Below are 116,735 nucleotides of genomic sequence, written 5' to 3'. Positions count from 1 at the left end.
GTCTGTTGTGGCCTGTTGGCAAGAAAAAGATGGAGCTGTGGTGTCTACTTGATGCTGTCTAACAGCACAGCAGTCAGGCAATGCTTGGTCCCCTACTATGGTAGACAAGCCAGTAACAGCATCCATAATGCTCCCCCTAGGAGCAGCCTGGAAACTGCACTTCAGGGCTTCTGAATCACTCCATTCTTTACTTACATCAGCCTGTGGGCTGGGGGTAAATCCAGCCCCAGGAGGAGCCTCATCTGGCCCTGCCCCTGCATGACCTTTTGTCCATTTTCCCTGCAGGAGCTGGGTCTAGAGCCACTTCAGCCTTTGTCCCTGACTTGTCAGGCTAACTAGCATTTTCCACAGCCTCCAGGAGAGCTTCAAGGGCGACGAAGATACCCCTGCCTCTTGTCCACAGCACCAGAATTAAGGTGTACCTCTTTACTGGGTGACGTAATTGCACTTTGGTCTGGAGGCCCGAGCTTCTTCCAGCAGCAGTAATTGGGTCTGCTAAGGCAGCGCCTGCACAGCCTGCACACTCTGCACTGCCTTCTTTCCCTGTGCTCTGCAAAATGGAATCTATCTATAAAGATATCTGCAAATCCACCAAGTTAGTCTTGCTGTCTTCAGTCCTATGGGTTCTAGATCAGGCTGGTGCGTGGATACCTCATCATCTTTGTCCTCAAAAAGGCTCATTGTCATCTGTATGGTGACAGAGGTCACTGAGTTCTGGATTGACGAATACACACAGCCTTTTAAAGAATCTACTATAAACATACTCCACTTTTCACACTAATGATGTCTGGTGTCTCTTAGGTGTGTTCTAATAATACAAATGTTTGGGGCTGGAGAGATGACTCAGCAGTTAAGAGCACTGACTGCTCTTCCAGAGGTCCTGAGCTAAACTCCCAGCAACCACATGGTTGTTCACAACCATCTATAATGGGACCCAATGCCCTCTTCTGGCATGCATATGTTACATGCAGACAGAGCATTAATGTACATGAAACACATTAATCTTTTTAAAAATAATTTATTTTCATTTTATGTGCATTGGTGTTTTGCTTGCATGAATGTCTGTGTGAAGGTGCCAGGTCTCCTGGAACTGGAGTTACAGACAATTGTGAGTCACCAGGTGGGTGCTGAGAATTGAGCCTGGGCTCCCTGGAAGAGTTGGTCTTAGTCACTGAGCCATCTCTCCAGCTCTGAAACACATCTTAACAACAACAAAAATACAGATTTCCACTGGTGGGAAGGTTAGTGAGCAAAAGCCCTTGCTGCCAAGCCTGAGGAACCCCGCATGATGTGGAGGGAGGAGAACAGATCACTGAAAGCTGCCCTCTGACCCCCACCCTGCACTGTGGCATGCATACACCACATACATTCTAAATGAATACATTTAATTTTTCTTTTTCTTTTTTTGAGACAGGGTCACACCATGTAATTCTGGTTGGCCTGGAACTCACTATGTAGACCAAGCTAGATTCAAACCCCAAACCCACAGAGATTCACCTGCCTCTGCCTCTGGAGTGCTGAGATGAAAGGCATGCACCACTAAACATGGCTAAAAACATTTAAGAAAAAAGGGGAGGTGGGGGGAGAAGTAGAGAGACAGCCAAGTAGTTAAGAGCACCGGCTGCTCTACCAGAAGTTCTGGGTTCAAATCCCAGCACCCACCTGGTGACCTACAAAAACCTATAACGCCAGTTCCAGGGAATCTAATGCCCTCTTCTGGCCTCTTTGGGCACCAGGCACACAGGTGGCGGCACACAGACACGCAGGCAAAACACCCATATACATAAATTCTTGAAAAATTTTTGCCTAGGTCAAACATAACTAGGGAGGCCAACTCACACTTGCGAAGCCTTAGTAGGACATCTTCAACTCACACAGAAAAGATTTTCTTATGTTTATCTATTAGCCTAGGCTGACGTGCTCTCCTGACGTTCCTGTGTTAGCGTCTCAAGTGCTGGGATTACATCTGCACTGTTCTAGCTTGTCTTCCTCACTAGGACAGGGGGGCGGGGGGTGGGGGTGGAGGACTTTCTAGTTGAGATCAGAACCTGGTCTGCTGAGACTAGTAGACTCAGGACACTGCTGTGCCCTTCCCAAGCACAGCACAGAAAATGTCCCTTCTGCTGGCAAGCACCAAACCAGGAGTCAAGTCAGAAGGGAGGGGATGGATGGTCCTTAGCCTGTCATTGAGCAGACAGCTGAGGGACATGAATGGCTTAGGAACACCCCTGGCTCTTCCACCCAACCCTTTCCTACCTTGATTGGGCAAGAAGGAAACAGCCGCTTGTTTTCTAAGATGCTGACTTTAATGCCCTCTTCCCTCTCCCCACCGACGGCACTTTCCTCTCTCTTAAGGCAGATGGTAAGGAGGTAACAGACGTCAGACACAAGGCACTAGACCTGGGAGGGAGAGGGCAAGCAGGGTGGGGAGGCCCAGGGGGATCCTAGTCCTTAGGGCAGAACAGGAGGGCTGAGGCCACCGGCTCTGGCCTTCGAGCACAGTGCCCAAAGTTTCTGGTTTCAGAGAGAAGCCCGGCGCTCCAGCTGTTCTGCTGCAGCCCTAGCCTGCTTCCTGTGCGCCTTTTCTAAAGGGCAGAGGGCCTGAGCAGGTAGGAGAAAAAGCTCCTGGCACTCAGAGCCCACCACGTGGGTCCTGCAGCTCCAGATGCGGCCCTCTTGATTCACAGCATAGTGGTCAGGCTCTGTAGAGTGGCCCTGCTGCATACCCACAAGCCATACCCCTCCCCACCCCCTTCACAGACTGAGTTTAATACCCAGTGTTCAATGCACCACTGGTGAAGCAGCAGCAGCAGCAGTAGAGCGTCTCCAGCCAGAGAGGACCGGGATTACTAGTACAGCTAAGTAGGCACCATCAGGTGGACAGAAGGGGTTGCAGGCTGCTTCTCCTCAGAACTTAGCCACTTTCCAGCTTTTCCTGACCCTGTTCTTGTCTGTCCCATACCCTTTATCTGAGGGCCCGGTTTCACCTCCTTATTTCTTTAGGGCTGGGAGGCTGGGCTCTCTTTGCAGGAGGGCAGGGCCACAAGGGCACTAGGCTTGCAGTATACACATTTCCTTCCCTTCCTGACTCTCTCTGCTGCTTGAGTCCGTCCCCAAGTCTCTCTTAAGTAACTGAAAGGCTATTCAATGTCACCTTTGGTGATGCCTTCCTATTCTCTCCAGGTCTTACCTGGCAGGAGAGTCAAAGGAGAAGGGGCATTTCTTCTTCTTGCTTGACCTTGCTGGTTCTACACAGCCCGTATGTCAGACACGGGAGAATGGGCCCTCTGCCCACCCATTCCCACCCGACACCTCACTGCAGTAGGAAGATGCCACCAGTGTTGGGCTTCCAGTCTAGAGAACTCTCTGTCTGTCCGACTTGGGTTACTGGCCCGATTGGGTTAAGGCCAGCTGTTCAGATACCACCAGGAGAGATGTGTGGGTTTAGAAGGCACGGGCTGGGCCTGGAGCTGGAAGTACTCTGCATGGGACCAGCACCTCAGGGTGGGTCTGAGGTCTGCAACGTACAGCTTCACCCCAGACGGTGCTGGGTCTAGACAGAAGTCTTCATTCTCTGTTAAAAAATTACCCACATTCCCCCTCCCACCCCAAATACAATCTGTCCCATTGAAGTTTCTGGTTCACAGTCACTACTCCCTGTGAGGAGTGCTGGGCTGTGGGAATGCACCTTAGTGGACAAGATGGTATTCTAAGCAAGCAGGTGTTGTCTTCCTGACCTCACTGCCCAGCATCTGTCAACTTGGTGAGCAGCAGAGGAGCCTTGGTGCTCGCCTATCCCTGCATGAAGGGACAGTTCCCGGTGGATAGGGCAATTAGTGCTGAGGCTTCAGTTCCTCAGAGTCCCTCCTCAGCAGCAAGCAGGGCACTGGGGTCAACCGCAAGTCAAGGAGCTCTAAGCGGCTGTCCCACCCGGTGTCACGGCATCTTCATTTGGCGACGGTTCCACATGCCTCGCTTGGAATGGAAGTAATGGAAGAAGTTCCTGAGGGAGAGCCGCTCCACCTCCAGGCCCGCTTGGAGAATCCTGGAGGGGAGAGGGCAGTGTGAGCCAGCAGAAGCAGGCACACAATGGTACCCAGGCAACAGGCACCCAGGAGCATCTGGGCCCCTGAGGGACCCACCCTTCCACATGTTTGTCAGACCCTGCCTTCCTTTCTCTGGTTGCTTCCCTCAAGCAAGCCAGGTATAGTGGAGCCAGCCTGCTTGGGTTGCAGTCCCAGCTGTGTGAGTCAGAGAGCTGTCTTTCAAAGATGCTCTAAGAGAAGACAATAATTTTATAAATCTGTGTATTTATATATACACACTCATCCTCTCTAATTACACACACACACACACACACACACACACACACACACACACACACACACACACAGAGGAGATGGATTTGCATTTGTAGCATGCAGAACAGTTTCCAGCACACACCATTTACGTTTACAGTATCAGCAGACAGGAGAATCCGCCCACAGACTTTTTTCCTGTTCTTGTTTGTTGTGTGTGGGAAATCATCCTGTCACGTAACTCAGACTGGCCTCAAAGATTTTCTTCTGCCTCGCCCTCCTGGAAACTGGGATTACAGGTGTGGGTGCCACCCAGTGCTGGGGGGCAAAGCCAAGGTCTCACCCAGCCAGTCTGGGCAACGCTTTCATCTGCGCAGTCGGCAGTGGCGGGGTCTCTTTCCAAAGAGGCCTTTACTTCAAACTGGACTGCAGCTAGAGGGAACCAGAAGCAGCCCTTTCCTCAGGTTGCAAAGACAGCAGGAGGGTTAAGAACTATTTTGGAGGTCTGCACAAAGCACAAAGCCCCAGCACAAGGGGCATATGGGACAGAAACCGCTACACTGCGCTCCCATCTGCTTCGGGGTCTTCTGGGATGTGGCTTCCTGTGACTGTTATTTGACACGAACTCTCTGAAACTCTCCCTACCCCACCTTTAACTTTCAGTATTTCAATGTTCCCTTCTCTTCCCTCCAGAGGGAAATCAAAGGGGGTCTGGTTTTTAGGCCTTTGATGCTTTACAGGGGGAGAGAGAAGGGGGCAAATAATCAAAAAATCAACCGCCCTTCAAACTGGTTTCCCCTCTGAGATGGAGCACAGGAGTTTGGCGAGGAGGAGAAATGAGGCCTTGGGCAATGAGACCTGCCTATTATAATAACCCAGAGGTTATTATACCTTGCAACCTGCCTCAGGAAGTAGCATTGCCCCTGGTGCCTCTGGTCTCGTTCCTTTTTCCTTCTGTGGATACCCTTCTGGCAGTTAGAGGCTTGCTTTCCCCTCTAGGGCATATCTCAAGGTTGAGACCTCTCTCTTTCCTCTTGGGAACAAATTTCTTGAAAAAGGACTCAGATGCTAATGTGGGAGAAACTCCTCAGTGCCACCTTCTCCTCCTCCTCCCGCAGCCTGGCATCCCCGCATGGCCCTGCAGGGACATTTTCCTGGCCTTCCCCCCCATCCCTGCAGGGACACTTTCCTGACCCACCTGCTGAATGAATCTACTGCTCCCCTGAGTCCTCCCATTTCTCTCTTTTTCCTTTCTTATCTGGGGGAGGAAGGGGATGCGGGATTGAGGTGGGGGGTCTTGCTGTGTAGCCCAGGCTGGCCTTGAACTTAAGACAGTCTTCCTGCCTCCAGCTCCCCAGTTGAGTGGGGTTAGCAGCATATGCCACCACACTAGGCTAAGGATGCTAATATATGAGTGTATGCAAAGGCACAACATGTGCTGGGATATGAGCTTCAGTCTGTCTTAGTTCCGGACTGTTTCTCTCTCTGATGTCAGGAGCTCCTGTCTGCAGGAATGCTGCGACACCTTCCCTAACAATGAACCCACTAGCCAAATCACCTTCTCCTAAGTTGCTTCAGTCGGGTACTTTGTCACAATGATGGCAAGAGTAGCAAATAACACACACACACACCCCTACCCCTGTGCATATATTGTATATATACATTCTTTTCTTTAGTACTGGGTTTAATAGCTAGAACTGAGTCTAAGGCCACACTCATGCTAAGCAGGTGCTCTATAACCCAGTCCCCTCTTCTCTGAGATTATTACTTCTTTTCAAAACCCCCTCCTTCCTCACCTCAAGGAATCCAGACGCCCCTGGATATCCAACTGTCATTTAAGGATCCATACTTGCTTATTTTGCTGGCTCCAACTCACTCCTGACCTTTGGCCAATTTCCCAGCATCCTCTACAGCTTTCGGCCTCCCCTCCAGCAGCTATGGCTAGAAGGACCACAATCCCTGGCTGGGAGAATTCTCATCTTAGCCTGGGGGCTCCCCTGGTCCTAAGAACATCATTGTCATTATCTGGCTCCAGGCTCTTGTTTTACCCCTGACAACACAACCAACCACTCACACTGTGACACACAGTGGAGATACCATCCCCCTCTGCTGGATAGACAACCTGCGTGTCGGTGAAGCTAACCTCCTGAAGAGTGTACTTCCATATACTTTCTTGTGCCCTGGGAATCGGCAGCAAAGTTCTGTGGCCCTGGCCTCGCTGCCCTGGGGGCCCCTGGCACTGGAGCTCCAGCAGATCCCTAAAGGCCCTCCTCCAGGGTCACCTGTCTAGCAGCTCCCAGTCCTCCCCTCCCCAGCGGTCTCTGAACTCCTTGGTGTTCATGCCTCCGATCTTGTCCAGGTCGGACTTGTAGATGCCGAGCAGTCCAAATCCATTTACTTCCCAGTAGCCTGTGGGCAGACAAGACACCAATAAGATGAGTTGGACACTGGGATCCCACAGGCTCTGATGGTAGAGACTGAGGTGGCAGAGGCAGAGAGCTGTGAGCTAGGGAAGTCCCTGGCTTGTCTGGGGGAAGCCCCTCCCCACTCCCCCGGAAGACTTAAGATCAAACATAGCTATGACCATGGCTGATGTCACAAGCCGATTGTAGGCTGGCAATTAGGATGTGACCCCAGCAGCCCTTCTCATCTACTTCGTCTCTCTACCTTCCTGTCTTCCTGCGCACAGCATCCAGCACACAGCAGATACTGTATGAACATCAGATGACTGCATGCTAGGGCGGAGGACGGTGCCACTGCTCTGCCTGCTACTGTGGTTGTCAGTAGAGCCTGGGGTCTGTCCAAAGCTTAGACAAGACAGGAAGGCAGGATGGGAAAGACGCTGATATTAGATATGAACTTTTCCAGTCTTGGTGTTGGACGCCAAGGTCAGAGGGTATCACCTCCTCCCTCATCCAGGGCCAGGCTCACCCTCAGGCCACTGTGGGGTGGCCCCACAGTGCAGCCGCATCACCATGGGGGCAAAGGCCATCTTGCCCTCCACACAGTGCTTCCGGATGGTATCAATGATTCCTGCTGGAAAGTGAATGTGCAGGTCACAGAGGAAGATGATGCTGTGTGGATCCTGGAGATGGAGAAGGCAAAGTTAGCAGACCCCTGGACCAGAGCTGGGAGACTGGAGCGACTGACAGCTCACACAAAGCCAAACACTGGGCAAATTTCTACAATCTCTTTTAGCAAGACTTAGTGAATTCAGACTCCTCTCCTACTTTCTCTTTCTGCTGAGACAGAGTCATGCTAGCTTGCAAAGACTCAGCTGGCATCTGTGTAGTCCAGGCTGGCCTTAACTCAGGACCTCCTGCCTATCCTCCAGAGAGCTGGGATTACAGGCATGTACCAACGCCTAACTTTTGTCCCATGTTTTATGGAGTCTGAGGGCTCCAACAATGGGGAGGACACTTCCTTGTCATTTACTTAGTTCCCTGTAGAGCTGGGTCTGCAATGTAGTGTCAAGGATGCTCCTTGCTATGGTCTTGGTGTCTGCCAAGGGCTGTGTGATAAAGGCTTGCTTTCCAACCTGTGGTGCTGTGGGAACCTGTCAGAGGTGAGACTTACAGGAAGAATTTAGATCACTAGGAGGTACAGGATATTGAGCCCCTTTCTCTTTCACTTCCTGGTGCCATGAGGTGAGCATTGTCCTCTGCCATAATTCATGGCCCCACAGGCCCAAAAGCAACAGGGCAAGGTGACCATGAACCAGATGAACCTTTCCTCAGAGCTGAAAGCGTAGCTCAGTGGAAGGGAGCTTGCCTAGCCTGCACAAGGCCTTGAGTACGGTTCCAGGCATGACGAACAGTAACAAACTTCATCTTCATTTAACCCAGTGTGCTGATTGTTTTGTTTATTTTACCCCAACTCGACACAAGCGAGGGTCACCTAGGACAGAGGAAACTCGATGAAGAAAATGTCTCCATCAGACTGAACTGTGGGCAAGTCTGCGTGGCATTTTCATCATCCATGATTGTCGTGGGAGGGTGCAGACCACTGTCAGTGTTGCCACCCCTGGACGGTGTGAGTTGTATGAGAGAGCAAGATGTAGGACTAGAGAGATGGCTCTCAGTGGTTAAGAGCACTGGAGGCTCTTCCAGAGGACCTGGGCTGGATTCCCAGCATCTACATGGCAGCTCGAAACCATCTGAAATGGTTTTTAATTTAAAAAATTAAAATGAGGGCTGGAGAGATGGCTCAGCAGTTAAGAGCACTGGCTGCGTTTTCAGAGGTCCTGAGTTCAATTCTTAACAACGACATGATACAGATGGCTCACAACCATCTGTAATGGGATCTCTTCTGTCTGGCTCTCTGTCTGGCATACATGCAACTAGAGTGCTCATATCCATAAAATATGTAAATAAGTGAATCTTTTTTATAAAGTTAAAGCCAAGCAAGCTAGGAAGAGCAAGCCTATAAGCACCTTCCTTCCACGGGTCCTGCCCACCATCCCTCAATGGTCCACCGTGATCCAGATATGTGAACCAGTCACCCCTCTCTTCCCCAAGTTGCTTCTGGTCATGATGTTTATCGCAGCAACAGCAAGCAAACAAGGGCACTCAGGTTATCTTACGACAGTAATGAAATGTGACAAGCATAGTCCAATGTCCCAACCCCTGCCCTGCCAAGCAGCCGACTGCACCTTCCAACTGACTCTCTGTCTCCTAACTAGTCTCCTAACTAGTCTCCTAACTAGTCTCCTGATCACCCAAGCCCCCGGAGGCCCCGTTACCTTCACTAGGTCTATGCCAGCCTGCAGTCCAGCAGAGCGCTCAAAGTTTCCACGCAGCTTCAGGTACTGGTAGCTGCAGAAAGAGAAGAAATGCCGGATCGAGTGTAAAGATTCAGCTGTAGGAGCCCTGAAGGAAGTTGGAAGGCACACAGTAGAGACGGTGGGTGCTCCTGGGTTGTGGGTAGGAGCTGGCTATTGGTACTGGGGAGAGCTGGCTGTGGCTTCTGGTTCCACTCTGAGCAGTGGTCCTGGGACATCAGGAAAGTGAAAAGCCAGCTGCAGCCAGAGGTCTTCCTTACCTCCGCAGTCGGGACCTCTTCAGAGCCATCTCCACATCCATGTCCTCACTGCTGTAGTCCGTGATAATGACGCTGAAATGTGCGTCTCCAGTGACTTGGGACAGGCTCTCCATATCTCTGATGAACTGCTGCACCCAGCGAGCCTGGTTCTTCACTATCCAGGTAGGTCAGGCAAGGAGAAAACAGCAAGAGTTAAGGAAGGGCGAACATCTCTCAGCACTGACCCAAGTCAGGAGTCCCATCAACCTTTAAAGGGGACAAGGTAACCACAGGAATCCATTAGCACTCAGCACAGAGACCCTAAGAAGGGATGGGGTTCGCCAGCTACTGGGGCTTCTATAGCTCAGCTCCCTCCACACCCCCCAGGCGTGGCCTCGGAGACAGTCTTGGGTGGGACTCATCACAGCAACCCTGGCCAGCTTTAACAGGCCTGCTATCTACCCATCTTCTCATACTGCTCATCTCTTGTCCTGCCTGGTTACAATGTTACACGTTGTTGTCTTACATTTTCCTTTCTCATTAGAAAGACTACTCTAGGGCAGGAGGTGGGGCTCAGTGCCTTGCTTAGCGTGTGGCAGGCCCTTGATTTGATCTCCAATACCACACACACACATGCACACACACACACACACACACACACACACACACACACACACCCCACCACCACCATCATCATCATCATCATCATCAAAATAAATCCCACTCTGTATAATATCCTCACTCTTCTTTCCTCGACAACAACCCAAGTTGATGCTCACATCCAACCCGGAGACCTACACGACAGAAAGTACCAGCCTCAACTCAGCATCACATCTCAGTTCCACTGTTTGCTAACCACACAACAACGTTCAATACGTTTTCTTCTGTGAACCCAGTTGAGAGATCAAATCAAGAAAACAGACCCAGTGTTCATGGTGGGCACCAGGACCCCACCCAGCTAAGGCTTACCTGGCACAATAAAGTGGACCACAGCTCGATGGTTCCAGGAGAAACCTTGGGGCCAGCAGAGCTTGGGCTCTGGATCCTGGGCATTCAGGACATGTCTGTGACGGCTGTGTGGGCTCCAGACCAGACCCTGCAGGTTCCGAGCTTCTGTGTCCTCCCTGCCCGCGTGGTCACCTCCCCGCCAGCCTCGAGTGGACACGTACTCCGAGAGCCGTACCAGGCGTTGGCCATCCAGCAGTTCAAGCTCCAGGAAGTAGCGCCCGCCGCGCAGCCGGTCCTGGCGCTTCTCCACATTCACGATGCGCTGCAGCTGGTATCTCCTGTGGCACAGAGGGCAGCTAGAGTGAGCGGAGGGCATGTGGTAGAAGTCTGCAGGGCCAGTTGTCAGAGATCCTGGTTCTTGTCTTTGCTTTGCCATCGGTTAGCTGTAGAGGCTAGATATACAGCCTACCTAAGCCTCGCTGCCTCCTCCGTCTAAAATGTTGCTCCTGAAGCACAATGATCATTGAGGCCTTCAAAGCACTAAGGCTCACTGTACAAGCAGTCTTGGTGATAGACTCCTTGAGAATCGGCCCACATTAAGAAAAATCATCAAAATGATAGGAATTAATACACCTTCGGGAACTCTGATCATTAATGGTCTCAACCCCCCTATCAAAATAATAATAATAATAATAATAATAATAATACAGGCTAATAGAATGGATTAAAATACAGGATCCAGGGACTGGAAAGATAGCTCAGTGGTTACAAGTGCCTGCTGCTCTCTTTCAGAGGACCTTGAGTTGGGTGCCCGGTGAATTACAGCCACCGAGCTCCAGAGGACCTGCCAGGCTTTTCCAGACATGGAGGGTATCTGTAGCCACATAACCCCCACCCTCATTGACATACAACTTAGAATAAATCTTGGGTCTGCAGAGATGACCAAGAAGTTAAGAGTACTGGGTACTCTTCCAGAGGACTTGAATTAAATTTCTAGCACACACAGCAGCCCACAACCATATGTAACACCAGCCACAGGGGACCCAACCCCTTCTTCTGGACTCTGCAGGCACTGTACGCATGTGGTACTTGGACAAAAGAGTCATATACAAAAAAGAAAAATAAGGGAAATTTTTTCTCTCTCTTTTTTTTTAAAGATTTATTTATTTATTTTATGTATATGAGTACACTGTAGCTATCTTCAGACACACTAGAAGAGGGCATCAGATCCCATTACAGATGGTTGTGAGCCACCATGTGGTTGCTGGGATTTGAACTCAAGACCTCTGGAAGAGCAGTCAGTGCTCTTAACTGCTGAGCCATCTCTCCAGCCCTTTTTCTCTTTTTTTTATGAGACAGAGTTTCTCGGTGTAGCCCAGACTGCCCTGGAACTCACTTCATAGGCTAGGTGGGCCTTGAACCTAAAGATCCGCCTGCCTCTGCCTCCTGAGTGCTGGAATCAAAATAAATCTTAAACAACAACAAACTCTATTCATCTATTTGCTGCCTCTAGGAAGCTCATTGCTCCATCAAACAGAGATCCTTATGGTGCAAGGATGGCAAAGGTGTTCCAACGGAATGAACCAGAACAGAGGTGCTGCTGTGATATCCAAAAACATAGACCTCAGCCCAAAACTCATCAGGAGAGACAACGGTCACTTCACACCGATTAAAGGAAAACTCCACGAAGATGATACGACAGTGTTACACACAGTCAACCACAGGGGTGCTCAACACAACAACACCCCTCAGAGGTCGATCAATGGAGAGGGATGAAGGAACCTGGAAACACATCAGGCATTTATAGTCAGCTGGTCTGCAACAAAGACAGTAGAACACACCTTGTCTGTGGGACAGCTTCCTCTGAAACCAGGAACTGCGTGTGCAGAGGGATAGAACCATGCCCACAACCACGCCCACATTTCTCACCACTCAAAACTCAACTCTAAATCTCCAGGCTTAAACATCTCTATTTAGGACCAGAAAGGATGGTGTTGCTAAAGAAAGCAGCTGGTGATGCTTCAGGACATTGCTCTGAGCAAAGGATTAGTAAGTGTGAACCTCAAAGCACACAGGCACCAAAAAGCCAAAATGAGCAAGACCGTCAGATAGACGGAGCACACATGCAGGTGGACAGCCTCTACAGATGTGGAGGGAATCTTAGTGGAGCTACGTGTCCCTGTCCAAGCAGCGGCGTGCCAGGCCTTCGTGTGGGAATCGAACTCAGGCCCCTAAAGTTTTCACAGTTAATGCTCTTACCCGCTGAGCACCTCTCTACCCGAGAACAAATACCTTTTAAAGAAAACAAAGTGTACAGCCAGGCAGGATCTATATTCCAGGCCCACAAGACTTGGTCTCAAAAAAACCTCTCTCTACCCCACCCCTCCCCCCGTCCCCAGGTATATGCCTGTAATCCCAGAATTTGGGAGACAGAAGCAGGAGTTTTGTGTTAAGAGTCTGAGGCCAGTCTCACCCTCACAGTGAGTTCCAGACCAGTCAAGTCCACATATAAGAACAAAAGACCAGGCATGGTAGCATATGCCTAATCCTAGCACTTAGGAAGAGGACACAGGAGGGACACACACACACACACACCCACACACACACCAAACAAAATAAGCTAGAGAGATGGCAGCTCTGTGGTTAATAATACTTGTTCTTCCAGAACCTAGGTTTGGTCCCCAGCTCCCACATGGTGGCTTACAACCATCTGTAACTCCAGTTCCAGAGGATCCAGCATCCTCTTCTGGCCTCTGAAGGCACCAGGCACATACACGATGTACTCACATACATAAAGACAAACCACTCATACATATAAAATAAATCTTTTTAAAATGGCTAACAAGGGGGCTGGAGAGATGGCTCAGCGGTTAAGAGCACGGACTGCTCTTCCAGAGATCCTGAGTTCAATTCCCAGCAACCACATGGTGGCTCACAACCTTCTGTAAGGAGATCTGATGTCCTCTTCTGGAGTGTCTGAGGACAGCTACAGTGTACTTACATATAATAAATAAATCTTTAAAAAAAATGGCTAACAAGTACATAAAAAAATTCAGTGTTACTAATCATCAGGATAAAATCAAAATGACACCATTTCACCCTGGGAAAGACTGACAGCTGTCAAAATGACAGAGTGGCAGTCACTAGAGAGGATACAGACAAACAAGACATGTTGGTGGGAGTGTAAGTTAGTATAGCCACTAAAGAAAAAATCAGGGTGGTTCCGTTAAAAACTAGAACTGGAGCCAGGCGTGGTGGCGCACACCTTTAATCCCAGCACTCGGGAGGCAGAGGCAGGCGGATTTCTGAGTTCGAGGCCAGCCTGGTCTACAAAGTGAGTTCCAGGACAGCCAGGGCTATACAGAGAAACCCTGTCTCGAAAAACCAACCAAAAAAAAAAAAAAAAAAAAAAAAACTAGAACTGGAGTGACCATGTGATGCAGCTATCCCAGTACCCAAAGGGACTGGCATCAGTATGACTAAGCCATCTGCCCTCATGTGTACACTGTAGCTCCAGTAGCAATCGTCAAAATTTAAACCAAAATGTTTATCCATAAGTGAATGGGTAAACAACATTGGTTTACGTAGAGAATGGAATATTATTTCGCCATAAAAAAGCAGAATCTTTCAGAGCAATATGGATAGGGTTGTAGAACAGATAATTTAGACACGGAAAGACAAATACCACGGGTCCTCATTGCTATTGTCACAGCAATAACGCTATCCCACAGAGTAGAACATTACTACTGTTCCCAGAGCCTGAGAAGAACAGATGGGAGGGAGGAACAGGGGCAGGACAATTAACAGGTACAGGGTGCCTCAGATAGGCAGGATAGCGCTAATGATCTATAGCACACTGGAATAACATGGTGGGATGGATAGCTGTTTTAAAATAATTGGCAGAGGGGACTTTTTCTCTCAGGCCTCTCCAGCTGCTCTGGAGGCTGAGGCAAGAGGAACTCAAGCTCTAGGCCTGGGCTACCCTGTTAATTCAAGGCCAGCCTCCATAACTGACTGAGACGCTATTTCGAAAAGAAAGAGCTAGAGATATAGCTCAGGAGGGCAGCACTTGCCTGGTTGGTGTGCAGACAGGACCTGGGCTAACATTAAGATAATGGATAAGTCCTAGAGTTATTAGACACTAGTGGGAGCTGAACTCTATTGTGAAAGTCCTCTCTCTCTTTCTTTCTTTCTTTTATTTAAAAGAATTATTTATATATTTTATTTATATGAGTACACTGTTGTTGTCTTCAGCCACACTAGAAAAGGGCATCAGATCCCATTACAGATGGTTGTGAGCCACAATGTGGTTGCTGGGATTTGAACTCAGGATCTCTGGAAGAGCAGTCAGTGTTCTTAACCGCTGAGCCATCTCTCCAGCCCCGGGAAGGGGCTTTTAAAATCAGCATTTTGTACATGCCAGCATACTGGGTTTAATAGTATGCAAATTTTCTCTGAAAAGATCTTGACTGATTAAAAAAAATGAACATATAAAAGAGGGGGGGTATGAGGGGTAGGAGGGAGGGGGCACAATATGACACCTAATAGGGAGGGGGAGGGAGAGCAGAGCTCTAGTCGTGCCTTCTAACCGCCATCTGAGGCTGGGCCTTATGTTTTCAGCCCGCTCTGCTTGCTTCTCTCTTCCCAAAGCTCCTTCTCAGAAGGCAGACGCCAGTCTACCAAGCCTTGCTAGACACAGCTCCAACCTTCTTACACCCTAGAATACCAGCAAAGGTCTGCTACACTCCTGCAGCAGAAACCCTGCTTCATGGCAGTCGTGAGGGCAACGGCATACCCCTGCCCCAGCCCTTTACCTTACCCCCGGGTCCTCTGGCTGAGCTTTCTCAGGAAGACCCGTGTGACCTCCAGGGCCTCCTGCTCCGGAAGCAGCAGGTTGCCCGATGTGTTACAGTTCAGGTCGATCCAGTCGGTTCTCAGGGCTTGGAAGTCGAGGTTCTGAGCGCTGAAGGTCTGGCCCCAGTTCACCACTGGGTCAAACATAGGCACATATTCGAACACCTCACTCATATCTTCTTCCTCATCTTCCCCCTCTTCCTCCTCCTCCACTTCTCCTTCCTGGTCCGCCGCTATCACCACGTCCTCCTCAGGACGCCAGCCCCTGCTGGGGGTTGGAGGCTCTACCCTGTCTCCCCTTCTCTGCTCAGCAATGAAGGATTCCACTTGATTCAGCCACTGGGACTGCTCAAGAGTCTTCCCAGGACTGTCACCAGTGGGCCTGGCTCTCTGGATGAGAGACAGGTTCCTCTGGGCCCCCTGGTCAGAATGAGACAAATCTCGGCTGGGCACAGGGCTAGTTTTCCCCGTCCTTTTCTCTGGCCGCTGGACTGGGATGTTGCTTGTCCTGGTTGGAAAGGCAGTTGTAGAGTTCTGTTTGGAAAGAGGTGCTACTGGGCCACTCTGTGAGCGAGCCAAGAGCTTCCGCAGGTGGTAGTCAGTGACACCCAGCCCCGGGGTGGATGTAGTCTTCTGTTTTCTCCCTTGTTTCCCAGTATTCTGGTCTTGGGAGGTGGGGATTTCCTCTGGTGCGTCTTCATATTGGGATTCTTCTAGAAGGCCATCCTCCAAACCTGCTAATAATAACAACCATTCAGGAGTGTTCAACTCTTCCCGGACAGTCACACATGTGACATATGGAGTGGGAGTGGGAGGTCATTGTTGGGTGACCCTGGATAAGCTATTCTACCTCAGTTACTACCCCTAGTTTTTTGGTTATTTACATCAAGACTGACAGGCAGCATGGGGGTATATGCCTCTAATCACAGCACTTGGAAGGTAGAGACAGGAGGACCATCACAAAGTTTTTTTGAGTCTAACCTGGTCTACATAGTAAGTTTTAGGCTATCCTGAATGCAAGCATGAGACCTTGTCTTAAAAGCCAAAAGCATGGGCTGGTGAGATGGCTCAGTGGGTAAGAGCACCCGACTGCTCTTCCGAAGGTCCAGAGTTCAAATCCCAGCAACCACATGGTGGCTCACAACCATCCGCAACGAGATCTGGCGCCCTCTTCTGGAGTGTCTGAAGACAGCTACAGTGTACTTACATATAATAAATAAATCTTAAAAAAAAAAAAAAAAGCCAAAAGCACATATGCTAACAAGGAAAAGATCAAAACAAAACAAAACAAGGGCTGGAGAGATGGCTCAGTGGGTAAGAGCACCCGACTGCTCTTCCGAAGGTCCGGAGTTCAAATCCTAGCAACCACATGGTGGCTCACAACCATCCATAATGAGATCTGACTCCCTCTTCTGGAGTGTCTGGAGACAGCTACAGTGTACTTACATATAATAATAAATAAATCTTTAAAAAAACAAAACAAAACAAAACCAGTCCCCCTCTCAGAAGGTTGTGTGTCTAAAGTACCTCACTGGCATCAACAACATTTAGGCCTCAACAAGGGGCCTCAGCCATACCCGGTGCCTCATGAAGTAAGGCCACAGCAAGACGGGACTGCTCTATAGCATGCTTCCCAGTAGTGTACCAGAGCCAGGGGTCCTCACAGCTACTCACACCTCCAGCTGCCCCAGTGAATGAAAAAGCTCTACCCTCTACGTGGCTCTGAAATGGAAGGTGCGGGTGCTGCTCCCTGTTCTCAGATTGTGAGGAGGAGATCAGTCAAGGGGATTTGTATGCTTAGCTCCTCAGGAGCAAGACTGTATGGCTGGAATGTTCCCTAGAAAGAGACCGCCACCACCCGAAGCTAGGCAGGCCCTGACAGCCTTTGCCAGCATTCTCCGCTCTACCTGGCTGCTCCAGGCCATGCTTCTCTGGCTTGTCCATCTTGATATATTTCTGGAAGCTGGACCTGGAGGAGGAAGGGACATGTGGACAGGAACCAGACTCCTCCAGGTTTTATCAGGGCAGTGGAGGAGCCGGGGAGGTATGTTCTGTGAGGGTGTATCCACACATGCACACGAGGAGGGTCCAGGACCCTCAGTGTGGATCGGTCCCTCCAGCCTGGGCAGCTGTCCTGACTCCTACAGAGCCCCCCAGTCCCTCTGCCTGTCCCACCCAGTGCCACACACCTGTCCTGGTCATAGGCACTTTCTTGGTAGAAGCATTTATTATGGGTCTCCATGTGGCTCAGACGGGTATAGTCATTAGGATAAACAAAGGACAGGTGAACCTAAAAGCAGAAAAAATAAGGGCAGACATTAGAGGGGGAATCCTGGGGAGGAACCAGCCTGCTTGGGCTGGCCAGCCCTGGAGTGGGGAGGGCTGATGCCCTGCTGAAAGTCACATTTATGCAGCCTTGACTCGGTCTTCTCATACCTGCTCTTTCTGGGATAGAACAAACTTCTCAGAGTCAAGCTCCTTGGGCCACCTGTCTCCCTTTGCTGTCATCAAGACCATTCACTCTCTGCCACCTAACCCTCCTTCCAACTCTGAGCCTTTATCTCATGACACTGAGTCTACTCTACACCCCATTTCCCTTCCCCCCTAAACACAGGCTGAGCTCACCACTGCCAAAAATGTCCTCAATTAGAGCTCACCCACTCTCTGGCCTGGCTGTGACCCTTGACCTCTTCCTTCTTGTTTCCAGTCTAGACCTGAGTGTATCATACTCTTTCGGCTCTCTCACTCTCCACACAGATAAAGCTACCATTTGCATCCAGCACATTTCTCTAAGTGTCTTATCTATGAGTTTAAAATGCCACTGGCTACCCAGTTGCTGGGACTGAGCAAGCAGAATAGGTTTTTGTGTGGCCCTGAGGGGGGTGGGGGTAGATTCCAAGGCATCTGCAGGGTCTCCAGAACACCTTAGTGAGCCTGTCCAGGAATGCAGCCTAGGGACCCAAGAGGCCATCCTGTCTACTGAGCAAGGACACGAGAAACACAGAGTCAGCTTTAGTCCGTTCCCTGTCCCCTAAACCCACAGCCATAGGCAGCAGGCCTTCTCCCAGTCCTCCTCGGTCTAAGGACATGACTTACAAAACGGAGGCCCTGGTAGCGCTGTAGTGGGAGTCCATCCACCAGGTAGCTGGGTTTGTAGGGACAATCGGGCAGGACGTGGCGCAGATGGGACTTGGGGATCAGAGGCACTGGGGACAGGAAGGGAAGAGGACTGAAGTGTGTGAAGACGTTTGAGCATGAACACCTGAGGGCCACAGAGGCTCCCGGCTGAGGGAGAGGCCTGATGTCCCCACTCAAGCCGCTTCCATTTATATTCATTGATGACAACGGTAGTCCCAATTCACGTGTATCAGCTGAGCCAGTCTGTCCCAAGAAAACTGCCACCACTCCTCAGGGGAGAGGGCAGAGGACTCAAGACACAGGAACAGTATGGCTCACGGTCTAATGACACTAAGAGGCACAAGCCCCCCCTCCCCCCCCCCCCATTATGTGGATTTCCATCCTTGGTTCAAGAACTTCCCCCCTGACCTGTTTTGTTTTGTTTTTTTTTTTGGTTTTGTTTTTCTGAGGCGGGGTCTGCTATGGTTGCAAACCCAGGATCTTCCTGCCTTATCTTTCTGACTGCTGCACTGTCAATAGGCGACACACCTAGCTGCTGCTTTCTTTTATTTTTAAGGGAAAAAACGGGGTGCACTGTCAGCTTTTAAAATGTAAACATGACCAGCTGGGGACTCAGCTCAGTGGCAGAGCACATGCTCAGCTCAAGATTCACCCCAGATTCAGTCCTCAGCATCAAAACAAGATTAACAGATTCTTTACCAAATAGTAAGAGTTGGTGGGATCCAAGGCCAGGTGGTGTTGGTGCACGCCTTTAATCCCAACACTCAAGCAGAGACAGGTCATCTCTGTGAGTTCGAGGCCAGCCTGGTCTACAGAGTAAGTTCTAGGACAGCCAGGCTACACAGAGAAACCTTGTCTTGAAAAACAAGCAAAATAAAAAACAAACAAACAAACAAACAAAAAACAAGGTTGGGATTCATAAAGAGACTGACATTTGTGGCGGGGGAGGAATTCGTAAGGGGCTCTGGATTCTAATTCCATTTTTGGTCTTGGGTGGTGGTTGGACAAATGTCTACTCTATAATGGTTTGCAGCATCACAGAATTGGACATAAATGCTCTTATATTTTTGGTATCTATGCTGTTTTACACTTCAAAAGGGAAAAGATTTTGTCTTCAGGGCTACTGTAGACAGGTTTGTTGTTGTTTTTTTTTTTTTTTTAGACGGGGTTTCTCTGTGTAGCCCTGGCTGTCCTGGAACTCACTCTGTAGACCAGGCTGGCCTCCAACTCAGAAATCTACCTGCCTCCACCTCCCAAGTGCTGGGATTAAAGGTGTGTGCCACCACTGCCCGGAGGTCTGAGTCCTATCAACATAGAGAGCCTTGATGTGGTGATCAATAAGTATGTGGCCAAGGACTTACCTCGAAAGAGGGTGTCCCGAGGGTCAGGCCGCAGCATGTCAGCTGGGGGCTGCTCATCCCGGGGAGGAGTGTTGGAGGAGCCCACATGGCTGGCTGCTGTCTGCGGGATGTGGCCCACCTCATCCATTCTTAGGATGGTCTCATCTGTGTTCAGGGAGGAGAGAACAGAAGAAAGCTGTAGGTCCTGATAGAACCAAGCCTGCTTTGTGGGGCAGGCAAGTGGTGGGTCCCAAGCACAATCTCTGTGTTCCTGCAGGTAAAGCCTAGGCTGTCAGCCGCCCGCAGATGCCCTGTAACTTGTGGCTATAGCCAGCTCCCTTTAGGCCTGCTCTGCCCCCAGGTCAGCTCACATCACGATTCTGTATAGACTAGGAAAAGATATGTCGTCCTCAAAATGCTCTACTGTTGACCCAACAGAAACCTATACTCAGCTGTACTATTTAATTTCACTTAGCTTACACCTGTATAGTACTTCCTTGGTATTCCTGTATAGTACTTCCTGGGTATCCCTGGCTGTGCTGGGGTTTAAACTTAAGGCTTCTCTGTTAAGAGGGAAAGATGTTACCACCCATGTAATCTAATTCCATCCTCTAGGGGGCAGCCTCTCTCACACCATCTGTGAATGTCATGTGATCACAGTGAGCCAGGCTTCCCCAGGCATCCCTTGTCTGCACAGCCCACTAACTACAGTCTCCTCCATCACAGCCCAGACTGGGGGATCAGACTCTGGCATTTTTATTCCTCGGGTCTGCTCGGGCTACCTCTTTTCTTCTCCAGTCCACAGTTTAAGCTAGTGGTCAAGCTCCTACAGGGAGTGCTGTAACTGGGTGGGGGTCATGAAAAAGATAGTGTCAATAGTAAAGGTTTCTGGTTTTGAAAACTGGTCATGAAAAAAAAAACAAAAAAGGTCAAAAGCTAAAAGGTTCCAGAACCAGCATCGTCCTTGGTTCCGAACATCCGACACATGCCACACACCTAGCAAGGCCAGTGAACAATCCCTGAAACACTTTCGCCCAGGTACAAAACTACTGAATGTTATGATAGGGTGTTTTTACTGTGCACATGACATTGTGTGCTCTTATACAAACATAACAGATTAATGACAGAAAACAAAGACTTGAACATTTAAGAAAGCTATCAAGTGCCGGGCAGTGGTGGCACACGCCTCTAATCCCAGCACTTGGGAGGCAGAGGCAGGAAGATTTCTGAGTTTGAGGCCAGCCTGGTCTACAGAGTGAATTGCAGGACAGCCAGGGCTATACAGAGAAACCCTGTCTCAAAAAAACAAAAGAAAAAGAAAAAGAAAGCTATCAAGTGAATTTTGGCTTAGGATTGGGACAGAATTTTCAAAATGACCCTTAACATAGTTTCTACTTTGTACCACTAATGTTGAATGAGGTGCTCTCAGCAATTATTTATACAAAGCAGTACATTCAGCACCGATGATTATAAAACTAACATATTGATCAAGGAGCTGAGGATTTGGTCCAGTGAGTAAGAGAGTCTGCTATATGCACATGAGTTTGAATCTCCAGCACACACATAAAAGTTGGACATAGCCTTTAGCCTAGAAGCTCACACGAAGGCAGCCTAGCCACAGTGGGCGAGCTTCCGTTTCAGTGAGAGGGCCTGTCTTTTTTTTTTTTTCCAATTTTTTAAAAAAGATTTATTTATTTATTATATGTAAGTACACTGTAGCTGTCTTCAGACACTCCAGAAGAGGGCATCAGATCTCATTACAGATGGTTGTGAGTCACTATGTAGTTGCTTGGATTTGAACTCAGGACCTTCAGAAGAGCAGTCAGTGCTCTTAACTGCTGAGCCATCTCGCCAGGAGATGGCCCTATCTTACGGGATAAGGTAGACAGCAAAAAAGCAGACACTCGATATCCTCTCTGGCCTCTGCACATGTGTGCCCCGGGCACATGCACACATACATATACAATATTGATTATTTGAAAAGACTAGAAGATGCTGCGTATCATACAGCATCAAATACTTAAAGTTTAATTTTTTAAAATAATTTGTTTGTTTGTTTTGAGACAGCTCCCCCCCCCACCCCCAGTAACCCTGGCTGTTCTTTAACGTACTAGATAACCCAGGCTGGCCTGGAACTCACAGACACCACCTGGCCTAATATTTATGGTTGTATGTCTGGTCTGTGTGAGTATACGCCTTATGTGCTGGTGCCTGTGAAGGTCAGAAGAGGCCATCAGATCTCTGGGATAAGACAGATTAACTGTGAGCTGATGTGTGGGCCTGGAACTGAACTCAGAGCTGCTGGAAGAACACTTAGTGCTCTTTTAAAAGAAAGGTTTATATTGTTAAATTTTATTTTATGTGTATGAGTGTTTTACCCAAATCTATGTACCCATGGAGATCAAAAGAAGGTATCAGATCCTTTGAAACTGGAGTTTAAGACATCTTTTCAGCACCAAGATTTAACCATGTAAAAATAAAGTATATATATTTCATCCACAGATAAATTTGCTTTCACCTTTAATGATTGGTATATCAAAAGCATTACTGTAAAATAAATGTCCTTATGATCTGTTATCAATAAATGTTTGGTGTGTCTACCTATTTTGGACCCATATACCTGGAATCATGTGTAGATTTCTCAGGCTAACAGGGATAACTGTTGGGAGAGATTTAAGAAATTCTGCTCCATCAAGACCCCTAGGGAGTTGGCTGCTTGCCTTCCCCCTTTAAACAAACAAACAAACAAACAAACAAACCTGAGCCCACATCTGTGTTTAGTACATTGTCTTTGTTTTTTGAGACAGGGTTTCTCTGTGTAGCACCTAGCTATCCTAGAACTCCATCTGTAGACCAGGCTGGCCTCAAACTCACAGAGATCTGTCTGCCTCTGCCTCCTAAGGGCTGGGATTAAAGGCACACACCACCACCACCATTAAACAGACCTCTACCCAGGAGAGTAAAGTCTCCCTAACTGTAAGGTCTCTCAGGCTCTCTTCCTTCCCTGGTCCTCTGTCATACCTGCCCTCTACGTATCTGAACTTTATTCCCACCCCCCTCTGACCTCACCATGGGCCACACTCTCCCTAATGGAGCCCCTGGGCTCCCAGGCAGGCAGAGCCTACTCACTTGTAAAGAGAGATAAGAAGGGGGAGTCAATGATGGTGAACTTGGCTCCAGGGTCATTCCGTCTCCACTAGAATTAGAAGAACGGCACAGAGGTTGGAGGACGCTGGGCTTGGGACAGTGTTCAAGAGATACGGGCAAGGGAATGCTGGGAAAGGTACGTGAAGGAGGGAGTGGGAGTGGGGGTAGGGTAAGGTGGGGCGGGGGTGGGAGGGGGTGTCAAGAGGGATAAAGGTACTCACCGCAACCTCCACGTGGTCAGTGCCCTCATCATTTTGCTTGTGCAGGACCTCAAAGTAGTACCTGAGGGAGGCTGATAAACTGGCAGACAGAGACAGGAAACGGAGGCTTTTCCTCAGCTAGCCACCTCCATCATCCACCTTTCCCACCCACAACCCCCCCGTCCCTTTCTCCTGCCAGGTGCTTGCTATTTAACTATCCCCCACCTACTCCTGACAACTAACCTTGACTTTCCTTTTGAAAGAGCCAAGTAGAAATAGTTCAGAAGTTCACTGGGAGACCCAGTGACATGGCACCCATGATTAAAGCCTTAGTGAGTAGTCTCTGCTATCGGGACCATACATGGTTCTTTTCCTGACAGTCTTCGGCTTAAAGACATGGTGATCTTTGGTAATTTGCCCAAAGTCGCCCAGGTAGTGAGCAACGCACTTGAAATTTGGACCAGGTAGCTTAAATTTAGGGTCCATGCAAAGCACTGAGAGAGCTCAGAGCACTCACAATAACTCGGGCACACGCACCAAGTACCAAGGGCTCTCTCTCTCCCTCTCCCTGTCCCTTGAAGCTGGGATATGGTCTCGCCTGTGAATGTGCAAGCCACCAGGTGGCGTGCTGAAGTCGAGCTAAGTTCCTAGGCTAGCTCTTAATGCCATTCCAGTGGCTGTAGGCTGGAAGAGGTCAGATTTCCTGGGATCACTTCAAGGTCAGGCTTCCAGTTCCCTGTAGGGACTCCCTCTCTGAAGCCCCAGAGCAAACACTAGGCAGTCTTTATGAGTGCGAGCATTTCTAGGTCTAAAGAAAATGGGAAGAAAAAAAAGAGAGCTGTTTTCTAGTCTTGAGTGTCACTCACTATCTGTGTGGCCTTCCATCAGCCACAAAGCTCTGGGTCTCAATTGCCTCCTCTGAAATGAGGGCGGGGTGGGGGATGGGCTGGAGAGACGGCTTAGAAGTTATGAGTGAGTACTGCTCCTGCTGAGGACCAGGGTTTGGTTCCCCGCACCCATGTAGCAGCTTACAACCATCTGTAAGACCAGTTTCAGAGGATCCAATAAGCCTTCTGTCCTCTGAGGACACCAGGCCTACACACGGCACACCTATGTACATACATGTAGGCAAAATGCACTCGTGAGAAAAAGAGTCTAGAAACCATTTATAAAATGAGGAAAGGCAGGGCCGATGGCTTCTGCTTAGACAAACGGTGCGGATTCTCACGCATACTAACCCTGAGCTGGTGGAGGTGGTAAGGGGCCTCCTGGATCTCTCATGCTGACATGCCTGGCACTGGAGGGGCTCACAAGAGTGTGGGTGGTAACCCACCCTACTTACCTCACTGGCTTGGAAATTTGACTCTGAAATTTCCCAAACTCTCCAGGGGCTGTCCATTCCTTTCCTGTCTAGAAGTGGGGAGAGAAGGGAGAAGGAAGGAGAGGAAAAGAGAGAAGATGGGGGAAGAGGGGAATAGCAAAGGAGGGAAGACAGAGTTAAAGAGGATTGCCAGCCAACACACTTCTGCCCCCAATAATGGAAGGGAGCCTTCCCATAGGCAAACAACCCAGCATGAATCCTTAGCATGGGCTCGGGGACAATGGAACCTGAAAAATGTATATAGCTGGGTTGCCATTCTGTCCACATCTCCCATGCCCTTTTCAGTGTAGGGAAGAGCTGAGGGGCACTATGTGTGGCTTCTGTTCCTTCTTCATGTCAGTGACGTTAATGGTCAAGGAGGCTCCCAAGACCCTCATACCACATCAGTGCCCGCCTCCAGGGGCCAAGGAGAGGTCAAGGGCCGAGCTGGTCCTACCTTGCCCACGCTGGCCAGCAGCTGAAGGCCTGAGACCTGGTCATCACGACTCAGCCAGAACTCAGCATTGTCATCAGCAGCGATGGCAAACTGGATTTCCCCTGGGCAACAGCAGAGTGTCTGGGTGAATCAAAGAGGGCCTTGGCACGGAGGCTGAACGCCTCTGTTACACCTGCACATTGATTTTCTTCACTCACAGTGATTTGCCCCACCGGCCACTTTTGCATGGGGGAGGGGACTCTACATTCTGGGGGAGCAATATGAAGATGGAGAAGAATTATGTAGACCAGCCAGTTCCAGGCTTCGGGGGTGGGGCAGCTGCCTGAGGGTACTGTATGAAATTTCACTATGTCTTAGTTTCCCCTCCCTCAGTGATGGAGTAACAAGGGCTCAGGGTTATGTTTCTAGGACCCTCCTGCCCCAGGAAGGTGGAAGCAAGAAGAAGAGTGGGGCTTCGGGACTCCCTCACCATCAGTGAAAGGGTGCAGATAGCCAAATATGCGGAGCCCATAGTTGGTCCACTTGGGGGACACAGCCAGCTTCCTCAGGGTTGTGCGGATCTATGTCAAGAAAGATGAACTGTTACTCAGAATCAGGAAGAAGAGTTAAAGAACTCGGTCTACTCAAGGCTGGTGGGGAGGAGAACTGGGCAGCCAATGGGAGACTAGGGGTGTGGTATGGTGGGTGGAGTACAAGATAGGTGTGCCTATGAGATCCTATTCGCTTCTCGGTCCAGCTGGCCTTGTACAATGCACAATGCACATGTTGCCCTTGGATGAACATCAAGAGAGCCTGAACTGAATGAAATGCTGCCCAGCGGCAGGTGGCAAGAGTCTCGGGGAAGGAGAAGACAAAAAAGATCTTCTGGGGGGGCTGGTGAGATGGCTCAGTGGGTAAGAGCACCCGACTGCTCTTCCGAAGGTCCAGAGTTCAAATCCCAGCAACCACATGGTGGCTCACAACCATCCGTAACGAGATCTGGCGCCCTCTTCTGGAGTGTCTGAAGACAGCTACAGTGTACTTACATATAATAAATAAAAATAAACTTTAAAAAAAAAAAAAAAGATCTTCTGGACAGAGGAAGAGAGGGCCCAAGAGATCGAGGGAGTAAGACAGACTGCGATGGACTGAGAAGAAGCAGGGAAGGAGGCAGGTGGAGTGCATGAGATGCAGGAGACACAGAGGGTGGTCCAGGCAGCGTGCACAAACATCCCCACAGGTACTCACGTGGGGGTAGAGCGGGAAGTGCAGGTTGCTCCTCAGCTGTTGGATGGAGCTGCCACACCAGTCTTCAAACACATGTAGGTTGGCATGGCCCCGGAACTGTGTGGGGCAGAGAGGGAACGGTGAGTGAGAAGTGGACACAGTGCTTCTCGAATGTTCTATGGAAGTCTTGGCTCCCAGTCCCTGGTGCTACTGGAAGATGTGGAACCTTTAGGAGGTGAGGACCTAATAGGAGAAGGTTAGGTTATAGGGCGGTGCCCCTGAAGGGATTACTGGGATCCCCACTGCTTCCTGTCTTTCATGACTCACCAGTCAGTCCTCTGCCACCATGATGCACTAAGCTGCCACAAGTCAAAGGAATGGGCCAAGCAGGCCTAGGACTAACCCTCTGAAACCTTGAGCCTACACAATGTTTTCTTGTTCATGAGTTGGTTATCTCAGGAATGCTTGTTCTGATGAAAAGCTAATATCAGCCCCGTGGCCTGACTCTAAGGTTATACACACACACACACACACACACACACACACACACACACACACACGCCCGCGCGCAGGCAAGGGGCTTAATAGCCATGGCAAAATGATGGAAGTGACAGTAGGAGCTGGGAGGAGCTTGGTCAGGTTCTAGCCAAGGGCTTGCTTATCATGCCTGCCCTGTTTCTCAGGAGAGGAAGGCTCTGCAGCCTTCTGCCTGTCATGAAACCTCACCTACCCAGTGGTCTTCATACTCTGGCTGGAGGAAGCATCTAAGGAAATCCATGGTGGTAACTGGGGGCCCCCTCAGGGCCTCCTGCAGCTCACAGGCTCCTCACTGACTGGCAGAGGCTAGCTTGTCACTCTCTGACCTGGGACCTTGGGAAGTAGCCACCACTCACAGGAATGTAGGGAGGGGGCTGGGGTGGGTGAAGAAGTCTGTGGGTTGGTAGGTGGGAGGCGATTAGAGGCTCCAAGGAAGGAAAAGAATGGGGACATTATGCTGCTTCTGGGGAAATTCCTCAAGTCCAGCTTAAAGGATTCAGTTGTCTTCTCCAAGTGGTCTGCTTCTGTCCCCTCCCCAGGAGACCTCCAGGTCAGAGAGCTCTGGTTCCAGAAGAGCAGAGCACTCGAGGGGAGCACAGCCACCAGAGCAGAGCTGTCAGTTGTGTGAAGCCTGGAGCTATGATGTCAGACTTGGCACAAGAAGAGGTTTGCCCAGAAAGCAGCTTTGGCCTGAGGGCAGGGAGACACCAATATCTCACAGCTCCTCCCCAGCCAGCTCAGCCAAGAGAGCCTGAGGTGCTATAGGAAGCCCTCAGGGAAGCCGAGAGTGAAAGAATTAGCCTTTTCTTTGATGAAGGCTGATCCTCAAACTTTTGTGGGTAACCTCCAACTGTGGGGGTGTCCTGGGGATCCTTGGACACTGTCTTCTTCCTCAGACCCAGACTGACAACTACATCAGAATTTGTGTTTTGTGTTGTTCCATTTTAGGGACTCTATACTAACAAAGATGTGGCACTCTGGAACCTCAGCCTCCGAGGTGTCCCTTCTCCTTTGCCTGACATAGGCAGAAGGCCAGGGAAGGGGAGGGCTTCAGTTAGTACACTGTGGCTGTCTTCATACACACCAGAAGAGAGCATCAGATCCCATTACAGATGGTTGTGAGACACCATATGGTTGCTGGGATTTGAACTTTTGACCTCTGGAAGAGCAGTCAGTGAGCCATCTCTCCAGCCCCTCCTCCAAGCTTGTGATGGTTTGGCCGTACGTACGGGAGACAGTACTTGTCTCATTTAGAAGGGAGGGTATGGGGCTCAGGAAGTGACTCCCTGAGAACACACAGCAATTACTCCATGGAGAAGGTGAGTGCAGAAGGGGTATTCAGGGAAGGGAAGGTCTACTCCACCTCTGCTGGGCCTTATTGGGCTTTCCAGGCCTGCAGCAGGAGGAGGCAGATGGTGGCGTCTCCCCTGCCCTGGGTGTTCTTACTGCCCCCAGGACTGTCCTGAGCAACTGGACTGATCTGATGAAGCAGATCACCCTGCAGCTAAAAACTTCAGGTGACTTCAGATGTTAGTCACATAGTCATAAAGATCATCTCACCGTGATCTTTATGACTGACCTGCCTTCCCAGCCCCCACCGCACACACCCTCCTTGCCCTATAGACACCCACACCCAGCCTTTGCCCCTGAACCACCCAACCCTCAGCTTTCCATGCTTGTACAAATGCCGTTTCCTCCTTAGGCTCCTCTTTAGTCCTCAAAAGTTTTCTCAAATACATCTAAGGCCCTCTGTGCCTTCCCTGGGAAGAGCTAACAGTTCCTTCCCATGTGTCCCAGCACATCTGAGTTATGTCTGAGAATGAACAAATGCTTATAGAAGCTGAATCCAGAGCAAGCCAATTCCACCACTGAGTTCTTAGTAACGGTCACTGTGGTTAGATGACAGGGGTCGGAGTAAGCTCAGTGAGTTATTTGTTTGTTTGTTTGTTTATAAACAGTGGAAGAGCTGGGTTAGGAAGGTACTTCTAGTCAAGATCACAAGAGAAAAAATACTGTCTTTCTTTTTTTTCTTGTTTATAATTATTATTACTATTATTTTAATAATAATATTTTATTGTAACAAATAATTACCACAATAATTATTTATATAATTGTTTATTGTTATAATATTATTATTATTGGTTTTTTTTTTTTTAAGACAGGGTCTTTCTGTGTAGCCCTGACTATACTAGAACTCACTCATTCTGTAGATCAAATTGGCCTCAAAACTCACAGAGATCTGTGTGCCTCTGCCTACCAAGTACTGGGATTAAAGATTTGCACCACTACCATCTGACCCTTGTAATTATTTTTGTTTGGAGGAATGTCCTGGGTAGACAGAGTGTTCTAATAGATCTGCCCACTGACCAATAGAAGAGATGGCTGGCATTGGTGTACCAGGAAGTTTCTAAGGACAAGTATTCCATACTAAGTCCCAGCTGTCCCATCTGCTTAGTCCCCTCTGACACACTAAGGACAACAGCTATGGCTGCTACCCAGGGAAGAAAAGCAAGGCCTGAAGTGTTCACTTAGAGTAAGACTCTCCACTAACTTCAACCTCTCAGGCACACTGCAAAGGGGGTGGGCACCCCATTCCGAGAGCCACTGAGCTGGGCACACAGAAGTCCCTGCCACGGGAGGGATGGAGAAGCTGGGCTGGAGTGGCTGTTACTCACCTCCCTGTCCTAGGAAATCAGGGATTCTGTGAAGATCTATGAAGATTGAAGATTTTAAATCTTTTGACGTTTAAAAATGAAATCCATGGAAATCGGTGATTTACTACCGAAAAGCCACATACATGTACTAAGATACCAAATATTTCTTTTTTTTTTTAAAGATTTATTTATTATTATATGTAAGTACACTGTAGCTATCTTTAGACACACCGGAGGAGGGCGTCAGATCTCATTATGGGTGGTTGTGAGCCACCATGTGGTTGCTGGGATTTGAACTCAGGACCTTTGGAAGAGCAGTCAGTGCTCTTACCCGCTGAGCCATCTCTCCAGCCCCCAAATATTTCTTTTAAAAGTCAATTCTGGCCAGGCGGTGAGGCACACACCTTTAACCCCAGCACATGGGAGGCGGAGGCAGATGGATCTCTGTGAGTTCAAGGTCAGTCTGGTCTACAGAATAGGACAGCCAGGGCTACCCAGGAAAACAGTCTCCAAAACCAACCAACCAACCAACCAACCAACCAAGCAACAAAACCCCAAAAGCAAAAAACGTCGATTCTGGCCGGGTGTGCTAGCACATGCCTTAAACCTCACTACTATAGGCAGAGGCAGGTTCTGTGAGTTCCAGCCCAGCCAAGGCCTCTGTTTTCACAAAACAAAAAGTCAATTCTAGGACAGATAATGAGGGCACATGCCTATAATTCCAGTATTCAGGAAGCTAAGGCTGGAGGATCATAACTTTCAGGCTAGCTTGAGCTACATAGTGAGATCCTATCTCCAAAATGAGAGAGAGAGAGAGAGAGAGAGAGAGAGAGAGAATGGGAATATGCTGGAAGAGCTGGCTCATGCCTGTAACCCTAGCCCTTGGGAGATGAAGGCAGAGGATTGGGAAGAGTTCAGGTTCATTGTCAACTACACAGTTGAGACAACTGTACAGCCAGCCTGGGCGATATGAGACCCTGTCTCAAAAATAAACAAGAAAAAGAAAAAGAAAACTGACCCAAGCTACTCTAATAGAGTGAAGGCTAGATACCAGAGCAACTGATCTTTAAAGCAATGGCTCAGCACACTGTCTCCAGCGGCCTGGTGATGTCACCTAGAACAACTGTAACAGCATTGTAACCCACCCTCCCACTGGGCTTTAAAACAGACAGTATCACAGTGTAGAGGGGCTAACATTGATTGTCTCTTTCACTCTTGCCCTTGTGTGGGTGGGTTGGAAATCAAACCACCCAAGCTGCGAGATCAATCTGCAGCAGGAACAATAAAGACAATGGACTGGCCCACACCGCACAGCCAAGAAGTTGTCTCTACCCCAGGCCCCAAGATGAAGAGCCCGGGCTCTAAACACACTGTAAAATATGACGTCCCAGAACACCATGCTATTCCAGAGTTTGGGCATAAGCATGTACTCATGGTATCTTGTACACGGACATGTACATTAAAAAATAAATAAATAAAAAGAATACCAATGTCCATAAGTAAAAAGTTTCAGAGTGGCTGGGGTTTTGACTGTTGCTTTGCTGTGCAGACTCAAGTGACTAACTGCCCTGCTGTGTCACTGTACCTGGTGTGATTTTTTTTTTTTTTTGGACCCCTCACAACTGCTTTCTGAAGCCAGTTCCTAATGCATGCTCCTCTAGAACATCGGTGGCTCAGAATCTTAACAGGCATTTATGGAAAAGGCAAAGGCAATTCAGGGGCAAATAAATTTGGGACCTGCTGAGCTAAACCAAGCTAAACAGATTTGCCCAGGACTTCTCAGAATCTTTCATATGCTAATGTGGATTTCCAAGAACATTTGCCCTGCACAGTGGGCTTTTATGTTGTGTTTTTGTTTTGTTTTGTTTTTAATCTTTTTTAAACAATGGATTTCTTTCTTCCTGGAATAGCTGGGATTTAATGGTTTGAGAACTGTACTCTTGGGGAGGTTGTTATCTTTAAGACTGGGGATTGGCATAGCTGTGAAAGTCGTGTAACCTCCCTAGACACTGCTTTCCCACCTATAAAATAAGAATAATGACCTCTATCATTTGGATCAACAGTGTCTCTGAAAAGCCCATAAGTCCCAGCCTGCAGTGCTACTGGGAATCGGTGGAGCCTAAAGGAAAGAGGTCTCAGAGGTCTGATGATGGAGAGATATTAAGACCAGCCCTTCCCCATCTTCTTTGCTTTCTATACTCCCTGATGTTAGAATAACCCTCCTCTAGCTCTCACCAAGATGTGCTGTGCTACATCGACCCAAAGCAACAGAGCAAACCAAGCTAGAACTAAAACCTCTGAAACCATGCGCCATGATACCCTTCTTCTTCTTCCTAGGAGATTTTTAGGAGTGGACTGTGCCAGGCGGTTGCTCTAGCAACAGAAAGCTGGGTTAACACAATACTACCTTACAGAGTCAAAACAGCTGATGGGAGATGGATATGCACACTGTAGGTTTGCAGCAAATGTTTGTGCGCCCATTTCATCTGTTTAAGTCCCTTCTCTTTAAACACCAGGTTCAGGGGCTTGAGTGGCTCAGTGGTTAAAAGCACTGGTTCCAGAGGACCAGGGTTCAATTCCCAGCACCCACAACTGTCTATAATTCCAGTTCCAGGGAATTCAATGCCCTCTTCTGGCCTAACCAGAAGTACACATACACACAGGCAGAACACACACACACACACACACACACACACACACACACACACACACCCTATACACAGAGACCAGGTTCAGTAGAGACCTTTACCTCTGAGAGCCAGGGGACAGGCTTGTTCCACTTCAGGTAGCTACTGTTCCTGCTCCTACTTCGGGCAATTTCTTGGTCCTATCAGCAAAACAGAGAAGGAGTTTGGTGAAAAGATTAATAAGAAACTGGAGACAGAACAGGATTCTGGGGTCCTTGAAGCTGCCTGTGCAGAAGGAAGGGGTCATGGGACATAGTTCCTGCCTCAAAGAAGCTTGTCAGCTTAAGGGACACTGTCTCATTCATTATTTACACCACATCCCTGAGGAGAGTATGTCAGGCTTGTCAACATGCACTCCACTTTCTTTTTTTTTTTTTGGTTTTTCGGGACAGGGTTTCTCTGTGTAGCCCTGGCTGTCCTGGCACTCACTTTGTAGACCAGGCTGGCCTCGAACTCAGAAATCCGCCTGCCTCTGCCTCCCGAGTGCTGGGATTAAAGGCGTGCGCCACCACGCCCGGCTTGCACTCCACTTTCTGTTCACTTCCCTGAAGTTTTCAACCATGAGAAAAAGTGGACTCTGGATCCCCTTGGAGCAGGAGCTGTGATTTCTTATTCCTTCAGCCCCCACCCCCAAGTTCTATCCAGACTTGTCACTGGTCTCAACAAATGGGAGCCCCTCAAAGACACCCCAGGCCCTCCCTACCACATGGGTCCTCAGAGTTACTTTGGTCTCATCCAGCTTTGGGGATCCATGTCTGCTCTATGGTCAACGGTTGCAGGGGTTGGGGTGGGAAGAGGGTCCAAATGGGAATGGCCTTCAATTTCCCTAATCTACACCTGAGCAACACTATAGAGAAATGCTTCGTGACAAACTGCACCCCAGCTGATTGCAGGGAAGGGCATTTGTCTACTTTACAGGCTCTGGCTTTCAGCACCATGTGTCTGGTACTATCATCAGGGTCAGTCCTGTCTCTAGGATATGCTGGCTAATATGCAGGAATGCTGTGTGTGTGTGTGTGTGTGTGTGTGTGTGTGTGTGTAGATGGGGATGAAATCAAGCTAGGCAAAAGTGCCATCTCTAAGCCATATACTAGCTTAGGATGTGTTGTCTGGGACTGGAGAGATGGTTCAATGGTTAAGAGCACTGACTGCTCTTCCAGAGGTCCTGAGTTCAATTCCCAGCAACCACATGGTGGCTCATAACGATCTGTAATGGGATCTGATGCCCTCTTCTGGTGTGTCTGACAACAATAACAGTGTACTAGTATAAATAAAATAAATAAATCTTTTTTTTTAAAAAAAGGCTGTGTTGTTTAAGACAGATGCCACGTGTCTGGAACAGCTCTAACTTGGATAGTGTGAACAAAAACCCTAAACCACTAGGCCCACTGGGGCTTTGAGGAAGGCAAGATAGATATCTGCACTCAGCTAGAACTTCAAGGTGCAACTGGGGTTCCACCAGCTGTCTCCCCTCTGCATAGACCACAGTGAAGATTTCCCTTAAGGCCATGGAGCAACTGAGGGGATGGCCTTGAATGGTCCAGCAGCGAGGAGGGTGGAAAACAGACTGGACCTACCACATACCTTGAGGCTCAGCTGCTGGGGACGGTAGAATTGGAGATTCGGATCAACGGCTGGGATGTTCCTGCTGGCTAGGGCCTTGGCCAGTTCTCGCCAACTGCCATACCCTGTGAAAGGGAAGAAGAACAAAACAAGGCCAACTTAATGCAGGAGCCCATAAATCTGTAAGATTAGAGAGGTAGAGATAAGAGAGGTGAGTGGCTTCTCCTTACCACACCTCTCAAGGTAGGTATGGAATGGGTGAGGCAGGTGACGGGAAAGACCTGTGCCTTCCCTAAGTCAGAGAAGGGACTCTGCTAGGTGAACTGGGCTATGGTCATATACCGTGGGTTCCACTGCAAAGTGATTCTTACCTAGTTGCTCCTGGTAGGTGATTTCTCAAAGGCCCAGTCAAGAAATGGTGACAAAGCCTACTTCCAGGGCAGCAGCAGAGGATTATGGGAGGTGAGGACAAAGGGGGCCTAGGACTTTGTATTTGTTCCATAAATTTAGTTCTGGGGCTATGTGCGACACCCTCATGTCTGCTCTTTTTTTTTTTTTTTTTTTTTTGGTTTTTCGAGACAGGGTTTCTCTGTGTAGCCCTGACTGTCCTGGCACTCACTTTGTAGACCAGGCTGGCCTCGAACTCAGAAATCCGCCTGCCTCTGCCTCCCGAGTGCTGGGATTAAAGGCGTGCGCCACCATGCCCGGCTAGTGTCTGCTCTTTAACTGGTTAATTTGCACACATCTGCGGAGGTAGAAAGAACCCCGGTGGGAAGGAGAGGACAGGAAACGGTTGGTGTGCAAGCAAGCATTCCTAAACAAACAAAGGCAAGGTAAGGGTGGGAAGAGTCGGAGCCCAGGGGTCAGTCTGCAAGTCACTAGATGCCAATGCCTTCTTGATGACAGGGAGAATGATTGGGCAGGGGTGTTGGGCTTAACGTAAGCAAATGTACAACACTGTGAGCCATAAGTCAGAATCATGAACCATCAGGCTGGTTTAGATCACTTTATCCTCCTCCAGGTAAGGAAAACGGGAGCAAAGCTCCTGACATGACCAATCTGGGGTCATAGAACAAACAGTAACAAGGCTACGGTGAGAACCCAAGCAAGCAGGGGTGTCTCCATTGGGCTGCTTTATTAAGATGCCCTTGAGGGGCTGGGTTACACCTCAGCTCTGGAGTCCATGCCTAGCATAACATACACTCTGCTAAAAAGAAGTCAGAGTGAAGCACCCCTGGAGGGGGGCAGGGAATCACATAAAAGGAGTTTGACAGTCATCCGCCCTTGGGAAAGAACAGTTTAAGTGTCACGGGATCCCTGTGTGAGCTCCAACAGAGACAGAGCTAACTAAACAAAAACCAGAGAATAAACAGCTAAGTGTGGTGGCAGATGTCTATGACACACCAAAAATCTAGGGGAACAAAGGCAAGATTGCTGAATCCAAGGCCAGCCTGGGCTACAGAGCAAGACCAGACTATGGTCCACAAAACAACCAACCACAGAGTACAGCCAGTAGTACGGACTGCACAGAAAGCAGACATCACATTGTGCATGAGTGCTAGGTGCTGATGTTTGGAGGGGTGGGTACGGAGTCACAGACTGGAGCTTGATGGGGGGCGGGGGTGTCAGGCTGCTTTTCTTCTGTGGTTATGGTGTGTGTTTACAAAGCATCTCAGAGGCATCATCCGATCCTTTTCAGACGCTGGAGTTAGGTCAGGTGCGGTCAGGTGCAATCATTCTTGTCTTACAGATGTGGAAAGAGGCGCTTGGAGTTCTCAGCCAAGGATCTATCTGTCTTCCAAGATTAGAGAAGATAGCCCTCACATGCCAATGTCTGTCATCATTTACACTCTCTCCTGCAGCTACTCTTTAGCAGAGCTTTGAGAAGTCCTGGAGTCAGACACCTTAGCCATGGACATAGGCTGTGGGTTACTACACAAATATTCAGTCACACTTAAGTCACGGGAACTTCTGGCCTCCAAGGATACATGCACAGACACATATTGAGAAACAAAAACACAAATCTTAACACACACACACACACACAGTGAGTCCCCTCTGTGTGTGTCTGTGCATGTGTGTAGGGAGTACGCATGCATTCAGACCAGAAGGCATCAGGAGTCCTCCTCAATCACTCCATACCTATTTGAGGCTAGTTCTCTCCAGAAACCTGAGGTTCCTGTTTTCTCAGCAAGACTGAAAGCCAGCAAGCCCTAGCGATGCCCCTGCCTCAGGCCCCTGCACATGTGTCAGATGCTCAGCTTTTTACATGGGAGCTGGGATCTGAACTTTGGATCTCACCACTGCACAACAACTGCTGTGCTTTTTTTTTCCAGGCTCCACCACCCCTCCTTTTTTAGAAGAATCCTGATAGGCTAATTTAGCCAGAACGTGCTTGCTGTCTCTTCTTGGCAACTGAGCATCGACTGGTTTCCCTAATCCACTTACTGGCTGTAAAGCCCTGGCTTCTTTGCTGACCTCAGAACTGAACTCAGGTCTGTACTAAGTGAAGAACTCTCAATTGACCAGTTCTCTTCCTTTTCGTCTAAAGGCTCTCTCTGTGGCCAAGGAAAAGACAGGAAACTCAGTGAGGTTAAATGTAGCCAGCCCCTTACCTACATGTTCTGAGACATGAGATCTGGATGGTCAGCAGATGAGTCTTCAGGCTTCGGAGTGACGGGTCTAACTGCACACACACACCCACACACACACCCACACACACACACACAGCTGTACCACCTTGAGCTAGCCACAGCATCTCCTTAACCTTGCTTCCTTCATTGGGATGGTGGGAATAGAAACATCTGCTCCATCCAACAGGCCTTCTGGGAACAGTGAATTATCTGGGTCTGACTCACAGAGTGCTTGATACTCTTCTCTTTCTCCTAACAGTTCCTGAGTTGGGGGTTTGGATCTGAGAGTCAGGAGATAGAATTCTAACTTCTTTAGAATTGTGTAAACTGCACAGAACCAGATCTCTCTCTGACTCTCTTCTCTATGCTCGCTGACCAGAGAGCAAGCAGACAGGGCAGTGGGGACTTGGATCTGTCCTCTCTGTGGCACGGACTTTGTGGTCCTTCCATCACCTTCCCATGGCCCTGCCAGTGCTCACTAAGCACATGCTCTGTGCCAGGCTCTGAGCACAGGCGCTGTATTTGGATCCTCCTCATCTCTGTCTCTGTATCGATTCTGGCAGTGGATACCCAGCCATTGCTTGCCCCACTGGGAGCAACTGGAGCTAAAGAATGTGCTGATTGAACGACTGACACTTGTCACTTGTCCCCTGTTAAGTGATTCCTCCTGCTTCTGGCTGGGCCTCTGCTTCCAGAGTACCAGCTGCCAGGACCTGGTCCTCCTACAGCAGGTGTCACATTTATGCCGGGAGACAGACACCGGAGTCTCAGGTGTCAGACAAAGCACACTGTGGGCCTCATGCTCTGCCCTCACAGAGCTGGGCTATCAAGTTAACCATCAGCCAGAGCTTTGCCAACACCCTCCTGGGGGCAATACAGACTTCAAAGGCCTGAAGATTATCATCCTGGCTCTCTGAGACCCTATAGAACGCATATATCCCTTGGTATCATTTTTCAAAAACTCTTAACATATGTTAACTCCATGGCCTCTCTCTCAGAAATAAGAAAAAACAAAGTAAATAAAACGGTATGGTGGTCAGCCCAAGGTCACACAGCAAAAAGAAAATCCACAGGAAGCTTCCTATGCCTGGAACAACAGTCTTTAGCATCGCTATGCTCACTGCGCTGCTCCATCTGATACTCTTGCCAATACAGCATGTGGACATCGGGGCCACTGATGGGAGAGTGGGAAGACCCGTCACCGATACCCAGATCCCACAGTAGGACTGCAGGCTTGAGCTCCATCTCCACCCCAGGTGTTGAAAACACTTAGAAGCATTTCCAACTTAACAGTTAAGGGCTGGGCATGGAGTTTAGTGGATACAAAGTGCTCGCCAGCTCAGTGTGGAACCCTTGCTGGAGGTTTGTACAAGGCCTTGGGTGTTATCCCTAGCACACTTAAAATAAATAAATACATACATATATTTAAAAGCAAACAACTGAGGGAGTAAAAAATTGATACTAAATTTCCATGTCAGTATAAATTCCCAAAGCCTGTTGATAAAGACTACAATGCACGCTACACAAGAATGTGTTCAAACCTCTGCCAATGCCCAACTGAACTCCTTACAAGCTCTGTGCTAATGTGTATTGCTTTGACTCTTAAGCAACTATGAGTACAATACTAATAGCAGCCAACATTAATGAGCACGTATTATGTTCAAAGCACCGTGCTAAGGAGGTACGGCTTTGGTTTTGGTGTTGTTATTTTTTGAAACAGGGTCTCTACATAGCTCTAACTGGCCCGGAGCTTGCTATATAGATAAGGCCGGCTGCCAACTCGTAAAGATTCACCTGCCTCTGCTTCCCAGGTGCTGGGATTAAAGGTGTACCCACTCCATGCTTCCAGTTGTGTTTCAACACATAAAGACAGATAATGTGAGCACACATGCACATACATGACTTCATGGTGAACAACAAGGGAGCCCAGTGGAGACCTACAGAACCTGTTCCAGTCCCATGATCACTGAGAGTGTCAGCCCTGAGTCATCTCTCCACTCCACTTTCTATTTTCTTGGTCACGTGGAAACAGATCTTACCTGACTATAGAAAGACCTGGATGGAGGCAACCCAACACAGCGGATGACTCAAGTTTACCCCCAGTTGAAGGCTGAACAGACAACATGAGGTTTACGTCTCCTCTCCACCTCCCATCCCATCCTCCCCCCCCCCCAACCTGCCAGCTCTAGGGATCAACAGGGAGACTGAGGCAACCCAAGCTTGCTACCAGGAAAGGTGGAGCCAGGGAACGGTGTGAAAGGGGATGGATGCACTGGGGTACCATGGTGGACACAGACATCTTTACAGTATTGTTACCCACCTTGGGGCTGGTCTCTAGAAGAAAGGCTTTTCACCTTCTCTAAACTACAGGGGAGGACTTTTGAGAGGGGAGGGAATGGCTGTCCCATGACTCTGGAAAAGGTGTGAGCAGCCCAGAGGGGTTATTCCACCTTCTTCACAAGACACCACAGACCTGAAGATCCAGGATGAATGACGACTTCAAAGAGAAGCCCTGGGGTCTGTCTAGAAATTCACTCTCCAGAGCCTAACCATGCAAAGAGAAAAGATGGTGCTGAGGAGGTAGAATCCTTGTCCTGGTAGAAGACAAGAGACTGCCAAGGAGACAAGAGGCCACACCACTCGGCATGGATTTACAAGAGCCAGAAAGCAGCCCCGCGTCACAAGATGAAAAGGTTCCGTGCCTGGGAAGAACTTGAGGAGAGAGCCTGAGGAGAGAGCCTGAGGAGAGAGCCTGAGGAGAGAGCCTGAGGAGAGAGTTGGTGTCTTTGTCAGGACAAAGCGACCGTGGCTTGAAGCCAGCAGGGCTTAGATGAGAAAATGGAAGCTGCATGTCACAGACAGGCAAAGATGAAGTGGAGGGCATGTCACCTGGGGGACGGTCATCAGAGCACGGCACGCCTAAGGCTTTGAGGGCAGAGAGTGTGATGAAGTCTTTCCTAGTTGCTGATGCCCTAGGGAACTTGATGCAATGAAAATTATTATTACTATACCCATAACAATGAACATGTATGAGTTAACACACATATGTATACACATATATACGTATATGTATACACATATATGCATGTCTATTTGTACCGAGGTTTGCTATATTTATATTAACTTAAATACAGATTACTCTGTTTTTTCTTAATTTTTTAAAAATTAAGTTGTAACTTCTAATAAATAAACAAGTAAGCCATATATGCAATCCTCTTTTGTGATGCTTAACAATCTAAGAGATGAGGCTAGAGAGTTGACTCCATGGTTAAGAGCACTGCCTGCTGTTTGAGAGGACACAGGTTCAATTCCCAGTGCCACACACATCGTGGCTCACAACCACCTGGAACTCCAGAGGGTCTGATGCCCTCTCTCGGCCTCTGTGAACACTAAGTACACACGTAGTTCACAGACACACACAGGCAAAACCCTCATACACATATAATAAAAATAAATAGATCTCAATAAACAAACAAACAAATAAATAAGTACAATTTAAAGAAAATAATCTAACACTTCAGAGCACAAAGACCCCTGGAGCAAGTGAACTGAATGCAGTTTTAGCAAGAATGGGCTAAGTATAATTAACATTGGCTCAGCCCTCCCTCCTGGATAAGAGAAAGGTATGGGCCGAGCAGAACCAGGCTTAATCGGATTATAAACCCAGAAGTGTCTTTCAAAATACTGTTATAGTCTCTCAACAATCTCTTTCCCTGAGTTCAATACTTTTTCTTTTTTAGATTTTCTTTAACAGGTTCGTGTGTGTGTGTGTGTGTGTGTGCATGCGTGTGTACTTAATATGTATATAGCTTTTATTTTGTGATAGGCACACACACACACACGTATATATGTACACACACTGAATGTTGGTCATTCCTTTCGTCTCCTGTTATCCTCTCTCTCACTGAAACCTTTCTCCCAACCTTATTTTCATATTTTTCTAAATACATCCATCCATATATACTGTTATGCACCCCTTTTAAACTACACGTTATACAATATTTTGTTATTTTAGACCCTTTTTTCTCATGATAGGCACACACCACTGAGTACTGAGAACTGAGCCCAGGGCTTCATGCATGCTGGCAAGCTTTCTACCGACTGAGCTACACCCACAGCGCAGATTACTCCTGTGGGCTTACAGGGTTTGTTGTTGGTTGGTTGGCTGGTTTTGTTTGTTTGATCTTCCCAAAAGCCATAGAGACAGTAAGTGACTGAGCTGAGATTTGGACCCAGGATGAAAGGCTGTGATCGTAACTCTATTACTTCCCATTCAAGGTCCTGAATTTTACCTTTATCATTATCACTTAGTAGCATTCATTCACCAGCTCATCCCTGTTCTCCCACTGTCTCCAACTACTGTCTTTATCTTCTCTCTGTAAGAGCCAAAGAAATGCAAAGGGGAGAATGGAGCCCCAAATATACAATCCCATCACCTACTCTAGCCAGAGAACCAAACAAGAACATTCAACACCCTTTCTTTCTCAACAGAAATAATCCTGTGTTTGTGTTCATGACTGGCCCTGGGGATCATTGTGGCTGCCCAGCTCCTCAGGAGGAGGGAATGTCTTCAGAGAGTAGAAAGATGGAGTCCTAAGGTTTCCCTGGCTCCTGCTCACGAACAGATAAACACAGGTAGGGCTCTCAGGAGCTTCCCTCTCTGACAGGCCTCCAAGCCAGGGGCCTGAAGTGCAGTCAGCTGTACTCTCCGTCTCCTGCCAGGCTAGCACCTGAGCCGCTGGGATGGCTGTGGTTGCAGGCAAGCTGAGGCTTGCAGCCAGCGACTTGGGAACTGCACCTACTGTCCTCACGAGTGCTACCCAAAAGGCCCCAAAGAGGGCATCTGAGCCAGTGCCAGGGATGCACCTGCCCTACAGCCACTGTAGGGCTTCCTGCTCACACAAACATCCAGGGAGAAGATAAAGCCAAGGGAGCAGATGAGGAGAAAAGACAGAGAGCAACTCGGTGTCCTTTCTATTTGCTGCCGCCGCCCTGGGAATACAGGTTCTGCTTGTATGGAGCTGAGCTCAGTAACTTTCCATTCCCTAAGCATAGGTGATGGTCAGTGTAGACTCCAGAAGGTAGGGCTCAGCCCGGTCACCTTGAGGATATCACCATTATCATTACCATCATGGCAAAAAAAAACTAAACAACCGTAACATTTCAGGCTCCATTTACAAGTCACTGTTATGACAGTTACAGTCAACTTAAGACCCGCCAGGAAAATCTAATGCTGAGAGCCCAGGACTCTGAAGACTGGCCCATATTCTGCACTTGAATCCTCAAGGACACCTAGGCAAGAGTCACTTAGGTTCTTTCCAGACCCTCTGGTGGGGTTTGCTCTTCTGAACCCACTAGGTTTGTCTTCCTGTGAAATGGGACAAAGAGACACTTCAAGGAAAACATGAGACCACCCCTGACCTCCCTGGGCGGTCTTTCAAATAGGGAGTTCAGGGCTGCAGTAGCTGGGCATTTGTCTAACATGTAGAATAAATAGCTAAGAATAATCAATCAGAAGACTGAGGAAAATGAGCCAACGGACCCTCGATCGTTAGCATTTCCTGAGCACCACGTGCCCTACTAACAGCTGGGACGGAGCGAACACGCACACACTTAGCTCTTTCTGCTCTGTGGTTAATGAAAGGACCCACTTTGCCAAGCCCTTGGAGATGGCCTGGTGCTCACACTTGTATCCACACGCAGGGCAGGTGCAAGCCAGTTCTGCTGGATGCAAACGGGCAGACACAGCAAGCTGGCTGGGTTCACCGGATGCTGATGACACGATGTTGCTCAAGGATTTTTTATTCTCAAAGACTCAGAAATGTCAGGCAAGACTATGAGCAAAAGCTCTGTGATTAGGAAACTTGTCTTTATGGTATGAGAGTCTAGGAGAAGCAAGGAAATCACTGGCTCTGTATAACAGCCACGGAGGAGTTTCAGCAAGAATATCAATAGACCTCAACTGAAGGTTTAATGTTGCCCACAGAGGTACTGGAGGGTGTAAGACAGAAACCTTAGTGGTTACTTAAAAGCCTGGGCTCCAGGGCTGGAAAGATGGCTCATCGGTTAAGAGCACTTCCTGTTCTTTCAGAGGACCCCGTTTGGTTCCCAGTACCCACACTGGATGGCTCACAACCACCTTTAACTTCAGCTTCAGGAGATGTGTTACCTCGAGCCTCCATAAGCACCTGTACTCATACCCACATCTATACTCAGGAATACTCATAGCTCCCAGCACCCAATAGGGCACCTCACACCCATGTGAAATTCCAGTTCCAAGGGTTCTGATGCCCTGTTCTAGTGTTTGTGGACACTGTACACAAATGGTACGCAGACACATATGCAGGCAAAACATTCATGCACATAAAATAAAAATAAATCTAAAAACAAATATACTCTTAAAGCCCTAAACACTCCCTTGGCCTCTTCCCAAGTAAAAAACAGAAATAGAGGTTCTTTCTCCTGACGGAGAGAGAGAAAATGGTTTCCATTGTTGGAGGACCTGGAGAGACAGAAACATCATTGACAGAAAAAAGTGGGAGCCAGGATAAAAACAAACAAATAAAACCAAACCATCCTCATCCGAAGGTCCGGGAAGACACGCCAAGGGAAACGCAGGGGCGTGTGTCTACGAGAAGCAGGCGAGATGTCAGCTAGTCACTATGGAAAGAGGAGGAAACTGGACACAGTGGCACCCAGCACCACAGCCACACACAGGAGGCAGAGACTGCGTCTTAAGTAATTTTTTAAAAAGACAAGCGAGGACAAGCAGGAAATAATTATAATTAACTGTTAATGACAAGAGCCTGGACTTTGGGGATGGTTACAGTAAAATGCCGACACAGACTTCAGAAACTTCTCTTCCACGCATTACCCCACTCCACCCACTAGTGGGTTGGCACGTGATTCACCCACAGACAACCATCATGGCTACAAATGGACATCTGGCCGGGCTCCTCTCTGCTACAGGCTTCTGACACACAGTCTTATTTCACCCTACAGCAATCACTTGATGTTTACAAAATTTCCCTTTTACTGATCCTCACAGCCTCCACACAATGGCATAGGGAAACTGCTTGCTTTTCAAAAAGATCTCCTAAGAAGTATCTTACACAGGACCGACCCTCTGTGTGTTGTACAAAAAGGCACCGAATCCAAGGGAAACAAAGAGAAGAATCCTCGAAGCCAAGGACATTTTCTTGGGCTCCACAGGGCTTTGGTTTGGACCAACAACCAGGAGCCTTAGCCTCCCCAGCCCATTACACTTGATATCTGCTTTTACAGTACCCACACACCCACACACACGTTTGCAGTGTTTGGGATCCAACTTAGGGCCTGAGAGAGCCAGGAAAGTGATCTACCACCGAGCCACCGAACATACTCTCTTCTCAGCAGTCTGAGCCTCTTTTCTGTATTTGGCTGGAAAACAATCTGATGTGGGTGCCAGCCAACTGCTAGGCCTGCATGGTCTGAAGAAAGGGACTTGCCAAAACCAGATGAGGTTGCTGTAACCTGTTCCTGGGAAGGAGAAGGACTGGGACAGGAGGGTACACAAGACAGTAACAAGACTATTGGGGTTAGGTGTGGTGGTACACCCTTTAATCCCAGCACTCGGAAGACAAAGGCCACCTGGTCTACACTGAGTTCAAGCCAGTCAGGGCCACAGGGAGATTATTGTCAACTTAGACTTGTCCCTCTTCCTTCCCACAATAGGTCATTTAAGTAAAACTTCAGGGGTTTGTATGCACTGAGCACAGAGTGCATACCACAAGACCATAAGGGTCAGGTTCTCTTCCCAGAGTCACCGCCAAATATTCTTGGCTTTGTTTTATGTTCATCCAAATGCCACGAACCTTTAACATTTTGTTGACAGGGGGCACAGGGGCGTAAAGGTAAGTTCACTGAATGTCTAATCTGCAAGGGGAGCCAGTATGAAGAACCAGTCTGAAGTCAGTCTTTGATTCTTGGCCCAAGGCACAGTATGTCATCACAGGGCTTAGCTGCACCTGAGCCCAGTTAGGAAGGTCTGAAAATTAGTCCTGTGCAAGCAAAACTAACTCTCTGTCTCTCTCTCTGTCTCTCATTCCTGCTGCATTGACTCTCTCTCTCTCTCTCTCTCTGTCTCTCTGTCTGTCTCTCTCTCTCTCTCTGTCTCTCTCTGTCTCTCATTCCTGCTGCATTGACTCTCTGTCTCTGTCTCTCTCTCTCTCTGTCTCTCTCTCTGTCTCTCATTCCTGCTGCATTGACTCTCTCTGTCTCTCATTCCCTCTGTCTCTCTCTCTGTCTCTCATTCCCTCTGACTCTCTCTCTCTGTCTCTCTCTGTCTCTCTCTCTCTCTGTCTCTCATTCCTGCTGCATTGACTCTCTCTCTGTCTCTCTCATTCCTGCTGCATTGACTCTCTCTGTCTCTCTCTCTCTCTGTCTCTCTCTCTGTCTCTCTCATTCCTACTGCATTGACTCTCTCTGTCTCTCTCTCTCTCTGTCTCTCTCTCTCTCTGTCTCTCTCTCTGTCTGTCTCTCATTCCTGCTGCACTGAGCAGGCACCTGAACATGTGAATGATAAAGAGTGGGTGGTGTGACTCTCTCTCTCTCTCTCTCTCTCTCTCTCTGTCTCTGTCTCTGTCTGTCTCTCATTCCTGCTGCACTGAGCAGGCACCTGAACATGTGAATGATAAAGAGTGGGTGGTGTGACTCTCTCTGTCTCTCTCTCTCTCTCTCTCTCTCTGTCTCTGTCTCTGTCTCTCTCATTCCTGCTGCATTGAGCAGGCACCTGAGCATGTGAATGACAAAGAGTGGGTGGTGTGACTCTCTCTCTCTCTCTCTGTCTCTCTCTGTCTGTCCTTCCTGCTGCATTGAGCAGGCAGGCACCTGAGCATGTGAGTGACAAAGAGTGGGTGGTGTGAAGAGCTGGAAGAGTTACTTCATAAGCAGTGTCTCCTCACAGTTCTGGGCCTGGATGAAGTGACAGTCACTGACCCTGACACTCTGAGAGACTGACAACCAGCTGCAGGCTGTCACAGCACCCTGTGGACACTCGCTGTGCCAGAGATGTCAAAGTCACAACCCAAGTGTCCCTGAGTGGTCACTATTCCCTTATTTCCCTTTCTCTCTCTTACCCCCACTTCTCACCTCTATCACCTCGGTATCTAGCTCTGATGGGCCTGAAGTTTGCTCTGTAGACCAGGCTGGCCCCCAGCTCACATAGATCCGCCTGCCTCTGCCTCCAAAGGCACGACTACTCTAGCCTTCTTTCTCCTTTCTAAACATAACTTTGAGATGTGTACATGCGTTGAAAATACATATAACACAGACTAATCTCGATTACCAAGTTGGTAGGTCTGAGAGGCACCTAGGAGATGGGTTGAGTACCGCTAGTGAGTCTCTAAGGTGTTCCTCGAGATGACCGGCATGAAGTCTCTGACCTAATAACCGTTTTTCAATCAACTAATAGTTAAGTTCTGAACAGACTCTTGAAAGTAGCAGAACTGTGGGAGGTGGAGCCTGTATGAAAGAAGTTGTTCTCAGTGAGTGAGTCTCTATCTAACAGGAATGTCTTGCTAGGGGCCACTGTGAGGAGCCGGTGTGGCAGCAGTCCCAAGAAGGTGCCAGGGACTGCAGCTAAGTCTTATGACTTGCACCTGACTTCCTCATACACCTGAATATAAGCCACAACCATCGTTGAGAGCTGCACAGGTGCACCAGGATACTGGCGAATCCATTTTGGTGGAGACATGCCCCTGCAGCCCTGATTAGCTGAAGCTGCGTGCCTGGTGAGGTGACGTGGCCTGCCGTGAGTAGATGAGGGCTGAGAGTATATAAGAGTGAGAGGCCCGGGTTAGAGAGAGATATAAAGTGGAAGGATAAAGTTGAAGCGAGAGTGATGAAGACTGAAGTTTGCTGAATAAACTGCTGTTAGAAGGACTGGTGGTCGTGTCGTTCTTGCTGGTCGAGAGCGGACGCGACAGGCCATGTTCTGTGCTTCTCTATTTCTCTTCAGGGTCTGAGCAGCCCCACATGACTCCTTGTCAGGATGCACTGAACCCTCTGAAACCATGAGTGAAACACAGCATCCCCATGTTAAGCTATTTCTGCCAAGCAGTTTAATATAACAATGCAAAGGCCAACAGAATAAGTAACAAAATTTATCTCTTTTGGGGAGGTGGAGGGGTTGAGACAGGGTTTCTCTGTGTAGTCCTGTCTGTCCTGGAACACAGTCTGTAGACCAGACTAGTCTTAAGCTCAGAGATCTTCCCTGAGTGCTTGGAATAAAGGTGTGCACCACTCCTACCAGGCTAAATTTATTGTTTTTTTTAATGAGAGTCTGAAGTGCCCTTCCATGAGCTACACTGCCAGAACACTCCATCTTTCTTTTCTTTTCTTTCGTTTTCTTTTTCCTTTTCTCTTCTTTCCTTTTCTTGTTTCTGATTCTTCAAGACAGGTCTTTTTCTGAGTAGCTCTGCTGTCCCTGAACTGTCTGTACTCTAGGCTGGCCTTGAACTCAGAGATCTGCCTGCCTCTGCCTCCCAAGAGTGGAGATCAAAGGCATGTGCCATCACTGCCTGGCTATCACACTTGCTGTTTAAATGCACAGTTCAGTGGCAGTGAGCACATTCACACTGCTGCACACTGCTGCACACCGCTGCACACCATCCTCCCACAACGCTTTCATCCTTCTGAACAGAAACTCTGTCTACACGGGGCAACTTCCATCTCTTTTGTTCCCTGCTCCTGGGAACCACTATGCGCCTTTCTCTGTGAATTCTGCTCTTTATAAATTTACCAAGTATTACATATACATGGAATCATACAGTATTTGTTCTTATATGTTTAGCTAATTTCATAATTATAACATTATTTCATAGTTCAACCATATTGCACTGTGTGTCACAATTTCCTTCCTTTACTTTAAAGCTGAGCAATATTCCATTGTATATGGGTGTGTGCACATGCATGTTATACATATATTATATATGCATATACATACACATACATATAAATTTTCTTTATCTATTCATCCATCATGGAAAGTTGGGTAGTTTCTACCACTAGGATGCTCTCACATTTTTCAGAAAGGCACACTACTGAACCACAAATAAATAAATAAATAATCTAGCAGATACTGAAGACCAAAGGGACCAGGCTGCTATATCAGTGGAATATCTATGGTAGTAAAACTTTGAGTTTCACTAAAAATGCAGAGAGTCTGGGGAGCGCTGGCTTGGGAAGAGTGATATATTGGTAAGATCAGAATGAACCACTCCCAGTCCATAACCAGAAAAGAAGCAGAAGTCCTGAGAGGCATTTCCTAGGAATACCGATGCTCTAGTACACTAGGCAGTATGAAAACAGCAATTTCAACACATCTTGGCTTCCAAGAGTGCTTAAAGCTTTCTGGCCCTTACAATCTACAAGCTAGGAAGGAAGTGTAGGGACTACTGGTTGCCGATCCTCCACGAAGCAGGTATTTCAGAGTCATGATTTAGAACCCTTTTAGTCCAATTTGACATTGTGGAGAAAGAAATGGAGTGATAGTGGAATAGCACAACGAACATGGTGTAGATCAGTGTATGTGTGTGAGTATATGTGTGTGTCACTAGGTGTGTGTATGTGTAAGAATGTATACATATGTGTGAGTATATGAGTGTATATGTATGTGAGAGTGTGAGTATGAGAGAGTGTGTATAAATGTATGAGTGTATGTGTGTATGTATATGTGTGTGAGGGTGTGTATATGTGTGTGTATATGAGTGAGTCTGTATGTATGTGAGTGTGTATGTAAGAGTGTTTATATGTATGTATGAGTGTGTATATGGTATGAGTGTGTGTGAGTATGCGTATGTGTATAATGGGGTCAGTCTAGTCTGGAACTTGTAATCTTGTCTCAGCCTCCTGAGTGCTAAGAATACAGGTGTGTAGCCGGGCGTGGTGGCGCACGCCTTTAATCCCAGTACTCGGGAGGCAGAGGCAGGTGGATTTCTGAGTTCGAGGCCAGCCTGGTCTACAAAAAGTGAGTTCCAGGACAGCCAGGGCTACACAGAGAAACCCTGTCTTGAAAAACCAAAAAAAAAAAAAAAAAAAAAAAAAGAATACAGGTGTGTGCCACGTGCCTGGTTCTGGATTCTTTGAACACTTGTGGTAAGACATATATCATGCCAGATGCACACTGGTGGTATATGGTACAACCAATAAAAACTCAGCAACTAAGCACAGACTGGAAAACTAGTCCTCCGATGTGGCTAGAACTGCAGGCCTATCTGCCTCAGCTTAAGTCACTGGTAACTTCTGGAGATGATTTTGGAGAACTCAGGAGTTGAAGAAGGGGTTTCATAGTTTTGAGGCCACCTGATCTATACAGTGAATTTCTGGCCAGCCAGGACTACAAACCCTGCCTTTGTTTTGTTTTATTGTTGTTTCTATTTTTCTTTTTTTTTTTTTTTTTAAAGATTTATTTATTTATTATATATAAGTACACTGTAGCTGTCTTCAGACACTCCAGAAGAGGGCGCCAGATCTCGTTGCGGATGGTTGTGAGCCACCATGTGGTTGCTGGGATTTGAACTCTGGACCTTCGGAAGAGCAGTCGGGTGCTCTTACCCACTGAGCCATCTCGCCAGCCCTGTTTCTATTTTTCTTCCTTCCCTTCCTCTCCCTTTTCTTCCTTCCCTTCCTCTCCCTTCCCTTCCCTCCCCTCCCCTCCCCCTCCCCCTCCCACTTCTTCTTCTTCTTCTTCTTCTTCTTCTTCTTCTTCTTCTTCTCTCTCTCTCTCTCTCTCTCTCTCTCTCTCTCTCTCTCTCTCTCTCAAGATAAATTGGGGAAAGACCACAAAATAAATAAAATAGGGAATCACACCACCAGGCCTCAGAAAGGTCAAGAACCAAGCAGTTTACAAAATCTTTAATATCTCAACACCCCTGATGTCTGCTTAGGATTCAAACCCCCAGTCCTACCTGTGAGAGCCTTGCAATTCCATACAAATATCAGTGCGTGGGGGGTGGGGGGAGATGGTGGTGAAGGGATTAGGGGTGGGGTGTGGGTCTTCCCTGTGAGAACCCTTTAGCTGTACATAATTGACTTGATCTTTAAAGAATGAAAAAATTTTTTTTCAAGACAGGGTTTCTCTGTATAGCCCTGGCTGTCCTGGAACTCACTCTGTAGACCAGGCTGGCCTCAAACTCAGAAATCCACCTGCCTCTGCCACCTCCCCCCCCCCCAAGTGCTGGGATTAAAGGCGTGCGCCACCACGCCCGGCTAAAGTACACAAATGCAGATATAATGAGAGGTATCAAAGACAGAAACAGTACAATATCTAGAAACTGCATAGAATATCTGGAAGATGATAGAATTGATTATTTAGATTATTTCCCCTGGATTATACAAAGAAATGGTGTTCTAAATGTATTTCTTGAAAAGATAAGGAAAACAGTCATTGGTTAGACTTTCTAACCAATGGGCGGGCATGGTGGCTCTTGCCTCATACAGAAGAGGCAGAGTGAGACAGAACTTCAGATTCAAACACAGCCCAGAGTGTGTGGCATGCACTCAGTAGGCAGAGGCAGGCAGAGCTCTGAGTATGAGGCTGGTCTAGTCTATGTATTCTAGGACAGCCAGAGCTACATACAGAGACTTTATCCCAAATAAACAAAAGCCTCCAGCTTGTTGCAGTATATAGGAAAGCTGAGAGACCATAGCTACAAGCTTAAATAACATCTCCACTAGAAAGCTAAAGGCTTGAAGCCTAAGGTGTCATTATCTGAGACACAAAACAAGTTTGGAGAAAGACCAATGGCAAAAATCCAGGTCTCTGTTCTAGCTCAGAGCACATCCCTCGCCTGCTAACAAGTGAGGCCATCTAGTCGGTGAGTCTGGTGGCAAGTCCCCAATACTGCTGGGTCTGTCCAGCTTGGGCTCTGAGAACACAAGCCTTCTTGTGGAAAGAAGGTCACGGTCAGCCTGGAGGATGTATTTCCCTGAGAATCTGAGAACCTGCTAGTGATGGGCCGGATCAGTCCTAAATCTGACTCTGCTAACCACATGAAGATGGCTCTGAGGTTTTTAGGAGCAAGGCTGGGCATGACCTGTGGCCACAGTCTGCAAGATAAGAGCCTGAGAGACATTAGACTTCACTGGCACACCATTTATTATCCTCCTACATGATTTTCAAAACCATAACTTACATACACAGAAGCGCACTAAGTACTTCTTTGACATGTTAATCTCCTAACATTTCACATAGGAGGAAAAAAAATCCCTTCTTTAGGTTAAGAAGCAATTTTTTGTTTTTGTTTGTTTTTTGTTTGGTTCTTTGTTATTTTGTTTTTGTTTTTTGTTTTTGTTTTTGTTTTTTTTTTTTGAGACAGGGTTTCTCTGTATAGCCCTGGCTATCCTGGAGCTCACTTTGTAGATCAGGCTGGTCTCGAACTCAGAAATCCGCCTGCCTCTGCCTCCCAAGTGCTGGGATTAAAGGCATGCGCCACCACGCCCGGCTTAAGAAGCAATTTTTAAAATAAATGAATAAAGGCTGACATATAGCTGTGACAAAACATTTACCTAGGATGCATAAAGCCCTAAAGTTCATTCCCAGAATCACAAAAAGGTAGTATTTTGTATGTATGTGTGCTGTTAACAATGAAATCTAAGGCCTCATATATGCAAAGCAAGAACTTATCAACTGAGCTATACTGCCAGTCCTGGAGATTATATATATGTAATGATAAGCATATATATGCTTATTTTATTTTGTGTAGTGAGTGGGGACACAGCTTTCTGCTGTCAGTTCTCTCATAGGTTCTGGGGATGAAACTCAAGTCACTAGGCTTAGCAGTAAGCACCCTTGCCTGCTGAGTTACTCAGTGAAGTCACTAGGCTTAGCAGTAAGCACCCTTGCCTGCTGAGTTACTCAGTGAAGTCACTAGACTTAGCAGTAAGCACCCTTAACTGCTGAGTTGCTCAGTGAAGTCACTAGGCTTAGCAGTAAGCACCCTTGCCTGCTGAGTTACTCAGTGAAGTCACTAGGCTTAGCAGTAAGCACCCTTAACTGCTGAGTTACTCAGTGAAGTCACTAGGCTCAGCAGTAAGCACCCTTGCCTGCTGAGTTACTCAGTGAAGTCACTAGGCTTAGCAGTAAGCACCCTTGCCTGCTGAGTTACTCAGTGAAGTCACTAGGCTTAGCAGTAAGCACCCTTGCCTGCTGAGTTACTCAGTAAAGTCACTAGGCTTAGCAGTAAGCACCCTTGCCTGCTGAGTTACTCAATGGCTCTCCTTTTAAATCAGTAAGATAAACAGCTGCAAGTATGTTTGATAAAGGGATTTAGACTCGGAAGGAGCTAAGAAGAAAATAGACAGTTCAGCAGTATTCTCACTGTCCTGGGAGGGGGGGTGACCTGAGCTGGATCCCCATAGTAGAAGAAAACTGACCCCACAAATTGTCTTCTGACCTACACACACACACACACAGCACACATACAATATAAACCAATAAGTAAATATAATTTCCTAAAGCTTGCCGAATCAGTCGCTTGAGCTGTAGGTATTTTTTTGTTGTTTACTTTGGTTCAGATGCCATTGGTCATAATTCCATAAGATTACGTCTGCTGGTCTGCTCTGACCTTCATAAAGTCAATGAGACCTTGACTCAAGATGGCTGATTAAACTACTGAATGATGGTTTTATATTTTTCTACCGACAAAAAACAACTAGCTCTAGCCAGGCATAGTGGCACACGCCTTTAATCCTAGCACTCTGGAAGTAGAGGCAGATGGATCTCGGTGAGTTCAAGGTCAGCCTGGTCTACAGAGTGAGCTCCAGAACAGCCAGGGCTACACAGAGAAATCCTGTCTCAAAAAACAAAAAACAAAACAAAACAAACAAAACCACACAGATAATGATGAGGACAATGATGAATGATACTACTACTACTAATTAAACATATACACAAACACCCACACAAAACTCATCTCTGTGGCTCTAAAGTGAGAGTTTCACTAAGTCAACTTGTTTTATATATATATAGTTTGATATGACATACAACATTTGATGTGTTACAAACCATATTTTCTAAACCCTAATCAAGATATATGATCGAAACAAATGCTGGCAAGGACTCAGGGAACAGGTAACCCCAGAATATTCCTGATGGGATATGAGCTAAAGCAGCCACTACAAAAACCACTTACAGAGATGCCCAAAAATTCTCGCTAGAACTGCCAACACAGGTTTCTTTTTTTTTTTTTTTTTTTTGGTTTTTACGAGACAGGGTTTCTCTGTATAGCCCTGGCTGGCCTCGAACTCAGAAATCCGCCTGCCTCTGCCTCCCGAGTGCTGGGATTAAAGGTGTGCGACACCACGCCCGGCTCCAACACAGGTTTCTGAGCAGTTCAGAGGCCGAAGCAGAAGTGAAGTTTGAAGCTAACCCTGACTACTTAATGAGATCCTGTTTCTAAATCAATTGATATACCGTACGATCCAGCCATATTACTTCTTGGTAATAGTATTCCAGAAGGAATCAGGGTCGGCTCAAAAGAGGTGTCTGAACATCCATGCTCATTGCATAATTAGTCATAATAGTTAAGATACGTAATCAGCCCAGATGCCCATTAACAGATGAGCAGACAGATAAACAGACAGACAGACAATGATGTGGTCATACAATTGAGTTTCATTAAACCACAAAGAATACTATTATGTAATTTTCAGGAAAATAGATAAGCCTGGAGATCTCACGTTAAACAAGGTAAGTTAGATAAACACTGTGTATTTTCTCATATGTTTAATGCATATGTCTCTCTCTCTGTGTCTGTACTTGTAACATGATGTCATGTGTTGTCATGATAGTAGAAAGGGACTGTGTAGGACGGAAGGAGGAAGGAGTCTAATGACCAGGGAAAACAAAGGATCAAGTACAAAGTATGCTTGAAAAGACTATAAAGCCGGGCGTGGTGGCGCACGCCTTTAATCCCAGCACTTGGGAGGCAGAGGCAGGTGGATTTATGAGTTCGAGGCCAGCCTGGTCTACAAAGTGAGTTCCAGGACAGCCAGGGCTACACAAAGAAACCCTGTCTCAAAAAACCAAAAAAAAAAAAAAAAAAAAAAAAAAAAAAGAAAAGAAAAGACTGTAAGGAGATCCATTATGTACACTAACTAAATAATGATGCTATGTGTTCTTCCTATGTCAATACAATGTTAGGAACCCAACCCAAAGAGTCACATTGTCTGATAGTCAATTACTGCTTTCAGCAATCCCAGCCCAGCACACAAGTGGGATACAAAATCAGGGAGACTCCTGCAGGTTCAGCCTTGTCTCAAATAAATAAATGGCTAAATGAATGAACAAACAAACAAACAAACATCACTTGCAAAAGCTCTCTGCTGTCCTCAGCCTCACGCTGTTGCTAGATTCCCTCAGATGACTGCTGGCGCCGACCTCTACACACCTCTGATCCATCTGTAGCTGTGTCAATAAGGATGTTGACTGGAAACGCACAAATAGCTCATTCAAAGACTCCCTACTCCACGTGGAACTCCTCAGCAAGGAACAGGGAAGTGAGCGGCCAGATACATCAGAAGGCACTTTCAGAGTGAACTCTGAGTTGCCTATCCCAAGCACTGCAGGAAGCTGCCGGACGGATGGGCTCAGCTCTGTTCACCCTGGCCCTGAGCAACCCCAGGCATTCATCCGGAAGACAGAGTCGGACTGGTTTCAGGTACCAAGTCTAGTGGAACCAAAGAGAAAACCAAGGGCATCTAAGTAGATGAGCTGACAAAAACTGCTCAGAAGTGGGCCAGACTGTCCCGGTTCCCTATCCCCAAAAGGGAGAAGGACACTGTGCTCAGGAGAAGGACCAGATTAAAGGCCTGAGCCAGGCACCACTCTTCCCCACCTTTGCTGGCTGGATCTCATCCACTCTCATTTTCCCTGTTATTTACATGGGCTCTGGATCTTTCTCCTACTTGGGGTACTTGTAAAGATAGCTAAGGTAGAGAGTTTGGACCTTTCATTTTTGGTTTTTTCCTTCTTGAACATAAACTTTGATGTTTAACGATCTCTGACTGCGGTCTGTATCCTAGTAATACATAAAGCTCTTGGGAAGCGATTAACTGTTTAGCCTTCCTGGGTCTTAGGGGGATATCTCTTCCATGTCTCAAAGAGTCTGTTGTAGGCAATCTGTTGGGTAAGATGCAAATTTATCCCCTTGGGCTGGCTGGAGCACTGAGCTATGTTTCCCCCAGAGTTCACCACCACACAAAAACAGATACAGCTTTCACACAGAGACTTCAGTCTGTTACCTATTTTGAGTTGGCTTCTTGGACCAGTATGTTAGAGTTCTGATGGTTGCAGAGAATAGCTGAGAGTGGATAAAGCTTTCAGAAGAAGCTTAAAAGAAAGGTACATTCAGCCAACAGGCTAGAGTTACCAAGCACCATGTGGGGCCTCGCTGCTTTGTCTGATGGTCAAGCATGGTATAACAAATCAACTTAAGAGTCAGCGAGATCTGGACTGAATCCCTGCCCACTACTTTTTAGCTATATGCCTCTTGCCGGGTTATTTTTTCTTCCAAATGCATCATTCAGGGGCTTGAACAAATTCAGCCAATATGTATTCAATATATGCTCAGTGTATACGAGGCTGGGTAGCTCCATTTGGTACTCAGGCTATGGTTTACTGACTTCCCATGCTCTCCCAGGCCTTGCACATTCATTCATTCATTCATTCATTCATTCCCAGCACAGAAGCAGGAAGGTACCACTTTCTCAATAAGACTGAGGCTTAAATGATTTACGGGCTTTGCTCCAGATCTCAGAAATGACTGAGATCCAAACTACTGTGTGGTTTCAAAGTCCACAGGTTGCTCGGTTAATCCTCAACACAACCCCGAGGAGGCTGGTCTTGTGGTGCCTCATTTATGGAGGAAGGAGCTACGGAAACAGTGACCGGGCAGCAGGAAGCCACAACTCAAGTCCCTGCACGGCATTTCCACAGCCAGCCCCGCCTCCCAACTGTGTTTTTTGCACAGCACCCAGGATGAGTAGTTCACAGGGTACACAACAATGAAACAGAAAGGACCCTGCAAGCCTGCAAGCCGGGGAAGACTTCTCTGTGAGGAGGACCCAAACAGGTATTTTGAGGTGGTGCATTTCTGAGTCTCTCGGAGGCTCGCCCCTAGCTACACATGGTTCCCAGGCCAGAACCATAAAGTATTTTTCTGAAATAAAATGAGCATGAAAACACTACGTCCTCTGAATCCCAGAGCACAGAAATCTGCCAGGCAGAATACAGCATCCTTTACGGTCTTTCCTTTTACGTTCACACATCCTTCCTCTGTCTTTTTCCTAAAAGCTCTTCTTTTCCTGTCTCAAACCCCACTAACTAACTCACCTTTGTGGCTGGCCCCGTGCAGGGACTTGTTCTTCCTGGGGACTCCCTTCCTTACTCACTGGTCCTGTAGATATGGCTTGCCATCGTCCACTTCCTTACGTTTGCACTGACGTTTCCTTCTATGTACTTTTAAATGTACCCAGTCCCTATATGGACATCTTTGAGGCAGCACAAAACCAAACTTAGCAAAACCAAACTCTTGTATATGCTTCTAAACTCAGGTCCCCTGAATGCGTGCATCTCAGCAAATGGCAAGAGGCCAAGTCCAGCATCTCTGGGGCTGTGAGCATAGCCCAGAGGTAGGATGCTCCCTCAGCATGCATGAGGCCTTGCATTCCATGTCCAGCACTGAGGGGGTAAGGGACAATGGATGATCTGTGGGAGACCTAAGAACTGGCATCTAGCAAGCTCCCAAAGAATGTTGGGGCTACTGTTTCTCAGTCCTCGAGTAGCCACGTTTTCTGGAAGAACTTTGGATGCCTATGACTGAGCTTGGGTGGTAGAAACACTTGCTGAATGTATGCAAAGTCCTGGGTTCAATCCCCAGTGCTGGAAAACAACGTCTAAAGGTACATTTGAGCAAACAACCTCTCAACCAATGGCCATTGAACTGTCTCCAATCAATGCTTTCTACATATGCAACTGCTATGATTCCGAGACTAAGGTCCACCATGAGACTGTTGGGTCACGTGTGTTAGAACTGAAGCATGGACATTAGTATATAACTTCCTAAAACATGGAAACAATTGTCATATACACTGGTTTTTAGGAGATAGGATGGCTCAGATGACCAAAGCACTTACCACCAAGCCTGTCGACCTGAGTTCAATCCTTACAGTGGAAGAAGAGAACTGAATCCTACAAGTTGTCCTCTGACCTCCTTATGTATGCCATGACTCACACCCATGCATACATGTATACAATGAATAAAAAAAAAAATAGAGTAAAAACATTTAAAACATATTCAAAACACAGATGTGCGTGTGTGTGTGTGTTTTTCTCTTCGTTAGAGCTTTTACTGTTATGATGAAACACCATGACCAAAAGTCAAAAGCAGCTTGGGGAACAAAGGGCAATTTGACTCATGCTCCTACATCACGTTCATCATGGAAGGAAGTCAGGCAGAAACACAGGGTAGGAACTGGAAGTAGGAGCTGATGCAGAGGCCATAGAGGAGAGCTCTCTGCTCTACTGTCACTGCTCATGGCTTTCTCAGCCTGTTTTCTTGTAGAATCTTGGAACCCATGACCACTTGTCCAAGGGAGGTCCTTACTCAGAATAAGCTGGGCTCTCCCCTATCAATGAGTTATATATAGAAAGAAGAGGAGCAAGAGGAGGAGGAGGACAACAACGATGACAACACCATAGCAGTGCCAGTCCTAATAGTCCCAAACTGTAAATACCCAAATGCCCATCAGTAATTAATAAACCACTTGGGAGACAGATGAGCCAGGAAGATCAGAACATGGGTTCAGGGCCAGCCTGGTGAGCCCCAAGGTAGCTGAAGCTGTATAGGGAATCTGTGTCTCAAAAAACAAAAACAGAACCAGGTTGATCCAATCCTGGAGACAGAGGCAGGTAGATCTCCAAGTTTGAGGCCAACCTGGTCAATGAGTTCCAGGACAGCCAGCAAAACAGTGAGACCCTATCTTAAAATAAAAGGAAAAAAATGTATATCTCAAAAGACAAAACCAAAAAGGGCTCAGGATGTGGATTAGCTGTTAGAGTGACTACTTAGCAAGTCTTAGTCCTGGGTTCAATTCCCAGCACCTATATACAGGGCATGGTGGGAAAGCCTGTAGTCTCAGCACTCAGAATTAGAGGCATGAGAATCAAAAGTTCAAGGCTGGGCTGGAGAGATGGCTCAGAGGTTAAGAGCACTGACTGCTCTTCCAGAGGTCCTGAGTTCAATTCCCAGCAACCACATGGTGGCTCACAACCATCTGATGCCCTTTTCTGGTGTGTCTGAAGACAGCTACAGTATACTCATATGCATAAAATAAATAAATAAATCTTTAAAAAAAGAAAAGTTCAAGGCTATCCTTGGGCTACATTATGAGTTTGAGGCTAACCTCAGATAAACGAGACCATGTCTCACAAAAACGAGAAGTGGGGAGGGGAAGAAAGACAGACAGGAAGGGAGGAAGAAAAGAAAACAAAACAGCATATATGCAAGTATGGAATATTATATATAAAACATAGTATAACAATTATCTACATCACATTTATGCTATACCATATACCACAAGCCACCTAGAATGACTTCTAGTGTACAGGAGGATGTGCTAAGTTACATGAAAAGACATTTGGGTATCCTCAGGGCCTAGAACCATCTCCTAGAGATACTGAGATGACTGCTCAGACCCATGCTACATCAATAACCCTGAAAATACTACTGTTTGCTTAGTGAAAGGAAAAATCCAGACACAGTGGGGCACCTATTACATGGGCCATTCATATGTAATGTTCAGAATAGGCAAATTCTTGGAAATGTAAAAAAAAAAAAAAAGGTTGCCTGCACTGGGAACAGAGAGAAGATGGAGAGATCGCTACTGTGTCCTTGGTTCCTTTTTGGAGAGACCAAAATAAATAAATAAATAAATAAATAAATAAATACTGGTTGCACTGAATTGTACTTTTGGGGGGGTACTGGAGGTTGCTCTACCCCTGAGCACTTAGCCCAACCCCCGCTCCTACTGAACTCTATATTTCAATGAATGATCCCTTGTTTCATTTCTTTAGGAAGGGCACTGAGAAGCTGAACTACCTCTCTTTGCCAGCAGGCAGGACTTCTGGGTCTCCATTCTCCCTCACTCCCAAAGCATCCCCACCCTCCAGCTGAATTGTCACAGATCCCTAGAAAGCCAGCAGCAGGTCTCTCTTCAAAGCTTGACCCCTTAGGATTTGTAGATAGCGAGCCGAGCCCCTCCCTCTCATGCCCAACCCCCTCCTCTTTGGGCACAGATCATTTACTTATTAAACCAATTAGATTAAATGACTCACACTGCACCCTTGGGTATGAGCCAGTGTAAACATCTCACTAGAGACTGATTTGTTCTTGAAATGAGCCTGTGTCCCTCTCAGCTCAGGTGACACCCCCTCCCCAAGTATTTCTCAGATCACGGTAGGAAGAAACTGGAGGACTATGGAGATGGGGGGAATGTTGCCACTCCATCCCTGAGCGGTGTCACCCCAAGGAAGACCACACTACCTCCTCAAAGAATTGACACAAAAGCGTTCTTATTTCTTGGGCTTTTGCTTCTGAGCAAACTCCTATCAAATTCCTGCGTGCTTCAAAGGAGCCTGGGGCCTTACATGCTAGGCCAGAGCTCCATCACTGAGGGTCAAAATCAGCTGAGTGTGCAAAGCTAGCTGGAGCCCTCTGGTCCACCCAACCCTGCCACATCTCAGCCCCACCCAGTAACACCCAAAGCTATTTCTCATAGTGCCCCACCCCTGACGAAACCCGGTTTGAGTTAGAGGCCTGGTAGATGCCAGCCTAGGCAACCAGGGACCATCACTTGCCTTACCTGAAAAGTAAGGAAAGGGTTATAGTGTTTCTCTAAGCTGAAGACTAGTGTATTTTTTGACTCAGTAACCTTGGACTGGACTCACTAGGCCAGGGCAGGGAACGCAGGAGTGTCGAGCAGGTCTCAATCCCCAGAAGCAGAGGCAGGTCTAACAGTCTACAGACAAGTGAGAAATTCCAGTGCAGTAAGGATGGCAAAGGCAAGAAGGCATGTGATGGAGAAGAGGCCTCTAGGCTCCCTTTTTTTCAGCTCCCACCACCATCTCTGTCCTGCTTTGCAGTGCGTGAAGCAGGAATACAGTGATGTTTCTAGGTTTAGTTTAGAGCACCTGCTCTCTGGTCCTGGCACCTCCTTGTAAACATCACCACTGTGCCATCCCTCCTGCCCGCCTGGAATCCAGGGGCGGGAGTGTGATTTGAGCCGGATGCTGTCCCGGAGCGCAACCACATCCTCTTGCCACCACCCCCCACCTCCACCACCAGGCATTTCCAAGTTTGTATATTTATGACTCTCTTAAAATAGGTCCCCGCACATAGGAGCAGAGGCTTGATTTAGGTCAATGAAATCAACATTTGGGAGAGCGAAGAGTCCCTGAGCAAGGCTGTTGTTTCTTCTCTAATCCTGTATCTGGGTTTCCGTACCATCTAGATCCCCTGGGAGGCTGCTCCATTCACCATTCCATGTTGCCTCAAGTCTCTCCTGCCCTGAAAATAGTCTCTGTCCTACTCCAGCAGATGGGTTTCCTAAAACACAGTGGCCCGAGGCCGGCTTCTAATGCTCATTTATTATTAAGCATTTGCATCTTGCAAAGTATTTCTCTGCTGTCAGCCCTTTTGTTCAATGAACTTAACCACCCTCTTGGAAATGGGGTGTGTGTTCTAAAAGGTAGGCAGGCTCTGTTACAGCAATGGACCGTGGGGCCTCAGGACTAACCGCCCACTATCATTGAAGTCCTAGAGAGGTAGCAGTGTCTCAGGTAGATTCCTGAGAAAACCTGCAAGAGGCGGCAGAAAACATGTTGGGTAAGACATTATCTGACTCAGGCTCTACCTTCAGGCACAACAGCCCAGCAAGGTTCTTCAGGCCTGAGCCTCTCCTGCCCTGTTGACTAATGGTCCTGTCGACTGTACTCAAGGGAAGGACCTTGGCTTCCTGATTCATCTCTGAGAATTGATTTCCTCTGTTGGCAGAGTTGTCTAGTTCTCAAGTCTAGAATCCCAAAAGGAATCCATTGTCTGTCGTCTCCTGGGGGTGGGGATGAGGGGACAGCAGTCCTGGTGCTATTGGGCCTGTGTAAGTCAAAGGTCAGAGGGAGGAAGTGAAAGACTGAGAGGGCAAGCCTGGGCCTTGGGGCCTTAGGGTCTTGGAGAATCCTGTGGGTTAATGCAAGGGCTTAGGTCAGAGGCACTGACTAATTCCTAGGAGGATGAGTGGAGAGAGATTAAAATTTTTTTTTTAAAGATTTATTTATTTATTATATGTAAGTACACTGTAGCTGTCTTCAGACACTCCAGAAGAGGGCGCCAGATCTCGTTACGGATGGTTGTGAGCCACCATGTGGTTGCTGGGATTTGAACTCTGGACCTTCGGAAGAGCAGTCGGGTGCTCTTACCCACTGAGCCATCTCACCAGCCCGAGATTAAAATTTATAAAGGAAGTTGTTTCAAAATAGGTAATAGTCCTTCTGTGATCACATGGGATATGTAGGATCTAGAAGTTTTATCTTCTTGAACTAATGAGAATCGGATGCTGCTGTAGAGATTCAGATAGAGAAGAGGCAAACGAAGAGAACAACCTGCTTCCTGGGATGGGACCTCTGGCAAATCATTTCCCGGGTCATTGCAAATGATGACCACCCAAAGATTCCCTCCCCCGTTCCTCCTCTTCTTTTTGAGACAGGCTCTTAGTACATAGCCTCAGCTGGTCTGAAACTCACATATGGACCAGGCTTTTCTGGAACTCAAGAGAGATCTGTCTGGTTCTGCTGGGATTAAAGTCAGGTACCAACCACCACACCCGGCCCCAGAGGTTTTCTTTTATGGGGACAAAGTACTAGGGTTTGAATCCAGGGCCTCTCACATGCTAAGTGTGCTGAGCTACACCCTCAGCTGCAGTCCCTAAGCATACTGATTGCCACCACTAGGAAACGTCCTGCACACCACAGTTCTGTCCCATTGTAAAATGGACACATAGTAACCAAGTTCTTTCTCTTTCTGAACTTCCTCGGACAAGCTCAGTGTTTTCCTGGGTGTTTCAACCACACACAGGTTTAAAAACAGGTCCTTCTGTGGGGCAAGGAGCAGCAACTGCAGAACCTCAGGCTGCTTGGTTCTCTCCCTGAGCTATAGTGGGGTCACCTACACCAGCTATCCCTACCGACCTCAGCTATACCTGCCTATGACAGAGTCGAAGCTCCAAGGTGGCAGGAAGCATCTCGTTCTCTAGACAACACTCAGCCTTGAGTTATCTATCTTAATGTAGGTATCATTGTCATTGTAGTCGTCGTCATCATCATCATCATCATCGGGCAGTGGGATGATATAGCAGTTGATTTTAAATAAGGTGCTGGTGTGTGGCTCATGGTAGAACATTTGCCTCCTTATCAGACACAAGGCTGAGCTCAACTCCTAGTACACACTAAGCCCACACAGACATAACACAAGTATATATCATATACATTAACTCAGAAAGTGTTCAAGATAGCTATATGGGGGAAATTGCCATATATAGCAAAAGGGACACTACTAAGCAAATACTAAAACTGTCACATCTGGCAGGGCAGTGATGGCACATGCCTTTAATCCCAGCACTCAGGACACATAGGCAGATGGATCTCTGTGGGTTCAAGTCCAGCCTGGTCTACAGATTAAGTTCGAGGAGAGCCAGGGTCACACAGAGAAAGCCTGTCTTGGAAAACAAACAAACCTGTCACAACCAGGAGATACATCAAGGAAGTCTGGTGGCCCGATTGATCCAATACCAGGATCCCCAATCCAATGCCCTGGTACTGGAAAGGAAATCAAAATAAAATATGGGGAGGACTAGAGAGACAGCTCAGTGGCTAGGAGCATTAGATCGTCTTCCAGTGGAAGAACTGGGGTCAATTCCCAGCACCCACAGGTAGCTCACGACTATTTGTAACTCCAGTCCCAGGAGATCTAATGCCCTCTTTTGGCCTCCTGAGGCACCAGGTACAATATGGTACACAACATTCATGCAGGCAAAATGCCTATCCCCATAGAAACAGGCACCTGGCTGGGTGTAGCTGAGGGGGAGAGCCCTTGTGTTCCATGCCTAAGGGCCTGGGCTCCATCACCAGCATCACTGAGGGTGAGAACTCCACTTTCCAAAACAGCTCTCACATCACACATCCCAAGCTGGCTTCAGCTCCCCACTCAGGTGAGGATGACCTTGAACATTCGATCCTCCTGCCTCCACATCTGAATTGCTGAGAGGACAGGAGTGTACCACCAGGGATCGCCCTAGAACTTGGTGCATGCTAAGCAAGCCCTCTAGCAGCTGAGCTACATCCCTAGTCTTGATATTAATTAATGTCCGTTCTCTGGTACTGGACCACCAATTGTGGCAAACACCACTCTACTAATGAAAAAATGATAGGAAAACTGGGGGGAATGTAAGATCTCTGTAATGTCCTGTAAACGTGAAATTACTCTAAAATTACATTTATTTCAAAATATACCTATGACTGTAATTTAAGTCTTATGCAAGCATAGAGAATTTGAAAGCCAGGACTAAAGGTAGACACCTGTAATCTCAACACTAAGGAACAGAAACAGGAGGATCACCAGACGCTGAAGGACAGTCTGCTTTACACAGTGAGTTCCAGGCCAGCCAGGGAGGCATGGAAAGACCCATCCTTAAAAAGAAAGAAAAGTGGGAGGGGGGAAGGGGTGTTGATTTAGGAGAAAATATTTGAAACCTCCGAAAAGCCCCTGTTTTACATTCTATGCTTTGCAGGGTTTTGCTTGGTTGGTTTTGAATGGGTCTCGCTCTGTAAGCCAGCTTGCTTCATCTGAGTTTTGGTTTTTTGAGACACAGTTTCTCTGTGTAGCCCTGGATGTCCTGGGATTCACTCTGTAGACCAGGCTGCCCTCAAACTCAGAGATTCACCTGCCTCTGCCTCCCAAGTAAGGGGATTAAAGGTGTGTGCACCACCACCACCACCCAGCAAAAATGTTTTTAAGTAGAAAAAAAAAAAAAAGAATGAAAAGAAAAATACAGGAGAACCATGATTGGAAAATTCTGCTGTGTTCCATCATTGCCAAGACTGAAGCCCTCGGCTAGGACAAGGGGCTCGAGGCCTCGTTATTTTCTAGCTTTGTGATCTGCTCTTGGTTTACCTGGAAAAAATAAGTGATGACATTTAGGGACCACTGCAAATACTGTGCTCTAGTTTTTAATTTGTTGTTGTTTGGTTTTTCATAGCACAAGCTAGCTTCAAATCCTTCCCACTTCCTGATTCAGCCCTCCCCATGCTGGGATTACCGCAGTGCACCCCAACACATTCTGTAATCCAACACTTAACACACACAAAAGAAACTTTAAGTAGTTTCCTTTACAATACTATATCACCTCTGGTCTATTCAAAATAGTTCCCTCTCTAAAAGCTGAACCACAGGATTTACTCAGGGTTGTATCTCTGGGATTACTTGGCTGCAACCTGTAGCATTTTAGAGGTTAAAAATAGAGGCGAGCCGGGCTACAGTCTGGTTTCCAAGAAGAGCAAGGACTGAGACTTAACTGGCTCAAATCTATGCAAATGAAAGAAAGGAGAAGAAGATGGCCGAGGCTGCCCGTGGCAGAGCTCCCGCTTGTCTGATCTGGGTCTCTTCGTGGGAGAGTTGGAAACCCCACACAGGCTCCACACAGCTTTGTTTGTAGGTCTTTGTTCTCTTCCTATCAATCCAGGTTGAGGACAGTTTGAGAGGCAGACCTATTCAGACCCCTATCTCCCTGAAGATAGAAATCCTAGGCCTGGGTAATGCGAAACAAGGGTCTTTGGGACACTCCCCGCCATGACAATAAGGTGCTGTGGTGAGCAGACACCACCTCACACGGTGGGAGCGCTCTCTCACAAAGTAGTGAGAAAGGCTTGCAGAAGCCAAGCCAACAGAGGGACAAACATTTACCCCATGCAGATCTCGACAAGAGCTAGTTCTTTTTTTTTTTTTTTAAAGATTTATTTATTTATTATTATATGTGAGTATACTGTAGCTGTCTTCAGACACTCCAGAAGAGGGAGTCAGATCTTCTTACGGATGGTTGTAAGCCACCATGTGGTTGCTGGGATTTGAACTCAGGGCCTTTGGAAGAGCAGTCGGGTGCTCTTACCCACTAGGCCATCTCACCAGCCCAAGAGCAAATTCTTGATTTGGGGGTTTATTCAAAGTAGTTCTCAAAAAATTAGAACTAGAAGAGAAGAAAGAAAGAGGAAAAGAAAAACTATAATCTGGGACCAGGGGGAGGGGTGCAGTGTAGTTCAGGGATGAAGACTGGAGAAAAGGGGTGTCATCATGAGAGTTATTGCGCTGCCTGTGTCTCTCTTCTTCTTCTTCTTCTTCTTCTCCTTTCATTTCTCCTCTTTTCTCTTCTTCTCTTCTCTTCTCTTCTCTCCTCTCCTCTCCTCTCCTCTCCCCTCCCCTCCCCTCCCCTCCCCTCCCCTCCCCTCCCCTCCCCTCCCCTCCCCTCCCCTCCCCTCCCCTCCCCTTCCCTTCCCTTCTCTTCTCTTTTCTTTTCTTTCTCCTGTTTTTGGAACTCCCTCTGTGGACCAGCCTGGCCTTGAACCTTTCCCGCTGAGTGCCAGGGTTAAAGGTGTGTGCTACCCTTCTTGTGGTCCTTTCCTTAGATGAGCTCAGCTTGATGGCCATTCATCCTTTTATTTATTCACTAGATACTAATTCATTCAAGAAAGAAAGTTAAAACTCAAGTTGCCTCAAAGCTGACAAAATAGTTCAGACATTACATAGCAAGAATACTCACTGAGTTCCTTTTAAGACTGCAGATGTACAGAGAAAGAAGGGAGAGTCAGGACATGAGGGCAGAGCATTAGAAAGGAATTAAAAAGCCAGCACTTGAGAGGCAGAGGCAGGCAGATCTCTGTGAGTTCAAGGCCAGCCTGGTCTACAGGATAAGTTCCAAGACAGCCAGGTTTACACAGAGAAACCCTATCTTGAAAAACAAACAAACAAACAAAGATTTAATAACACGGGGTGATGCTTTAAATATGTTTGGCCCATGGAAAGTGTGGCCTTGTTAGAATAGATGTGGCTTTGTTGGAGGGTGTGTCACCGTGTAGGCAGGTTTTGAGGGCCCCTAGTGCTCAAACACTTTCTGCCTGCCTTTAGATCAAGATGTAGAACTCTCAGCTCCTCCTCCAGCACCATGTCTGCCTGGACGCTGCCATGCTTCCTATCATGATGATAATGGGCAGAACCTCAGAAACTTTGAGCCAGACCCAATTAAATGTTTTCCTTTGTAAGAGTTACCTTGGTCATGTTGTCCCTTCAGCAATGAAACCCTAACTAAGACACATGGTCTCTATATTAGTGTGTGTGTGTGTGTGTGTGTGTGTGCACATCTCACACTTTGCTGAGAATTAAACCCAGGGTCCCACACATGCAAACTAAAGTATACTCCAGTCCAGAATATCACAATATTCTTAAGGAATCTTCTACAGGAGTGGATGTTTAGTAAAAGAAAGAAAGAAAGAAAGAAAGAAAGAAAGAAAGAAAGAAAGAAAGAAAGAAAGAAAGAAAAGAAAAGAAAAAAAGGCAACCCTATGAAGTAATGAATATGCTAACTGGGTGGACTTAGCACTTCTGTGATCCATCTCCCACCCACCAGAAGTAATATAGTAAAAACTATAAGTAAACAACTGATATGCAGACATTAGAAGAGAGTTCAAGCAGGAAGGCTGCTTAGGTGGTAGATGGTAGACACACCCGGGTGGACCCTCCCTCTTGATGATCTGGGATTATAGGCAGAGGAAGCTACACTATCAGACCTCAATTTGCTCTGGGCTCACCCTTGTTGCCATCTTTTCTGGGCATAGGTGATCTGCTTCCTGTTTAGTGTCCTGTCATCCCTTCCTAGGACATGATGGGAATCAACAAGAAAATGATATACTTTATAATGTGTGATTTGAGACTAGGGGAGGGGGTTCCACTTCAAACCTGCTCTGCCTGTTAGTTTCCTAACCCAGGGATCTCAAAACTGACTTAACATGGATGACCTGAACTCCATTCTAGCCCGTGCACACACACAGGTGAGCACACATATACAGGTGCAGCAGCTCTATCACTGCACACTTGGCACAGAGCAGGGAATGCACAGAGGTGGCAAAATGCCAGCTCTGCCCAGCGTCTACGTGTTCTTCTTCACCTCAGCACACAGCATGTCTACTGTGAGGGCAACCGACCACCCTTCTCTCCCCTCCCCACTGCCTGTGATTCCTAAACTGGAACTGGCCAGCCCCTTTAACTGCCTCCTCCACTCCACACCTGTAATCACAGCTGAGGCCTCTGCCAGCTTTGGATAACTGTGGGTGTCAAAGCTCCCAGCCCAGAGGCCACTGCAACCTTCTCTAGATGTCTCTTCCTCCTGCACACTCACTCACTTTCCTGAGCTTTCCTTCCCAGACTCACCCTTTCTCTAGCTCTCCTCCCTTCCTTTTATTGACCTTGGTTTTCCTTTCTTTCCTACAACTTTCAGTCTGGTACCTATTTTATATGGCCACAAGGTGGGAAGATCTTTGTAAAAAGGGATGGGAGTAAAGAAGACTGTCTCCCCCGTGGCTGTTATGCCTGTCTTTTATGGTTAAGGGGGTATAAGAAAGGGAAACGGTGTGAGGAATGTTACCATGCCTTCCCTCAGTGGTGTGGGTGCACTGCACTGCTTCTCGGTGGCATCACACCCTTTTCTTACATTTGTCCTTGCCTCTCCCACTCTCTGTGCTCTCAGGGTGTCAGGCTCAGGGCGACCACCTCCATCCGTTCGGTCTCTGCTGTCACTGTCACAGTGTCCACCTACTCTTCACAGAGGAACTCTCGGCGGCCTCGTCCTATGTAGAAGATGATCTCTACTGTCCCCTTGTCAGGAGTGCTCAAAATACCTCCCTGTAAACAGCAGCCTGTCAGCATGTCATCTCCACCTAGAGGAGGAGGCCAGATGTGTAACGGCCCGCCCGCTGTTGAAGAATCTTTTCAAGCAAACATCTCAAGTATGTAGACATCTTTGCATTTTTGTAACTGCAAGGGCCATCCATTCAATAATTTGATTTGCATATTAATTAAATTAATTCAGCCTACTGTGTTTAAAAAAAAATGCGGCCTTGTGTGTGGCCACCTCATCTTACTATACTTTATCTTCCATAACCAACTCTGCATATGGTGGGACGGGACATAAAAATCTCATCCTCTGAAAGCTGCCTGCTCAACTGGAAGCTTGTGTTGTCATCCTGAGCACAAAGAAATGTGCCACGCCTAAAGATCATCTCTGAGCGGCCTGATGATGTTGACTGACTGATGCCCCAGAGAAAGAGACCTGACTCAGAACGGCCAATTGCACCCGCGGACCTTCTCTGACTCTGTACTTTGCCTCTTCTGAGGTCCACACCCTCTTCCTGAGCTTAGGTGTTCCTGGCTGGAAACTGGGCCCAACAAGCCACTACCAAAAAGAACAGGGGAAAAACTTGCCAAGAAGAGCCACTGAGGTAAATAGGATCACAGTCCTATCACTGGGGAAGAGCGAGCTGATGAGGCCACACAGCCAAGGATCCCGCGGAAACCCATAACTACTGTTCCCAGGGCCTGCCCCTGCACTCTGCATCTCCACTTCAGCTCAGCAGGGTAGAGCTTGGCTCCTCTCCCCAGGCAAACCCTAAGCTCTCTGAAGGCCGCCAGGCACCTTGCCTCCCTCCCTCAGTGAGCAGTGGGACCATTTAACCTTAACAGAACGAAGATCTTCCTTTAGAAGAAAATCCAACAAGTCCCCACGGAGCCTCACTGTGCTTGTCACTGCTTTGCTGACGCAATTTACCGTCACTTTCTCACTGACGTGAAAAAACCCAGTGGCAAGGAAGCCAGTTTTAACAGTAAAGAAACTTAAGAGACAACGCTCCTTACTCCACCCAAGTATTCTCCGGAGCAGAGACTCAAAGCTACTGCAAGCTTCATGGTTAACTCCTGCACTCATTCCTTCTTTTAATCAGTAATTAATGAATTGTCTACTGTGTGTCATGCAGCTACACGAAGACCAAAGGACAGAACTCGGCCTCGAGCAGCTGCAACAGTGCTCTACCACTAAGCTATGCCCCAGCCTCAATTCTCTTTTCCCTGAGCCCATGTTACACTTAGGTTTCTTCAGAGGTGAAAGGAGGTGCTCAGCCGCATCTAATGGGGTATGGGTGGGTGAGCTGAAGACTGTACGAGGTCAGTAGGTTTGGAAAGTGGGGTCATCGAGGGTTCCAAGACCTACATGACTTCTTATCTGTATGATAAATAGTAAGGATGGAGTATGTGCACACCCGTGAGAGAGAGAGAGAGAGACAGAGACAGAGAAACAGACAGAGAAGACTGTGTGGATCTCAATGTGACATCTTTCATCTGGCAAGGAACACTTCCCCCAAAAACCTCATTCACAGCTCCACACTGCAAGCTGTAAGCCCGAGGTTCACTTTATAGGTCAGAAATCTGAGACACAGACAGGAAATGGTCTTTGTACAAGAGCCCAGGGAGGATCTGTCAGCTGATCACAGAAAACTCTGGCTCCTAGGAGACACACCAGCAAGGAGGGAGGAGGGGGCCAGTGGGAAGAGTGTGTTTCTTGCCTGGTGATGGAGACAGCAGAGGCCCCGAGACTGTAGGGTGTGGCTGCTAAGTGGTGAGAGGTGTGGAAGTGAGAAGGAACAGGTATTTGGGCTGTAAACCAGGGAAGCCTTGTGGTTAGGTGAGTCACTGTGCACAACGCCCCACAATCCCTGGGATCTCACTTGCTGGGAAACGCTGGCTGGAAATGCCAGGCCAAAACTTTCTACCTTACTGTGACTGTTGAAACACTGTATCTCATCTTGGTAGGGTTTCCTATCCAGGAACTTGTTTAACCAAGCAGGGTGATCAAGGATGCCAAGTCACTCATTGCATACACTAGCAAGATTTTGCTGAAAGGACCCAGCTATAGCTGTCTCTTGTGAGACTATGCCGGGGCCTAACAAACACAGAAGTGGATGTTCACCACAGTCAGCTATTGGATGGATCACAGGGCTCCCAATGGAGGAGCTAGAGAAAGTACCCAAGGAGCTAAAGGGATCTGCAACCCTATTGTTGGAACAACATGATGTACTAACCAGAACCCCGGAGCTCTTGTCTCTAGCTGCATATGTATCGAAAGATGGCCTAGTCGGCCATCACTGGAAAGAGAGGCCCATTGGACACGCAAACTTTATATGCCCCAGTACAGGGGAACGCCAGGGCCAAAAAAAAAATGGGAATGGGTGGGTAGGGAAGTGGAGGGGAGGGTATGGGGGACTTTTGGGATAGCACTAGAAATGTAATTGAGGAAAATATGTAATAAAAAAATGTTAAAAATTAAAAAAAAAAAAAAGGATGCCAAGTCACAAGGACATCAACACCACAGTGTAACAATGACAGGGATCATCTGCATACTCATTTCCTCACTGTCATATAGACTTTATTCAACGATGTCACCTAGGGCCAAGCAATCTGCTTACTATTAAGCCACAGTCCCCAGGCTCACTTTGACCTCGCTTGCCTTACGTATCCTTCTTGGCCTTGTCATCCCAGTATTGTCCTTTTACCTGTTTGCATTCTTTTCATATGTTTGTTCCTATCCCTCTGCCTTTCAAGATGGGCTCACTGGCCCGAAACTAGATATATAGTCCAAGCTGGAGTTAAACTCATAGAGATCCCGCGGCATCAGACTTCCAAATCCTGGGATTGCAGGTGTGAACCAACACTCTCCTTCCCATGTCTCTCAGCACTATCTCCCCAACATCCATGTCCTTATCATTTGGGATGCAATACCCAGAGTGTTTGTTACCTGTGGCTGTAATCGAATACTCTGCTTCCACCCTGAATGTGTACTAAGAAAGTGCTGGGATAAAAAAAAAAAAAAAAAGAAAGTGCTGAGCGTGGCTGGCAGGCAGAAGAGGGTTCACCAATGACAACTGCATCAAGTTAGAGCACCGGACAGCCAAATGCGCAGGAGGAGCTGGAATCTCAGCTTAGGACACAGAAAGCCCTGTCAACAGGTGACACTCACAGGTCAGTCAACTACTGAGTCTGTGTCCTAAGGAATGTGATGGGCAAGCTAACCTGCAGCTATATCAGATCTCATCTTCCTGATCAGAAAACCCAATCCACACCCATCCAGTCTACTGTGAAGCCCAGCAAGATACTCCGGCGTGGTTTCCTCTACCCTTTGCACTGAGCCCTAGAGAGACCTGGATCCTACCTAGAACACGGGGCAGGTCTACGGAGAGTGTGGCCTTTCCAGCCGGCTCAGAAGCACTCATGAGTCCACCAGTCTCTCCTATACACTGAGTTCCTGCTGGAAGGACCATACTGCCTGCCGCATAGTCTAAGTGAAAAGGCAGAAGTAGCGTCAGAGGACATGTCTGCCTCTGACAGAAAGGGAGCTCCCAGATTCACCTGTCAATCAAGATCATCAAAATGTGGTTTGCAATGATGGCTGGGCCCCATACAGAGCTGCTGTATCAGAATTCTCAGGCTCCCTTGGTGGCTCACTATGGGCTAACTGGGAGCCAACAACTTTTAGGGAACAATAGATCATGTCACTGGACAGCCCTCATCCCATAGTTCTTGGATCCAAACTTCTCTAGGCCTTTGCATAAAAGACAGGCCAAGAAAGGAGGGGCTAAGATGTGTAGCACAGTGGTGGGATATTTCCTTCGGCATGCACAAGCGCCTGGGTTCAATCCCCATATACAAACGGATGATGCTTTCTTGATCACGGTGTAGAAATGATCATATCTGTACATCTTCTTCACAACCACCCTTCAAATATTAGTAATACTGAACCCTATTTTAAGGATGCAGAGGCTGGAGAGCTGGCTCAATGGTTAAGAACACTGGTTCTCTTCCAAAGGTCCTGAGTTCAAACCCCAGCACCCACATGGTGGCTCACAACCATCTAGAACTACAGTTCATTGGGATCCGATGCTGTCTCCTGGTGTGCAGATCTACATTCAGACAAAAAAATATACATAAATAGATAAATCTTTTTTAAAAAGAGAAAAGATTGAAGAAAATTAAGCTTCCTAGCTTAAGTGACTCGTTAAGTGACTCTGTCCAGTCAGGAGTCAGGCCTACCACTCAGTTTCATCCAGGACTAAGTTCAAAGTATCTACCCAGCACCAGAGATAGCAGGTACACTGACCCCTGAAAACAGAGGTCACCCCAACTACACAGTACTATGGGGAGGCCCACTGATGAGCAGGCAGTAGGAAGGCCTGAGGGTCCAGGGATGGGCAACAAGGAAATTCAAAAGCAACCACTGACCACCCATCGACTGGGCAGCATAACGTGATTACATTGGTACATGTGCTGAATGTCCACACCGACAGCATCCACGCCTACCACTGTCATTTTGTCCTGGCCAATTTATACCTTCCCTTCCCACCACCAACACTGGAGCTTCTATAGGCAGCCCTGATTCACCTAAAAGACTTGGGAGGAGCCATCATGTAGGGCACAAGCACAGTTTATGTTGTCAAAATCTCAGATGGGCTTTCTTCCATAAACCCGGTAAGTTCATATGCCTGCTCATGGAGCTTTTGTGCATCTCTGGCAAGAGAATGCGCAGGTTTGAGTGTGTGGAGGGTGGTCTATGCCTGTGGAGGTAGGTATGTCTGGCTGCACACACATGGGGACTACAGGTCATTATAGGGTGTCCTTGTCTATTGTCCACATCATTTTTTGAGACTGGATGGTCAGTAAGCCCCTGGGATCCACCTGTGTCGCCCACGCCCCACCAGCATCGGGATAACAGGCAGGCACTGCCATGTCTAGCTCTTTGCATAGGTGCTAGAGATCCAAGGTTAAGTCCTTGTTCTAAAGTGTATTAGTTATAAATACATATGTGATAAAACACACCATGACCAAGGCAACTCATCAGCAAAGAGTTTCCTATCGATGATAGTTCCAGAGGGTTAGAGTCCAGCAGGCAGGCATAGCAGGATGGAACAGGATGCTGACAGCACAAAACAGAGAAAATGAGCAGAAGGAATGAGCCGGGGCTTTAAACCTCCTTGAAAGCCAGCACCTGTGATAGACTTCCCCCATCAAGGCTGCACTTCCTAGACTTTCCAAAACAGCGCCACCAGCTGGAACCCCGTGTTTAAATGCATGCACCTATGGGAACCATTCTCACTCAAACCACTGCGTACAGTAAGCACTGCTTACTGTACAGTAAGCTCAGCTGTACCACTGAGCCCTCATCTCTCTAGCCCCTAGAGAATAACTTTTTAAAATTGTTTCTCCTCAAAGTTTATATACCTGCTAGACAGCAGAACCTTAATTTAGGAGCTACAAGCTCCTTAGAACGGTGTTTTAGAGGATCTGAGGTAATATTTAACACCTGGAAAACTTCACACAAAACTACCAATCTCTACTTGCTCTTGGGAAGTAGGGCAAAGAAGAAAAAACGTGCGTATGGCCAAGGAGTGCCTGATTCAGGATCACTCATTTAATCTACATTTTCATTATTATCATTGAAAGAGTATGTTCTACGATGCGTGAGGAGGTTAGAGGCCACAGCTTGTGGGAGTCAGCCATCTCCTTCCAACGTGTATGATCAAACAGATTGTCAAGCTCAGCCACCTGTCACCTCTTGAGAAATGACTCCTCGCTGAAGGGGAGGCAGTGAGTGGCAGATCCCCATTATTTTAGAGAGATGGCCTCTCTGAATCTGAGAAGAATCCTACACCAAAGCAAAGCCACCCTGAGTGCTCCGGCACACTCAAGCCATCTACCCTAGGAGTGCCACTGGGCCATCTGTGCAGACACACTGCTCTGCTCGGCAGGGGGAACCCTGGGAAGAGGGCCATCCCCGTAGTATACAGCAGGTACAGCTGTGCCCCGTGGCCCTGAGCAAGGGCCTGGAATCCCAGGGAGTGCTTCCTGTGCCAAAAATAGAAGCAAGTCACAGGTATTGCATCTTACCTACTGCTTGCCGGAAGCCTACAGTAAGATCTTTAACTTTCTTAATTCTGCAGGTGCATCTGGGGAGCAGAGCAGGGCATTGGTCAACTACACTGAAATCTACTTCAAAAAGTCAGGATGAGCCAGGGGTGGGGGCTCAGACCTGGGATCTCACTTGCTGTGGCAAGAGGATTACTGCAAATGGGAGAACAGGTAGGATACAGCAAGCGCTCCAGGCCAGTCTAGGCTACAGAGTGAGATCCTGTCTCAAAACACATAACAATATACAGCAACAACAACAAAAGGCAGGCTGAGGTTGTAGCTCGGTTGGTAGGATTCTGGCTTAGTGGCCCCAAGTTGAATCTTCAGCACAATGAATCAACACAATGCCTCTCTCTAATCCTGGCACTCTGGACATAAAGGCGAGAGGATCAGGTCACCCTTTGGCTACATTGCAAACTGGAAGCCAGCCTGGGCTACATGAAACCCTGTCTCAAAAGAACAAAACAAAACAAAACAAAACACCAAAAAAGCAAGAAAGTCAAGTGACTGGAGACTCAGGGGAGTTACGAGAGTTCCAGAAAGAAAAGACAAACCCTCAAAAGAACAATGGAAAAGACAGTCCTCCCCAGGTGAGCCCAGCACAAGCCACCTCAGGAAGGCAGTCCTCCCCAGGTGAGTCCCAGCACAAGCCACCTCAGGAAGGCAGTCCTCCGGAGCAATTAGGATCTCAAGTCAGGTAGAACGGACTTACCATGACTGTGAATCCTGAGACCTACCCTTTCTCAGCCTCAGTTTACTTAACCTATAAAAGGAAAAATAAAACCTACCAGATAAAGGCATAAATGGCACCCTACAAAGGTTAGTTATTCCCCACTATGACATGCGTTTATGCTACACAGAGCCAGAAGCCAACCAAAACTCTACGTGCCCTTTGGATCCCCTGATTTCCTAGTTCCCAGTCAAAGAAGACAGTTTTCCACACTGCCTCCACTGTGCAGCAGACTCGCCTGTCACTGCTCTTATCGGGGACTGGACGCTCTAACAGCAGGGTCAGCCTGCCCATCCACAGACTCCACCACCACGGTCCTCAGATGCCTGTACTCCACTCTGACTTCTTACAGCTTGCGTCTCAAAATGGCTGGCGGCTCTGTGGGTCTTCTAACCTTCTTTTTAACCAATGTCTCTGCTTCTAGCACTACCCAGAGCCTCTGGCATGGAGAAACCTATATCTCAAGAAAATTCTCTCAAGACACAGCAATTATATTGGAGAGTTGGCCACAATGGATCCCATGTGCTATAAGGTATGGATCTGATATGTGTACCCACAGTGTGCTTAGGGGTCGCACCAGCAGGAGCATCTTCAGCAGCAGCAGCAGTAGCTGCGCCAGAGCCTCTGAAGCCAGAGTTAAACTTTACACTGCCTCAGCCACATAAGCAGCAGCTTGAGGGCTGGTGGCTCAGTGGTTAGGAGCACAGCTTTTGCTTCCACAGGACCTGCGTTTGATTCTCAGCACCCACGTGGTGGTTCACAACTATCTGTAGTTCCAGGGGATCTGATGCCCTCTTCTGACCTCCACAGGCAACAGGCATGCTAATGGTACACAGATGTACATAAGGGGATGGGGGTGGGGTGGAGAACATTTAAGGAGCTATGGTGGCTCAGGTAAGAATGTATTGAGATTCTGCTGGGTCTGGTGGCATAAGCCTATAATGCCAGCTATGTGTGTGGTAAGCCGAAAGGATCCACAAGTTCAAGGCACCACCTGGGCAATTTAGTGAGGCCCTACCCAAAAATAAAAATGAGACGGGGGGAGGGGGAGGGTGGTATATCTCAGGGGCAGAGCACTTGTCTAGCATGAATTAGGCCCTAGGTTTGATCCTTAGTAACACACACATATATAGAGACAGACAGACGACACAGAGACAGACAGAGAAAGCAGGCAAAGAAATTTCAAACTAACATGGTCATTGTGAAGGTAAAACAGGCAAGATTTTTGTGGCTGGACAGGTTTACATCCTTTTCTCCTCCTTCCGTCATTTTCCTCATAGAGGCCTCACATGTGTTCTTCATATTTACTTGGATATTACTTGGATATTTCACTCTAGACAAGTGATAATATAAACCTTAACATGTTTTCAATCTCAAACTCCACTTGTTCGTTGTTGAGTAAATATCAAGAAAATTGCAGCCGGTCACAGTGCTGCATGTTTTGAATCCTAGCACTTGGTGGGTAGAGTTCTGTGAGTTCGAGGCCAGCCAAGGCCTCTAGTTCTTTTCATGAAGTAGCAGATTCTGTCTTTCAGATATTATGGGTATCAACCTGTTCAAATTCTTTTTTAAAGATTTACTTTATTGTTGGGCATGGTGGTACATACCTTTAATCCCAGCAGCACTCAGGAGCCAGGCAGATCTCTATGAGGCCAGCCTAGACTACACAGTGAGTTCCAGAGCAGCCAGGACTGCGTAGAGAGACCCTATCTCAAAAACCAAATGTAGTTATGTATATTTGTGTCTCTCTATCTGGGTATATGCACATGTGTACAGTGCACTTGGAGGTTGGAGGCATCCCATGCCCGGAGCTGGAGTTACAGGCAATTGTCAGATTCTTGATATAGGTGCTGGGAACTGAACTTGGGTCTTCTGGAAGTGCTCTGAATGACTGAACCATCTCTCAGCTGCCATCTTATTTCTTGAGACAGGGTTGCTCACTGAACCTGAAGCTTGCCATTTTAGACACATTACCTGACCTCACAGACACTCCCTACTGCAGACATCTGTCACATGAGCCACACATCTGTCACCTCTCCCCTTGACACTGGAGTCTAAAGATGGAGGGGGGGCAGTCCTGGGGGTCCCTATTCAGGTCTCTCTGCTTGCATATCAAGCCACATGCCAAGTCCTCTTTCAGTGCCCTCCCAAAGTCATTAGGCTTAAACAGTCAACCCTCTCTTATTTCTAATATTAGGAATCTGTCATCTCTCTTTTTTCTTAGTGAGCCTGAGTTAGAGGCTTACCTACTTGATTGAGATTTTCAAAGGACCAGCTTTGGGGCTGTTGATTTTCTCTTAATTCCCTGTGTTCGGTTTTACTGACTTCTACTCCTGCCTTCAGTGTTCCCTCTGCTTTCCTGGAACTTGTTTGTACTACACTGGATAGCTTCCATCTGTGGAAGCCAAGAGTACTAATGTCAAATCTCTTCTTACCTACACTTTCAATTCTAATTCTCCAAGGCCTGAGCAGGGATTGTGTATGATTCGAGCCTCATACATTGTTACAGCATACTTTATAGCCCAGAATGTAATTTATCCTGATAAATGTTCCATGTGAGCCTGAGAGGAATGTGTGCTGTGCTATCTATGGACGAGACAGCCTACAGCTGTCAATTATATCCAGTTGATGAACAGCTAGCTGCCAGTTACATCCAGTTGATGGACAGCTGTCAATTATATCCAGTTGACACATGCTCCACTATGTTCATAGCAGCCCTATTTATAATAGCCAGAAGCTGGAAAGAACCCAGATGTCCCTCAACAGAGGAATGGATACAGAAATTATGGTACATTTACACAATGGAGTACTACTCAGCTATTAAAAAGAATGAATTTATGAAATTCCTAGCCAAATGGATGGACCTGGAGGGCATCATCTTGAGTGAGGTAACACAATCACAAAGGAACTCACACAATATGTATTCACTGATAAGTGGATATTAGCCCAAAACTTAGGATACCCAAGAAATAAGATACAATTTGCTAAACGCATGAAACTCAAGAAGAATGAAGACCAAAATGTGGACACTGTGCCCCTTCTTAGAATTGGGAACAAAACACCCATGGAAGGAGTTACAGAGACAAAGTTTGGAGCTGTGATGAAAGGATGGACCATCTAGAGACTGCCGTATCCAGGGATCCATCCCATAATCAGCTTCTAAACACGGACACCATTGCATACACTAGCAAGATTTTGCTGAAAGGACCCAAATATAGCTGTCTCTTGTGAGACTATGCAGGGGCCTAGCAAACACAGGAGGGGATGCTCACAGTCAGCTATTGGATGTATCACAGGGCTCCCAATGGAGAAGCTAGAGAAAGTACCCAAGGAGCTAAAGGGATCTGCAACCCTATAGTTGGAACAACATGATGAACTAACCAGTACCCCGGAGCTCTTGTCTCTAGCTGCATATGTATCGAAAGATGGCCTAGTCGGCCATCAATGGAAAGAGAGGCCCATTGGACTTGCAAACTTTATATGCCCCAGTACAGGGGAATGCCAGGGCCAAAAAGTGGGAGTGGGTGGGCAGGGAAGTGGGGGGCGCTATGGGGGACTTTTGGGATAGCATTGGAAATGTAATTGAGGAAAATATGTAATAAAAATATTAAAAATTAAAAAAAAATATATCCAGTTGATGGACAGAGCCGCTAAGCTCGACCGTCTTCCCTGATTTTTTGCCTGCTGGAGAGATGGATGCGTTTCTGAAAGAAGGATTAAGTTTCCAACTATAACAATGGGCCTGTTCATTTCTCCTTGAAGTCTTATCAGTTTCTGATTCGTGTATTTCGAAGCTATCAGTAAACACATAGACCTTAAGGATTGTTCTATCTTCTAGGAATACTTGGCTCTTTGTCATTGTGTAATGTTCCTCTTTACCCTTGATAAGTCTCTTTACCTGGCAGTCTGCTCTGTCTGAAATTAATGCAGCTATGTCTGCTCTAGCCAACATTAGTGTGGTATATTTTTCTTCATTCTATATATAACTACATAGGTCCTTTCTTGTTACTATTATTTCTCTCTCTCTCTCTCTCTCTCTCTCTCTCTCTCTCTCTCTCTCTCTCTCTCTCTCTCTTCCCAGCCTGAAATTCACTAGGTAACCAATATTAGCGCACACCCATGAATGAGCCTCCTATCTCAAGCTACAGCTAGAAGCATGTGCCCTACCCCCAGCCCCTTTTGCAGCTTCAATTATTTCTTCTTTTCTAGACCAGAGGTTGAATCAGTCACCTTCCTTATTTTTTGAGACAGGGTCTCTCACCAAATGATTCAACGAGGCTATCTAGTTAATGAAGATTTTCCAGGGATTCTCCTATGTCCATCTGCACCATGTTGGGGGTTATGCACAAGGGCCGCTGGCCAGCTCTTATATGAGTGCTGAAGATCAGAACCCGAGTCCTTATGCAAAGGACACTTTACTGACGGAGCCATATCTCTACCCCTTCTTTGATTGATACAGGGTCTTGCTACATAGACCAGACTGGCTTTGCACCTACAGTAGCCCTCACTTGCCTTTGCCAGCATCACACACCTGTGTCACCACATCCGGCTTACATGTCCTTCCTTTTTTACTATTTGCAAAACAGATTTACAATGAATCCATATTCACTTTTGGAGCAATACTGAACTCTATAATTATACTTTATACTAAAAAAATATCTCTAGTTTCTCCACTCCATCTCTTGTACCATTGCTGGCATTCATTTCTGTATAATCACGCAGAAGTACAAGTGCACATGTGAAGTACAAATACATTATTTCTAATTTATCTGTTAAATAAGAAAAGTAAAAGCTTTTCTCTTGTCCCTCAATGCTCTGCCTTCATGTAGATTCCACTTTGTGTTCCATCCCTTTCTTCTCTCTAAAGAACTCCTCCTAAGGCAGGGAAACTGGCGCAGGCACCTCAGTTTGCAGTTATCTGAGACAGAACAGTTCTTCTTTGCCTTATAAGTTTCTCAGACACAGAACCCAACCCTTTAACCCTTATTTCTCCTTCCTTGTATCACTTCTGGTACCAGGAATAACTTTTAAAATTTTATTGACAGCCAGGCATGGTGGCGCATGCATGTCTTTAATCCCAGGACTCGGGAGGCAGAGGCAGGCGGATTTCTGAGTTCGAGGCCAGCCTGGTCTACAGAGTGAGTTCCAGGACAGCCAGGGCTATACAGAGAAACCCTGTCTCGAAAAACCAAAAAAAAAAAAAAAAAAAAATTATTGACAAATAAAATGTATCATCTCTCTTTTAAGTTGAGGAACAAGCTTAGGGGGGTGACAGATTCTCCCTCCTCCCTCCCAGATGCCTTCCAACCAGCCCACTATATATATATATATATATATATATATATATATATATATATATATATACACATATGTATATATATATATATCTTCCCTCCTCCAGCATGGCATTCACACCTGACTGCGCACGTGATTCACTATGACACCTTGAATAAGGTGAGAGACCTCTGTAAGCTTCAGTCTTTTACCCTCTGGAAACTGGTACTAGAAAGGTTTCTGCCCCCACAGAGCCATGAGGTCATATATCAAGCCCGGGATGGACTCTTATTACAGCTCTACCTAGTCCTCAGCACCCTGCCTGCTAATTTACTTATTTTTTAAAAATATTTTCTAATTTTTTTTATTTTGTGTGCATTGGTGTTTTGCCTGAATGCATGTCTGTATGAGAGTGTCAGATCCCCTAAACTGGAGTTACAGGCAGTTTTGAGCTGCCAGGTGTGTGTTAGTTACTGAGCCTGGATACTCTGGAAGAGCAGCCAGTGTTCTTACCCGACGAGCCATCTCTCCAGCCCCCTACGTTTTCTTCTTAGGTTTCTCCTCCTGACCTAACCAGACCACTTTCTCCAACCTGTAAACTTCCTCGGACTTTCAATTACGTTTGAAAGTAAAGATATTAGAAGGAGCAGAGAGATGGCTGGCAAGGTAATAGCTGGGTGTCCACACTGTGCTTATGAATCAGACGAAGTTCCTTCATAACCTTTTTTTTCTTTTTGCATCTCTTCAAATTCCCAACTCTCTTCCCAGATTCTGACCCCCACCCCAAGACTCCGCTGTCTGTGGAGGATTTTTGTTGTCTGCGGTGCTAGAGATCAACTCGGGGCTTCGTATATGCTAGGCCAGCACCTGACCACTGAGCTACGATCCCAGCATCTATTTGTATCCAGAGTAATAAACTTTATGTGCACACTCTATGTGTGGCAGACCTGTAGTCCTAAGTACTTGGGTCACTAAAACATGAGTTTGGCTTGAGCCCAGAACTTTGAAGCCACCAAGAAAAATTCTGAGACCCACACACACCTCTAAATAAGCTAATAAAGTTGAGTGAATGAGGGTATGGATAGCTGTTAGAGCAGAACCAAAACCAAATGTAGCTTTTCCCTCTTTTTTTTTTTTTCTGAAACATTTCTACTATATGTGCAGCCCATGCTGACCCCTACCTAACTCATAATCTTCTTACCTTAGCCTCTGAGTGCTGGGATCACAGGCAAGCACAACCAGGCTTGGCTCGGAACGGCAGGCCTTTGGACTTTTTTTTTTTTCTTTTTTTAATGTGTACGGGTATTTTGCCTGCGCGCACAGTTATGTGCAGGACCTGCATGCCTGATGATGGGATGGGTCCCCTAAAACTGAAGTTAGACAGCTCTGAGCTGTCATGCAGGTGTTAGGAATTGAACCAGGGTTCTCTAGGGGAGCGGCCTGTGCTTTTAAACCACGGAACCATCTCCCCAGCCTCTGCCTTCTGACTTTTTAACTATCTGACCTTAGACAAAGTTCTCCTCAGCTTTCTCATTTGTAAAACCTCTCCGGCTTTCTGGCTTCCCTTCTAGTGTTTCCTGGGTCGGGAGTAGATGAGAAAACACCAGAAAATACCACCACCAGCGTGCCCAGGTCACCACTGGGCTTCAGATGGGCAATGAAAGGACTCAACCCTGGGACTGGGGAAACCGAAGCAAGGAGCTGACTGCACCCAACAACGACCTTCATGTCTTTATCCCCATGTGTGACTCAATCTTTTTTTTTTTTTTTCCATTTACTATATGTGTGCCAACGGGAAAAAGATTGAAAAATAGAAAATTAGATGGTTAGCTAGGTATTGAGGTGAGGGGGAGGCTGTTATACGCATGCTCACGTCCCCTCCTGCCCCCTTTTGGAGATTCAAAGACCCACACTTTGGGGTGTTATGTTAGTAGTTTCTAGTCTCCAAAGCCACCTGGACACATGAAGGAAAAACAAGGTTGGAAAAAGCAGCAGTTCCTGAGCCCTTGGTGCAGAGGAACCTAACTCCAGCCCGGCTTTCCCTGAAGCAGAGGCTGAGGCAGGAATGTGCCCCACCCCCAACCTCCCCTCCCCCATCACCCTCCCCCCATACCTCAAGCAGACCTATAGAGCCACATGCACAGCTCCCTGCAAGGAGACAGACCCCAGTTGTCCCAGCCAGCTGCCTGGGAGTCTCCAAGTCTAAAATTAGCCCGGAGCTCTCCACCCAAGCCGTTCCTCCTCGCTACTCTGGCAAACAGGGCCCTGCGGTGAGGTAATGACTGGGAGCCTGTCTGCCCTGCCCCAGGACAAGGGGTTAGGAAAAGGCACAGAAAGCAATCCCACCCTCCCATCCTGGTCACCCTCAGGCTGCACCCTACAGAAACACAAGAGAAGCGGGCCACCTGGATTTTGACAGCTGCGCTGTGTCTCTCCCCCCATACCTGTATCCAGGGATGCGCTCAACCCTAGCCTGAACTCTGCACTCTCTAAAAACAAAGCCTATGCCAGGGTTTCACCTTGGGCAGTCAGGGTCCTTATTACCACTAACAGACCACCCCTGGGGTGCTCATCGGAACAGCTACCTAAGTGAGCAAGCCTGGGGGGGGGGGAGAAGGATCCAGAACCACTGCTCCCCATCACTGCAAGGGAAACTGGCTCCCCGGACGGGCACCTCTGCCAAGGGCTTCCTCCCCATGGCTCTGCCCATGACTCACTAACTCCTACTTCTCATTCCCTCACTTCTGATGGTCTGGTCAAGCTTGTGGCAGGAACTGCCAAAATTAGTGGGCAATTCCTCAGCCAGTCCCTGAACAGAAGTCTTCCCGCTCCGGGGCTAAGCACACTGCAGTGTTTATGTGGTGGCTGCCCAGCAGGCAGGAGGAAAAGAGGGTGAGGCCCTAGGATAGGGCCCAGTCCAGTCTATAGCTCAGAAGTGTAGGGGAGAACTTGGAGATTGAAGACAACGGTAACCAAGGCTTAGGGAGATGCCCCCTAAAAGTCACCAAGCCTCTTCAACTGAAGAGCCAGCCCCACATCATCATCCACCCTTAAGCCTTCCCCATAAACCCCACCTGCCGAGTCAACCTTTCCTTCTCCAGTGGGAAAGGGGAGGTGAAGACAGCGGCCATCTCAGGGATAGAGTGTGTCTCCGCCCAGCCTCCCATCTCACCTGGGTGAGGTGAGTTTACACAGCGAGTGATTCTAAGGAGCCTGGATTTGAACCCAGTCATCTTCCCTAGTTTCTTTTTTGCTCATTTTTCTCTGGCCACATTCAGCTCAGGATACTGAAAGCTGAGGCAAATACCACTCCTCTGAGGACAAAGTCAGGGTTAGAGAAGACCAGGACTCACAGTTGGAGCTCTGTGCTGACAAAGAAAGCCTAAAGCCTCAGACATGAAAGAGCAGGACTGACTGCACCAAAAGACGGACAGCCAGTTCACATCAGAACAAGATTGAAAGTCACACTGCTGGTGCCCAGATGTACTATGTTCTCAAAAGAGAAAGGGTTGCGTTTTTTCTGCCCACCCCTTTCATCTTTCTCTGTGGGGAGAGGACAGTACTAGAGAGTGAGCCTAGGGCCTCACACAGGATGCCAAGTGCTTAACAACTGAGCTACATCTAGAGCCTCCTTTCTTTTCTCCCCTTCTTTTCTTTTCTTTTTAGCCTTTATTTTGGTACAGGGTCTCCTTAAGTTATCAGGGTTGGCCTTGAACTCATTTTGTACCCAGGCAAGCCTTAAACTTATAATTTTTCTGCCTCAGTTTTCCTAGAAGCTAGAATAACAGGTATGTATTACCAGGCCAGGTCTTTGTCTTTTCCTTTATTTCTATTTTTTATTTTTTAATCAGTTCTAAATATCAGTCCTGTCTTAGTTGCTGCTTGAAACAGACTCCAGGATCGACTGCAGTGACATGAGGTAAAAGCTGCCATTAAAGGCCCCAGTTTAGGAGCTAATGGCCTGGCTCAGCAGGCAAAGGCATCTGCCACCAAGACCAATGACCTAAACTCAATCCTCAGGACCCACATGGTGGAGATAACAAACTCCTATAAGTTGTCCTCTGATCTCTACATGTGTGCTGTGACACATGCACACACACACACACACCAGACATACACATAAAATATGGTTTAAAAAAAAAAAGCTTTGAGAGGAGGAGCCCAGCACTGAATGGGCTTTGTTCTCAGGACGGGAGCCCAACACACAGGAATCTGTTGGATGAAGAATGTCAAGTCTTGACCTGCCCCTTGCAACATGAGAATTCAACATCAATAAGAACATCTTTGAGGCTGCTTTCTACCACTAATATCAAAGCAGGTGTCAAAAGAGAAATCTCAGCAAAGCCACAGACTACCACTAAGAGCAGTTGTTACACTGGGAACATGATCCACCCTCAATTAAGTGCCAATGACTATGACGTCAGCTGCCCCACTGGTAAGAAAAGATAAACGCGGCATGAGGGTGTTGCTCAATGGTAGAGTACCTGCCTAGCATGCATGATACACTGGGTTCTATACACAGCGCTGAGAAAACAAAATAAAATATCACCTAAGGCAATTGTTCTCAACCTTCCTAAAGTTGGGACCTTTTAATACAGTTCCTCACATTGTGGTGACCCTAACCACAAAATTATTTTCATTGCTACTTCATCACTGTAATTTTGCTACTGTTATGAATCATAATGTAAATATCTGTGTTTTCCGATGTTTTTAGTGGCCCCTGTGAAAGAGTTGTTCAGTCAGAGTGGTTGCAACCGGCAGGTTGAGAACCACTGACAGGAGGAGGAGGAGGAGGAGGAGGAGAAAAGAAGAAGAAGAAGGAGAAGAAGAAGAAGAGGAAGAAGAAGAAGAAGAAGAAGAAGAAGAAGAAGAAGAAGAAGAAGAAGAAGAAGAAGAAGAAGAAGAAGAAGAAGAAAGCATTAGCAGATAAAAGGGGAATAAATGAGCAGGCAAAATGGTTCTCAGGAGTTTGGAGCCCAGTTCTGCCATCTACACAAGTTAATTAAAGTTTTGTAGGCCTTAGTTCCTCATTGGTAAAGTCATGATTTTGGGCAAACAGGCTTAACTGTAAAGAGTAACTCAGGCCGGGCGGTGGTGGTGCACGCCTTTAATCCCAGCACTCCGGAGGCAGAAGTAGGCAGATTTCTGAGTTTGAGGCCAGCCTGGTCTACAAAGTGAGTTCCAGGGCAGCCAGGGCTATACAGAGAAACCTGCCTCGAAAAAACAAAAAACAAAAACAAAAAGAGTAACTCAGATGAATCCGTAGCAATCACTTGGTGAACTGTGTTGAACACGAGTCTCAGATTGCACAGACCCAGAGGATTTCTCCTGTGAATGTCTGCCATGGGGCTAGGATTAAAAAATGCAGACATCGGTCATCTCAAAAGCTTCAATCTCTGACATTTGGGGCAGGAGGACAGGTAGCCATAAGTTTTAGAGACAGTGCCTTGAAACCAATCCAATGAGACACAGAGGGGATTCAAGAACCCACTACCAGACTGCAGATGTAGCTTAGCTGGTAGAGATTTGCCCAGCATGCCCAGCTCCATGCACATGATTGAAAGCCCAGCACCTGGGACGGCAGAGGCAGGAGGATCAGAAGGTTAAGATTATCCTCAACTACATAGTGAGTTTAAAGACCCGCTTGAGCTACACATCTCTCTGGGAGGCGGGGGACCTTTACACAATAATAGCAGGTGCTGTGGGTGGTATGGTGGCACCCTCAGAGGAAGCATGAACCTACATCTAAGGTGACAGGCTGCCTCTTCAGGTACTTGGCAAATGTTTACAGAACAGCGCTATGAACTGCCCTCTGTTGAGCATCTCAGGTAGCTGAGGGGACAGACCCAGATGACAAGCTTCACACTAACTGCAACAAAGTTCCAAGGAGGATGAGGTCGGCTGATTCTGAAAGAAGGCTCAAGAGAGAGGAGATCAAAAGGTAGGCAGAATTTGAAAATCAAGCAGAATGCAGCATGAACCATGGCAAAGATGTGAGAGAAGGCTAGCCCAAAGCTTGAGGATAACCACCACTCTATGAGCATCACTGCCACTGGACGGGGCATCCAGTTTACATGCTCCCTTTTACAGAGGGGCTCTTTTGGACTTCTTCGTTACCACCTGATAGCCATCCTCTGCAACTAAGGGGGGGGTGGTGGTTAATTGGCAGGGCTCATCAATCAGCCCCTGAGAGCTTATCAGAGCACTGGGGAAAACTTTTAAGGAATTACTGCTTAAGGATTCCGGGATAGGGGTCAGGGGACTGAGTAAGTCCCCAAAATATTACGGGAACTATCTGAGGGGTGAACATACTTCAGGAGAAAGGACCTATAGTTTCACCATGGGATTCTTACAGGTATCACAATCCACAAAGTGTTAAAAATCTCTGTACCAGAGAGCTATGTGGGGGGCAAGGCCTACATCCATCACTCTAGAAATTCACAGTCTCTTGGGGGAAGACAAATCCAGACAGAAATAACTCTGATGCAAGCAGACCTTGATAAGTGCTCTAATGGAGGAATAAAAAAACCTGCTGCGAAGGACTGGGGAGCAGAGGTTAACTCCAGCCAGGCTTTCAGTAGGCAAGGATGGACCCAACCCCATCCTTGTTTTGGGATCCAGGTTTATACTACTACGGGTCTCTCTCCAGGTCCAGAATAACCCTGAGTAGACAGCTTAGCGGCAGCAGCTGGCCCTTCCTGCCAGGAGGTAAAAGGGAGAACTTCCAGGACGGCAGGAAGGGCAGAAAGGACACTGAGCCAGCAGCAACTTCGTTCTTTTTATCGTCTCTACCGGGCTCCCTCTTTCTGGATCACTAAAGGCCTTACAATCTTGACATTCATCGGGTGCTTAATCACATCCTGTACCACTAAGACACCTGTTTTCAAAATGTCACCTCTTGGGAAGCCTCTTACCTCCACGAAGTCACTTTGGGCCGCTGCCACATTCCTCCTCCCAGAATGTATCACCATCTAAAATCCTTCCCTGTTTGCTGGTACAATTATTTCCTGCCCTTCCCTCACCAGAAACCCAGGGTCTACAAAGGGGGGGAAAAAAAAAAAACCACTCTTAAATTTCGTGACCCATACTGTGCCCTCAGTGCCAAGGGCACTGCCTGGTACGTCACAAATCCCAGCACTACGAGAAAAATGAAGCTCTTCCTTCTCACAGGAACACTTATGAGATATGGCACTGATACAGCATCTCTTAATTAAAATGGTCAGGACAGAATGGAGCCAGAGAATCATGTCTGAAACCCGTAACCTCGTGCTTTCTCCTTTACTACATCAAACTCCATCACATCTTTTCTTGAGATGACTCCTGGTGTCCCCCTCCCTGTCAAGCCAGACACTCTGTTTCTACCCTTGGAGTCAACCACTGAAGTGGTTTGGGGTTGAGGAGGTCATTCATTCATTCATTCATTCAAGACAAGGTCTGACTATGTCACCCTAGCTGACCTGGAACTCACAGAGATCCACCTACCTCTGCCTACTGAGTGCTACAATGAAAGGCCCATGCCATACACTGGGCTATTCCTTTTAAGACAAGGTTGTAGTCAGGCATAGTGGAGGCAGAGGCAGGCAGATTTCTGTGAGTTCAAGGCCAGCCTAAGCTACATGATGAGTTCCAGGACAGGCAGGGTTACATACTGATATCTTGGGGAGGGAGGAAGGGAGAGAAGGAGGGAGAAAGAGACGGGGAGAGGGAGGGAGGGAAGGAGAGGCTCATACCACATGTGCCAAGCCGGCCTCAGACTTGCAGCAACCTGTTTCCTGAGCACAGGGATTATATACATGTGCTGTCTGATCTGAATATCTGTCACAAGCCACCCTATAAACTTCCAACAGCTTTATCAGTACAGTCATAGTTCCTAGAACGTACATAAGTTCAATAAATATCTGAAGAATTGAAATACAAATTAGTAAATTTTTTTTAAAAAAAAGAAACTTTTATATCTCAAACTCCTACCTAAAAAGAGTTTATGCTGCTACAGCGCATAATCCCAGTACTCAGAAGGCAGAGGTGGGTGAAGCTGAGAATTTGAGGCCAGCCTGGTCTACAGAGAAAGTTCCAGGACGGGTCAAGGCTATACAAAGAATCTCTAGCTATGTGAGTTGATCTTGAAAAACAAACAAACAAAAATATCTTAAAAAGGAGTTTAAGCCAACTTCTTTGGAAAAATACCCCAGAGTGCTTACAATAATACCACATGCATGCAATATTACAATATTGCAATATTACTAGCTTTTTTTTTAATGGACACAACTAAGTCCTTCATAATGTAAAAAAAGAAAGTCTCCAAGGACCAAAAAAAAAGGTGTGGCAATCAGATACAGCAAGCTGATACAAGGGGCAATCAACAATATCAGATTATAAACCTGTTTACAAGTGTCAAAAGCATATAATTAATTATAGGCTGAAAAACTTATAGACAAGAAAAAAGTCACTAGAATGAAAAAGGAGAGAAAAGGTGCCCCGCTTGGGTCCTTGCCCTGGTCCTCCTCCCTCGTCTTCCTCCCTCTTACAATTGTCACTGCTACCGCTGAAAGTCATCCACTGGGGCTATCCTCCCATTCCCAACTCCCTTCTCCCACAAAGACCCGAGAACTGAGATGCAGCGCTGGGCTTTGTCTCTTGTTCTGGAGGCAGTCTTGGGGTCCCCACTCCCTCTGCCAATCGTGGACCCAGCAGTGACCATGCCACTGGATGAGGGGGCTGCATGAGGAGGGTGTGAGCGGGCCACACATCTCTGTGAACTCTGGTTGGTTTTCCTTTCTGGAAAGGAGAGGGAGAAGGATAGGATCTCAGAGAGAGACCTTTGGCAACTGCTTGTGTTGAGAACATGTTAGAGATGACCTTGGCCAGAGGCCCTGGGAAAACTCCACCACGGAGGGTTTAGGCAGCTGAGTCTCCAAGACTATAACCAGAATATTTTAAAAATTTTTAAAAATTAAAAAAAAAAACCCAACAGCTGTCCCTTTGTGATGTGGAAGAATTCTAGACCTACTCCCAAACAGGATGAAGCTAAAGCCTTCAACTTTTTATATGGCTTTAGTTTAAATTTATTACCTCATTTTAATGGTTACTCTCCATGGTCAGCTTGACTCGATTATACCTGTGAATGGTATGAAAGTGTTTCCTGGAGTTTGACTGAGGAGAAAAGACCCAAATGGACCCATCTCACGTGATGGTCCCAAAACGAACAGAGAAAGCGATGGAGTCCCAGCATTCATTTCTCTGAGGTTCTTTTTTTTTTTTTTTTTTTTTTTTTTTGGTTTTTCAAGACAGGGTTTCCCTGTGTAGTCCTGGCTGTCCTGGAACTCACTTTGTAGACCAGGCTGGCCTCGAACTCAGAAATCCTCCTGCCTCTGCCTCCCGAGTGCTGGGATTAAAGGCGTGCGCCACCACGCCCGGCGTTTCTCTGAGGTTCTTGAGTGGGAACCCAAAGAATTCCACTGCCTTGCCACCGTGGCTTCTCCAGCATGGTGGACTGGACCGCAAGCTATTAGCCAAAATAAACCCTTCCTGCCTATCCTAGTTACTTTCCTGTTGCTGTGATAAACACTAGGGCCAAGCCGGTTAGTGGTGGCGCATGCCTTTAATCCCAGCACTTGGGAGGCAGAGGCAGGCAGATCTCTGAGTTCGAGGCCAGCCTGGTCTACAGAGTGAGTTCCAGGACAGCCAGGGCTACACAAAGAAACCCTGTCTCGAAGAGAGAGAGAGAGAGAGAGAGAGAGAGAGAGAGAGAGAGAGAGAGAGAGAGAGAGAGAGGAAGAAGAAGAAGAAGAAGAAGAAGAAGAAGAAGAAGAAGAAGAAGAAGAACAACAACAACAACAACAACAACAACAACAACAGCAACAACAAAACAAACAAGCAAAACCCACTAGGGCCAAAAGCAACAGGTCACAGTCCATCATGCAGGGAAGCCACGGCAGGAACCCGAAGGCTGGAAGTAGATCAGAGACCATGGAGGAGCATCGCATACCTGCTCGCTTCCTCTGGTTTGCGTATCTCCCTTTTACACAGCCCAGGCTCACCTAACCAGGATGATACCTACCGCCTCCTACTTCAACCAGCAAGCAAGACAATCCCCACAGACATGGCTGCTGGGAGCCAACAGAAGCAATTCACGAACTGAGGGTCCCTCTCCCAGGCGTGTCACGTTGACAACCAAGGTCAGCCACTGAATTTCCTTGAGTTACTTTTGACAGGTTTCTTTTTGTCATAGCAACTAGAAAAGTAATTAATACAGTTCCTTCTAATTGTTAATTTTCCTTCGTTTCTAATCATTAAAAATAAATTCATTCTGTCTAATCTAGTACCCATAGCAAGTTAAAGCTAAGATTTAAATTTTTTTTTCTTTTACTGTTTGTTTCAGACAGATTCTCACTCTGTAGCCTTGGCTGACCTGTAGCTCATTTTAGGTGGGTCAGGCTGACCTTGAACTCATAAAGATCCGCCCACCCCTGCCTGAGTGATGGTTAAGGCAAGCTCCGCTAAGGTAAAACTTAAGATTATTGTACATGCTCCTGCCCTTCAGTGCTTTCCGTCCTCAGCATGCAGTGTAATAGCAGGCTGTGGTTTCCCAACCAGTGCTCCTTCCTGTCCTACTACAACCAAACAGCTCGCCATGTCTGCAAGTCTCCGAATGCAGGACTACCTCCCAACACGACACAAATATGCCTGTATGTCAAGAATGGAAGGTCTCCTTCCTCAGGGCCGACATCATGAAGGAAGAGACGGTGCCTCCGTCTCTCAGGCAGCAGATGCTGGGCAGGGATGCCCTGGCGAGTGCTCGGAGCCTTGCACAGGTTTGGCATAGGCTAACTTGAAGAAGCACTGCCCACGGGCCAGTCAGAGAATACCCTTGCCTGCCTGAGCATTCTCCATTTGGTCCAACCTGAAAACTCCAAGGAGGAAGAAGTGGAGCCCAACATTCGCTGAGCACTTAACTTCTTGAGGTCTACTTAGTCACCTGTATGTGACCGACTCATTAACCTCACTGTTAAGAAGAAAAGCTCTACACCAAGCAGTGTGACCTCTGACCCAGACGAGCCTGGGAAAGGAGTTACCTTAAATGAGGTCTTAAGTTGGTGAGTAACAGAACTGGGACTAAAACCCTGCCTTGTCTTCAAATTCCACCATTTTCCAGGAACTATCAAGGCTTTATTCCATTCGGCTTTCTACCAAAAAAAAAAAAAAAAAAAAAAAAAGGAAATGTTCCACAGTTCCACAGACATTTTCCCTTAAGTTTTAGAATGAGTCATCTCAGTTACCATTCAAGATTTACAAATTGAGAACTGAAAAACACATTATTCAATTTCCCGGGTGCTTATATAGAAAATCTCTTGGAAGTCTTTTCTCTATACCTACCCTCCCCCTTTCCCTCTGTTTCCTTCCTTCCTTCTTTATTTTTATTTTATGAGCACTGGTGTCTTTCCTGAATGCATGTCTGTGTGAAGGTGTCAGAAGCCCTGCAACTGGAGTTACAGACGGTCATGAGCGGTCATGTGTGTGCTGGGAATTGAACACAGGTCCTCTGGAAGAGTGACAGTGCTCTGAACTGTCATCTCTCCATACTGCACTCCCTTTTTTGAGACAAGATCTCACTGTGTAGCTCTGGCTGGCCTGGTACTTCCTATGTAGACCAGGCTCACCTTGAACTCTCAGAGATCCACTGGCCTCAGCCTCCCACGAGCAGGGATATGCAGTGCCACAGCAGGTATTTTATTTTCTTCCCCCCTTTCCCATCCCAGCCCTCTTCTACAGGGTTTCTCTGTGTAGCCCTGGCTGTCCTGGAACTCACTTTGTAGACCAGGCTGGCCTGGAACTCAGAAATTCGCCTGCCTCTGCCTCCCAAGTGCTGGGATTAAAGGCGTGCGCCACCACACCCGGCTTTACGGGCCTTATTTTACAAAGCATCATTTGCCTACTGTAAAGTAGAACACAGCATGCCCTCCACTAGGAGACATAAAAATACGGTTTTTAGAAATGGAAGAAATGGAAGCCAAGCATCGCAGCACAGTCTCTATGAGTTCAAGGCCAGCCTACGTTACAGAATGAGAGCTTTAAAGGGGGTTAGGGGTATAAGCTGGATATAATGATGTAATGATACAAACCTACAACCGCAACACTCAGAAAATGGAAGCCAGTGTAAGCTGTGTGGAGAGACTATCTCAGAAAACATAATGGAAGAAAGTCTCTCCCCTCATCTGTTTCTTCAGCTGCTCATAAAGGGGAGGGACCTCTGATGTCTCTAGGGATGTCAGCCACAGGCTGGGCAGCAAACATCACACCCATGATCTCTCTGTCACTCTCAGGTCTCTCTTGTCATTTAGTGCCCACGTGACAAATGAGTTTTCTAGCCTCGCTGGCTGGATTGTGTGACCAGCAGTGTTGGGAAGTACCCAAGCCTTACTGAATTTTCCTTGTTTATATTACTTTGCAACAACAGTGGCTCAGGCCCCAGTGTCTACCAGCAAATCCTACATTTTTAATGGTCTTTTGGGACAGAAAGGTGAGAATTTATTTTTGGATGACATTCAATTTTCCAATTGGCTTTTTTTTTAAATGGAAATAATTTTCTAGATGCTTGTGTTTTTAAATCCAGAAATTTCTCTATACGCTGACCAGCCTATTGTATGTCATTTACCTATCGCAGTTTCTCTGCAATAATCTCTCAGTCAGAGTAGTGGACCAGAGGCAATTTTTAAAATGCTTCTATGTATACTGTAGTACTTTTATTGATTTCTTTTATGCCTTGATTAACTTAAGTGGCTTGTAAGAACCACAGGCTGTTAAGATGATATAGCCCAGGAGTAGCTGGAAGACACAAAAGAGAAATTAGTATAGGCATAAAAGTAATAGAGAAATACAGATCTGCAGCTGGGAGCGCAGCTCAGGAGTAGAACACTCGCTTAACAAATGTGAGGTTCTGGGCTCCATCCCTAACACTATGAAGGGTAGGATGCTAGAAACAAAGGGAAGGAAGGAGGGAGGGAAGGCAGACTACAAATCAGAAAATCCCTTATGCATTCCTCCATGGGAAGAATGAAATTCTAAGGCTTTCTGATACCCAGAGAAACCAGGATCACTAACTTGACCATTAAAAACTAAAACTGCGAGCCGGGCGTGGTGGTGCACGCTTTTAATCCCAGCACTTGGGAGGCAGAGGCAGGCGAATTTCTGAGTTTGAGGACAGTCTGGTCTACAAAGTGTGTTCCAGGACAGCCAGGGCTACACAGAGAAACCCTGTCTCGAAAAACAAAACAAAACAAACAAACAAAAAAACTAAAACTGCTCAAGAGAAACACATCTATTCCAGTATCAAGACTAGTAGAAGTATTTTGGGGGGTTTCATACACAATAAAAGCAAAAAGCCCCCAATTCTAAACCCATAGCAGCCCTGGTGGGGAATCCACAGGGCTGTGTCTCACAGCAGCGGGGTCCCCAGCCTTCCTTAGCCTCTGATGACGATGTCACATCAATTATGCCAGAGTGCCTACGTCTCTGCAACTTAATGTACTCCAGCTATAAGCTGCCATCGGGACAAGGAATATTCATTATTTTTAGAGTCATTAAGAGTATTTTAAAGTCAACTGTGGTGGCACACACCAGAAATATTAGTACTTGGGAGGTAGAGGCAAGATCAGGAAATCAAGGTTAGCTTCAGGTATACAGTGAGTTTGAGGGCAGCCTGGATTACATTAGACCCTGTGTCTCAAGAAAAACATGTGTGTGTGTAAAACTTATACAACAAATTACATACTGTATGATTCCATTTGTGACATATAGAAAATAGACTTAATTTAGACCAGAATAGATTAATTTATCCATGCTGGTGTCAGTGATTCAAAAAGAAGCTCAAGGGGTCATATAGAATTAGTGTTTCTTCATCATGATTGGCTACCCAGACACACTGCTTATCAAGGGCACCCCCTCCTCATGTGTGTGTGTGTGTGTGTGCCTACCTGTCTGTCTGTCTGCCTATATATTACATCAAAAGGTTTTTTAAAAACTACAAGCTGGAGAATGGCTCAATAGTATGTATACAGCTCTTGCAAAGGATCTAGGTTGGATTTCTAGAGCCCATCAGACAGCTTACAACTACCTGTAACTCCAGCTCCAGGAGAGTGTGGCATCCATGAGTGTACACACAAACACACATAGATAAAATAATAAGAAAAAAATCTGGACATAGTGGCACACATACATGCCTTTAACTCAGGACTTAGGAGGCAGAGGCAAGTGGATCTCTGTGAGTTCGAGGCCAGCCTGGTGGACATAGAGAGTTCCAGATCAGCCAAAGCTACAAAGTGAAACTGTCTCAGATAGATAGATCGATAGATAGATAGACAGACAGACTGATAGATAGATAGGATAGATAGATAGGTAGGCAGGCAGGCAGGCAGAATATTTTTGCTTTGTTTTTTCAAGACAGGGTTTCTCTGTGTAGTTTTGGCTGTCCTGAAACTTGCTCTGTAGACCAAGCTTGCCTGGAAGACATCCTTTTTTTTTTTTTCTTAAAGCTAGGAATTTAGGTATAATGATACAAAGTCTTAGCTCAAACCCCAGCATGGCCAAAATAATTAATTAACATAATCATTTGTGTTTATCCAATGAATGCTTCCAACCTTTGAGGAACCTGTGCCAGAGAGGTAGCTGTCGGCAGAGTGCTCATCTAACACACAGGAAGCCCTGGCTTACCCTCCACACCACATGAAAGAACCGGGTGTAGCAGGGCATGTCTGTAACCCCAGGTATCAGATTCCCTCAGGAAGTAAACGCAAAGGCATCAGAAACTTAAGGTCATCGCTGGCTACAGCAGGAATTGGAGGCTAGCCTGGGACACGCGAAACCCCACACATCAAAGAGGAGGGGAAGAAAAGCAGAACCTATGAGTATCATTAATTAAAGCCCCATCACGCCTTGCTCGGACTTCACAATCTATTCATTCAGCCTAACACCCTTTACGGACGTCATCCAAGCTCATCTGTCCCAGCAGTACTCTTTTGTATTAGCAAATCTATAAGTCTATCAATTAGGTAGACCAAAAGGTCAAAGGAAGACTGCATTCCGGCTTAAATGTATGGTTGGCCCGGTTTGGATCTCATCGTCATGGGATACAAGAAAAAGCGCTAGTGGAAAGTTTCTTAAGGGGGAGAGGTTTGAGACTGGTGGAAGTGGGTAGACACTAGCCTGTGCAGCAACTCCAAGAACAGCCTCCAGGCCCCCTTCCAAAGCAAACTCCATGGCGGCTGCTCTGCTCTGCTCCATAAAGCGCAGCACTAGAGGGCCAGGCCAGATTCTGTGGCCTGGAAAATTACTGCAGTGCACCTTCCAGCCTCCAATGAACCAGCACAGAGGCGGTTAGTTCAGGAGACCTTGTGCTGGAAAGTAGGAGAATCGTGCCCCGAGCAACTCCGAGGACAGATTATCTATCCAGCAGCCCCAGTGCCACCACACTTAGATTAAGGATCCCTGGGTGGGGAACAGAGAGATGTCTTGCCAAGATATCCACTGGCTCCATCAGAACAGGCACGACAGAGGCCAGGTGGAAGGCAGACACAAATAAGGGCACAGTTTCTTCCTGCCAAACACCAACATTCAGAAACAGCACAATTCTTTTTAGGATTTTAATTATGTGTGTTTATGTCTATGCATATGTACAGGGTGAGTTCTAGTGTCCTCAGAGGCTCGGATCCCCTGGAGTTACAGACATTATGAGCTACCCAACAAGGGTTATATACTGAACCCTCTCTCCAGCTCTTGACTGCTTAATTCTTTGACATTCATATCAATGGCATTGTTGATTTCTTATCTTTGACATTCATATTCGAAGGCATTAGAGATTCTTATCTTTGAAGGCATTGGAGATTATGTAAGTGATGGTACATAGAACAAAAATTCCTGGATTTTATTCTTGAGTTGGTCACTGATAAATAATTGTCTGCTAATAGAAACTACCAGGTGCTTTGAAAGCTGGAACTGCCCAGCGGTTACCAGAGGTATTTTAAAAATAATTTATTACTTTCTTATATGCACTGCATGTATGTCTGTATAAGGGTGTTAATCCCCTGGAACTGGAGTTACAGTCAGTGTGAACCTCCATGTGACTGCTGGGAACTGAACCTGGGTCCTCCTGAAGAGCAGTCAGTGCTCTTCACCACTGAGCCATCTCTCCTAATATGTGCCCAGATCTGAGTACTAATTTGAAGGGGGCCATAGCAGCCAAGTAACATAACAAATGTCAAAGTACAGAGGAGCAAGCAGGGCACAAGAAAAAGCACCAGTGCTCTTTCTTTTCCAGTGGGAAAGAACAGTGTGTCAGACAGCAGGAGCTGCGCCATGCTGAGCTCTCCTCTGCGGTGAGATGCCTCTCCAAGCCATACTATCCCTCCTTTGTCCACACATCTGCCCCAGTTGTGTCTCCCTGCCACCCGCTTCTCGGGTTACAGCTCCATCCCCGGTTACCTATGCTACAGGAAGTCTGTATCAAGTACAATGGCTGTGGTGATATGGTCTGCCAGACATCAGTGGGTGTCCCTCCCCTTCGTGTACTCAAGCCCATCACAAGGGCCAGCTAGAAACGTGGGGCAGGTCAAAGAGGCAACAAAATACTATCAGCTTCCTAGGCGTGAGAGCACTTTGGTGTTTAGCAAGTAGACCCTGTACTTGGATAGAAACATGACCAGTATGTACTATGGACACCATCTCTTTGTGCTGGCTTTGTAGCAAATGTTACCTCTTGTCTCCAACTTGACCCCAACTGTAAGTCCATTATATAAAGGACCCTAGAAACCATTTTAGTACAACCTCTGCCTTCTGGCAAACCTTACCTGATTCAATATGAGTAAATGGATATTACTTGGTTTTTGTTTGTTGTTTGGTTGGTTGGTTGGTTGGTTTTTGTTTTGTTTGTTTTCAAGACAGGGTTTCTCCATGTAGCCTTGGCTATCCTGAAATTTGCTCTGTAGACCAGGCTGGCCTGAAACTCAGAGATCCACCTGTCCGACTGCCCCTGCCTCCAGAATGCTGGTATTAAAGGCATGTACCACCACACTCCAGTATAAACAGAGAACCCCTAACAGTCGACTCCCTAGGCTGCTATTCATCCAGTACACAGCGGTTACTAAAATACTGAAACCATGTCTGAATGTAACCATCGCCACGGGTCCTCTGAGCACCACCACTACTACTATGATGACCCAGCCTTTACCATCCAGCAGCTTAAGGATTCATATGGGGGAGCTCTGTTCCATAAGACCGGGTCCCAGTACCACTCCCATCCTCAAAGTATTATTGAACAGATTTGTGATGGCCCTTGCCTGTTCAACACAACAATGCTATCCCACCCTAAAGCTAATACCTGTTTTTCTGCTTTCCGGAAATGGACACTGTGTTTTCTTTTCCAGTTGTCATTCAAAGTCTTGCAGAAGGGCTGGGACTTTCTGTAAGTGGCCCAACTGTCTTTCACACTTGAGCCTCCTCCTTCATTTACTTTAACTACACACCCTCTGTCTTACCACACTCAGCTGCTCTGTATTCCCAAGTACTAATCCCCCCCCCCCCCCCCCCCCGACTCCTGGTCTTTGCTGCTTGAGTGTAGCCTTTTTTTCTGCCCTCCATCAGAGCCTCCTCTTTCCCCATTTCAGTTTGTTTGTTTTAAGGCAGGGTCTCCCGTAGCACATGTAGCTGGTCTTAAAGAGGGTTAGTAGATAACATTGCCCTTGAACTTCTGGTCCTCCTCCTTCCATCTCCACTGGATAAATAGCTATGATGACAGGCATGCGCCATATCCCGCTTTATATGGTCCTAAAGATCAAACACAGAGCTCCGTGCACGCTAGGCAAGCACACTACCAACTGAGCTACATCCCCAGCCTCTGTTCATCATTTTTTAACTGTGTGTATGTTGTCTGCATCAAGATAAGTGCACCATGGGCGTGCCATGTTGGTAGAGGCCAAAAGAGGGTGCTAGATCCTATGTACTGGAATGAAAATCATTACGAGCTCTCATGTTGATGCTAGGAACCAAACCTAAGTAAGTCCTCTGCAAGAGCAACAAAGGCCCTTAACCACTGAGCCATCTCTCCAGCCTCAAGTCATCAGAATCTTACCAACTGCTCACCATCTCTCCAAATGTCTCCACTTCTATGAAATTACTCGAAAGCTGTGTTCCATTTCCAGAACTATCACAGCAACATCTACTTCCTAGTTTCAAAAAACTTAATGTTGGGCAGGAGAAATAGTTCAGTGGTTAAGAGCACTGACTGCTCTTCCAGAGGTCCTGAGTTCAATTCCCAGCAACCACATGGTGGCTCACCACTGTCTGTAATGGGATCTGTTCTTCTGGTATGTCTGAAGACAAAAGCGAGTATGCTAAATCTTAAAAAAAAAAAAAAAGAAAAAGATAAACTTAATGTTTTGTATTTTGGTTGTTTTCACACAACCACCTTGTTTTACTCCTAGACAGAAAGATATAGAAAAAAGAAAAAAAAAATACACACACACACACACACACCACGCTGACTAGTGTTCTGTCAACGACGACACAGGCTGTAGTCATCAGAGAGGAATCCTCAACTGAGAAAATGCCTCTATAAGATTAGGCTGTAGGCAAGCCAGTAGGGCATTTTCTTAATTAGTGATTAACGTAGAAGTATAAGCCAAATAAAAACCCTTTCCTCCCCAATTTACTTATGGTCATGATATTTCATCTTAACAATGGTAATCCTAATTAAGGCACCATATCTTGGCCATCATATCTAAATGACCTAGCACAGCCAGGCAGTGGTGGCACACACTTTTAACCCCAACATTCAAAAGATAAAGGTAGGTGAATTTTAGTGAATTCAAGGCCAGCCTGGTCTACAGAGCTAGTTCCAGGGCGACATGGAGAAACCCTGTCTGGAAAAGTAATAAATGAATTGATTAATAAAATGACCTAGCACCGTGCTTTGCTTGAGCAATGTGTTAAACAGGCAACAGAGTGAATGGCTGTAACTCTTTCAGCCAAGGGACCCTTTTCTATTTGTTAATGATTATAGTTGTTTTCCTTTACAGCGATCCCAATTGTGGTTGTATCTTTTTCTGCATATGGAGTCCAAATTGCACACCATCCATATCTTAAACTACTAGGTTATTTTGTGAAGATGGAGCAGGAAGTGTACTCCCCTGTCATTACTTTGCCACCCTAGAGTTTGTGACTGCCATTCTCTATACACTTTTTGCAGTGCTAAACTGATATACCCTCACATGGGAACAAGCAAATGACAGGTTCTGGGCGATGGAAGCCAGCCCCACAGATGACAGGAAGGCGGGTGGTGGACTGAGTTGGCAGAGATTGCAAGAAAGTGGCACGGTGGCTCATTGGGAAACAGGGGTTCTGGTGGCTGTGGTCAAGTCCAGAGTACAGTCCTTGGGGGTGGGGGTGGGGAATAGCTTTACGACTCTGGCGCAGCCGGTATGCAGGGTGTGGACTAGGAAACACCACAATCCCCTTCCTACTTCTCCATTCCTAATCCCATCCTCCCCCCCCCCCTCCCGAGGACTAGCTCTGACTCAGCACAAAAGGGAATTTTGATGCAAAACACCTGCGCTTCTTTTTTTTTTTTTTCTTTTTTTTCCGAGACAGGGTTTCTCTGTGTAGCTCTGGCTGTCCTGGAACTCACTCTGTAGACCAGGCTGGCCTCGAACTCAGAAATCCACCTGCCTCTGCCTCCCGAGTGCTGGGATTAAAGGCGTGCGCCACCACCGCTTCTTAATGACAAGAACAGAGTCAGGTAGGGAGGCAGAAGCAGGCAGATCTCTGAGCTCATGGCCAGCCTGGCTTACAGAGTTCCAGGATAGCCAGAAATAAACCTTGTTCTGAAAAAAAGCCAAAAAGAAAGAAAAGAAAAGAAAAATAATGGGAACAAATACAGCCACACTCTAAATCCCACCCCATAAGGAAATCAAGGCAGGATCAGGACACATTTCCCAGTGGATGGACCTCAGGATCCTAGGAATCTAAGAGGAAACTGTGATCCTCAGTGATCTTTAGGCTCTTGTTAGAAATCACACGCAAAACTGGGCATGATGGCGCCCACTGTTAATCCCAGCACTTGAGAGGCAAAGGCAGGTGGATTTCTTAGTTCAAGGCCAGCCTGGTCTTTAGGGTGAGTCCCCAGGACAGGCAAGGTACACAAAAAAACCCTGTCTTTAAAAACCCGAGAGAGAGGGGCTGGAGAGATAGCTCAGCCGGTAAGAGCACTGACTGCTCTTCCAAAGGTCCTGAGTTCAAATCCCAGCAACCACATGGTGGCTCACAACCATCTGTATTGAGATCTGACACCCTCTTCTGGTGTGTCTGAAGACAGCTACAGTGTACTTACATATAATAATAATAAATAAACTTAAAAAAAGAAAAAGAAAAACCAGAGAGAGACAGACAGACAGATATCACAAGGAAGACAGGCTATGTGTGGCATTCCCCATAATCCTCCCGCACTCGGGGGACTGAGGAAGGAAGATTTTGAAATCAAGCCCAGCCTGCAAGTTGCTGCAGCCTGGGATACAGAATGAGTGGCTGTCTCAAAAAGAAAGAAAGAAACCGCAAGGAACACTAAGTCAATTTTGGAATAAGACACTGAGAACACATTTTTGGAGAAGGGTCAGTTTGGAAAAAGAAATAATTTTTTAAATAAAAACTTAAAAAGGCCACAAGTCTGGTATGAAGATGGCGGCAGGATCCCGAGGCCCAGAGCCAGAGTGCAGCTTATTATTATTCTGACCTGGTCTCAGAAGAGACCTCTTGACACCTGCGGCAGAGGACTGGCAAAAAGGAACAAAGGCAGCCACTGACTTCAGGAACACAAAGCACTGCTTCCCTGTCTAATTTATGTAGACTATCCCACTAACCAGGCTGGCAAAGGGCCTTCCAAGGAACATGAATCCACGCCTCCCACCTTTACACACTCCAAGAAAGTTCAGCTACCTGCAACAAAACCTGAGGAGGAAGACTGGGGTCAAGGCAAGGAAGACTTCTTTGTAAGACTACATGCTTGTGGCTGAGTGCAACCGTCCTCTGTCTTCCCCAAGTAGGGGCTCTCTCACGTTGGAAATGTTCAAGTGTCAGAGGCCATACAATCTCCACAGCCTAACTGAGAGGGACCCTGGAGACCATGTAGGCCGGATTCCTCTTGCCTCTTGATCTCTAGCTATAGCCATAGCTTGATCCCTTGTGACAGCGTCTTCTAGTTCACAGCCAGAATTATGTCCACAGCCATAGAGAGGTAGGGCTATAAGAGTACATCTCCAAACCGATCCTGCTTAGTTACTGACTAGGACAATCATTTCTTCTTCTGAGCCACAAAAGACAAACCATCACATCCAGCTAAGAGAAAAACTGTTGGCCAAAAAAAAATCTACCAGGAGAGTAGTCTTTGGGTTTCTTAAAACAGGAAAGTGAGACCCAGTGAGAAGCTGAAGTAGAACTTCCCCCCACACCCCCCTCAAGGCTGGAGAAGAGCACCTGACCCTTCTGGAAACTTCTCCGCTCCTTTCTGGCTACTAGATGACTTTTAATTTTATTAAGCCTATCAAAAGTATACTGAAAGTCACTGTGGATAATAATCATATCCATTGAAGAGGGGATAGGCCATTTCCTCCCCTTTTCCTAAGCAGAAACTTGAGTACTTTGATGAGATAAAAATACAAGTAGGAATTTACTCATGGCAGGGTCGCCTTGGGCGGGGTCTGGGGAGTTTGTTAGATCTGTGGGTATTGCGGAGAGTGTGAAAACACTGGAGGAGGCAGTCTGGACCAGCAGAGAACCACGCATTCAGGAGGTGGGACTCTTGGAAACAGAGGCGCACGCAAGGCGGAAAGGCCAGGCGTCTCTCTCGGAGGTGCTATTTGAAAAGGAACCCCCCCTCCCGAAAGCTCGGCTGGAGGGGAAACAGCGAGCCAACCACTCCAGCAAGCCGAGGGCAAAGTTGGAGAGGCTCCGACCGCAGCATGTGGCCGAGTGCGCCGCAGCCCCGGAGCCCGCGCTCGCAAATAGCGCGTTTCTCTGTCCGCGAGGCTGTGGCTCCCGCACGGTGGAAGGCGCCCCAATCCTCCACCAGCGCTCCGGATGTCCCGAGAGCGTCTCAGCTCCACTCTGCCCTGAGTGGGCAGGCCAGGATCAGTGACCCACAGTGGCCTCGACAAGCCCAGGTCCCCAGGAAAGCGCGGGGCGGCGCCGGCACCTGGAATCAGCTCGGAGAGGCGGGTCCCCGCCCGGAGCGCCCGCCCACCTCCGCCACCTCCTCGCCCCCCGGCGCTACTTACTGTGGTTCAGGGGGTTCCGGCCGGCTTGGGCCGACGCCACCAGCTCCAGATACAGAGTCCAGAGTCCCACCGATACTACGGCGAGCAGCAGCAGCAGCCGGAAGCGCCTCCTCAGGAGCTTGATCGGGCGCAGGAGCAGCATCAGCAACGCGGCGCGGGGGCTCCCCATGGCGCTTCGCCCAGCCGGCCGCTCCAGCACCGGCTACCCACCCGTCGCCCCGGCCCGGCTCCGCCGCTCAGTGCGGCGCACAGCCAGTCTCCCCGGGTCGCTCTCCAGCGGGCCGCCCGCTCATGCTCGACGCGCTGGGGTGATCCTGGGCTGCGCGGGTGCCTCGCAGGTCGTTCTCCGGCCGCGGAGCCGGGCTCCTCCTCCCCAAGTGTCCGCTCCACGCCTCTCCTCGTCGCAGGCCCGCCACCTCCCTCCCTCTCTTCTTTCTCACTCCAGCGCTCTGCCCAGGAGGCTCTCCTAGTTACCCTCCGGCCCCTGCGCTTGCTTGCTGCAGTTAGGGTGCTTTCTCTCGGCTCCGAGCATTACCTTACACCCTACCTGTCCCGCCCACGCCTTGGCCCCGCCCCCAGGCGCAGGTGGGCTCCGCCCCCTAGAGATTGAGGGAAGGGGAGAGGTGGGGCCAGAGAGAGCTGGTCCCTGGCGTACTCACCCGCTTGGGGTAATGTGGGAGGGTGTGTGGGGTGTGTGATGAGGGATATGGGACTGAAAGAAGATGCGAGCTAAGACATGGACTCTGTGACCCAAGAAAGCCCAGTCACCGACAAGATATTCGAAGGCGCTCTTCCGAAGCTTGCTGTGGGGCTGAGGCACATTTTTTTCAGTGACCTCTGTGACTTTGGCCTCAGGACCTTTCTCTACGGAGAAAGACCCTAATCACAATGGACAGACACTTCATTCAATCTTAACTGTCTTCCAAGTCAAATTTGAATACCGTTTTTCCCTGGCGTAACTACAACTGAAAGGCACCAGAGGAGCCTTTACAAGGAGTTTCTCCAGTTTTAGGTGTTTTGGGTGACAGATTGTTGGAAATTAAAATAAATAAATAAATAAAAATGGAGGGGCCACTCAAGAGCAGACCAAATGCGTAGCATTCAGGAGGCCCTGGGTTCCATCGCAGAACCATGAAAGAACTAGGGAAATGGAAAGGGGGTCTGGCAGAGCTGTAGAGATGGCTCAGCGGTTAAGAGTACATGGTCTGGGGCTGGTGAGATGGCTCAGTGGGTAAGAGCACCCGACTGCTCTTCTGAAGGTCCAGAGTTCAAATCCCAGCAACCACATGGTGGCTCACAACCATCCGTAACGAGATCTGGCGCCCTCTTCTGGAGTGTCTGAAGACAGCTACAGTGTACTTACATATAATAAATAAATAAATCTTTAAAAAATAAATAAATAAAAAAAAGAGTACATGGTCTGGGGCTGGAGAGATGAGATGGCTCAGTGATTAAGCATCTTCCAGGGGTCCTGAGTTCAATTCCCAGCAACCACATGGTGGCCCACAGCCATCTGTAATGGGATCTGATACCCTCTCCTGGTGCGTCTGAAGACAGTTACAGTGTACGTACGCATAAACAAATAAATCTCAAAAACAGAAAAGAAAGAGTGTATGATGCTCTTCCACAGGACCTGAGTTGGGTTCCCCAAACCCATTAATTCCAGCTTCCTCTTCTAGCTTCTGCCCAGCCTCCACTCACATGAATATACCCACACAAAGAGGCACACATATACACTTGAGAAATTAAATATTTTAAAAAGAAAGAAAAAATGAAATGGAGAGGCAGATCTTCCTTAAGCTGCCCGTACCACAGGTGGATATGCGCTATTTCCTTCTGAGTCTCTTCTTTTCTCCCAACTCTCATGCTTAAGCCTTTATTAAAATATCTTTTAAAAGTGCTGGAGAGATGGCTAAGAGCACTGGTTGCACTTCCAGAAGACATGGGTTCATTTCCCAGCACCCACCGGCAGCTCACAGCTGTCTGTAACTCCAGTTCTAGAGGATCCAAAACCCCCATACAGGCGTACATGCAGGCAAAACATCAATGTGCTAAAAATAAATAAAGTTTAAAAAATACCTTTAAAACAGACAGAGAGACAGGAGAGAGAAAAGTTGCTCAGGGTTGAAAGAGTCCTTCAGGTACTCCACATTCCAATGCTCTGACTTTAGGCAGAGAAAGCAGTATTATCTGATTTAAATGAGATAGCTAGAAACCCAGAAGGGCAGAGTGAATTGTCATTGGTGACCCAGCAGGTGGAGAAGGCTCAATTTTCCACTCTCAGAAGAATGTGGAGAGAGCTGGGCCCGGTGACATACACCTGTGATCCCAGGAAGAAGAGCAAGGAGGACCTGAACTTCAGTCAGCTACGTAATTGAATTTGAGGTAGCCTAAGACACATAAAAATGCAACCCCTCCCTCCCACAAAAAAGAAAGAAAGAAAGAGAAAAAAAAAAAAAAACAGAAGAAGATGAAAAGTGGAAGGACCCAGTGTGTTCCCGGACATACTAAAATCAAGCACATAACATGCAAATGTCGTCTGAGGACTAAGTCTGTTTTCCTCACTAGTTCTGCGGAAGGTGAATGCAGAGGGCAGTTCTCCAACAGAAGTCTCCAGGAAGTCTGTGTGCTATTCTAAAGCCACACATATGGGAACTTTGGATAATTATGTTTATTTGTTTGTTTTCCAAAAGTCCAAGGCAGGAGGGCAGCATGTTCAAGTTGGACTGAATCCGGAGGGAAGGAACCGGGGCCCCTGTAAAGTCTCCCCTGTTTTACTGATAGCAACACAGTTGAGTATTAGGGTGAGTCCATTTTGTCATGGAAACGGGCAGTAGCCAGTTCTCTACTATGCTTGTCTCCTGAAAGCTGGCAATCATTCCGTTCACCAAATGCTTGAAGTCCCTGTATGTGGGAACTGGGAGAGATAAAAAGCAGGGAGTATGTCCTCTCATTGAGGAGAAAAGATGTTTCATAGAAAAAGAAATCAGACACTTGAACGGTCAAATTTCTGGGCCCAGCAGTACATTGCCAAGAAACTCAGAAGAATGAGATCGCCTTGCATCTCTCAGCCCTGCGCCCACCTGTCTCACTCCGGCTCAGCTGTGCTTCCTTGCTAAGGATTGGGCTCAGGTCTTGTGCTTGCTAAACACAAGCTATATCACTGAGCCACACTTTAGCCCGTGTTCCAGCTCTACCACTAGTTTACACCCTAACCTCTATATTCCCTTTTTGGCTTCTGGTGTTATCACAAATTTTGGCATTCAAATTTCTTTCCTGATCAACTGAACTCCAGAGTTAAGTATATGGACTGAAATATTCATGTTGACCCATATACACAAGCTAATATATTGAATGTTTTGTTTTGTTGTTGTTAAGACAGGGTTTCTCTATGTAGCCCTGGCTGTCCTGAAATTCACTCTGTAGACCAGGTTGGCCTTGGACTCATAGAATTCTCCCTCCTTAGTTCTGGGATAAAAGACATGAGTCGCCGGGCATGGTGGCGCACGCCTTTAATCCCAGCACTCTGGAGGCAGAGGCAGGTGGATTTCTGAGGCCAGCCTGATCTACAGAGTGAGTTCCAGGACAGCCAGGGCTACACAGAGAAACCCTGTCTCAAAAAAAAAAAAAAAAAAAAAAAAAAGAAAGAAAGAAAAAAGAAAAAGAAAAAGACATGAGTCACCATAGCAAGGCTGAATATACTGTTCATCATGTCTTTCCATTGTTGTGTCAACTCAACTGCATACTCACTAATTCTTCCGTGAATCTTCTGTCTTTCAGTGACTTTTTACCTTCTGACACTGAGCCACTGAGCCTACCATACCATGAATCACAATGCAGAATCTGCACACAAAAGAAACAATAATTTATATCCTATTACCTGTGATGCCAGTGGGAAAGAGCTTTCTCTGGGTTTTAGCTTGGCAAGGATCTTAGCATCAAGGCACGCCATGCCACATAAAAGGTCTTCTTTTATGATTATAGAAGCTTTGAAAGAAAGGTCAAGGCAAGCTTTTTAAAGTCAGCCAAGGTCAGCACAGAGACAAAAGAAATCTAGGGGTAGAGACTGCAAAGGGAAGAGTGATCTGGCGTACATACCAGTTGCAGGAGACATGTTTAGCATACACGGAGCCTTGGTTTTGATTTCCAGTGTAGGTGAGTGCAGCCGCATGTATACACGCCCCCATCTCAAAAAAATCCTTAAGAGAAGAGGAAGAGGGGAAAGAGACTGATAGAATACACATTACATGATAACAGAAGGAACCTGAACGAGGAAGGCAGTCAGTAACAGAGGGGTAAGAAGTGATGAAAAGAAGTGTGGGAGAGGGCTGAACAAGAACATAATGAAGTGTGTGAGTGTGCGCATGCATGCTCGTGTGTGTAAAACTACCATAAGAAAACTCAACATTTGGTATACTAAACTCTAAAAAAGTAATTAAAAAAAAAAAAGATCTATTTATTATGCAGACAGTAGTCTGCCTGCATGTATGCCTGCTTGCCAGAAGAGGGCACCAGATTTCATTATAGATGGTTGCGAGCCACCATGTGGTTGCTGGGAATTGAACCCAGGATCTCTGGAAAAGCAGCCAGGGCTCTTAACCTCTGAGCCATCTCTCCAGCCCTAAAACATTAATTCTTTTAAAAAGGAATAAAAAGGTGCCTAGAGCAGCAATGTTCTACGCAGAACAATACTTTAAAAAATAGACATCTTTTAGACTTATTTTACTTTATGTCTATGAAAGTTTTTGTCTGCATGTATATATACCCTGTGTGTACCTCAGAGGTCAGAAGAGAGCAATATGGAATTACAGACAGTTGTTATCCACTGTGCAGATGCTAGGAATTAAACTGAGGTGCCCTGGAAGAACAACCAGTATTCTTAACCCCAGAGCCCTCCCTCCAGCCCTGAAGAACAATTATTCTTCTACTACATGGAGAAACACTAAGCACCAGGCTAGAGTTGTAGCTCTGTTGGTAGAATGCTAACCTAGCCTTCACAATGGCCTAGGTTCAGACCCCAGGACCACACAACTCACCTGTAACTCCAGCACTCCAGGAATGAAGGCAAGAGGACCAAAAAAAATTTTTTGTTTATTTTTGTTTTTGTTTTGTTTTGTTTTCCAGACAGTGTTTCTCTGTAGCCCTGGCTGTCCTGGAACTCACTCTTTAGACCAGGCTATCCTCGAACTGAGAAATCCACCTGCCTCTGCCTCCCAAGTGCTGAGATTAAAGGCATGCGCCACCACCGCCCAGCTGGAGGGCCAGAAATTTAAAGTCATCCTAGGCTACGTAGTGAATTTGAAGCCAACCTGGGTTATATAAAAGAGCCTGTCTCAAGTCCCCATCACCCAAAATAAGTAAGTAAGCAAGCAAGCAAGCGACCTTGCTATTCATCTTGGCAAAGCTTGATTTTTGTTCTCTCAATTCACACGAGTCATTTATACAGAAGCAGGAGGTTTCACCGATTCATTTTGCAGATAAAAGAAATGGGCTCAGAGATATTAAATATTAAATGTTGTATAGGTAATCCATGAGCAGAACCCAGGACTTTGCAAGTGCTTTGCCCTGAGCCGCATCCCGAGCCCTGAGGTCCAGTGCCTTCCCCTCCTCGGCACATGCTGCTTTCCTGGAAGTTCCCCTGGAGAAACAAATTCACCCTGGAAACTCTGAGCGCTCTCGCAGCAGCACATCTGCAACTCATCCAGACACGTTCTGCTTCTCATCCTTTCTCTCCCTGGCCTCGCTCATCAGTACCACCTGTCAGTCATTTAGTGAGGGCATCTTGATTTCCATCCGTGTTTCCCTGAATCCTTTATCTACGAATAATTGTACAGAGTTTGCCTCTCTGGAGTCGTTCCCAGGAACAGGCAGAACCCTTACTGAATTGATTGCTCTTGTGGTTACTGTTTGCAGCAGGGTCTCAGTATGTCAGGCTGGACACAAACGATCCGCCTGCCTAGCCTCCCCACTAGCTGGCACTATACATGCAGAGCATAGCACCAGAACTGAACCCTCCTTGGCCACTTCTCTTCCTTTCCAGTATGGTCAGGCCCTTCCATCTGGATGAAGAAGTAAAAAGCAGGAGCTCTGCCAAAGCCCTGTGTCTGTGACCTTACACAGTTTGTCATTCTAGGCAGGAAAAGTGATGGCTACTTACCATTTCCGTGGAGGAATATGTGCAGGATTAACAAGGCTAACGGAGCAGACACCAGATAGGAAGAAAGCTACAACAGAAGAATCTGAAGTTCAAGACCCGTCTGGGCTACAGACTGAGTTCAAAGGCAGCCTCAGCAAACTTAGCAATACTCTAACTCTTTTTTTTTTTTTAAGATTTTATTTATTATATATGTAAGTACACTGTAGCTGTCTTCAGACACTCCAGAAGAGAGCGTCAGATCCCATTACAGATGATTGTGAGCCACCTGTGATTGCTGTGAATTGAACTCAGGACCTCCGGAAAAGCAGTCAGTCCTCTTAACCTCTGAGCCATCTTTTCAGCCTCTCTTTTTTTAAAAAAAAAAATGACGAAAAAACTGGAGATTTGCCTAGCATGTATTAGCCATAGGACCCACAATTCAATCCCCAATGCTAAAAATAAAGTTCAAGATTAATCCGTAAAGAAAAAAAGGATGTTTGAGCATGATGGGCAGTTTTGCTTTTAATCTTAACTCTCTGGAGGCAGAGACAGGCAGAACTCTGTGAGTTCAAAGCCAACCTAGTCTACTTAGTGAGTTCCAAGCCATCCAGGACTACATAGTGAGACCCTGTCTTAAAAACAAACAACGAACGGGCCGGGCGTGGTGGCACATGCCTTTAATCCCAGCACTTGGGAGTCAGAGGCAGGCAGATTTCTGAGTTCGAGGCCAGCCTAGTCTACAAAGTGAGTTCCAGGACAGCCAGGGCTACACAGAGAAACCCTGTCTCGAGAAAAAAAAAAAAAGAAAAGAAAAGAAAAGAAAAGAAAAGAAAAGAAAAGAAAAGAAAAGAAAAAAGCCAAACAAACAAACAAACAAACAACGGGGCTGGAGAGATGGCTTAGTGGTTAAAGAGCACTGGCTGCTCTTCTGGAGGTCCTGAGTTCAGTTCCCAGCAACTACATGGTGGCTCACAACCATCTGTAATGCAATCCGATGCCCTCTTCTGGTGTGTCTGAAGACAGTGACAATGTACTCACATACACGAAATAAATAAATAGATGTTTGTTTGTTTTTTCTAGACAGGGTTTCTCTTTATAGCCCTGGCTGTCCTGGAACTCACTTTGTAGACCAGGTGTGCGCCATCACTGCCGGCATAAATAAATAAATCTTTAAAACAACAACAAGAAGTACATAAGTACATACTAAAAACAATAAGAACAAAAGAAAGGGAGAAGTGATGATAATCTTATGCTTGGGTTAAAATAAAGTGTATGGGCTAGAGAAACTCCTCCGGAATTCACATACTAAGAGATCATGACTTTATCATAACCCCTGCCCCAGTTTTTGGCACAGTATTCAGGGAGCAGAAGTATGTGTTTTGAAGTTTTCACTGGGCAGCCCATTGCTGGGACATACTTCCCCTTTCAGTTCAAAGCAACACTGTACCTTATACACGCATTATTTCTTAGACAGGATTTCACGTAGCCCAAACTGTCCCCAGAATCCCTTCTACACCAGGATGACCCTGACCGTTTGATCTGCCTCCACCTCCCAAGTACTAAGATTACAGGTGTGTATCACTGTGCCGTTTATGCTTTGTGTTTTGAGATGGGGCTTTCTATGTTTCAGGCTGGCTGAAGAGCTTCCTGACTCGGCCATTGGCGGCCTTGCATGCGCACCACAGATCAAACTCAGAGCCTTACACATAACAAGCATTTTACCATTGAGCTACATGCCCACATTTTCTCTTTCAGTTGACCAAGTCTGACCCAATTATGCCACCATGGCCGTTCTATGTGCTTCTTGGAGCTCCATGGCTGCTAGGAGAGCATCCTGGCCACTGAGCCGTATCCCAGCTCCTGCCTCCAAATCATTGCAGCCTCTCTCTGCCTTTTATCAGTGTAAGGGATGCCCCAGCACATTTATAGGGGGTGGGGGAGAAAGATACAGTATTATTTGCTCAGGCTTTTCAACAGGATTATATCAATTATTTTTCTCCACTGAAGTTTGCTTTGTTGCTAGGAGGCCCATAGGAAAAAACAACTCCTCCTCCTCCCGTCCTCTCCCTCCCACTCTCCTTTCCCCTCCCCCGCCCCATCTTTTTAGGGTATTGAAACCAAGTTGTTGTTTTGGGTTTTTTAAAAGATTTTATTTATTTGTCATATATATACTGTTGCTGTCTTCAGACACACCAGAAGCGGGTATTGGACCCCGTTACAGATGGTTGTGAGCCACCATGTGTGGTTGCTGGGAATCGAACTCATGACCTCTGGAAGAGCAGTCAGTGCTCTTAACCGCTGAGCCATCTCTCCGGCTCCCAGAAAAGTCATTTTGATTTCTCTTTATTTTTATTTTTATTTTATTTTATTATTTATTTTTACTACAGTTGAAAATTTATCTTAAAAAAAAAAAAAAGCCGGGCGTGGTGGCGCACGCCTTTAATCCCAGCACTCGGGAGGCAGAGGCAGGCAGATTTCTGAGTTCGAGGCCAGCCTGGTCTACAGAGTGAGTTCCAGGACAGCCAAGGCTACACAGAGAAACCCTGTCTCGAAAAACCAAAAAAAAAAAAAAAAAAAGAAAAAGAAAATTTATCTTATCACCTAGGGCAGGAAAAACAAAAACAAAAACCAAAAATCCAAAAACCTCCTGGATGCTATTTAGTTGTTGCTGAAACAAGAGTCAAATGAGCTTCCCTTGGAGCTCTTCCTGTTTCTTGGTCATTAACCCCACTCCAGGAGCTGCAGGTAACTCTCAGTGTGAGCGCGTACTTAGATGCCTGAAGCCCTGGGTTTCAGGGTTAGGGTCCCTGGGTTTCATCCTGGCATATGTGCATGGCTGCCGAGTAGGGGGAGTTCTAAACCCTACTTGAAAGACTTTTTTTGTTGTTGTTTTGTTTTGGTTTGGTTTGGTTTGATTTGGTTTGGTTTTTCGAGACAGGGTTTCTCTGTATAGCCCTGGCTGTCCTGGAACTCACTTTGTAGACCAGGCTGGCCTTGAACTCAGAAATCCACCTGTCTCTGCCTCCCAAGTGCTGGGATTAAAGGCGTGCGCCACCACCACCCTGCAAAGACACTCTTACCTTCCTTCAGAAAGACACTCTCCTGTTTACATCCTGCCATCTGATAGATACTAGAGTTGGCAGGGAATCCTGAAGTTAAAAAGTAAGATGTGGCAAGTCGTTACTCTAAGCAGAATCTTGCCGGTGCTCAGTTCATGTCTACCCGCTCTGGGGTTCAACACTCCTCTCTAGGGTCACCGGCCACCAATGAGGACTTGGTGTGGTTCTTGTAAATTTGCACATACACAGGAGTTTGCACTCTCAGGGAGCGGCACAGACCAAGGACCCAGAAGCAGCTCTTCTGCACATTTCAGCTCTCTGGCACCACCTTCTGCATCTCTGAGGATGTTCCCAGCATTTTCAGAATAGGGCTGTTGGGTGCTGGGCCTCTAGAGTTCCTGTCCCTATTCTTTTGAGAGTTTTGATTCTCCTCTCCCCTCTCCCCTCTCCCCTCTCCCCTCTCCCCTCTCCCCTCTCCCCTCTCCCCCCTCTCCCCTCTCCCCTCTCTCCCCTCTCCCCTCTCCCCCCTCTCCCCTCTCCCCTCTCCCCCCTCTCCCCTCTCCTCCCCTCCCCTCCCCTCTCCCCTCTCCCCTCTCCCCTCTCTCCTCTCCCCCCCTCCCCTCTCTCCTCTCCCCCTCTCCCCCCTCCTCCTCCTCCTTCTCCTCCTCCTCTTCCTCCTCCTTCTTCTTCCCCTCTCTCTCTCTCTCTCTCTCTCTCTCTCTCTCTCTCTCTCTCTCTCTCTCTCTCATTCTTTATTCCAAGACAAGGTTTCTTTTGTAGCTTTGGCTGCCCTGGAACTTGCTCTAGAGACCTTGCTGGTCTCACACTAAGAGATCTGCCTGCCTCTGCCTCCCAAGTGCCGCTGGGATTACAAGCATTTACCACCACTGTCAGCTTCCTATTTCTTCTTTTATCTTGAAGAGAAAAACAAACAAACAAAACAACAACAACAACAACTCTTTAAGGGTCCTCACATATACTAGGCAAATATTTTGTTTCCGATCTAAGCTTTTAAACCTGAACATGTCTTTTGTTTATTCTGGTTTGGTTTTGTTTAGTTTGAGACAAGATCTTTCTCTTAGCCCCAGCTCAGGAGTTTAATGCTCCTCAATCCTCCTGCCTCAACTTTCAAGTGCTGGGGTTATTGGCATGGGACACCATGCTGGCTTCTGACCATGGGTTCTATTTCCTGTGATCTGCGTGACTCTGTAGCATCCAGCTGAGAAATCATTCAACACTTTTTTTTTTTTTTTTTTTTTTTAATTTTCTCCAGACAGACAGCCCTAGCTGTCCTGGAACTCACTCCGTAGATCAGTCTGGCCTCAAACTCAGAGATCTGTCTGCTTCTGCTGTAATTAAAGACCGGTGCCAACTCTGCCTGGCATCAATAAACACTCTAATAAAGGACACTACACTAACTCTGTGTTATATGAGTCCCTGTCTCTTCCGTGGTCCACCCATCTAAGGATGTCTTCTAGTAAAGCAGAAATGGTCCAGACTGAAACCGTAGCTTGGGGGCTGAGCACTTACCTAACTAACGCTCAAAGCTCTGAACTCAAACTTCAGAATGGACAAAAAGAAAATGAAGAAGGAAGAAAACACAACCATACCCCACTTCTGCTTCTCTTTTACTGGCCTGCACAATTGCACCCACTCATCCGCCAGGGTTCCTGTAGGCACCTTGAACAAATGGCTCCCTCAAGGATACATTAACCTACCTTCTGCTTTGCGGGGGAAGAACAATGGTCCTAAAGCCCAGGACATGTGCCGAGTGCCACAAAACAGCACCAGCGCTCAAGCCCTGGACAGACTCTCTGAAAACTTTCTTTGTCTAGGTCCACTGGTCCAGGCTGTAAACCCAGTAAGAGAGCCCAGTCGTGCCACTTAACACGCAATCACTGCGGCATCTCAGCGGTGGCTCTCGATTTCCAGACAGCGATGCTGGGCACTGATGCAAGCCGGAGTTGCTGGTTTAGGGTTTCTCAGCCATGTTATCTAAGGACCGGCTGATTGGGATTTGATCAGGGCTGGTTTGGGAGAGAGGCAGACTCCGGCTTCTCCCCAGAACAGACTGCTCTTTGAGCTCTGCCGGCCCCGGGACTGGAGATGGAAGAAGGAAAACAAAAATCCCCACTGTATGTGGTTTTCTGGAATTTAGTTTGGCCCTGGAGAGGGAAAATTAGAGGGCATTGCTCTCTGATTCCCTACACCCTCTGCAGGCAGTAAATCCCAGTAAAGCCTTGTCAAGGGAGACAAGAGAATGACAATTTCCCACACTGTCAACAGAGGCAGAGGCTTCGATTTCATTCCTAGGGAAACAGAAAGATGCTGAGTGAAAAAGTCAGGTTTGACAAGGTTTATGGTATTGTTCTGAAGTACAGGGATGGAATTCATGGCCTCCTACATGCCAGGCAAGAACTCTATCATTGAACCACACCCCAGTCCTGGAAGTCCAGCGTAAAGTCCCCATTGAAACAGGACATTGTCATCTGGCTAAGGTATGAAGAAAGCAGGTTGCTTTTGCTTCCATTTTGATTCCCTCACCGATCTGCCGCGTACACAGTGTGTGTGTGTGTGTGTGTTGGCAGCATGTGGGGTCGCTGGCAGTGGAGGGTGCTCAGTAGGTGTTGAGGATAAGCGGACCTCCCAGAGGAAACAGAGGTCTGACTCCATCCTAACACCAACCTTCCTGATGCTGAGACCCTTTAATACTCCTGTTGACCTTTAATACTCCTGAGACCCTTTAATAATCCTCCTGTTGTGGTGACTTTCACCCCTCACCACCACCACAAATTTTTTTTGTTGTTGTTGTTACTTTATAACTGTCAATTTGCTACTGGTAAGGGAATTAGTTTTGGAGATAGAGGTTTGTCAAGGTGGTGACTACCCACAGGTTGAGAACCATTCCAGGACCTGGAGCCGCCAAGATCATTCTATCTTGAGGATTCTGCCATTTTTCCTGGTGTCTTACCTTCAGAGGGCTGTCAGGGCAGGGTAATGAGAGATAGGTATGCTGGGCCCTTGTACTCTATCATCCTGTGTCTTTAAAACACAAAACAGGGGCCTGGTGAGATGGCTCAGCAGGTAAGAGCACTGACTGCTCTTCCAAAGGTACTGAATTCAAATCCCAGCAACCACATGGTAGCTCACAACCACCCATAATGAGATCTGATGCCCTCTTCTGGTGTGTCTGAAGACAGCTACAGTGTACTTAATTATAATAATAAGTAAATCTTTGGGCCTTTGGGCCGGAGCAAGCAGGACCTGAGCAAGCATATACGTTAAATACATACATGCATGCATACATACATACATACATACATAGATCTTTAAAAAAATAAGAAAACAAAACAGAATTCTATGTATTCCCAGCACTTAGCACTTACTCTACAGCCCACACTGGCTTCAGACTTGCAGAAATCCTCCTGCCTCTGTCTCCCCAGAGACAGGTGTGTGCCTCTGTTTCTGGCTACTCCTTTAGAGGATGTAAAATGATCTCAGAAATGACAGGTCAGCCTCATATCACTTTTCTCACATGGGTTGCCTGCCTGTTTGCTCTGCGTTTTCAGGATATTGCCCCAGATGGTCTCAAACCCACTATGTAACTGAGGCTGGACTTGTACCTGACCCCGCTGCCTCCACCTCCTAAGTGTTGGGATTACAGGTGTGGGCCACTATGCCCAGCCAATGTGAGATGCCACCATGATATACTTCCTTGCCACACATCCCAAGTAGTAAGACGGACAATAGAATGAAATCTCTAAAACAGTGGCCCTGACCAAAGTTTTTTCTCTGTAGGTTGATTACTTCAGACATTTGCTATAGCGACGGAAAGATGACTAACTCATCTCTCTCTCTCTCTCTCTCTCTGTGTGTGTGTGTGTGTGTGAGAGAGAGAGAGAGAGAGAGAGAGATCCAAGGAGAGAGAGAGTGTGTGGTGTGTGTGTGTGTGTGTGCGTGCACCCTGGCTCAGTGTATAGAAGCACTTACTTCTGAAGCCTGATGACTTGATTTTAATCTGCAGAACTCACAGTTCATAGAACCAACCCCCAAAATTTGTTCTCTGCATGCATACATGTACATGTGGTATCTGTACTTTCTCATAGACATATGTCATACAGAGAGAGGAAAATATTTGTTTTTAAATCAAAGTCATGCTGACTCAGCAGCATTTGCTGTTCTTATAGAGGACCCAAGTTCAGTTTCCAGCAACCACATGGTGGCTCACAACCATCCACAAATAACTGCAGTTCCAGTTCTCTTCTGACCTCTGAAGACATCAGACGCACGTGGGAATATACACATGTGCAGGCAAGCACACTCGTAAAGAATACATTCTTTTAAATGTCCCAGGTAAAAATTCTCAAGAACATCAACACTAGAAAAGGAGTGAGAGGCAAGGAGTGAGGAGGTACAAGCCAGGGAGCCGCCTAGGATGCAGGCAGAGCCAGAGTCCACATCCACACCCAGATGTCGACAGCAAGTGTTGCAAGGAGCCAGTGCTTGGGAGGTGAGGACTGGGGGCCAGGTGAGTCAAACCTGCAGGGGAGAACGGCCAGAGTGTCTGAGAGATAACTGGGCAGGCTGCCTTTGGCTAAAACACTGAATTTCACAGATGAGAACGAAATGTTTTTTGGGAAACAAGAAGAGACGGTCTAGCAAAGGGATAGCTTCCCACGGTTGTTTTTCCAGGGAAGGCGTTTATGGCTATGACATAAACTAAGAAAGAGAGTGTGGTGCTTAGCACAGAGAATGGGGCTCTTTCCCGCAGAAGCTATCAGGAGCTGGTCTGGGAAGTAACACAACAGATGCAGGGCTGGAGGGGCCAACACTCTAATCTAAGTAAAAGTGCTCCAGACAGATCAGTCTAGACTGATTACGGAGCCTGAAGCCAAATGAAATCTTATAAAAACGCTTATGTGATCATACAGGCTCATTCAGATTCTGGGTCCCACATTTCATATTTAATTGTCTCTCCAAATGTCAAGGCAGGGTTGACAATTAAAAGGCTCTGAGACAATTAGCACAGTCATATTAAAGTTGTAGTAATTTAAGAGTAGCACTTCTATTGCTGAATGCTGAGTGATTGGTAGATGTGGCCATGAGGAGCCCAGAGTGAAACAGAATATCACAAAGCCAACACTGACATGATCAGTGCAGCTAACCACGGCAGAGGGAAGTCACGGACTCAAGGATCCTGGGCACAATGTATGTATACTGGACCACTGCCTTGTTTACTACAACTAAAAGTGAATGTATAATTGCCTAAAACATGGAGACAAATGAGCTAAATTATCAAGCATAATAGAATATGCTTGATACAAAAATACATATTTAGTCATCAACATGAAATTCCTGCACCATAATAACTTACTATCTAGTTTTAATTAGGTCTATTAATATGTGAATAAAATACAAAGTGTGTGTGTTTTGTGTCTGTTTTGCTGGAGATGAGCTTGGAACCTCTTAAATTCTAGTCAAGTGCTGAACCCTAAAGCTAGACCCCCAGCCCCAGAGCAGCACTTATATTTTTCATTGCTGGGGATTGACTTCAAGAGTATCTGGCACACTTTAAGATTGAGCAAGGGAGGGAGGGAGGGAGGGAGAGAGGGAGAGGGAGGGAGAGAGAGAGAGAGAGAGAGAGAGAGAGAGAGAGAGAGAGAGAGAGAGAGAGAACGCAGAGATACTATGCCAGCCAGATGCAAAGAAGACAAGATGCCAAGAAAGTCAGCACACGGAGAGAACCATAGTTACCACTGGAAGACCAAGGTCCCTGAAGGCCACCGAGGCCAGGCCTTCGTGTTTCTCAGACCCGTCTCACCCATCCACCCTTTCACGTGCTGCTCATCCCAAGGCACAAGTGTGCCACCTCCAAAGTGAGGAACAACCTGTCCGCAACCGCATGGCTATGCTATAATGTCACTCTGATATCAGGTGACTAAGTGATGGCTCCTGAAGCTCAGGATGTACTCACAGTTGCTGTCTATGGGGCTAATTTGAAACTAAGCCACCAACCCAGTCAAAAAGTGGAAAATTTAGG

At 47.1% G+C, this 116,735-nt stretch overlaps 1 protein-coding gene across 4 annotated transcripts; it reads right to left on the bottom strand.

Annotated features, from left to right (window-relative positions):
* Positions 1–1,002: 1,002 nt before the first annotated feature.
* B4galnt3 (beta-1,4-N-acetyl-galactosaminyltransferase 3) lies at positions 1,003–102,096 on the bottom strand. Of its 4 annotated transcripts, none has more exons than XM_085840025.1 (20): positions 101,501–102,096; positions 33,430–33,533; positions 31,908–31,985; positions 25,989–26,084; positions 25,231–25,321; positions 24,762–24,862; positions 24,287–24,354; positions 22,966–23,044; positions 22,727–22,793; positions 19,619–19,762; positions 18,216–18,325; positions 17,309–17,409; positions 17,027–17,088; positions 15,085–15,856; positions 10,287–10,603; positions 9,339–9,492; positions 9,040–9,112; positions 7,230–7,383; positions 6,581–6,707; positions 1,003–4,045 (listed from the first exon to the last, which is right to left on the bottom strand). In XM_085840025.1, exons 1-20 carry the CDS (start codon positions 101,667–101,669, stop codon positions 3,937–3,939), a joined length of 2,976 nt encoding a protein of 991 aa, XP_085696151.1. In that variant the 5' UTR covers positions 101,670–102,096; the 3' UTR covers positions 1,003–3,936. The 4 variants fall into 4 exon arrangements, with proteins under 4 accessions (XP_085696151.1, XP_085696152.1, XP_085696154.1 ...); XM_085840026.1 differs by having other exon boundaries at positions 15,085–15,853; positions 101,501–102,093; XM_085840028.1 differs by lacking the exon at positions 101,501–102,096 and having other exon boundaries at positions 24,762–24,881.
* Between the last annotated feature and the right edge of the window lie 14,639 nt (positions 102,097–116,735).

This window comes from Mus caroli, unplaced genomic scaffold (genome assembly GCF_978045245.1).
Source record: "Mus caroli unplaced genomic scaffold, Mus_caroli_1 scaffold_7, whole genome shotgun sequence".
NCBI lineage: Eukaryota > Metazoa > Chordata > Mammalia > Rodentia > Muridae > Mus > Mus caroli.
This window is presented reverse-complemented; position numbering and strand designations above follow the sequence as displayed.

Excerpts from the sequence above, each read along its gene's own strand:
- B4galnt3 (XM_085840025.1), bottom strand. The coding sequence starts at position 101,669 with ATGGGGAGCCCCCGCGCCGCGTTGCTGATGCTGCTCCTGCGCCCGATC. Across the intron at positions 33,534-101,500 it reads CCGGAACCCCCTGAACCACA|GGTATGGCAGTTGGCGAGAA; the intron begins GTAAGTAGCGCC and ends TCCCTTTCACAG. Across the intron at positions 7,384-9,039 it reads CTGGCATAGACCTAGTGAAG|GATCCACACAGCATCATCTT; the intron begins GTAACGGGGCCT and ends CTCCATCTCCAG.